We start from the raw sequence: 144,179 nt of genomic DNA, 5'->3' as shown, positions 1-144,179 counted from the left end.
GAATAAGGAAAGCATGGGAAGAATGGGAAGGCATGTTCTTGAGCCATAGTTAGGATTGAAAGGAATCTGAGTGCAATTAGACTTGAGGGCTTTAACCCACCCTTGACCTTGTCTGAAGTACCTTAGAGTTGTCCAACCTGTGATGTCATTCTCAATGTGTAGTGTTTGGGGAAATAGGTTAACTGCAGCCGATTCTGGCCTGTTTTGTCTTGGAGGAGGAAGATAAACTGTTGAATCAACTTTGTGTACCTCAAATGTGGCTTCTAGGAACACAAGTTGGGGTTTGCAATAAGAAGTAAAGGGTCCAATCTTCTAGTAGGAAGGGGGGAAGGAAGGGTGCTAGAGATAGAACAAGGGTATAAATGAGGACACTTCTCAAAGGGCTGGTATCAAACATCCAGCTGTTCATCTATCCATCTTCTGCATATTTATATTGTTTTCTCTGGGGAGCTGGGGATAGTCACTTTTGCATTCCATTTTATGTTCCTGTTTCATCTCTTAAATGGACATAGTTAACTCTTTGCTCACATCTCTTTTAGAGATGAGTATGTTCAGAAGGATTAGGGGGTAGAGAACATAGTGATCCCTTCCCATCACTGAGAAAAACAGCCAAGAATCAACTTTATAAGGAAGAAGGGCTTATTTTGCCTCACTGTTTCAGAGACTCTGGGCTGTGGTTGTTTGGCCTTATTACCCATGACAAGATAGGGAGTGCAAGACAGAGAGCAAAGCATTCTCCTCACAAAAGCCATAAGGGATATACGGGTTCTTATATTCCTGTTAAGGTATTTTTCCTAATGACTTAATGTTCTTCTGCTGAAGCCCATCTCCTAAAGGGCCCACCATGTCCCAAGAGTGCCGTAGGACTATCACCTGAGCCTTTGAGAGGAGTGCTGGCTGATGTTATGTCAACTTGGCATGGATGGAATCATCTGAGAGGAGGAAACCTCAATTGAGAAAATGCCTTCATAAGACTGGGCTGGAGGCAAGCTTCTGGGGCGCTTTCTCAATCAATGATTGATTTGCGAGGACCCAGCTTATTGTGGGTGGTGCTACTCCTGGACTGGTGGTCCTGGGTGCTATAAGAGGCTGAACAGTCCACGAGGAGCAAGCCAGTAAGCAGCACCCCTCCAGGGCCTCTGTGTCAGCTCCTGCCTCCAGGTTCCTGCCCTGTTTGTGTCCTGTCTTCTCTTCGATCAGTTGACTGTGATTCAGATTATGTAAACCAAATAAACCCTTTTCTCCCCAAGTTGCATTTGGTTACAGTGTTTCAACACAGCAATAGTAACTCTAATACTTTGGGCCTTTAAGATCCAAATCATAACAAAGAGAAAGGCAAGTGTCCCTCTATATCTCCTCACTTCCTGATGCCTCCCCGGTGTGGTCATAGTGCAGGAGTTTTCAGTGATGGCTGGTGCCAGTAGAGAAAATGGGGCCCAGGAGGGAAGGGTACAGCATAGAGGTGCAGCTGCCTGGAGATCGACAAACACTTCAGTACAAACTCCCTCTCCTCAAAGAACAGAGAAAAGCAAACCTGAAGCTAATACTTGGGTTGCATATGGATTATGTCAGATAATATATATTCTGTACGTAGTGAGTGCTGGATATATGGTAGCCATTAAAATAATACTAATAAATCCAAACGAATCCCACCTGGAACTATTTATTTGCAGAGGAATCTGGAGAGAGAGGTAGGGCAGGCCAGGGGGCCTGTGGGAATGAAATATTATTTAAAACATCAACAAATACTAAAACCATGGAAGCCTTGAATGGTCGAGCTTGGAAATCTGTTATTTCAGTTTAACACTCTCATTTTACAAATATATAAACTGGGCACACAAGGGATGGGGTGCCTGGCCCCCAGTACAGCATCTGCAGTTCTGGGGCTGCTTGAACTAGCTTTTGTGATAGAATTCTCCCATTTTCTAAGACATTCTCCTTATCTGATATCTATAAATTCAAGATAAATTCTGAAGAATGTCTGTCACAGACACCCACACACCCACCATGTACAGAACCATTGGGCAGGAAATAATACATTAGAGACTCATTGACAAATGTCATCTCCTAAGGAAATGAAAGTTTCCACAGAAAATACCATGCAGGAGACAAAGCATTCCAGTCTCTGCAAGCCTGAGTTTCTATTGTTCACATTTACACACAGTGACAACCTTGTTCAGATGGTAAGAAGACTTTCTAAACCTTAGTCACTATGCCAAGTTGGTCAAGAAAGGGCACAGATGCGGAGATGGGGAGAAAGATCCAGCAAGCAGGCTGTGGGGTTCACTCCACGCAGAGGCAGGGCTTGAGGGTTCATGGTAAGCCTCTGACCATCGAAGATCTTTCAGTGGTGATGGTCTTGTCTCAGGGTCCCTTGAGCTTTACAAACTGGAAAGTGCTGTCCCACTGAGGAAGTGATGGCTTCGAAGTGCAAAACCAGTATTAGCATCATGTCACACAGTTGCTAGTTTAGTCCTTTCTAGGACATCAAGATGTCATCAGTTCCAGGTTAAGAAAGATATGTGATGGGGTGTCCCAGGTAGCTGCTATGTTGGTGGCCAAATGAGGCACCAACTTTGCCTTTCTTACTTTTAACTTTTCCTGGCTTACTGTGCTGTCAAGTTGGCACAAGTTATAAGTCATCTGAGAGGAGGGAACCTGATTGAGAAAATGCCTCCATAAGATCAGGCTGTCGGCAAGCCTGTAGGGCATTTTCATAATTGCTTAATTGATGGTGGGGGGGGTCCATTGTAGGTGGGGCCAACCCTGGGCTGGTGGCCCTGGGTTCTACAATAAAACAAGCTGAACAAGCCATGTAGAGCAAGCCAGGAGGTAGTACTCCTCCTTGGCCTCTGCATTAGCTCCTGCCTCCATGTTTCTGTCCTGTTTGAGTTCCGGCCCCAACTTCCTTTAATAATGAAGAGTGATATGGAAGTATAAGCCAAATAAATCCTTTCCTCCCTACATCCCTTTGGTCACGGTGTTTCATTGCAGCAATACCAGCCCTAATTAGGACACTTTACCATGACTAAAAGGCAAGCTGGGGAGAAAAGGGTTTATTTGGTTATACTTCCAGATTACAGCTCATCATTGAAGGATGTCAGGACAGGAATTCAAGCAGGGTTGGAATCTATCTGGAGGCAGGAGCTGACACAGAGGCAATGGAGAGGTACTGCTTACTGTCTTGCTTCACATGGCTTGCTTAGCCTGCTTTCTTGTAGAACCCAAGACTACCAGCCCAGGGCTGGCACCACCCACAGAGGGCTGGGCCCTCCCCCATTGGTCACTAATTGAGAAAATTCCAGCTGAATCTCATGGAGGCATTTCCTCAAATGAGGTTCCTTTTTCTTGATGACTCCAGATTGTGTCAAGTTGACACACAAAACCAGCCAGTACAGCTGACCCCTTGTCAACTTGGCACACAAACACGTCACTATGAAGCAAAAAACCATCCTTTTCTTATTCATCTCTGAGATCTCATATTAATAACATAAATAACCTTAAAAGTCTCACAGTCTTTACAAATTCAAACACATTAAAATTTCAGCCTCTTTAAAATATCCAATCTCTCTAAAATGTTCAAGGTCTTTCAGCTGTGGGCTCCTGCAAAAAATGAAAATTAAATGCCTTCTTCAAGAGGTAAGAACCAGGGCATAGTCACAATCTGAACCAAGCAAAATCAAAGTCCAACAGTATAAATAATTTAATGTCCCTTGTCTGGGATTCACATACCATCTTCTGGGCTCCTTCAAAGGGCTTGGGTCACTTCACTATTGGACCCTGTTGGGTAACAGAGCTTGTCTTCTAGGCTCTGGCTTCACTCTGCCAGTGCTGTTCTTGGTGGTCATCCCATAGTGCTGGCATCTCCAAAACTGGTGGCATCTCTTGTTGCAACTGGATTGTACTTTTACCAATAGCCTGTCGTAAGCTCTCTTCCTGATGCCAAGCCTCAACTTCTCTGCATGACCCCCTCAGTCCTGGGCCTTCAACTGCCACTGAGGCTGCACCTTCATCAGTGGCTTCTCCTGGCCTCTCGCAGTGCCAGGCCTCAGCTGCTCTCCATGACCCCTTCATGCCTTTAAAACCAGTACCACCTGGGTAACTCTCACACATTACCAAGTCCAGCTGCCAACACAAGGTACAACTTGGCTGTCTCTGGAACAGTTTCTTTGTGCTCCCAGGGAACACTTCCCAGAAGAGTGTTACCTCGGTGATGCTGGTCTCTTCTTAATCATCACTAATTTCTTAGCTCCAGTTAACCAGCATCAATTGTCCCAGTCACACAAAGTTTTCACTTTAATAGTTCAGGTCTCTTGCTAATCACAGCTGATTCTTCAGCCACAGCTGACCAAAATCTTCTATCAAAGTGGCACACAGCTCTGAAATTTCATAAGCCAGGCCTCCTTCTTTTGCACTGCTGTCAATATTCTTATCTTCCAAGCTCCTACAGAACACCCCATTGAGCAGTTAACAGCCAGTGGTTCTTCTAGACCAAAGTCCCAAACTCCTTCCACAGTCTTCCTCAAAACTTGGTCAGGTCTGTCACAGCAGTACCAATTTGTCTTAGTTTCATGCTGCAATGAAACGCCATGACTAATAAGCAAGTTGGGGAGAAAAGGGTTTGCTTGGCTTACACTTCCAGGTCACAAGCCACCATTGGAGGGAGTCAGGATAGGAACTCAAGCAGGGCAGGAACGCAGGAACCTGGAGGCAGGAGCTGATGCAGAGACCATGGAGGGTGCTGCTTATTGGCTTGCTTCACATGCTTTCCTCTGCTGCTTTCTTATAGAACCCAGGACCACCAACCAGCCTGGCACCACCCACAGTGGGCTGGGCCCTCCACCATTGGTCACTAATTGAGAAAAAGCCCTACAGCTGGATCTCATGGAGGAATTTGCTCAGCTGAGACTCCTTTCTCTCTGATGACTCCAGCTTGTGTCAAGTTGACACAAAACCAGCCATTACGCTCACTAAGAAATCCATTTCAGTAGGTGTGGAGCTGACTTAGTGTCTATTTATTCACAAACCCAAACTCTGATGGATCTCCTAATGAGAAGGGCTCCTTGCTAATGTGTCTCTAAGGCCTGTTTCCCATATTGTGGTTTCCTTAGGAATTATCTGGCTCTTCTCCTCTGGGGCTTCCCAGAGACTTACCACAGGGATTGTCTTTCCATGATCTTTCCAGTTTTTCTTCAGGAGAGCTCAAGTTCCAGCTCTAGGCTAAGATGCTAAAGATAAATGCTAAATCTGAAATGGTACAAGTGGGCTGGGAGAGTGTGGGATACACACAGTGTGTGCTCAGTCTGTACATCTTTCACTGTGGCCTTTATCTTCCCAAGACACAGCTCAGAACACTGTTCACTGTGTATATTCTGAGTGCGTAATCAGTGTCTTCTACAGCTTCGCCCCCCAACCCCCGCCCCTGGCAGCCAGTTGTTCTGTGCATGAGAGTTTGGATTCTAACGAGGGTTTTGTTTTGTTTTGTTTCCTGACATTTGCTTCTTTTTGACCCTCATTTCCCTGTGGGGAACTCAGCTTATTTGAGTGTGGATATTTGTTAGAATTATCAGCAGCCAGGTGGTCTGGAGACAGGGGATTCTGATGGAAGGGGTCTCTGTCCTTCAGAAGGAAGCCATTGCTGCTGTTCGTGCTCGCTGAAGTGCCACAGGTGCAGGCAACCCCAGGTCCATTAGCACAGGATACAATCCCACCCTGAGGTGTGTCCCCCTGCCGTCCATCTGTCAGCCAGCAGAGCTCTGCAAGGACAGACAGATTCTGAGTCTGCAGCATGCTCTCTGCCTCTAGTTCAAATCCCCTTGTCTGCACAGCAGGGCCTCAGATGTGCTCCCGCCACCAACCAAGTGAGTCAAGTTAGTCTCCTGCACCCCAGGAAGTGCAACTCAGATCACTCAAACCTTCGTGGAGTCATCAGTTCTGCCTATGCTCCAGGTCTTGGCAATTGACTTCTGATGCACTGTTCTTTAGTGTGTGTGTGTGTGTGTGTGTGTGTGTGCACTCCATTTCATAATGGGAGTAAGCATATAAGCCAGGATAAAAAGGGAATGAGCCCACAGATAGATCCACCCAAAGAGCTTGGTAAGACAGGTTGCAGTCGGAGGTCTGTAAGGAGTATAGTTTTTCAATTGGAATCCACAGCCAGCCAGGGCTGTGACCTGAGCTGAAATCTGATGTCTCAGCTTTAGAACTGCCACGAAGAATAATACTTGCCCATGAAGTTCTTTTGCACCCAGATTTAATCTCTGATCTGGTGGTACAGGCAGCTCTGAGACAGTATTCCTGCTGCTCACATTAGGTGGGTGCTATGGTCTGGATGTGGTTTGGTTTGTCCTTCGAGACTTCATGCACTGCAGCTTGGCTCTCGGGGTGGCACTACTGGGTCCTCTTAAAGCTGGGGAGACATCTCAGTTCGTGAAGTGCTTGCTTTGCAAGAACGAGGGCACACGAGGACCGCAGAGCTCAAAAAAGGAAGCTGGGCAGATGGTGTGCTTGTGAGCCCAGGACTGGGGAGGCGAACACCAACTAGGGCCAGGGGCTCGTGAGCCAGACAGACAGACAGGCCAACCGTACTCAGTGAGTTCCAGGTGACAGAGAGACTGTGTCTCAAAAAACCCAACATTGTTGGCGGTATCTGAAGACACATGTAGTTGTCTTCCGACCTACTCACACACACACACACACACACACACACACACACACACACACACGGCAGAGCTTAGTGGGAAATGTAAAGCTAGTTCTTTTGGGACCCTTGAGTTAATTTTCACCAGAGTTCATAAAGCCCTGAAAGTCTGAGCCTGAAGCTAGGGCTACAGCTTCCACACACGCTGCCCGCATCGTGGTGCCGTTCAGTCTTCACGAAGCCCTGACAAGCGTGGATGTTAACCCTGAGAACTACGATCTGTGCATGCGTTAGGAAAGTATACTGCGCAGCTTTCAGTCTTCTCTCACCGATCTGCAAGTTTAGCGTGCACTCTACCCAAACACCAACACATACTTTGGTGTCTCTGTTGACTCCTGTGAGATTTTAATCTGGGTCATGACCGAGTGTCAGGGTGCTGAGGTAAGGCCATTGGGAGAAGTGTTCATTGCTGCTGTTTCCAGAGAGGGAGTGCTCACCACACCATGAAAGCCGCATGGGAAAGCTGGATGTGGAAGCTCCAATGTGCAGAAAACTTTCAGCGGTGGCAGGATGTCAGGTGAGGGTGTCCCTGCCTGCATGATTTTCACACACCTACCAAAGTACAAGGAAAAAAAATCAGCGACTCTGCCCAACTTTGGTCTCTGTGGCTAATGGATGCCAGCCAGACAAGTTTAGAGAATGCATCTTCATGCTGTCAATGGAACAGCAGAAGAACAAGCATATTGCAAACGTGGTGAAGAGAACTGAACGTAAGTGAGCAGACCTGGCGCGTCCTCCTCCTCCACACAGGCTTCACAGGCTACAGCTTCCCAATTCACACAGTCTTCCGCTGTGGTTGACCTGTTAGAGATTCCTGGAACACAGTGAACATGCCTCCACCTCAGGGCCTGTGAACCTCCTGTCCTGGGTGCTTGGAAAGCACCCGCCCAGATTTCAGAGTCTCATCTTTGTCATCTGCTCAACGGCTCACCAACACTTCTAAATCTTAACCCTGTTGGCACTTTTAGCCCCATTTCCCCCCTTGGTTTTGCTCTACAGCTGATCACCATCTAAGTGCCTTGTGCTAAATGACCTGTCAACAAGGGCAGATGTGTAGGATTTGATTAATCATGTATCCTCAAGTCCGGGGTCGTCCGGTGGATTAGAAAGGGAAAAAAACACATGCAGTGAAAAAGGAAAAGAGAAAAGAAAGCCTCCCTCAGACCGAGAAATGTATAGTTTCAACCACAGCCATATCACAATGGAAGAAAAGGCACGCGTGCCAGTACACACATCTGCAGTGCTCTGCATATATCACAAAACTATACAGAGGCATTATAAAGTATACACACACATACTGGAATGTCTTTGTAACCTTACACATGTATTGGCTTACACATGTGGCTTTTTCTGAGCCTTGAGGCCCTTTATCAGGCTTCTGAGGAAACTGCTCCTTGTGTATTTGTGTTCTTTGACCCAGGATCTCAAGGTCTGATCACCTTCTCTTCCTTTAAAGTTTTATGACATTTCATTTGTTGATTGATTGGTTGATTGATTTACATGTGTGTGTGCTCAAGCGTGTGTGCAGAAGTCAGAGGGCAACTTGCAGGAATCCGTTATCTCTTTCCACCACGTGTGTTCTAGGGACCACCCTCAGGTCGCCAGACTTGGCAACATCTCTAACCCCAGAATCATCTCTCCAGTCGTCTCCTCTGAAGTGATGTTTTCTCTCTGCTTGAAGCCACCTGTCTCTCTCCTGATCCTTATGTGATTCGATGTGGCTCTCAGTCACCACTGCTGGGCATGGTCTTGGGTGACATTCATCTCCTCTGAAAAGCCCTTCTCCCATGACCCCACTGTGCTACGGAAGCCTGGCTCTGCATGCATTCACAGGTTTCTCTGGCACATTTTATGGAGCATTCGACAATGTTGTTGTGGCTGAAAATGAGCAAACTTATAACTTACCTGCTTCATTTCCAAAGACGCCCTTCGTGGGTCATGGATACCTGTTCTTTCATCCAACTCAGTTTCTTCCTCAAAGTTTCTGGCATCTTGGAATTTGTTGAGTTATCGTATTAGTAGGGGCTTTTTCTGCTATCCACCCTAGCTTTCAAATTATGACACAGAGACCTGTCAGATTTATTCAACAAGCCTTAAGCACTATAACTGGGCAGATATTCATCTATTCTAAGCCAGTTTTGCTAGACTGGCTGCCTCCCAGCCATGTGCCCTTTTACTTGCCATGTAGTCTTTCTCTAGCCTTCTGCTGTCACTCTCTGTCCTCATAGCCAACTTCTCATGGTGCCTTCTCTCTTCTTCCTCTTTCTCCCTGGTCCTTACCTGAGCACCCCTGACAGGGAACAGAAGTCTTGCCTTCTGTCTCCTTTGCCCAGTCATTGACTCTTCAGCTTCTTTATTAACCAATCATAGAATATTAGGAAGTAATTTTTAACACAACATTGATACAGGAGATTCCTCATAGAGATGTCAATGCCCAGCAGGCATTGCGGCGCTCTGGGAAGCTGAGGAAGGCAGATCACTGTAAATTTGAGGCCAGCCTGGTCTACAAAGTGAGTCCAGGACAGCCAACGCTACACAGAGAAAACCTGTCTCAAAAACAAACAAAATCTCAGGGCACAGAAGTCAGCATCTAAATATACAGTGCGCAAGACCATACCCCAATAGGGATTCTTCACAAATAGTAAGCAGTTCAGCTGTAATTGCTAACACCAAAGTGGGCCAAATCCAGACAATAGAGAGTACATGGACTGGGAGAAGGAGGGTAAGGAGTTACTGTGTTTGGCTGGAAAGTTTCTGTCTGGAAGATGAACATGCTTTCGTGTGGTATCTCTATGCCATGTGGCTCAGTTCAGTGCCCTCGGGCTACACTAAATGCACCACGTGGCTCTGCTCCAATCTTGTTGGGCTAGATATACCAAGCTGCAAATGGTAAATTTTTTTAGGTGCATCTTGAACACAGGTGAAATTCTGTGCTTCTGTCATGGACAGTTTTCTTTGCTTCTTTCCTTTCTCAAATCACAAGATAAAATCCGAATCAACTAACACAATCATTGTAACATACTGTGAGCCTCAAGAAGCCACAAAACCCGACTCTCCATGCAGCCACTTCCTCCCTATGCCCAACACTTTCTATTCCTACTATACAGAATAAAGTCTCATCTTTTCTTTCCAGCATGCTTTATTGAAATTTGACATGCTAAAAAAAAAAAAAAACTAGTTTGTTGTATTTCTCTAAAGATTCCAGCCTCATACTCCGCATCTTTGAGAGATCATGTTTAGAACAACCCAGAGTTCCCTGAGATAACCAGTTTCTATTGATAAATGCTAGAATTAACCAAGGGATGTGTGTGCAGTCATGGTGCATGTGTGCGTCTTGGTATTCATGTGTCACTGCACCTGTGTGGTGGTCAGAGGCTAACCTTTGGATGCTAGTCTCCTTACTTGCAGCTTGTTTGAGATACAGTCTCATTGCTGCTGTGTCAGCCAGGCTCTCTGGCCTATGGAAATCTGGAGATTTACTCTCTCTCTGATTCTCATTCCCCACAGGCACAATGGGCCCACAGATAATTGGGCTACAGCACCCAGCTTTTGTGTGGATTCCCGGAATCTAAACTCTGATTGTCAGGCCCACACAGCAGTGCTTTTACTCACTGAGCTAACTCCCCCACCGAACAGTAAGTCTTAAAAGTGACCCCAAATCATTCCAAAGTGTGAGTTAAAAGCCCATTACTGATGTTTTCAAATTTCACTTTCAAAATAGTTATATTTTCAAATTGAAAACTGAAAGAAAATAAGTCCACAAATCTGAGTTCACCAGCTCTATACCCAGGTAGCCACCATCTGGCTTTTCACACATCACCCAGACCTTTTCCACATTTCAAAGGCTTCCTGAAAGTCCACAAGCTATTTTTAAAGACTTCACATAAGTTTCAGCTGTCACATTGCTTCACTGTTAATTCAATGAGTAAACAAACGGCTGAACAGTTAATATCCTTGTTGAATTAGCAACAGGCAATCAGCAAGAAATTAAAAGATAATGAACTTAGATGTGCAGAAGAGGTTTGGGAAAGGGGGTTGAATCAAAACTGTTGACCTTGGGGAACACTGCCTTCACACACAGGCTCATGCACAGAAGACCGGAAGACCATAGCAAGGGCACTTGACATTCCTTCCAGGGAGCCATGTGCTAGCTCATGAGCCCTGCTCCCTTTATCCAAGGCCTAAGGAATGGGCTCCGTGAGTCCTGGGAGTGGTGGCAGCTTGGTTCCCTCTCTTTCTGAGGAGAAAAACAGATCTTTAGATCAAAGATTGCATGTGGGAGGCTTAGGAGTATGTGTGGGAGGATCACAGGTGGGTCATATGTTTAACAAATAACCTAGTAAGCTGTTTTTACCTTAAAAATTAAATTGACTCTCCGGATTCTCCAAAGAAAACAACCAGTCTATTGTGAAAGTACTGTGTTTGCATTTTGACTGAACAAGCGATGTGTCTGAGTTGGACAAACTTGCCCTCTTTCATTCAATGTCTGTCGTTTCTATCACCCATCTTTTCTCGGCGGGAAAAGATTTGGGGCCCTGGCTTAAATGATAGTACAAGTGGGACAGCATTGCTTTCTTCTTACAACCAAATTACACCCTTACATTTAAAAATAACTGAACACACACAAACACACACAGACAGACACACACACCCTCCCAGGAGATCTGCATGCAGAAAGTGGAACAGCCAGAGAGAGAAGAAGTGTGTTGCTGTCTGTTGTAGGCAAAGCTAGAAGGGTGGAGCCATCTAAGCCCCCTGACACCAGACATGAAGTCACAGGGTTTGGAGTTTGTCCTTCTGGGTTTTTGTTCTTGCTTTAGTCCAGTATTTCCTCAGAATGCCTCTATTCCTCCCTTTTGGAATGTTAATGCATATTCTGTGCCATTGCACGTTGGCGTGTGTGATGTGTGTGATTTGTTTTCTTCTTGTTGTTTAATCCCTTTTTATTTTATAGGTGGTTACAGTTAAGAGATTGCCATGAGTAACAAAAGAGATACTGAAAATTGTACTTTTTAACAGAATTGAAACAGGAAGACTGTGCAGCTTTTGAAGTTGGACTAAACACATTTTTCATTATGACTTGACCAGAAGCTTGTGGAGCCAGAAAGTGGAGTGTAGTGACTTGAATGGGAATGGCTCCCATAAGTTCTCATGTTCGAATACTGGGTCCTTAATTGATGGAACTGTTTGGGAAGAATTGGGGGGGGGTCGCCTTATTGGAGGAGGCAGCCTTTGGAGGCAGCCTTTGAGGTTTAAAAATGCCCACACCATTCTCAATGCTTTCTCCTTCCTGCTTACAGGTCAGGTTGTGGGTTCTCAGCTATTCCTGTTTCCATGTCTTTGCTCTTCCATCACAGACTCCAAACCTCTGGAGCCATAAGTCCAATTAAACACTTTCTTAAATAAGTTGCCTGGGTCACGGTGTTCTGTCGCAGTAATAGAAAAGTAACTAGTTCACCTCCTTATAAATCTTTGTCTCTGCATACTGGGTTAGGGCTTCAGCATACCTATTTATGGGAGGCCTATACAATTCAGTCCATTGGGCCTAACTCCCTCCTTCCATCTCTCTGTCTCCCTGTGTGTTTCTTCTCTGTCTCTGACTGATTTCACTTTCTGCATGCAGGTCTTCCAAGAAGATCCCATGTCTTATGGAGATCTTATGGAGGGCAGTCTCATGGCTCTGGCATCTCTAGCATCTTGAGATCTTCAATGCAATCCAGGCTTCAGCTTTATAGCTTTACACACTGTCACCTCAGGGCCTCCTTTCAGGCACTTCCTGCCTCAGCAGCTCTCCTTATCTAAGGAAGAAGATTCCACATCTCCTTTATTCTTGTATCCTTCATGACTCTAGAGCCATAATTACATGGATGATACTGCCAAGTTCAGCTTCCTGTGTGGTTGGTTATTTTCAGCTGCATGCTGGTGCCCTTCATCTGGGAGTGTTTCTCTTTTATTAGAAGTCAGTGTTACCAGAGTTAGTAGAGTCAGAGTGTGCTACATGTCCTCAACAGCCTACTTAAATGGACAAAGAAGGGGCTGAGGAGAAGGCTTAGTGGATGAGACAACTTGCTGTGGAAGCATGAGAACCCACGTTCGAATCTTCAGCATCCACGTAAAAAACCTGAGCGTGATCTCGTGTAAGCTCATAGCGCCAGTGCTGTGGATTGTATGATGCTGGGGGCGGTGGTGGTGGTGGCGGAGAAACCCTGGGGATTCTAGAGTCAGCGAAAGACCCCATCTCAACTGAATTAGGTGGGGGATAGGAGAACAGAGCATTCGCCATGCTCCTCTGGTCTTCATGCCCATGTGCAAGAGTATAGATATGCTATATACAGGAGGGGCGGGAGGGGGAGGGGGAGAGGGAGAGAAAGAACCCACTATAATAAAAAGTAAGGACAAGAATAGTGAACACAAGGAAAGGGAAATTCCCCTAATGCTGCGAAGGAGAAAAAAGTGCTAGTGCCATGCCCACCCCCAAGTCCATCATCTAGACAGGAAGGTTAGGTTTAGACCGAGGGGAAACCGAACATGACTAATCATCCTGACCATGCCAACCCCTGAGCCATCGTTTTCTGGGCTCCAGTTTCTTCTGCCAGGTGGCCTAAGTTGTCAGAATGATGTGAAATCTCTTGCTCAGAGACAAGCTTCCCCAGGCCTCAGCCTTTTCGCCCCAGCACTAAATTTCTGAGGAGACTCCATTCATTTTTCAATCATTTGATTGACAGTCTTTCAATCTGAAAGCCAGGGAGCAGGCACAAGCGTCTTTTCAGAATTTCCTCGTTCTTGCTAGGACAGGTTATAGTTGTGGAGATAGAAACACCTCAGTGACATCTTCCCGGCGCTCACCCGAACATTTACTGTTCTTGACGAGCTGCTTTGAAATAGCTCTTTCTGGAAGGATGCCGCTGGCCTCACATGAGCACTGGTTAGAATCCGCAGTGTGGCCCTGACTTTGCCCACCAATTTCCAGAGCCTCTGGCAGGACTCTTGAAGGAGAGCTGCACACCAGCGCCTCCTCTGCCTCGGTTGTCTCCAATGGTCCAGACCCGTGATCTTCACCAGAAAGGAGCTCTGACTTGTAAAGCAGCTTCAACCAAAGCACTGATCACATTCTCTCTCCAGCTATGACTTTAAACAAACACTCCCCTCTATAGGATTTTATTTGGAAGTTTCTGAAATTCTGTTATTTGAAAGCAAATGATTTTTTATTATTATTGTTTTATTTTAAGGGCAGCTGTGTCGACCTAGCATTTATTGCATTATCACCCGGTCTCCTTTGACAGTTCTGACTTCCCTTCCATCTTTCCAGGGCTGCAGTGAACAAGGCTTGACTTGGTAGCTATATTTCATGAAGTGTCATTATCCTTCTGCCACAGCAAACTAATGGATGGCTGGGAGGAAAGATACAATTTGGAGGCAATTAATTCTGCTTCAAGTCCCAATTCACCAATGCTAAATAGCACTTGAATCCCAACTGCAGCTTCAGAGCAGCCCATGGGAGCCAGCCTAGGCTCTTCTTCATGGCTCCACCCTGCTTAGGGCCTGTCTTTTGTTTCACTTCCTCTTGCCCCCCCCCCCATGCTCAGGGGCAATTAGCTGGGTGGTGGCGGGTCTCAGTTTGCAGGGCCCACCGGCTGCTTACATCCTGATTTACAGTGCGAAGAGGGCTCTGGTACACCGGGGCTGGATTCTTGTCAGTTTGTCTCTACCACAGCAGGGCTCTCACGCTGCCATCTGCTTGCGGTGCTGCAACAGGGACCCTCTGAGCTTCTCATCCTTCCCACCTCCCCTCCCTGCAGCTGCCAAGGATGCTTTGCTCACTAGCATCATCCTTAACAAGAGGCAGAGCTAGCCTGCAGCCATCACCTCTGAGATCCCAGAGGCTTCGTCTTCCAACGCCTATTTACAAACACAAGAGGAAATGGTTGCTGGGCAACTCTGCTAACAGATCGGTACTTAAGCCCCACCCCCGGCCCCTCCACACACACACACCTCCTCTTATTTTCCTCTTATGGGATCACTGCTTTGGCTGCAGGAAGTGCTCTGGGAGCAGCTAGGCTTGCTGACTGACTCTGGACAGCATGTCTAGGTCAGTAGCTCCACTCAGCTCCATCCTTGACTCCACCCATCCCAGAGACTTGATGTTCTGTAGATGGCTGTACTTTTGCCTTCATGGTCTCAAGTCAAACTCCGTCATTGACTGGGTACTTTGGGTATAACTCCCATCCCAGTGTTCCTGTTTCTCATCTTCTTGTTATGGTTATTTAGGGTTATTGGGTTTGGCACGACAGCTTGACCAGTACCTAGCTCAGAGTGAGTCTCAGCAAATGTGTTGCCACTGACGTATTTCACTCACCCCCATCTATAGTGACCCAGCCTAGATGTGGGGGTTCAAGCGAACACAGATCTGATAACGTAGGTATCCATGATAAGATAGGATCCACTCCACAGGGCAAGGATGGCAGCCCACACCTGCTAGCAGAAGTTCAGGCCATGTGCTACTTCCGCACACTAACTCCTTACAAATTGTGCGGTTTTATGAGATCATTACCGTTTTTAGTATCACCATCTCCCACATGAGAAACGTGAGGCCTGTAAACATGAAATAACTCCACAGTTGCATGGCTGAACACTGGAATCTTAATGCTTGTGTGGATTATTGTACTTTGAATCTGAGATGCCCTCAGTGGCCTGTGCGATAATGGCTTGGGCCTCCGTTTCACACCTTTGGGAGATGGTGGGAGCTTTCAGAGGTGGGAAATAGCAGAGTTTAGGCCCACTGGAGATAGCACACTGATGGGGATACTGAGATCTTTTCTCTCTCTTTTTACTCGCTGGACACCATGAGATAGGCAGCTAGGTTTCTTGTCACACTCCCCAAACAGATTAAAACTCTCGACAGACTCAAAAGTCACAAAGTCTACGGATTGATATTTCCAAAAGTATGTGCCAAAATTAACCTTTCCTCCTTATCAGACGATTGTCTCAGGTCATTTTGTCACTGCAACAGTTGATAAACACAACATGCTCATAATGACAATACTACCTGTCCCCATCATTACATGAAAGGGCAGTCTAATGTCTGATTTGGCTGTGCCATATTGAACTCTATGCCAGAGCTGAATGAACCTTGCCATCTTGCAGAGGGAAGAGCTGAGAATGACTTCAGAAATGACTTCAAAGAGTGAGATTGGTGTGGCAGTTTGAAAACTGGGGGGGGGGGATTTGCTGTGCTTTGTGGGTACGAGTGAAACTCCACATCCCACATTTTAGCATGATCCTACACCCTGAAGTCTCAGCTCCCATCCCTGCCTTACAAGACTGTGGTGAGGACCACCCAGGAAGAGGCTGCTGCAGCACGCAACTGAAGTGGCCTAGCCTGAGGTTCCGGCCCCAGTGGCTGACTTCATAACTCTTTCCACTGTCTGCTGCCTGAAGGGTCCCAAAGCATGCACACAGGCCAGAGGTGAGGTCCTGCTCAGATTCTATTCTGTACATAGGATTCGGGCTTTCATCCGATGTCCTCCCAGAGATGATGGGGACCAGTAGGAAGGAATGTGGACAGCGGGAGAATGCTTCCTGGGAGGGTGAAACCTGAGGCTGTCTCCATCTTCATCATGCATGGGCTTTATGGTCAGTGAGAGGCGAGGCCATCTGCAGGGGTGGTGGGCCCACATTTTCCAGATGTTCAACCTTCATGGTGAACCAGAGTTCAGAGTCCATTACCAGATGTCATGTTAGAGATACCCAAAGGACATTGTCAGACAAATAACCTCGTAGAGGATAGCACAAGTTCAAATGTCATGCTGAGGGAAGTCACAGAAGGACAGAGCTGATGAGGAAATGGGTGGTATCCAACCATTTACTGAGCACTTTAGGTGTGAAACCCATCAATTCTTAGACACACTCTCCAAGAAACAAATGCAATTTAAGCCATATCACACATGACTTAAATCATGTACTCAAGAAGTCACAGCCAGGAGACTGATTAGAGACTGAGTTGAAACAAATATACAAACAAACAAGAACCCCACTTTTTCTGTATTCCACTGTTTTGTCTCTTTTTTTTTTTTTAACATTTATGGAGCATCTACTGTATACCAGAAAACACAGTGTGCATTTGTATATACGACTTTATTTAACCTTCAAAGGGTCCTTTTGAGAAAGCTATTGCATACCCTACTTTTTAGTAAAAATGAATCATAAGTAACTTGGCTAAAGTTTCACAGTAAGGAAAAGAACAAAATTTGAGTTCTACATAGTGTCATTAGATTTTTTTTTTTTATCTTTTAAAAACATGGCTGAAGAGATGGCTCAGTGCTTATGAGCACTTGCTGCTCTTCCAGGGGACACCAGTTCTATTCCCAGCACTCACAGTAGGCAGTTCACACTGGCCTGTGAACTCCAGCTCCAAAGATCCACCCCTATGGTCCAGAATCCCCACTATCTGATCCAGATGTGTGCACAACTGCATACATGTACACATAATTTTAAAATAAATCTTCAAATGAACGATCTCCTCAACTTCCTATATTCTAACAAATACTCTCAAACACGCAATATGCTATGCAAGTATTAGCATATTCTGTATAACTAATACCAAACCTTAATCTTTATCGTAAGGACCCAAAACACCCAACTGCCTCAAACCCTAGTGTGGCCAGATGGCATCACTTCCTGTCATACAAGATTTCACGGACACATCGACTTCACTGAGACAGCTGCAGACCTTTCGTATGTGCACGCATCCTAGACTGTAGTGGGATCCTGCATCCCATGAGCTTGTGGATCCTGGGTTCTCATCCCGCCTTGGTTGAATTCCTTTCTGCCTCTGAACCTCTGGGCCACGCTCAGCTGAGAGTCCACGGTGGAACAGTAGAGTCTTGACAGTTAAGCAGGTGGGTCTACAGCTGAGCTCAGGTCTTTGCAAACTAGCTTTGATTCTCAACTAAGCACCAGCTTGCCCCTGCTCATCCTGAATGTTTTCATATGAGAACTCAAGCCTGGCACGCTGAGACATCACTAAGTCTTGGGCAGATTGGATGGTGAGACACACCATCCTAATGAGATGAAAAAACAAAACAAAACAAAACAAAACAAAACAAAACAAAACAAAACAAAAAACAGCTGAGGCCTGGACAATGAATCCACATAAAACACCAAGAGCCCTCTACCTATACTTCCTGCACCTTGAAACAAGGGGGCTTTCTGTAGCTTGGAGCCCCGTGGGCTGTGTGTGTGAGAAACACAGATGGCAGAGCCCACCAGGCTTCCGATTCCACAGGCAGGGTTGCACAGGGAGGGTGTGCTCTTGAAAGACAGCTGGATGACAGTGTGCGGCTAGTGCGGGTCCGCAGTCTGAGGTGTATGCACCACTACTTCCTGCAGAGAGGGCCAGAGTCCCCCAGCTGTGATGACACCGGAACCTTCTCACCACTAAGCTTGACCTTGTACTTGCCCGTTGAGCTATGTCATTCTTCTAAAGTCTTGATTGTTCTGAGGAGGAGGGTGAGGGATAGACCCGCAACATGGCCACCATTGATTAATGAGCCCCCCTGCCGCCCTTGTGCCTTCGGGACTCACTGGCATGCAGCTTTTGCCCTCCAAGCTCTGCATTTAGAGGAAAGAAATAAGAGGTCTCTTTAGAAAGCCTTGAAGGGCCAAGGAGTGAGGGGTTGGGCAAGGCTACAGATCACTGGGGAAATACCAGCCTGACCCTCTCCAGCCCTCAACAAAACCTTTTCTTGTGTGATTAGCCCCAGAGAAAGGTGATTTGTTAAGACCCTGGGTTCATGGCTTTGTGTCCCAAGCCTAGGACATCTGGCAGGAGCTGGGAGCTCTCTGATACCAGACTGGAGCCCCCTTTCTCATCCACTGGACTGTGCATCATTGAAACACTGGTTACTCATTCTCATGCTAATCCGTGAACTCCCAGAGCAGATGTGAAACGTTTGGTTCTGTTCTTGCTCACTTGTAAAGAACTAATGCAACTTTTTTAAAAGGGAAGGGCAGTGTTGGGCTGGGAGAGGGGCGAAGGTGAAGGGGGAGGGCAAGGAGGGGCCTGGTGTGAATTCCAGAGAGAAATGGAAGTTTACTTCAGTGGTTTTTTTTGGGGAGGGGTGGGAAGGGGCAAGCTCTGCAGGTTATGTGAACTTCATGCAAACCAATATGAACCAAGAAATGTCAATAAATATAACCTTAGGGAGATATGCCCAGCTTATAATGCAGACAACATTTGTGTAATACAAAGACCCAGACACAGATAGAGGAGGCTTTTCCCCAGTGAGGTCCTGGGATGTTTTCCTCTTTGTCCCCTGCAAAATCTTGGTCCTTGGAGGCGAGAACTCTTTATTTTAGCCTCCAAGGATTTGCTTGACAAACACGTCATGTTTTAATTACTTTATATTTAGAATAGTACTAGAGCTGAGATGAGCTTGATTGAAAGCTGGCAGTTGTCCAAAGAATCTACCTCTGTTTCAGTCCATATTTCCCTTCTTATCGATGGAGAGAGAGAGGGTCAGATAAATAACTCCAGAAGCTGTCAGACATTTAATACTGTTACTCTGCTGTGGCTCATTTGACCGAAGTGCCTATATTATTGATGAAATGGTAATTCTGTTAATGACAACATTGATTCCCTCGAATATCCAGATTTTTTTTTTCCACACTGTCATCAAGAAAATTCACAGGGAGAAAGACTTATGATGCACTTGCTGATGGCATACTGTCCTTCCTGCCTAGGATTTGTGGGCTATTTGATGCATGCCATAGACAGTGGCTGACATCTGCAAGGCATGCCAACTCAGGATGCTTTACACCTTCCACCCAAAAGTCCTCTGTGCCACACTCGATCACGTCACTCGCTTTAACAGGCCTGCTGCATGCTAAGTGGGCAGGTATCTAACTCTGGCCTGTCATCTTTCTTCAGTCAACGCCTTGGACATCCCCAGTGAGAATGACCTGCTGGCTTCTTAAACAGAAAATGTCCCATGGGCCCCTTACCGAGTCTCCATTTCATACTCACAGTAGAGCATGAATGGCACCTGTCATTTAAACTGAGCAAAATGCCCTCTGTCCTGGCCTTTCTCCATCTGCCATAATGCTCCCTGTGTTCCTCTGCAGATCAGGTGTTCGGACTATCTCTGACATTAGTACCTCAGGACTCTTACTCTCCGGAGAGATATGTAGCATCCCTGGCAATTTGTCTGCAGAAAGCTTGCCTTCACTCTCCTGAAAGGGCTTCTAGAAGAAGGGTGGGGTCTACATGGCCTCTTAAGTCTGTACTCTGCCCCTCTGAATCAAAGGTGAAATGTGGCACTGTTCAGATGACCCCGAGTATCCATATACAAGCAAGGGGGGCTTCCCTGCCTTCCGACTTTAAGTGAGACTTCACAAAATGGTGCTGAACAACGTCACAGAACTATAGACAATGCGGTGGAAATGGTTTGCTCCACACTGTAGAAGGGTTATTCCTTTCCCCAGCTCCAGCCAGACGGCTCAGCCTGTCGATCTGCCTGCCAGGACACCCCACTAACTGCAGTCCTCTTGCTTTTCCTTCTGCCTGTAAAACCATAACCTCTACTGAAAGCACCTTTTGTGCAACCCCCGACTCCCCTGGACCTCAGCAGGGCCCTTCATTCCTAATTTTCTAATAGTGTCCACTATTTGCAACACAGTTTTGCATTTAATGGTGTTATCTGAATCATTAAGCATCATTCAGATGTACCATTAGCTCTCTGGCATTCCATTGACCAATTTTTATGAGCATGAAGGACCTTTATTTTTCTTCCTTTTGCAATGTCTATCCCATGTTCATAAATTAGGGGTTCAGCCAGAAAAGACTGAATGAAGACCACCCTGTGCTAGAGATACTAGTTAGCAAACTAGACTAGCTGTCACCCACCCAGCTCAGACTTCCAGTTGCCTTCAAACAGAAGCCATATTTATTCCCCAAAGATAATCACATATGCTAATGTCTTCATTACCGTTGCCAAGATGCCTTCGAATTGCAGGACGAAATATACCTTCCAAGAGCTTGGCTTTATTCCTGCAGTCATTCTAAAAGAGCCAAGTAAAATCCTGACAATATTTAGCATTAACTGGGTGCTTTTTCTGGCCAGATGCTTGAATGGCCCCTTCTATAACATGAACACAATCCCCGTGCGCAACTCAATGCTAATAGTCTCTTGAAGGGCCAACATCATGATTGTATCTCTGATGACCAGGAGATGGGAGCAAGGTTAGGTAAATAGCTCACCCAGATGAGGCAGCTTCAAGGGGGAATGTCGTGCTCCAAGCTGGGAGCTCAGCTCCAGGTCTCAGACTCCGCACTACTGGGACCCTGTTTCTAAAATTGTTGAATGATGTTCTAAATCTTCTTTGCATTTTTAGGGTTTTTAAATGGTATTTTGAGACAGGGTCTCACTATGTCACTCTGGCAGTCCAGGAACTCCCTATGAAGACCAGGCTGTCCTTGAACTCACAGAGATCTGCCTGTCTCTGCCTTCCAAGCACCATCCTTCCTGGATCATTTGTATTTTTAAATTATTACATTTTTCAGATTTGACTTTCCTATTTAAATTCAGTTCCCAAAGTACCTATTAAAGAGCTTCATCTTTACAAATTAATTTTGTCAGTTCAAATTGTTGTTTAGCTTTTTGGAAGTACTAACAGCTCAAGACGATTTTTTTTTTTCTGCAAGTATACAAACATGTACTACTTTCTAAACCTCTGCATGTAATCTTTGCATCTTTTTTTTCGGTGGTGGTTTCAGTAGGTGTATAGCAGTTTATTTATGACAGTTGTTTCATAAGACTGTATACGTGTGACTCTGCTGTTCTTGAGCATTTGAAGTTAGGCAAGGGCTGAGGCCAGCCCTTCTCTGCTTGGGTAGCTCTCATTGCTACCTGAGTCTCCTGGTGCTCTCTCTTTATTAGCTTCCCCTCACAGGACAAAGACTTTCTGTGCTTGCTTTTCTCAAGACTATTGTGCATTTAAATCAGCTCTAGCTTTGGCTACATTCATTCTAGGCTGTATCTCGAGAACGCTAAAGATTTATATGCCTAATTTCATTTCTTTGTTCTTTATTTCTGTTATCGCCTTTCTGGTGTTTACCGTTTCCCTCTATAGTTTCACTTTTCAAGGTTTCAATTACCAATAGTCAACCATAGTCTACATAGATTAAATGAAAAATTTTAGAAATAAACACCTCTTTTTTCTCTCCAGCCTGCAAAAACTTCTGCAAGTTATTTTCCACTTCCCATCTTCTCGCCTATGGATTTTGTTTTTACTTTTGGTGAATTTTAATATGTGTCACTGCTCATGCTATTGATTTTCTCTTGCCTTTTCCTGCACTATCCTGTTTCCTTTTCGTCTGTCTTGTCTTCTCATTCTTATTTCTTGCTTTGGTGTGCAACACATCTTTTATTTTATCTCACTGAGAGCCAGGCAAGTGCACTTGAAAGCCCACCTGTGAGCGTTATCTAGAAACTTCTAGTTTCCCTGAAATCTGATATCCTTCCAATTTCTGTTATCCATCCATGTACAAGCTTCTATCTAGGAACTGGACTTGAGTCTACTCATTTCTTTCTACGGTTCTTTGAACTTTGTGTTTTCTTACTGTAACTCCAGTGAACTCAAAAGCAAGGTGATGGGAAACATGAAACATAGTCTATGACATTTAAAAAAACAAACACAAGGCACATGAATTAATTTCAAAATCTATTTTCTTGAGTAGTTAAAGGACGTAATGAGCCTTGGACTGCAAAGGAATATGAAAAGATCAAATGTGTTAAATTGCCTGGAAAAGAGTGAGTGTCTTTCTTCTTACAGTTTGGAGTGGGTTTCTAGTGGTCTCAGGCTGTTACATGGGTAATATCAAGGTTTTGGATATCAAAACCAGTGTTCACGCTGGAACCCTACATCTTACCACATGACTGTAAAGTTGCAAACAGAGTCAGCAAGTCCTTCATTTTTAATTTCCACTTCAAAACACCGAACTCCCACTAACCCCCTTAAAATAACTCCCTAACTTCCTCAATGGCATGTTTCTGGAAGCTCCCAAAGAAGGCAGGAACGAAGCTGACTCTGCCAGTGTTAGGATCTGTGATCACAAGTAGGATGTGGACTTGTTCCATTCACTTGAAGAAATGAGAAGGCCTTTCCACTTTGTAAGTCTTTGTAAGTCCATGTCACCAGATACACTGATTGCCCCTCTGCAACCAGGAATTTGTTTGCGTATTCCCTCCCCTGATTGAGACCATTTTGTTTAGAAAAAACTCTAGGAGTCCTTTTTATCTGTGGTTTCATTTTTCAAGGTCTCAGTTGTCAATAGTCAACCGTAATCTACACATTAAATGGAAAATTCTAGAAATAAACAGCTCCTAAGTCTTAAAGGAGATACATTCAGAATGCCATGCTTAAGTCTCATCCAGGACGTGACTATTTCTTTGTTCTGTGTACTCATTGTCTGTATACTACCCTCACATCAGGAGTCACTTAGGAGTCATCTTGGCTGTTAGCTGACTGTCCCTGTGTTTTTATGTTTGTGTTCTAGTAATCTTTTATTTTCATTAACAACGGGCCTTGTATTAGTTGCTGTTTTGTCACTAACTTCCCAAAGGAAGAAAGGACTTATATTGGCTTACTGTTTCAGAGGGATAGCATCTAGCATGGTGGGGAAGCCATAGCATGATGTCAGGGGCAGGAAGCAGATGATCACATTTTAATCCATATACAGGAAGCAGAGTAAGAAAACAGGAAGTGAGGTGAAGCTATAAATCCTTAAATCCCACCCCCAGGACCTACTTCCTCCAGCAAGGCTGCACCTCCTAAAGGTTTCATAACCCCCTTTGCAAACAGTGTCACCACCTGGGGAACAGGTGTTAAAATACATGAGACTATGGAGATATGTTTCATTCAATCCTCTGCAGACTCCAAGCACGAGAGAAGTGGTTTTGGTAATTTGAGCACTCCAAAGAGGAGCCTCAGGATGCTCACCTCACATCATCCCAAGAAGGCTGAACTCGACAGATAAGATATTTTGAGAAAAACAGAGCATGTTCATACAATTTATATCACAATATATAGTTCTAAAGCCTCCCTTTAAAGACTCATTTTAAACATTACTTGCTGGGACCAAAATATAAATTAATCTTTAACACTGGGACTAAAAAGAAATTAATCTTTAACACAGACTTGAAGGTTTGGAATTTTACAGCTTCCATAAGCATGCCAGATAAGTTCCTTATTCATAATCCTCTCATCATTAAAATCTGCTCTTACCTTTTTCAAGTGCCTAGGGTATTGATTTGGAAGTGACATTTCCTTCCATCAAATCTAGGAGAATCAATCACAGAAGGCAGAAAGATGCCTACATTTTCAAAGGCGGTTTTCTTTTATGCTTACCCCTTTTTCTTATATTTATTTATTTATTTGTGAGTGTACATGTGCATGGTGGTGTGTGCACGCACATTCTGCAACACTCATGTGGACAGCTTGAGTGAGTAAGTTTTCTTCCTCCATGTCGGGCCCAAGGATCGAACTCATGTCCCTAAGCTTGGCAGCAAGCGCTCTTCACCTCAACAGCCCTCAAAGGCATTCTTAGAAAGTACCTTTCTACTTTAGCTGGTTTGAAGACAGGAATGTGGAAGGAAGACTAGAGCTCATAGCGAAGGAAAATGCTGTGGGGTGGAGGCAACGGAGACAAAGGCTCACCAAGGCCAGTGACTGCGGTGTTAGTGCTCATTCCCGGCCACGGGCTTACACGCGGCGTTGCTGAGTGCTGTGGGGTCAGGGTGTGGACCTGTCTGTGCACTTCGAGTCCTCCTGCTGCAGCTGCCTTTCATCTTCTCTGCCTCAGTTTCCCAATCTGAAAGTGGGAGTGAGAATCGCTTTGTAGGGTTGTTAATGGAGGTAAAGTGTGTGAAACAAGGACTATGTGTCACCATGTCTTAGCCACCACATCCCCACATGTACATGACATCATGTGTTAGATGGCATGTTGCTTTGCTTTTAGTACACAGGTGACACACTGTACCCAGAAATCTGAATTTTGATCTTTTCTCAGACCGCTAAGGTGGCGTGGACACTGGCAGTGCAGGGCACCAGCAGCAGTGGCAATTCCCGACAGCCACACAGTCATCTGGGGAACAGCCCATTCCCCAGATGTCATCTGTGTTGTTGAGCTTGGGTGTCTAGTGGCTACGTTACAAGAATTTCAACTCAGAATATGTTCAGTTTATGATGGGTTTGTGGGACTGTACTTCTGGTCACCCAGGAGAGTACCTGTACGGCCAAATTTTTGGTCAGAATTTCATATGTGCCTAAGTTTCCAAACAAGTATTAAGTAGCACCTTTACTGAATTGGGAGAGTCATCCCTTAGTGATTAAATACTAGATTATGACTCAACCATGATTCAAGTGCACATGAAATTATAATTTATGCCTATTTTTCATCTGCTGCTAATCTTTCATTATGTCAGTTTGGTGATATAAATTCAATGCCACTAAATTCCATCAGCTCGAGATGGCATTGTGCTCCGGCAATGATGGATACCGGCCTAAGAGTGCTGATGGGGTGCCTGGCAAAGCTGTGATTCAGTGGAAAGCGTGGGCTATGGACAAATGCTTTCTGGCCTGTTGTGTCATTCATATCAGCCCAAATTATCAAAGACCATTGACTACAGTCTTTTTGGCTTGCTTATTTTTGTTGTTTTATTTTTCAGACAAGCTCTCACTATGTGGTCAGACTGGCCTTGGACTCTTGATACTGCTGCCCCCAGGTTGTAAGAGCTAGAGTGACAGGCACATACTTCCATACACTAGAGGAGTCTTAAGCGTACCGTCAGCCATCAAGCAACCTTAAGAGCGGGAAAAGCTCAGACATCTGGATCCATGTTCACGTGCTTAGACCTTATAAGCATTCTGGTCCACTGTTCCAGGATCCAGTTTGAACGGTAGAAGATTTAGGGTTAATATAAAGAAAGCATCAGCATCGATCAAACAAACAATACCAATGACTCAGTTTGCTCTTCTAGAAGACCGCGGTTTGCTCTTCTAGTAACATCGCCCATGTGGTGGCTCACAACCATCTGCAGCCAAAGTCTCAAGGGATCCAATGCCTTCTTGTAGCCTCCGTGTGTACCAGACATGCATGTGGTGCACAGACATGTCTGAAGGTAAAACACCCAACAAAAACAAATGCTTCTTACGATGAGGGTTAGAATGGTGTGGTCAGGGTCCCACGGCTGTTGGATAATTAGGCTGTGATTTAAACTTGGGTGAGCCCACAGGTGTAGCTGCTCTCACAGGGATCCTCAAAGTGGACTTCAAGCAACAACCTTAGTAAACACTGGTGAGAGACAGAAACCTCTACATCTTGGCTCACTCATTAGAAATCCTATGGGCAGGGCCAGTAATTCCCAGTGACTGACTTTGTTGGGTATTTTTTGGTCAGTATGACACAAAATAGGTTCATCCAGCAAGAGGAATCCCAACTGAGAAAATGCCTCCATCACTTTGGCCTGAAAACAAGTCTGTGGGGGCATTTTCTTGATTAACGGTTGAGGAGGGAGGGCCTGGTCCACTTGAGCAGTGGCACACCCGGATGTGTGGCCCTGGGCTGTGTGAGAAAGCAAACTAAGAAAGCCATGGGGAGCAAGCCAGTAAGCAGCACTCCTCCAGGACCCCTGCTTTAGTTTCTGCCTCCAGGGTCCTGCTTTGCATTTTCTTCCTAAAAGACTATGTCTGTAAGCAAAATAGACCTTTCCTCCCAAGGTCAGGCTGTCATCACAGCCATAGAAAGCAAAATAGGATAGTGACCCTTTGCTATATTGTTCTCTGTTGTGGGTGGGTTGCACGAAAATGTACTTTTTTATTATCTGTCAATAGGTGAAGTTTTTATGCTATGCATACAGATAAATTCCTGTGCATAGACCAGCCTTATTGCTCACTGAATGCATCTCTTTCTCACGCTAAGAGCTAGAGTGTTAAGAAGAGGGTAGTAACTATTTTCATGAGAGGCAATTAGGACTTTAACTAGAATTCCTGTAATGATAGTGGGACAAGGCTGGCCTGGATTTAAATTGTAGATCTTTGGCAAATATTTACTAATATTCCGAGAAAGTGGAACATTGCACATTTTTATTTATGGTTAGAAGCCACCAAAGGTGTGATTAGAAAGACTCCACAGATGGCTCACACAGCCTAGGCTTATCTGGGTGTTGATTCTTCCTTGAAGGGCGGGGCATGTCAATTTCTGTTCAAAAATTTTTTTAAAGTATGGTTTAAGCAAAGTTTATGAAAAATGCTCTTAGGTATTTTCCAAGGGACAGGCAATCATGTGCTTTAGGCATGAATGTGCAAAGCAACTTACAGTAAGAGCTCTGAACAGGAAAAAAAATCACACTCATATTTCCACAGCATGGAAATAGAAAAGCAAACTGCAATATAACCATACAACAAGACACTACTGTATGATTGGAGTTGATCAACTGCTGCTAGCCAAAACAGTACAGATAAATTGTCAAACACACATACTAAAAGAAGCCAGAAAGCAAGGGACCTACAAGGCTTTTTCCTAGTTATGTGGAATTGTAGACAATGCAAAGACAATATGAAAGTAGTAAGAGGGCTAAGGTAAAAATGGTTCAAGAAAATATAGGAATGGGCCACAGATTTCTCATCTCAGTTATGATTACAGGCATATTTATGTGTCAAAAGCTATAAACAGGTGCATTTTAAATATATATATGCCAAAAACAGCTCAGTATAGCTCAGCAGTTAAGAGCAATTGCTTCTGTGGCAGAGGACCCCTGTTGGGTTTCCAGTTTTCATGCTGGGTAGCTCAGAACTGCCTGTAGCTCCAGATCCAGGTGATCTGACACCCTCTTCTGGCCTCTTGGGTCTCCCACATACATGTAGGTACATATGTGAGTGAGTACACATATATGCATAGATAAAAAATAAAAATAGCAAATTTTAAAAGTTTTCATTTAGTTCACACAGATGTGGCTATAGTCTAGAAACAAAAACAACAACAAAACCAACCAAACAAACAAAAAGCAAAATAAAAAAATAACAGGCTGATCCACCAGGCGTTGTGGTGATGCCAGCATCCACACTGAAGATGCATTCTGAATTTTGCTCTCCACATTGTTTAACATCCTCATTTTCAGCTTTCCCCTTTCTCTCATCTCTGCCATCCTCTGCCACAGTCACACTCAAACCTAATGATTTACAGACACTATTATTCATTTATTAACATGTTGTGAGTTGAACAGAGTAAAATCACAGTCCACAATTTGTGATGCAGAACTGGCCAGAAAGGACCAGAGTCTTTCTGGTATCCTCTTAGAGCATCTCAGTCATAAGGATCGATATTATTAGAAGCTTATGAGGTTTGTCAGCTCTGTATGCAGGCATGTGTACTGGGTTCCAATCTGCTTTTAACTGTAGGCTAAAATCAACCAGTCTTAAAGATGGCGCCTTAGAATTTCTTATGGCCATAACTATGCCATTTCCAGAGTCCTGTAATTGTCGCATCTGGTCACTATCTCATACACATTGATATGTACATTCTCTGACATCTTTGTTTTCTTCTCCCAGCTCGGAGTCCATGAGCTTTCACATACATACTATCTCCATTCCAACTTCTAAAATTCTTCTTCCTTCCTTCCTTCCTTCCTTCCTTCCTTCCTTCCTTCCTTCCTTCCTTTCTTCCTTCCTCCCTCCCTTCCTTCCTTCTTTCCTTCCTTCCCCCATTTGTATTAAGAATCCCCACTACCACCACTAACCCACTAACCTATGTCAGCTTGGACATCTAGGCAGGAAACAAGGAAATGTCTTTATGTTGATTTAAAAGATTTTAAAGCTGAGTGACCTCTCTACAGTCTATCCCCTGACAAATCCACCTTCCCACTATTAGAAAACAAAATTTCACGTGTTTGCTTTGCATCTCAAGCCTCCTCCAGCAACGCCTTCCCTCTGGCTTGAGAAAGCAGAAATGATTAGTTTAAAATGGGCAAATGGGGCCTTTGATCCATTTGAGTTTTATGCATGGAGATAAATATGTATCTATTTGCATTTTTCTACATGTACAGGCATCCAGTTAAACCAGTACCATTTGTTGAAGATGCTGTCTTTTTTCTATTGTATGGTTTTGGCTCCTTTGTCAAAAATCAAGTGACTGTAGGTATGTGAGTTTATTTTTGGGTCTTTGATTTGACTCCATTAATCAACCAGTCTAGTTCTATGCAAATACCATACAGTTTTTATTACTATTTCGCTGTAGTATAGCTTGAAGTCAAGGAATTCTGAACTATCTCCAGAGTTCTTTTATTGCATAGGAATGTCTTAGCTATTCTGGGATTTTTGTTTTTCCATATGAAGTTTAGAATTGTACTTTCAAGGTCTATAAAGAATTGTGTTGGTTATTTGATGAGAATTGCATTGAATCTGTAGATTGCTTTTGGCGGGATGGCCGTTTTCACTATGTTAATCCTACCAATCCATTAGCATGGGAGATCTTTCCATCTTCTGATGTCTTCTTCAGTTTCTTTCTTTAGAGACTCGAGTTCTTGCCATACAGGTCTTTCACTTGTTTGGTTAGAGTTACACCAAGATACTTTATATTATTTGTGGCTATTGTAAAGGGTGTAGTTTCCCTAATTTCTCTGCCCATTTATTTTGTGCACAAGAGGGCTAACTGATTTAGTGGGAAAGAGCCTCAAACTCATTGGCACAGGAGACGACTTCCTGAACAGAAAACCAAAAGCTCAGGCTCGAAAATCAACAATTAATAAATGAGACCTCTTAAACTAAAAAGCTTCTGTAAGGCAAAGAACACTGTCAACAGAACAAAATGACAGTCTGCAGACTGGGAAAAAAAAATCTTCACCCACCCTGCATCTGACAAAGGGCTAATGTCCAAAATATATAGTGAACTCAAGAAATCAAACACCAATAAACAAAATAACACAATTAAAAATTGGGGCACAGAACTAAACAGAATTTTCAGCAGAGGAATCTCAAATGGCCAAGAAGCCCTTAAAGAAATGCTCAACTTCCTTAGTAATCAGGGAAATACAAATCAAAACAACTCTGAGATTCCATCTTACACCTGTCAGAATGACTAAGATCAAAATCTCAAGCAACAGCACATGCTGGCAAGGGTGTGGAGAAAGGGGAACGCTCTTTCGTTGCTGTTGGGAATGTAAACTTGCACAACCACTTTGGAAATCAATCTGGAGCTTTCTCAGAAAATTGGGAAAAGTGGGAAGTAGGAGAAAAGGGCCTGGAGGTGACAGATGCTCCACAAGAAGCCAATAAATAAATAAATAAATAAGTAAATAAATAAATAAATAAATAAAAACCAATTAGCCAGGGCCCAGAGGCACTTGCTGAGACTGAAGCATCAACCGAGGACCATGCATGGTCAGGACCTAGGCCCCCTACAAGGCTGTAGCAGATGGGCAGCTTAGGCTTCGTGTGGGTCCTCTGGTAAGGGAAGTGGGGACTGCATCGGACGTGGACTCACTTGCCAGCTTTTTTTTTAACACTTCCCCCTGGTGGGGCTACTTTGACAGGCCACAGGGAAGAGGATGGGCTCAATCTTGTGCTCAATCCTGACGCACCTGGGGTCCTGATGCAAGCTGGGATGGATGGGAAAGGGAGCTCCCCTTTTGTGAGGAAAAGAGAAGGAGGGAAGAGGAATGGGGTGGGGGGACTGGGAAGAGAGGAGGGGGGATGGGGCTACAACAAGGATGTAAAGTGAATAAAAAATTACTATATTAAAAAAAAGAAAATGAGGAAATGAAAAGCTTACTAGAGTCCTAGAAGAGGCACTGTAGTGAAACAAGATTGCTTGCATAAGTGGTGGGTGGTCAGAGTGTGAGATGCTTGAAAAAGCATTTCCAGTCCCTCATCCTCTTGCTCCAAAGGCTGTATGTATCATTGCGTACTGGTACCCAGATGCTGATCCTGAAAGTCTACTTCTGGCACTTTCTTATACCCACTCTGCTTCTTGTCTACCCAAGGACTCCATTTCTATAGATCTTTCTGTCTTCTCCAGACCAAGACCTTTCCATCAACAAGCTATATAATGTATCTTCCCTTTCACCAACTCTTCCCAGCATCCTCCCCAGTCCCCAGCCCATTTCTCTGCAGTTGCCTGTAATTATCTCCTCTGCTAAATTATTTTCATTAAATCAAACAGTCTCATTTGGACAAAATTTTTCACCTGGAGAAGATGAACTCATTCCTCGGCCTTAGTAGGCTGATAAAACCAGCAACACCAAGCTCAACAATAGACGATGCCTTCCATCCCTAGTGAGTACTCACTCCTGATTCTACTCAGTGGACAGCAATGTTTGACTCAAGTGACCTGGCTGGCTCTTTTGAAACAAGCTCTTCCTCCACCTCACCTCTGCTCTAACTTCCAGGCTGCTTTCTTCCTGCCGCATGCATCTCCTGTCTTTTTTTCAGACTAGCAGGACTCCCCACCTCCAGCCTGCTCTTCTCTCCATCCCCAGGAAGACAGCCAAGGCAGCTTTGAATTTCCTCATATAAATTTTTCTTCTCACTCATGCATGGTCCAGCTCAGTGGTTCCACCGTGGCCTCACTTATACTTCCCAGTCCCCGAAACTGAGAGAAGATACTTTTTCTGTTCCTTGTAATTAATCTAGACTCCAACATTCACTATGCTTTGCAGCAAAAGCAGATGGCGGCTTCCCCTTATCTCCAATCTTAGTATGGAACTGTCTCAAAGCTTGATCTTTCTCCACGCTTGTAGCTACACTGTGATGAGATTTTGTTTGCGTTCCTAGCTTTTTTTATTTTTATTTTTTATATTAATTACATTTTATTCACTTTGTATCCCCCCATAAGCCCTTCCCTCCTCCCCTCCCGACCCCACCCTCCCTTCCCCTTCTTCACGAATGCCCCTCCCCAAGTCCGATGATAGGGGAGGTCCTCCTTTCTTCTGATCGTAGCTTTTGACTGCATTCAGCAAGCTGGGGCCCCGCATTTAACACCTCTAATCCCAGTTTCTCCTCTGATCCCCAGACATATCTTCTCTTTGACATCTCCATGGTCTGGTAACGACCTCAAACCCAGTATGAGCAAAATTCTTCCTTGATTCCTGCTCCGAGGCATTGTACTCGAACTCATTCGTTCATTAGCCATGCTGAGCCATCTGTTTCTCGAAATATTTGTGTAACAATCACACAAGCATTCTCTGAGTAGCTGAGATCCACACTGTTGAAACTGTCCTTGCCTGCCACCTCCCCTTCATTTCTCACCCTGCACACCCCATTGCTAACCCCTCTTTCTTACCTTCCTCATTCATTCGCCATACCACCTATCAGATCTTGCTAAAAAGTACATGCTACGTGCTTCCTCTTACCCAGAACATAGTTCAAGATAGCAAGATGTCTGCCATGGGGTGTGGCCCCAGTGTCTTCGCTGGGGTTTCTGTCCCTCCAATGTGTCCACTAAGTTTATTCTCCATGCAGGACTAGAGTAACCCTTTAGACAGTAAACCACACCCTGAAGCTCTTGCTCAAAATACCCCCATGTTCCATCAACAGAACTAAAAAGATCTCTGTACTCTTTTTCTAAATGATCTAGCCGGTTTCTCCAACATCATGTGTGTTCAGTGAAAGAGTAGATGGATAAGGAATGAGTAAAACAATAATTCTTAATGGTTATAAATTCTGGTATTGGTCTTCTGCAACCACATTTTTGGATCCACCAATGAAAAGTTAAGGGATCTTGTGGATTTAGGTACTCTCTAAGTGCTGTTTGGGTCTCAAGTGATAAAAAACTGTTCCAACTTGCCTAAACTGAAAGCAGCTTATGAAACTAGAAGGTTTTACCTTTGTTTACAGTCTTGGATGTTCTGGTGGCATCTGTGGGATTTGTCTCATTTTACTCATAACCCTCAGTAAGTACCCTTGTGATTTTCCTCAGTCATAGACAGTGCCCACCTGTCACTGAGTGTAGGGCACTTGCTGGGTCTTACACTGAGCGCTGTGGCTAAAGCAAGGCTGTTTCCAGCCCATCTGTTTACTTGCTCCTCTGGTTAGTTTGGGTCCAGAGTTTCGAACATAGGCCATCTCTCAAGATACCATTAGCACCTAGGGTTATTATGAAGGTTCATAGGCCCAGTGCGCACAGCTCAGTCCAGGCAAGCTGTGCATTAGTGTTAACTATGAACAGCACGAAACTAAATGTTTGGAGATGAGTAAAGTTCTACTCAGATAAAACCTCTAAACTTAAACACTTCTATTGGTATAAGAAAAAATACAAAACAACCATTATCTATTTTGGCCCAAGATTCTGGAGTTGTTCAACAAACACAACTGAAGAAAGATGTTATGTGTGAAAAAAAAAAAAACCCGATGAATTGGAAGATATAGATGCTAGTTATATTTCTCAGGGTTTAAAAAATAATAATAGGACAACTCTGACAAGCTTTATACTCCATACACGATTTGATGAACACAATGGGTTTTTGCATGCTTATAATTTCAAGCCGTTACCACACTTTGGTAAGTGCATTATCATAGAAGGATGGCAAAGAACTGAAGTACACGTGAAGTTCCTTTGCATATCCCTCTCTTGTGCTTGACAGGAGCGGGGTGTTTGGGTGGTGGTTTATCAGTCAATGGTAAAATGTTAGCCTTGTAGGCACAAAGCCCTAGGTTCAGTTCCAGACACTGGAAAGAAGGTGTGTGTGTGTGTCTACATTCCCTTTTTTCCTGTTAGCGCATTTACAGGAGCACATATCTGTGTCTTCTTACCCTTGGGGACATGTAACACGTCATGGCCACATTGCTTTGGGGTTCGCTTTATCATGCAGCAGAGGGGTTGATGAGAAGCCTGGCAGTGTCGTGGGTGTCTGTGTCACCCCGTTTTACAGCCCCAGCGTATGTATTTCCCAGGAAGGCCTTCTTCTAACCATGTAGCTACTTTATCTACAGGCGTCACCAATCCAGCGTGTCAACAGTCTCAGACACAGGTGCACGAGTTTCTTCAGCATAAATCCCCAGAAGGGCAATCACTTCTCGATTGACCGAGGGTGGGAACTTGCCTTTCTACAGGTCAATACTTTGCCCAGCACTCTCAGATTTCCCATTTTCTCTTTATTCTTGGAAACGTTTTCTGTCTCTAGTATTTTTAGTCTGCAGTTTTGGGGGCCACCTGGGAATTCACTCACATATTTTGAGGCTCCCAAGCAGGGAATTCTACTACTCATTAAGCCACAGAGCATGAAAAAAAATGAATACTTCCTTCGTTCTTTTCTCTTTAGACACAGAGTTATTAGTACAATTCTTATATATTCCCAGAATAGCTTTTGGGGAGCAGATGAAGGTATTGACACAGAATTAAGCCTTATTACTCTACCCTGTTCTGGCTGAGTTAAATGGTCTTTTATTTATTGTAATAAGCTGATAGATTTCACAATGGGAATGACATAAAGTGTTTCATAATTTTTCCCATTTTGTCATATTGGAAAAGATGTTCTCTATGAATATTGCACTCATATGACGTAAGTCGACCTAAACTTTTCTCTAAATCTTTGTATTAAATTGATTTGTTGTTGTTGTGTGTGTATGTGTGCCTGTGCACACTTGTGTCCACATATGAAGGTCAGAGGACAACTTACAGAAATCGGTTCTCACATTTTAAATGTGGGTCCTGGGGACTGAACTTGTGTCTTCAGGCTAGGTGGAAGCAAGTGCCACCATTTGTGAAAGCAATGCATCAGCTTGACTTTATCTTTCTCATGAAAAAAAAAAATGTCTTGACGCTCTCTGATCTGAGTTTTGCATCTCTGCTGTTGGTGGTGTGACAGCCGTTCTGTCTCTCAATCCACGTAAGTTCTGTCCTTTCCTCATGGCTCAAACTGGGTGTAACCAGATGTCACAACTGATGTTTGTTTTGTAAATGACAACAACAGTCAGTTCATATTAGAATTTGCTGATATTTGGCTAATATGTCAAATGTCCTTATATTCTTGCCTTGGCTTTTCCAAGGGATTTGGCCACTGTGGCGAAGGCAGGAATTGTGTCTGGCAGAGCCCTCTTTCAGCTTCCACCCCTGTACCAGGAAGCAAGCAGTGAGGTGGGAGGGGAGGAAGGAGCCCCACAGCACTTCCTGCTCTGTCCGCTCACCACAGCCCACCTGCCGCCTCTGGCCTTGGAACCACCCAGGGCCACTCTCATCTCCCAAATGCTTTTCTCTAATGTACTCAGGGCTGAAGGAAAACTTGCACTTGTGCCAAAACCATATGCTCAGCTACATCTGATTTCCATGTCCTTGTAATAGCAAAACTAGTGCCGTCCTAAATATCCATCAACAGAGAAGTGTTAAGTAGTGAAACAGACAGCCTTCCTGGGCAATCCTCCAAGGCAGCGAAACTGAATGAATTAGGATGTCTGTCAGCTCTAGGCTGATTTCATCTCTCTACCCACCACCCTTTTGCATCCATGCCCTATGCAGCATGTCTGGTTTACAGGATCCTGTTTTTCCTCTCTATCTACCATTTCATTGGTTCATTTCGAGTGGGCAAGGATCTGTATGAATACCGTCACTTTACCACATTGCTATTTTGTCTTGTGAGTTGCCTAATGAACACATAGAGCCAAGAAATACAGACAATCTGAATATAATGAAACCGGGAATAATTTCAATGACTTGGACATGGAAAACCATGCACAACAGTGAAAACATTAAAAAAAAAGGAAACTTTTTTTTTATATCATTGTCAAAATGTAAGCTTGAATTTGACAAAAGGCTGGAAATGATGTAATTACAATATAATCTTAAAAAATAAAGTATTTCAATAAAGCCTGGACTTTCCCACAACCATATAATAAGCCCCCAGATGAAATCTTAGTAAAACTTATATATATATAAAAACCAAAATAAATAACAGTAACACCAGACAGATGAATGAGTATACTTGAAAAGTCAGACAAACTGATGTGACATGAGATGTCGCTGGATCACAGAGGAGGAAGAGGAAGGGGAAGCATTTCACTATTTGTAGAGGGTATTCAGGAGCAGCTGCCACTCACAGTAAGTGTGTATTCTGGACCCTGGAAAGAACATAGCTGGTTCCTTAGTAATGCCGGCTCCCTATTGGAGAAGAGAACAGTGTGCTGAATGATGGAATGCTGAATTCAGTGTGCTGAATGCAGAAGCCTCCTTACAGTGACATCAACAGAACACCACAGCGTTGCCACCCCTGGACCCTGAATTATCCTCATTATTCTACCCAATGCCATGCAGCAAAAGCAAGGAATGATGTGTCTTTTGAAAAGAGGATTTTCCATTTAATTGTCTGCAGACCATGTTTACTGAAGATCAATGCAACTGACAGAGGTGCCCTGCACAGATGGCACTTACCGAAGATGCCTATGCAAAGGTTAGCACTTCGCATACACATCAGGTGACAATGGCAAAAAAATCATGGGGTAGAGATTCCAAACATCTGATCCATGTAGGCATATATACAATAAGTGATACAGAGATTTTCACAAAGATAAAAATGTTTCCTGTATGATAAATGGGATCATTGATGAGGGAGATGAGGATGTATGAAATACTTGGGCAAGGTTACATTATAAACACATGAATTATGTCCGCAGCCATCAATAAACAAACAAAAAAAAACAAAATTTGCAACAAATAAACACATACAATTGGTTAACCCATATTATAATAGTGGTGTCTTGCTCAGTGTGGGTTTCAACAATGATCATTTATTCCTCATGCTTCTAGAGTTTGTTTTTGGTCAGTTTACAGCTTGGGTGGGAGCTGATGAGGACGGTCTTTCTCCTTTACCCTCAGGAATGTTCTTGCTGTACTCCCAGGCTGTACAAAGATTATGACTCCCGCCCTGACTTTTTCTGACAAAGACATTAATTCCACCCTTACAATCTCCACAGAGTCCACCTCTGCACCTCTGCTCCTCTGCACCTCTGGGAATTACATCTTCAACATAGACTCACATAGACTCACAGGGAGACACTGGCATTCTAACCATAGTAGTTGGTTTTGGGGAGGTCATAAGATGAATTCATAATTCTGCAATAATCATGTGTGGTTCTGATCAACAACAATATAAAGTGCCTCCGGATGGATTCCATGATATAGATACAAGGTAGGCATATGGTTTAAAGGAAAACTAGCTCATCCCTGGGGTGGAGAAAGGAGACAAAATTGCTTCCTTATGATGGAGAATCTGATGATGGAAGTGCCATGGCCTGGATATGGTTTGCTCCACTGAAACTCACAGGGTGTCTTTGAGCTTGGTGGGACCACTGGGAGGTGTGACATCCTGGGGGACTTGTCCTCATGAGGGGTTAATGTGGCTCCTACAATAGTGGCCTTCTGTGAAGGCCACTATGCTCAGTGGGACCTGTCATGTCCTGCGTGTGCTCCTCCCCCAATGCTTTTGCCCCCTTGCCCTTCTGTTTCTGCCAAGAGTTGGTGCAACAGAAGCTGGATGGATATGGTACTGTGTCCTTGGACTTTGAGGACAGTGAGCCCTAAGAAGCACTTTCCTTCAAAAATTATCCAGCCTCTGGTGTTTTGTTATAGCCTCCAAAAGCAGACTAAGAGAAACAGCAATAGACACAGGAGTAGCCCTACCTGGAATCTATTTTCCGGTATTGCACCCTCATTTTCTTCTCTTCCTTGGGATATTCATCATAAAAACTCCTGTCTTCCTCTTCATGAGTAAAAAGACCCAATCACATGCAACCAATGTAAGAATTTAAATAAGCATAGTGTAGTCTTGTTCTCAGTGATATGAGTCTTAAAAAGCCACGTACTCGCATGGTTGCATGCCATGGTTGAAGGTTTGAGTTATTCTCAGTCCTTAAAAAAAAAAATGATCCCTGTGTTAGAGGTCACCCTATAAAAACCTCAAAGGCGAACTTGAACCTTTAATGTTTAATTATCAATGTTAGGTATTATCTTTGCTGGCTCAGCTAATATTATTCTAACAGTTAAAGAGTCAGAGGCTACAGAGTGGTGGCGGCCAGGTCATTTAGATGGATAAAGTGTAAAGTGATCCTGTTTTAAAGCTGGAAATTAAACACACCTTCAGAGAGCTCAAACCAGGTCTCTCTCCCTCTCCCCCCCTTCTTCTTCCCCTCCCTCCACTTCCTCCTCCCTTTCCTCTCTCCCACCCCCTCTTCTCCCCATCTTCTCTTGAACTTTACGAAGTAGGGAAGGATCTGTTAAAAAAATCATATTAGGGTCTTCCCTAACAACTGTCAAAACTACAAGTCATAAAGTCCTTCAGATTATGAAATCACTAGGGCTTTAAAATTGGGTGATTCTTATTAACCCTGTAAATGTGAACCAGATCAGGAGCTGAAGGCTGGGCCGGAGTGTGTTTATTGCTGTAAGATCCTTAAAGAGGCATCTGTTCAGTTGGGGAGACACTCAGTCTCATGGTGGAGGTCACCTCCTTTGGAGCCAGAAAATGGTGCCTGCAAGCCTGCTGTACCATTTACTAGCTAGTCAGCTCAGGCCTGTGTTTACTCATCTTGTCTGAATCCCTGTTTCTCCATCTGTCAAGGGGAACACACTCTCAATGGGCCAGATGAGAACTGACTCACAGGATGCCAGGCATTGATCATTGTGTCTGCATACAGTAAAAGCTAAGACATGGTAACCATTGGGTCCCCTCCCTAATGTGTGTTCCAGTGCTAGCCCTGCATACAATCTGCTTTAGGAATGCTGTGTCTTAGTCACTTCTGTTTCTGCTGTGGAAGATATATTTTCGTTCACAGTCTCAGAGGAACTAACTCCATCTCATGATTGGGAAGGAGAGGGAGGCTTCCTAGGAGCAGGAGCCGGTGGTGACAGACCAGACCACAAAGAAAAGCCAGATTCAGGGGCTGGGTATTTGGAAAATACACCATTACTGACCAACCCACTCTTATCAGACAGACAATACCTCCTGAAGTCCCCACAGCTTTCAAAAAAGTGCCAGAGCTGGGGACGGTGTGCTCAGAGGCCAAGTCTCTGTAGCGCATTCCAGCTTCAGACCACACCACTACAGGGTCTTTGCAAACTGAGGTGTAGCTGAAAACGAGGAACTGCTGGATAGGAAAAACACTAAGTTCCACCCCTGGTCCCCTTACAAGAATGGACACACAGAGGGAAGATGGCCATGCGACCACAGGGGGGTGTCAAGGAATGTCAGCCACCTGTAGGAGCTTAGTGAAGACAACGAAATATCCTTTGCAAAGTCTTCCAGAGGAGGGGCCTCTCTCGCATGTTAAATTCAGACTTTGAGCCTTGGGAACTATACGAATGTAAATAACTGCTGTTTTAAGTCACCTAACTTGTGGGAGTCCTGGGGGATGAGCACAATTTGTTCTTAATATGCCTGCAAAGCTGCCTTGTTGTGTAAGAATCAATAACACGACCATTTACCTTCCTATCACACACCATACCTTTATTTTTAAAAATAAATAAACTGATAGAAGCACTTGCCCCACTAGGTCCAGTATAACTTACCACAAACGGACAAGGGAAAAGATGGATGCACATTATCTGGAGAGGATGGCACGTGGACCCTCAGCTCTGCTTGCAAATGTGCAGTGGAAGGGAGAGTAGGGAAGGAAGCAATATGCTGCACAACCCTGGCTACAGCAGCCACCCCAAAGGGAAGGAGGCAGGAGCCCTCTGCCTCTGACCAGCCCTTGCTTTCTATTCAGCTGCCTGGCTGTGCAACAGGGGTTTGTATGATTTTTCAGGCTCTGTGAAAACTACTATTATTTCCATTTGTTTGGCGTGCTCTGAGAACTTGCTGAAGGTATGTGATAGGTTAAAAGTCAATTGCATTTGATTTTAAATGATAATAATAATAATGATAATAATAATAATAATAATAATAATAATAATAATAATAAAATAATAATAAACCCTGTCTTACGACATAAGAACGTTTCACATTAGGCTGAGGAGCCTGAAGGCAACACCCCTTCATACAGAAGGCTCTGCTGCGCTTTCGGGATAGATTACATGACTCACGGAGAGAAGGCAATTCGTGGAGCAGGAGGAAATATTTGAAAGCAACACATCTGGTAGGAGATTAACGTCCAGAATCCGTAAGGAATACAGAACTAAATAGTAACAGACACCTTCCTCCAAGGAATGTACAAACATCGAATGGCTACGTGAAACTGTGCAATGTTATTCTCTTTCTTTTAATTAGAAAAAAAAAAGTTAGCTTTCTCCTTTCGTGGCTCGTATATCCTGTTGCCTACACACCATCCTTCTTCCTTACCTGGTGTTATCTCTTCTCCGTCTCCTTTGGAGACTGGAGATTGTACCTGTATGTACACCTGTTTGCATAAATACGTGCACACGTCATTCGCCTTACAGTCTACATGGTGAGTGTTCCGAAAGGCTCGTGCTTTCAAGGCTTGGTCACCAGACTTAAGACTGTGTTGGGAGGTAGTAGAAGCTCTGAGAAGTATAACCTAGTGGAGGAAGGTTCACTCATGAGGGGCGTGCCCTTGAAAAGGACATTGTCCCCCAGTTCCTTCTTCCCATCCCCCCAGCATCCTTGTGTCATGAGGTGAACAGGGGTCCTCCACCATATCTTCATGCCACGGTATATTGTGCCACTACAGGCCCAAAGCCACAGGGCCACATGACTCTGGACCAGGACCACATCCCAAAATAAGTATTTTCTCCTTTTAAGTTAATTTGTTAATTCAGGTATTTTGTCACAGTGATAGAAAGTTGACCAACATCACCAACGGGGGCCAATGAGTTTTCTACTCCCAGTTAATGTTAATGCTCAGCTTACATTCATTATTTTTAAATCAATCACAAAAGGGGGAAATAAGATGAGTCCTACGAGGACAATCAATAAAAAATCTCTTGCAGCAAATATGAAGCAATTTGTTTATGTGTGTCTGGATCCTTATCAGAATGCCTTCCTGTCCTCCAGAGCACAACAACAACAAAAGGATGCTTTTGGCCAAAGAAGTAGAGGCAATCTCTCATTTGAACTATCACAGATCTTTAAAAATTTAGTCTGCTTTTTAAAACCGTGTGTGTGTGTGTGTGTGTGTGTGTGTGTGTGTGTGTGTGTGTGTTTGTTCATGGGTTTTGGTGCCCGTGGAGACCAAAGGAGGTGTCCTACAACCTTGGAGAAGTGTGAGTTCTTGAAACCACCTTGAACCCTCTACAGGATCCACAGAAGCTCTTGACCTCTAAGCCATTTCTCCATCCCCAGCACCCCAGTTCTTAACAGCCCATGGGCATCTAATACTGAAAGCAAATCAGAGAAATTTAGATGGAAGGAGATTAAGTCATCCAAATTTTAAAACTGTATTTAGTTATATCTTTAAAAATTTAGCCACCAGGAGTACTTTGCTTTTAGTGTTTAATATTATGACTAGAAAACCTAAGTTGTGCAGAAAAATATTTAAAACAAAAGCCCCTTGAAACCATTTGTTTAGACGTAGGTAGATCTTGCCACCTGCATTCATTCTTTTTATCAAACACATAGAAAGACTGATCTGCTTCAGTGAGTGCTGCAGACAAAATCTCAGCCTGCGGACGGTATACAAAGACATTCTTTCCCATGCTCTTTGAGGAGCCTCTTATCTTGTATTATTTTGAGGGCCTTATTAACCCATCTTCTGTTACTCAGAACACAACACCGAAGGCTGGATTATTAATAATGAACAGGGGTTTCTCTTAGTTCAGGTTGCAGTCCATGGTTAAAGACTGTATGTACTGATGATCCTGTTGACACAGTCTCAGGGTGACCGGGAGTATTGCAGACACCACGTGCCACAATAGAGGCAGAGATAGATAAAGACAGAGATAGATGCAGAGCATCACCCAGGACAACCCATTCACTTTGAGACCAGTGTCTCCCATTCCTGATCCTGTCACTGTGAGAAAAACTTAAATCCCCCTAAAGACCCAATCACCCTTTTTTATAAAGACCCCACCACTTCCATGTCCTTATCCCGGAGAATGCAGCTTCAAAGTGAGTTTTGGTGAGGACAAGCCACAGTCAAAGCACAGAGGGTTTCTTGACTCACTGCGTCATTTCAGGTTCCCGCACTCCATTTTGTAATTTCTCCTTTGCTGCCTGAGATTTCCTGAGTGGTTTGAGGGAGTGCTGACACCCCAGGGGACTGAGGCTTGCCCTGTTTCATTCATCCTGAGCTAGGGTGAGGTACTTGGCGCATCCTGGCTCTTGGTCACCAGTCCACATCTCTCCTGGAATCTTTTCTGTAGACCTTTCAGTTTCACCAGATCTATACCCCTCAGTCTTGTCTGAGACCTCTATTCCATGCTTTTGGGGCTCTGAGGAGGGCTTTAAGGAAGAACATCACAGCCCTTCTCTCCTGGAGCTCTGCGATGGGGGCCTCTTTGACTCTTGCCCTCTGGGCCCTTCCTGGAAGTCAAGGCCCAGCCTCCATTGCTGTCAGCTTCCCCTGTCTCTGCTCCAGCTCCTGCTAGACTTGCGACTTGAACAGGACCTGCTCCACCTCTGCAGAAATGCCCTCTCTTCCTCCTCCCTTGCCTCCCTTGCCTACAGCACAGGGCTTTATTTCCATCCCCACCCCCTGTGGAAGTGAGAAACCATGGCAGGCACCCACAGATTCTCCTACTCCTCAGGTCTGCTATTTAGGTCTTACATTGAAAAGGCTAGCTCAATTTCTTTAATACAAATTTAAAACCTTTAATTTAATCAAAACATTTCAATTTAAAATTAATTTTACTATGAAAGCATTCAAGGTCTCTAAAATAAAAGCACAAATATTGATACTAAAATATAGGCAACCACGGCATGTGTCCTTTGTTTTTGGAACGTAAACTGAGAACAGATAAAACAACCACATCACTGAACCACCTTTCAGCACTCTGTGACAGATTTAAACGTCTGTTTTCCAACTGAGAGTTCTGTTTCTTTTGATGCTTAATTGTTATTTCAGCCAATGTTGAAAACCTGGACATGTCTACTTAAAAAAAAAAAAAGAAAAAAAAGAAAAAGAAAAAAGAAGAAAAAAAAAAAGAAAAGAACTCTCTGACACCATTGCCATCTAATGCATGCTTGATAAGGCATCTTTCAAAACCTGCACCCATTTCTTTCATGTGTCACAGAATAAGAAAGAATAGACTAGGAACAAAAGCAAGGAGTGTGCGCTCTCTATGTAATTATCAACCTTTCCAATTATTTTTGGCCAAATCAATAATTCATGAAAATTACCATTTGTCAAGACCTTAGTTAAAACCCATCCCTTGAGGAATGCAGTCCCCCAAGAGAAATGCTAGAACAAAGAAAATCCCAGATACTTGGTGAAATATCTTCCACCTGGTCTCAAGCTAAACCAAGCCCCCGCTCCATGCAGCTGGGGCCCCAATATGTTCAGAAAGCACCCATCCTTCCAGGTTCCCTCTGGCTGCTAGCCATGTAAATCACAGGCTTAGATTTCTTGACACATGTTCTTCAGAACAGTGGATATTATGAGTAAGGAACAGGTAAAGGGAGTCTGTGGTCCCAAAGGCTTGGAGTACAGTGGCAGTAAACAACATTTAGTGGGTTCATTTCTGCAAAGCCGCCTCAGAGGTGATGGTATGCTAATGTGTGCCACAAATATTCCAGAAAGGGTACCATTTCCCAGAAGGATTTCCATCAAGGATTGATTGATTGTTTTAGGGAAGGTTTCCCAGGACCATGGTCACATTGGGGACACACTGGCCTCTTCTAATATTGCAAACAACAAAACAAAACAAAACAAAACAAAACAAAACAAAACAAAACAAAACAACAAAAACTTCAAAAAAGAGAAACTTGCTTGCTAGGAGCAAGTTCTGTTAAACAGCATGATGGCCAGCCCTCCCTGACTAACAAGCCTTCTGTCTCCCACCCTTTCCTTTCTTTCCACTACAAGCACACTTTGCTCACTCATAGCACTGAGAACACTTCTGGTAATAACACTGTAAATAAACTTCATCTGTTTTAACTCTCAACCTGGAACAACTGCGTGCTCACCTCAGTTACAAATGTCTCATATCTACAAGGTCCTTCCCAAATTCCTAGTGATCTGCCCTTCACTGGGAGTTATGGGTGGCCAACATAATTCATAGCTTAACATCAAATCTAGTTTTAGTCATCACCTCATCTTGAGGTTGAAATGATTTTGTCTACAACATGAGATTAGGAGGAACTGTGTTTGACTTAGACAGTGGTAGAATAGTGAAATAGCATTTCAGGTTTCTCTGTCCTGGATTAGAAATAACTTGTATTCCTGGCTGTGGGCTCAAGCCTGATAGTGCCTTGACTCTGACCTTTCCTGGCCCTTTCTGATGCCCAGTTATTCCACCTGCCTGTCCTCTTAGTATGTCTTCAAATCAGGGGACATGCTAAAACAGACTTTCAAACATACTAGGCTAACTGAAAAGCTCAGTTCAGCAGCAGTGTATGAGGGAGCTTTAGCCGTCTCTCTTCATCTGCTGTGTCTCCTCTATCACAATATGTTATGTACTTATTCTTCTTTGTAAGCTAGTTTAGACTTTTATCCTTATGTTTTACCTTTTACTAATGCTGTCATTACATGTCTTCATGTCTGGCCCCAAAGTAAAGCTTCAAAGTGTGCAGTTGACTTTTAACTTTTCCAATTTATCCAGCATCCATCTCTCAGAATAATTGCTTTTACAATTTTCCTTTGTTAGAGCTAAGTCTGAGAGCAAGAAATCAGACACGTGAGTTTGAGGTCTGAAGATCTTGGACCTGAACTTTTTGACTCATTGTTTTCATTTATTTTAACTATAAATATGTCTGATGTTTTGAGACCAAGTAGCCTTGAGTTACAAGAAGGGCTGGATCAGACTTCTAATTTCCTAATAATGTTGGTGCTAAATTAAGTTCAGAGTGGAACAGTTTCCATTCACAAATAATAGACCTTTCAGAACCTTTCTTGGGAATATGTGCATATACAAGCCAAAGCAGGTGGATTCATTCTGTGAGACTAATCAACTGAATCTCAAAAGCAAAGAGTCTAGTTTACAGCAAAAAAAAAAAAAAAAAAAAAAAAAAAAAAAAAATCCAACAAGAAAACCTAGTGTGTTAAAACCCTCACAGAGCAAACAATCTAGTAGCTTAGTGAATTTTCTGCTTCCGCCCATTTTAGGCTCTCTAGAATTAGGCAACATGGCCACTTTTCAAGTTAGACCAACAGCTTAGTCTCCAGCTGGGGTCACTGGTCAGCCCACCACAGGGATATCTGGTGCAATCAAGGGAGACATGCTGTTAAAACAACCCAGTGCGTGCTCACTGCTCAACATCAATGGCAGAGAGCATCTAACAACACGTGTAGTTAGATGCTCCCTGGCAGGGGTGAAGCCAGTGCCTTAAACCAAGTTTTCTGGGATCTTGCTCATCTCTGCTTTTATCATAAAGAAAAGTCAGGCCTCAGCAGCTCAGGCCATTCTCCTAATCTGGAAAGACTGGAGACATGACAGGTCTTTCTTTTCAGGGATTCCAGCAAGCCCTTTCTTGGCATATGATTTACAATACCCCCCCCAAGAAAATGGATTATCATGCTTACAGCCAAGGAGTATGGCCATCTTTATCTGGGGTTTGGAAGAAGTGTTTGTCCAGGAGAAAGTCTGGGTGCTGATATTGGAATAAGAGAAGGCAGATGCTTGCCAGAGACCTTGTAGTCACCTCTCCACCCGAACAGTGGTAAACATCTTTCTGTGGGTCTCACATGAGTCAAGGCAAAACTGGCCTGGGAAAGCACTAGGGCCCGGGTGAACTGGCTTGGTCTTACCGCACAAGCTAGGTTAATGTTCTGCTGCTGAGGGCGCGCTACTCCATCTCAACGCAATTCGCAATTCACAAATCTTTAGTGAGTGCTGCTAGGATTTGAAGTTCTCCTCAACCCCAGAATTCGTGGGCAAACAAAACAAAACAAAACAAAACAAAAAAACACTTCCCCAACTTCATGTGCTAATGACAGGTAGAATCTTTGGAAGGTGACTAAGTCATATGAGCACTGAGTGAATGAATAGCTATCACGGGAGCAGCTTGGTTATCACTAGATAAGCAGGCATGTTATAAAAGACAGTTAGGCAATTTCTCACGAATCCCTCACCAAATGACTCCTTGTCCAGCCTAGCCTTGGGATTGGGCAGAGACTCTTCACCAGTAAAAAAGGCTTTCAGTAGAGGGGCCGTCCCTTGGACTTCCCAGCCTCTGAGACTTTGGGAGGGAAATCTTTCCTTACAAATTACCCAGATAGCTCTTCAGTTATAGCAACAGAAAACAGACCATCCACATGAATGAATGAATGAATGAATGAATGAATGAATGAATGTAAATTTGTTCACAACTCACACAAGCCATCCATGCCTCAAGCCTGGTTTTCCCTTGCTTCTCATACGGCAGATGAGTAGAGACATTTTGTAAGATCCCCACTAATTTCTTGACCATTGTCTTCTTGTTTGTTCTAGAAGATGGTTTCTGGAAATAAAGTCTTCAAGCTAGCCTTTAAAGGCAGAAATGACAGAGGCAGAAATAGTGAGTGACAGTAACCAGAAAAAAAAATGTGTCTTGATCGCCATATGCTTAGGGTTAAGGTGTAAACTAGAGGGAGAGAAAACAGGCTCCAAGACAATGCAGGAGGCTGACAGAGCAGAACTTCTGCTTGGCGGAAGCTCCCTGAAGTTAATAGGTAATAGAAACCCTTCCTTAAAGCAGCATGCGAACAATCAAGAAAAAACAACAACAAACCCCCCACAAACTATACCAAAATAACCAACCAACCAACCAACAATAGCGAATATTTTGCTTATGGATAGTTAGCTAACAGATATTGATATTCACAGGTATTTATGTACTGCTCTTGGGGTCACTATGCTTATTGCTCTTACTCAAAACACAACGTCCACACCCCGATTCCTACAAAGCTTGTTTTGAAATCTAAGACCACCTCCATGCACCCTCTATTCTGGTCAATAACTGAACACGATTTTTGCTGTCTGAAATAAGGATGATCGCTCCCTTGGCATCCTCCTCTTCCCTACCTTGGTCAAAGAAAAAGCTCACTACAAAGGCAACAGCAGCCATGCCTATGTTCCTAGACATCCTGCCACAGTGGAGACCCTCGTAAATATCATACAAGGTATTAACTGTTTTTATAAAAGTTATTTATGCTTTGTAGTCTCCGTTCATTTCCTGCAGTCTCTGGCTCTCATGAACATCTTCCCCAGGCCAATCACATAGTTCATATGTATATGTATATGTGTGTGTCTATGTGTGGGTGCATACTCAAGGATATATATATTTATGGGCACACTCAAGAATGTGTGTGTGTGTGTGTGCTCAAGTATGTGCTTTGAGGTTGTATGTATGTATGTATGTATGTATGTATGTGCTCAAGCTATGCCTAGTCATACAGTTCTCCTGGCTGCCTTTGGATCTAGATGTAGAACTCTCAGCACTATGTCTGTGTGCACACTGCCATGGTCCCCACCACGACAATAATGAAGTAAACCTCTGAACTGTAAGCCAGCCCAAATTAAATAATTTCCTTTATAAGAGTTGCTGTGGCCATGGTGTCTCTTCACAGCAATGAAATCCTAACTAAGAAAGGGAAATGAAAAAAAAGTCTCCAGTGATGCTAACTGTATCATTTATCATGTGTTTATTTCTACAAACACACACACACACACTCAGACACACACACACACTCAGACACACACACACACACACACACACACACACACACCTTTAATATCTTTTTTTCCCCTTGGAAGTCAACTTGGGCCAGCTTTGTCCAAACACCAAGGAATGGAGCTTTTTTCCTAGCTATGCTCTCTCCCTGCTATGATCCACCTCACTTCTGTGGATGCAATGCAGCTAGCCTGGGAGTCCTGTGGTGTACTCTGGCACTGTCTCTGAAAGAAACTTGTTGCTAGAGCTTCCATGAGTTATCTTTATTTGAATGTGGGTGTCGGACACCTCTTGAGACCCTACAGGAGCCCTCCCCTTCTGAAAGAGCACGCCGTCTATGCTGTCGCTTCTGCAGTCACAAGATCCACGTGGATACTGAGCATCAGAAATGTGGTTCCGAATTACCACAGAGAGGGTCAGTGTGTACTTATTCAGCTTGTGTTTCTGGATGCTAGGAAGTCTGGGGGCTTGGGGCCACATCATTAATGCCCACAGAGGGATACATGGACATGCAAGGTCACCTCTTGATGAGCTACAGGTGAACTTGGAGCCCAGTGCTTTCCAGAAGAGACAGCAGACAGTCTCATGACCATCTGTGCGACTACACGCTTTCAGAACGACTTCTAAATGGCCTCTGTTTTTGTTGCCTTCCTTCTACAAACCAGACTGAAATACAGAGGGAAGTTTCGAAATACATTAAACCTTAAGTCAGTATTAAGCTTCAAAGTGGTTTGTCAATATCCAATTTTCAGACATAATAGGACGTGGAAAGTTGGCAGGGCATGCTGCTCATCCTGGGAAAAGGCCAGTGCTGTCCGGCCTCAGAGTCTAACCAGATCTTCCCTTTTGGTAGAATCAGCTGCAACTGGGAGTTTATGCGCTTGAGACTATACCTGCCAGGGAGGTCACAGCCAGCAGGTCACCCATGATCCTGTTCTACCCGAGCAAACTGAGAATCAGTGGGACCCCTGAGCAGGCTGGAAGGCAACCCTCCAACTTCTACTTCCTTGGTCAAATGGGGTGTACGTAGGAAGAGAAAACCTGAGCGTCAAGGCTGAGCAGCCAAGATTCCTAGCGACGGTCCCAGCACTCATATCTAGGCTCACCTTGGTGCACAGGCATAGGTGCAGGCCAAACAGCCATAGACTCAACATAAAAATAAAAATAAATGGATAAAATTGAAAACAAAATTTTCACAAAGCAAGCCCCAAAGAAAGCAATCAGTTGCCCAACATTTCCAGCAGACTCTACTGGCCACCTCCCCAGGAGCCAGCAAGAGGCAGATTTTAAACTTCTGTGACCTCTTCTGGGGCACAGGAAGGGGATCTAGGGTCAGAGGAAAAAGAGAAAGAGGAACCCGTCGATACAGAAGGACTCTTAACCGTCAAAGAATGAAAACACATTCACACATACTGAATGGTGCACGCACACACAAACTATTAAACTTGAGCAACAACTGGATAAATGGATTGGAACTCTTAATCCCTTTAAGTAAGTTCAAAGAAAATCCCAAAAGATGGCTTTTTGTCCAGGGCCCTCAGTGGACAGGGAGGTAGAAGGCCAAGAGGTCCCGGAGGAGTTCCTTTCGGCTGGGCAAATGGGGGCGTGGCCTGCCGCAGCTGCCAGGAACTCCTGAAAACAAAATTTGACAAGTCTATGGGACTAGAGGGGATGAGATGGGTGGCCTGGAGAAGGGTAGGGACGCAGAAGCTGAGACAAGAGAAAAGCAGGGCGTGGCGATCTTGGGGGAGGGGGTGCCAAGGCCGAGAAGGGCTAAGCTGGGGTGGAGGGGCCTGGGAACCCCTAATCAGGTTAGGGAGCTAGGTAGGCTTCAGAGGTAGGCAATCGCACAGGACCTAACTGTCAATCTGACAGCGGCCCAGAGACCTAGGGGTAGGGAGGAGAGAAGAGAAGGACTGTGGGGAAGGGGCGTCGCCTCTGTCACCCCCGCCCTCTCCAGTGTATTGGGCGGTGCCTCGTCACCTTTTTTTTTTTTTTTTCGGTTCCACCCCCTTCGGCCTCTCTAGCCCGCCCACTGCGCCTCTACTCTGCACCCCGGGCGCGGATCCCTGGGTTGGTCTGGCCTGGGCCGTTGACGTCACCACCAAGTTTGCTGTCCTTCGGGTCCCACGTGTGGCGGCAGCGGCCAAGGAGGCTGCGGGGAGCGCCTGGGAGCACAGTGGCAGCGGCCGCTGACAGGTCCCGCGCGGAGGGGGCCACTCAGGCGGCTCCCAGCTGGGGCCCCAGAGGAGGGGGTAGACTTCCGGAGAGCCCAAGCCACCAGATTGCGCGAGTCTCACTCGGACGGAGGGAATAAGGGGGACCTTGCTCTGTGCGGAGGACGAGCTGAGCCAGGACTCAGGGCGCGCTCCTTGGGCGGGCCAGGAGAGCGGAGCAGCCAGCGGCTGGGAAAACGGTCCCTCTCCTTGCCCGGAGCACACACACAGCTCTTTGGCACGGGAGCCCTACGTCCTCTCCCCGGGGACCGAGCCAAGGATGCAAGGTCGCTGAGCCGAGCTCTGCACCGAGTGGCCGCTCAGGACCCTGCCGAGCCGAGCGCCTTCGCCACCGCCGCCGCAGAGACTCCCTTGTCCGGCGACTCTCGGGGGCCCAAGGGGCCGAGCTCTGCCCAGCTAGGCTCAGGACCCGAGACCATGGTTTCTTAAGCACGGCCCTGCACCCCTTCCCTCCCCGCCTTCCGGAGCCCGGGACCCCGCGAAGAGCTCAGGGCGCTCGGTCCCATCTCCAGCTCCGGCAAGCAAGGGCGCTCGGGCGATGCGGCCGCGGGGCTGCGCGCGGGCGGGCAGCGGGGATGGCAGCGCTCCCGGAGCAGACCCGGCCTAGCATGGCCCGCGCGCCGTCCCACTTCGCCTCCGGCTAGGATGGCCCCCTCGGGCCCCGCCGGCGGCCAGCCCAGCCCGGCCGAGCCACTGTCGCGCAGCATCTTCAGGAAGTTCTTGCTGATGCTCTGCTCGCTCCTCACTTCCCTCTACGTCTTCTACTGCCTGGCCGAGCGCTGCCAGCCCGGGTCAGGCCCCGTCGCGGGGGTCCCGGGGCGCGGGGTTCCTGCAGGACCTGGGGAACTGGCGGCGTGGCCCGCGGGGGCGCAGAGGAAGCGCCTCCTGCAGCTGCGGCAGCGGCGGAGGCGCGGGCGCCCAGGGCCGGGCGACGGCGGCGACCAGGACGAGCAGAGCCCCGGGCTGGCCGCGGCTCCGGGCGGTTCCGGGGCCGGAAGCAGCGTGGCCGAGGCCCAGCCGGGGACCCTGACCCTGCTCCTGGACGAGGGCAGCAAGCAGCTGCCGCAGGCCATCATCATCGGCGTGAAGAAGGGCGGCACGCGGGCGCTGCTGGAGTTCCTGCGCGTGCACCCCGACGTGCGCGCCGTGGGCGCCGAGCCCCACTTCTTCGACCGCAGCTACCACAAGGGCCTCGCCTGGTACCGGTGAGCGCGGGGACCCCCAGGGGGTGCTTCTGAACTCGGGCTGCACAGAGGGGGAGACTTAGGAAGGATAGCAAAGGGGGAACAGTATCTGCCCCCAGGGGCTTTCATTCCTCCCTTCTCCCTTGGGCAGGGGCAGATTGAGAGAGGAAGGGGGGTGTGTGAGTTGGTTTTAATGCTCAGGACCCCCCCCCCCCCCAACAGCCTACTCCTTAAAATCTCCCTTTCATTTAGATAAAGGAAAAGAAAAGGAAAGATGAAGGAGCATTTCCTTTTAAGTTAGAAACCTGTTCGTCGTTACTGGGTTATCTCACCAGAGGAAGCCTGTTTGTATTCCTTTATCTTTGGGGTAATAACCGCGTGGTTAACAGTGTCTTTGCTCTGGCGTTTATTTGCCTTGACCCCTTGCCAGATAGTTGTCCAAGGTGGTAAATCATATAGAGACTTAGTAAAAGTGTCAAGTTCCTGAGAGTCCACGTAGTTTGGATAATCTATGTCTCAGCAAGCGCCAGCAACCACTTGCTGGGTTTTAAAGAACACTTCCTTGGTAATACCGTTGGCCCTACAGAAATTCCTCTAAAGATCTCTGAACAGTTATCTTTGCAAATAAGATAACTAATTTTAAAAGGGGGGGGGGGGGAGAATGGTAGAAAAATGCGGCGAATACAGTTTAGAAAGTAAATCTCATTTACGGGGTAAGCTTATTTGCAGTGTCAATTCACATCACCTAGAATATCAGAGTTAACCAAACTAATAAACTTTATCGTGGCCTGTATTTGGTTTGTGGTAAAAATACTGATTTTCCTCCTCTCTACTCTACAGTTGAAGGGGAAAAGATCATATGGTTAGAATTTTCCCATTTTATGAAGTTCAGCCTGTTCATAAAATATTCATTCTCATTATAACTGAAACAATACTAGAAAAGTTATGTCACAGTTGAGAAACACCGAAGGAAGACTTCATAAATTAGAAACGGACATGGCGTGATGAGTTTATTCACTTTTCGGGTCAAAATCTTGTCCAGAATGATTTCAGGAGCTGAATTTATAGTTTAGTTCTAAAAAAAAAAAAAAAAAATCAAATTCAAACATTAAACACTTCTAAAAACAGTAACTTTCCATTCATTGGAAAAGAAAAACAATCAGCCTTCCCCCGACACAGAATATATATATCATTTAAAATCATCAGCCACTTAAATATATCCCTCCCCCCGTGTTTCTGTCATTTATGTTGTATCCTCTGGGAAGCCCTTACGAAATGACCTGTTGAATGTGGACAACAGGTCCTTCTTCTAACACAAAGACGGTTCTGTGCTATTCCTCAAGGACACAAGAAAGAAGTGATTAAAGACCCCTAAAACCCTTATCTAGAGCCGCTGGCGTTGAATTTGGCCTCATACAGTGCCAGGAGGGACCCATTTCAAGCCATCAGTCTGAAACCTCTAGGCCAGCCCTGGGCTCGGAGGTACTGTTTAACACAGTGAAATGTTTGGTGCTAGCTCCCTCAGTTTTCGTTTTGCTCTACAAACTTTATTTCCACAAGGTAGTATTGTTTCTTTGCATTCCAGCAATGTATATTCGAGGGTGCAGTATATCATGGAACTGGATCTGATTTTCTGTAGAACTTTCTGAAATCATGTGAAAGCAGGAAAGTTTCTAGGTAACTAGAAACACAACTATTTAAGGAAGAAGAAGAAAAAAGGCAAGGCTTTAAAAAAAAGAAAAAGAAAAAAGAGAAGAAAAAAAAAAGTCATAAACTTCGAGGCCGCCCTGTCCTTTGCAGTGAAGGAAATCTCCTCGGGTTGTTTACCCAGTAGAGGAGTTCTATAAAGCAATTTATGGTGGTTACAAAAATAACTGCTCAGTAGACTTCATGGTTTGCTGAATTTAATTTTCCAAGTGTCGGAACAATGTCTTTGTTTTAACATTCACAGTGAGGTTTTTTATTTTATTTTATTTTATTGAATGCATAAATTTAAGCTCACTGAATTGTAAGGAAAAACTCTTGTTTAAAAGAACCCTACCTGTGGAGCCTGGATTATGAGATTATTTAATGAAAATTTCCCCACAGTTCTTTTTCATCTTGGCTTGGAGTTTGACGTTTGTGAGAAAGGCTGAAGATTTAGCTCACTGCATAAGAAAACACCACACAGATCGACTTTAAGCTACTGTGCATTTTGGCTACTTATATTTACCTAATATTCAGCATAAGAATATGGCTAGACTTTTCTAAATTGCCCCAAATCTGCAATCTGCAATGTTAGAATTTAGACCACACATTCAAGACCACACACACACACACACACACACACACACACACACACACACACAGAGAGAGAGAGAGAGAGAGAGAGAGAGAGAGAGAGAGAGAGGAAAAAACAAACTTTTTATTTGGATCCTGAAGAAAATTAGGCAAGAGAAAAATATAGGTAATATTCTTAGATGCTTATTGACATGGGGGAATCAAAACATGCTTATTCTTGGCTTCTCTTTCTTTCTATCTTTCTTTCTTTCTTTCTTTCTTTCTTTCTTTCTTTCTTTCTTTCTTTCTTTCTTTTTTCTTAATAACCATTTGTTCTAAGAGTTTGCTGTAGCAGCGCCCCCTACTGTCCTCACAAAAAGAGAAACTTTTAGGAAGTTTGAGGAAATCTCTTGGAGAGGGACTTTGAGAGTTAGAAACATCTTAGTGGCTAAGATGTTCCTCTATATTTTCACCATTGAGAAGAAAATAAAAATATATACTATGTTTCCAGAGTAGAGTATAAATCCATCCCTGAAAAAATTTATAGTAAAATGAGAATGAATTTGTTATTCAAAATCTCTAGACAAGACGCTACTATTACTGATTTAGGGTTTTGATGCCCTAATAAACCTCCCAGCAATGTCTCTGTGTGGGGTCTTGTATGTAATAACTCAGGACACTCCAGTGGAGGTTTCTGAGTATAAAACTCCACCCTGTTGGATATGAAAAACATCCCTCCTGACTTAATGTAGCAAACATGATATCAATGGCTTGCAGGTTATGGGATAGCAATTATTACAAGTGACTAGTATCCCTTCCCATCGTACGAATGCTATGATCACAAAAGTGAGGGTAAATCTTTCACTCTTCAAAATGTGGAGCTCTCTGCTCGAAGCCAAGACCAGCTAGCATCCTTTACTCAAGGAAAGGTGAGCTTTGAACTGAATGAGAAAGGCCCTCTCTCCCTGCTTGTTTATCACACCCGTACCAACTGAAAGGTATTCCATTTCCCCCACAGAGACAAAGGACGCTTGTTTGTAATGTATTTAAATAAACTACACATGTCCATGTACAAACACACACACACACACACACACATTCCTTTCAGCATCTGTGGGGCATTGGTCCCATCCTCCTGCATGTAACAAACTCCACAGATGCTCAAGTCTCTCCTGCTAAATAGTATTTGCACATAACTTAAAGCATCTTCCTCTGCACTTTAAATCATGTGCACATTATTTATAATGCGTGATACAACGTAAATGTTATGTAAAGAGCTCCTACAGTATTGTCTAGAGAATAATAACAGAAAACAGTCAGGACACGCTCGGCACAGATGAAATTTTTTTCTGCACGTTTTTCAAACAGTTGACTGAGTCTCTGGGTGTGCAACCAGTAGATACAGAGGGCCTACTATGCTTTTGTCTGTCCTCCGTCTATTTATCCATCCATCCATCCATCCACATGAACAGACATGCTCATACGTGGCTTCTGTGACACTATCTTTATTTGGCCCACGATAGGAAGCATTCATTATGCTGTTTTTTTTGTACTAACATGTTCCACATTTTAATTGCCTTCATTAGCAAGTCTTGACCATTTCAGCAAAGAATTTCACATTATAGCATACAGAAAAGATCAAAGAGTACTCAGCTTGAAGTTTTGGAATGGAATTAGCGTTCTCCTGACTTCATTAAAATTAGAGATTTGTTGGCCTTACGTGATCATGGCCTTATTTTTCAAGGCCACTAGAGAGTGGACTTGAGCAAAAGCACTTCTGGTTTCTGGGAGAACTCTGCATGTCCCGGCAGCTGGGAGCAGCTGCGGAGAACCTCCAGGAACCCTTCCCACCCTCTGGGCCACCATCCCCTTCTTTCGTGAAGAGTTTGAAATTTAAGCCAAAGGAGGTACAGATCCTGGCCACCCATGCAAGGTCATATGGACTAAAGTCCAAGGACCGTGTCCTTGAGTAAGCAAAGAACAAGGGCTGAGGAGGGCTCTGAGCCCAGGAAATGCATGTCTGTGGAGAAAAGGAAGGCATTTCTCCCATAAATATAATTCCCAGGAGCTATGAGCGACTGGACACTTGCCACCTGCCACCATTTTCTGAATTCTGGGCCTTTCCCCTGCCTCTGCCACTGACAGTTTAATCAGCCTTGTTCTGGAGCCTGTGTGTGTACGCATGCCTGCATGCCTATGTGTGGGTGTGGGTACTAGTACGTGTGTGTGAGAATAGTTATGTGTGGGGAGGGGTTGGGATCTGTATGAGAAACTTCCTGCCTTGGTTGGGGAACTTCTAAGACATGTTGGGTCTAGAGGAGGCACGGGAGACCCCGGCACTGAGGTAACTTGAGTCTGCACTTCCTTGTCTGTGTGTTCCTTATGACTTGAGGGGAGTAGGATGATGATACACTCTGCGTGAGAACGTGGAGACAACCTCTGGGGAGGAATCCCCACAGCATTGTGATCTCCTGCCCCACCGCCCCTTAAAAGAAAACACTCTGGCCCAAATACTTGTCTCATATAAATAAACTGGTTGATTGGTCAGGGAAGAATAGTGCCAAGTATGGATCTTAGAGGGGTCATGGGAATAAAGTAAGCCTGTGCAATTAATGACAGCAGGGGCTAACCTTACATAGACCAGATGTTGGTCTATGAAACATGTGGTCATGAACAGTGTTGGTGGCTAAAGAAACAGGCATCCTTGATGTAAACAACCATAAGAAGCGGTCATCTCTCTGTGGGACACATTTGAGCCCCTCTAAATTGTAGTCACCATCAGTCCCATTGCTGGGTCCAGGCAGGAGCCCCTGTATACTTAGCTTTTCTCCTGGGAGAGGGGGAGACCTTCCACACCCCCTCATAGAGCCAGGGCCTCCAAAGAGAACTAGTTTTGCTAGGCACAGTGACTCACCTTGTAACCCCAGAGCTATGGGGGCTTGAATGAGGAGGACCTCAAGTTTGCAGCTAGCTTGGCTCCCTAGTGAGGTACTACATGAGAACAAAACAAAACAAAAACCAACCAACCAGGCAAAATAACAAACAAACAAACAAATAAATAACAAAAGCAAAACAACACCAACAGAACAATCCACTGTGGTTTCTTGGTCTGTGTTTCTCAACGACATTAAACCCTGAGCATCTTGGAATTTTGTTGTCCTTAAGCAATGGGTTAAATTTGTGCAAGTAAATTTCCTTTTCAGATATGTGCCTTTTAAATACGAACAAAGGACAGAACGCCAACACTCCTGCCCTCTGGCCTTTGCCGTGATCAGATGCTTAACACTTCGGAATGTGTGTTAATTTGATCTGTGGGGTATATGAATGTAACTAATAAGCAAACATATGTGAGGCCAGTGCTCAGCTCTATCCTAATTTCTGCTTCCCATGGTAAACCCTTGAAGAGCTGCGGTTTCTCAGGCACCTGAAGGAACTCCCACCACTGTCCGAGGTCACTGGAGTTCGGTACTGCAGAGCACAGTTTTAGCCGGTCGCAGGAGTGGTCGGACCATGGCAGATGTGTGGCAGGAAAGGGGGAGTGTTTATTAATAATGCAGCTAAGTACTCGCCGTTTGGAATGCAAGAGAGAGCCTTTGAAAGGATATAAACAAAATTCCTTCTCGCTTTAGCTGCCTGCTTCGAATGTGTTGTGTAGCGCCACCTAGCGGTAAAGTAGACAGTCGGTAACCTTCCCCGCAGGAACTGGGACTCAGGACCAGGTTGTGTTTGGAGTCTTCTTAAACAGAAGAGAAAAGAAAAAGAAGAAGAAGAAGAAAAATGAACCGGGTAGCACTTACAGAACAGGTACTCTACCACCTCGTCCAGATGCTGCACTTTGCCTCTCTTAGGGAGGGGCAATTCTCTTCTTTTAGGCAGGCAGTTTATTCTTTGGAGAGAAATAAAAGAGACTTGACTTGACAATAAACCCGGAGAGCTTGATACAAATGATTAGAGGATTTATATTAGAACTGTGCACCAGGAAGGAATGCCATATGCCCACGATTATTTTTGTTAGTGCGTTTTTGCCTCTGTTTCTGAATGCTGGCTTCAGATGAAAATGCTTCCAGATGACTTTATTTCAGGCTTAGTCCTTCCCTTGTGTGGTGCAGGCTCTGGAGGAGGTCCCAGTGGTTAACAGAACAGGAGGCGCGGAGAAGCCAGCTTAACCCTTAGAGCACCCGGCCTGTGCCTACCCGGTGACGGACAGCTCATGGGGCAGGGCAGACATCTGTCAGAGGTGCATTTCTGTGCCCACGGACAGGAGCAGTCAGGTTAAAACAGCGGAGAAGAGAGAAAGAGAAACATTGTTCCTGGAAAAATGGCTGGCATGCCCTTCATCAAGTAATCCACTGGCTGGGGTCAACACCCCCCCTTTTTTTTTTGCTGAGATCTTTTTAGTTGTCTTGATATTATTCATTGAAGATAACTTGCTTTCATCCATGGGACATTTTCCCCCGTGTCCAGAACCTGAGTAAAGATGACAGCCCCAAGAAAGCCCAAACTGAGTGACACTTCACAACACACTGGCAGGACTCTTAAAAAAAAAAAAAAAAAGTCAAGATGCCCGAAAACCTAGTAAAATTCACTAACTCCTCACACGGGAGAAGACGACAGTGAGTCATTGCTAGTAAGTGTTCTTGGAACAAATTCGGCCAGTGTGAACGATGCAGACGGTTGAATGAATGGCACTGTGTGGGAGCCTCCCTGTGTCTGAGGTTTTACCTACCCATGGTCGGGGCGCAGTCTGAAAATATCAATGGAGAAGTCCAGAAGCAAACAATTCATGAGATTTCCGCTGAATGTTGAGTTACCGATGTCTGTGACGAAAAACGAATCTTCTCTCTGCGGAACTTTGAGGGAAAGAGAAAGCTGGGCCAGTCTTGCTGGAATGCCCTCCCATGTGGGAGCTGTGGCCCTAGCACAGCAGTGCTTTTGGCGAGGTAAAAGCCATTACATGTGCGTGTACATATAAATGGTTTGCATTTAGCGCTGTGCTGTGTTGGGCACTCTCTGGGGTTCTTGGAAGAACTCCAGGGCGAACAGAGGGAGAAGCACATCCTCCTGTTCGTGTGTTTTGTTTCTTGTTTGGAGATGGAATCTCTGCACGTAATCCAGGCTGGCTGTCTCAGCCTCCCAAGTGCTGGGATGAGAGGCATGTGCTCCCACACCCTATCTCGTTGACTGAGGCGGATGTCTTGCCTTTCATCAGGGTGCCATACTTGACCTGTGTCTATATAAAAGATACCTCCCGGGGGGGGGGAGGTAAAGTTGATATAGCTATAACGAGAACTTCTTTTTGATATTCTGTGTAATTTAAATCACTAAAACTATCCTAAAACCACAAATGAAGACAACACAGAAATCAAGAAGAGCCTAGGGGACAGAGAAGGCAGCGTGTGCTTGAGCGCTCTACACACATTCTGTGTGTCCCAAGCTCCTTTACTTCGCCCCACCCCTCACCCCCTACTGTGGGCTGGCTGCTTCCCCTCCCTACAGCACCTGGATGAGCCTCCAGCTGGCTTGTTTCAGAAAAGCACTGCCTTGGCGTTCACCCCCAGAAACAGTGTCCTCTCCCTTCTTTCGCCTCTGTATGGCTGGCAACTGCAGAGGGAAGAAGGGATGAAAGGTCCCCCACCCCTGAAAATCCCTCTGGGGACAGGAAGGCTTGGTGCAAGTAACAGGACTTGAGAAACAAAGGAATCGAAACAGGAGTCAGATGAACGAATGAGACACCTGTTTTGCTTATTTATTTATTTAAAAAAAACACTTTAAAAAAAAAGGTTTATTTATTTATATTTTATGTGTAGGGGTGTTTTGCCTGCATGTATGTCTCTGTGCCATGTGCATTCCTGGTGCCTGCAGAGGCCAGAAGAGGTTGTTACATCCCCTGGAACTGGAGTTACAGATGGTTGAGAATCACCATGTGGGTGTTGGGGACGAAACCCAACTTCCCAGCAAGAGCAATAAGTGCTCTTAACAGTTGATCCATCTCTCTCTCTCTCTCTCTCTCTCTCTCTCTCTCTCTCTCTCTCTCTCTCTCCAGATTCCTTTTTTTTTTTTTTTTCATTTTTAACTACAAACAGAGTAGGTCTCAGGGCTTGGGGAGCTGTTATGGAGTTTAGACATTGGTTGTGGTAAGGACATGATGCGGACTGTCCAGGCCAACCTACTGACTGAAACGCAGTGTCTCTGCTGCAGACCCTCCCAGAACAACCCTGAAGCCATTGCTGTATTTCAGGTTGGAGAGAGGAGGAGACGTCTCATGGCAGAGTGCAGGAGAGCCAAGGGTGGAGCCTCCCTCAGCTTCGTGAGTGGCGTATCTTGTGCAGTGGCCGTGTGCGCGGCCAGCACCATCAGACTTGGAGCCCCTGCCCGGGTGGCATGCTGGCACTTTTGTGCCTCTGGTTTGAACTACCCAGTTGCACATCTAGGCTTCCCATTTAATGGAGGGATATAAAAAAAAATAACCTCCCTCCAAGCATTTCCCCTCTGATATGTATAAAAATTGTAAACATAGCTCTAGCCACATCACTTTTTTTTTTTTTTCTTTTTTTGGCTTAAAGCAAAACAACACCAGCTCCTTCAAGAGCCCCCAGGAAGCCTATGGTTGATTGACTTGTCTTTAGCGAATCTGTTTTTGGCATCTCTTTTGTGCAAGGGATGGGTGTAGATGCTTGTGCAAATAAAATAATATAATAACATTCTCTACTTTTGGCATTCTTTTTCATTTTGATGGGGAAAATATGCCTTAATTTTTTTTTTTTTTTGGTCAAAACAGCAAATAAGATACGTGAACCTTGAAACGTGTATTTGACAAAACCCACCACTTCAGTTGCAGAGTGGCTGAAACCAATTGTGCTGAGCCCTCACTGTGTGCTGGAGGAGAGTCAAGGTGGTTACTCCGAATGACCTTAGTGAGGTCAATATTTTAAGTAGGTCTTAATATTTCCTGCATTCTGCACGAAAGAAAACACAGGTTTGGAAAAGGAAAGTAATTATCCCCCCAAAGGACAAAATGGTGTGACTCTGGGTTGACCTACACCTCGCCCTTCAGTGCCCTTCACTTCCTGGGTGTTCTGGGACAGTGTCTAGCAGATATATCCATAGGTAGCTCCTGCCCAAAGATGATGGCTCCTGAAAGCAGCTCAGGTAGTAGAGTGATTTGGAACTGTTTGGTTCTGATCAAGGACCATTAATTATAAAACTGGCCAACACATCAGACTCCAACTGAAAAAGCAAGTTCTTATCCATATCGTTGTTGGCTTATTGAAATAACTAAAGTTATCTCAGGCCTGGCATTGCACTAATCCTACTGGGTATATTAATAATATGGAACCAGCCAATGGGCTCTTTCCCTATCCATTAAACTTAACAATAATCACCAAACAACGTCTTGAGTGACCCAAGAGGGGAGCTTCTGAGCTGCTCCCCACAGAAGCCTACACCCTGCCAGGAACATGATGGGAAGGGTGTTTGCACTCTGACAATATGGCCGATGCTGGGGTGGGGTTATCTGTGTCCAGCGTCTGGAGTCACTGGGTAGCCCCTAGGTCTCCTTTGCAGTGTCAGGAGTTCCACCAGGCCTTTTCCCTGTATGCTGAAAGCCACTACCAAAGTGTGTCTTCCTCACCTTTGGCTTGACACTTTCCTCTTTATTATTGAGGTGTGTCTGTACCCCGGGTCTGAACACAGCTCACTATTAACCCAGCACTATTCCATCATCATTTTCGTGGTCCTGCCTCTGGGTCATTACGAACACAGAGCCTGTCTACAGTGCCCAGGCCACAGCCACACAGGCCTCCGCCATTGACAGCTGCGCCCCCTAACTTGCCTATATTTAGTTTGGGTGTACATGCAACAATGACAGAAACGCTGCTGGGCTGGGGCCAGTTGCAGTGTAAACTTTTGTTGCCCCAGAACTGGTTAATTAAAGTCTTGACTCGAGTTGGGTCCGATCTCTCTTCACCTGTCTGTTTTTAGGTGCTTTCCTCAACATTTTGATGCATGTTGCTTTGGGTGTCCCTCTACCTTGCCTGCCCCTTAGGTCCTTGTAACTAATTTGTGTTTTATGGTGTTGCCTGCTTGTAAAAGATTAGCTCGAGAAACCGGAGTCCGGACCGGAAAGGCTTGTTTTTTTTCCCCCTCCTGAATGTTCAGAATAGGAAGCAATCAATCAAATTATGGGAATAAAATTCCTTTGCCATTTTCATCGTTCTTACGTGGATTAGATTTCTTTTCTCACTAGGAAACATTAAAGTTGCCAGGGTGGGTTGAATGACAATGTTAAAAATGATGTATTTGTTAGTGTCATAAATCCTTTTACGTTCAGGTATTTAACAAATGAAGTACACCAAGTTCAGAGAGAGACAGCTTCCAGCATTACCTTGCTTAACTGAAGCTGTGTTTGCCCTGATTTCAGGTTTTGAAAAGTTCTGGGTGAGGGAGGGAAACAGTGCCAAAATGCAGTGATTTTATGCCATAAATACTGATTTTAAGTAGACACAAGCTTCTGCTTACTTTTTCTTTCTTTTTCCTCATGGACTCTAATTATCCTTGTAGTTTCTTTCATCATCAAATGTGTGTTTGCCTTTTTTATTTTCTTCTTTCTTTCTTTTTTTTTCTTTAAGAAATAAAGTTGGTTTGTTTTTCTTTCTAATGGGGCCTTGCTCTTTCTTCTTGGTGTAGGAGGCCTTGGGATTGCAACAGTATCTGTTTAAAAGGTTTTTCTTGAAGCCAGAGGCTCCCTTAGTACGCCCTTAGAGGGTTTAATGATGGAAAGAAAACAAATTGGATCTGTTTTATATTTGTATGGGGGGAGGTCCTAGGGATCTAATGCTTGGAATGAAAATTCTTGGGAATTTCAGGTGTTTTTGCCCCATGGCAAAGAGAGGCAATAAGAAAGCAAGTGTTGGAGAAATTATTTCTCTGTTTCTGCTGACCTTGGCGTGTAGGAAAACAGGCTCATTACTTCCTCGTCCTGTGTCAGAAGAACATAGGAGCACTCACGCCCGAGTATGCTGGGAGGGAACGTACACATTGGAAATCCACAGACAAACTGAAAGGAACCAGCTGGTGGGCAGCCACCGATTCTGAGGAGGCTGATCTGTGCTGGGGACCAGAGGTAGATAAAGGAAAGACAGGGCACATGTCCCTTAGGACATTAGTGTGTAATAAAGACCAACCCTTAAAGACTGGAGATAGCTGTACAGCTACAACGGAATACGGAAGAAGGAAGGCAGGGTGGATTCCCCATGTCAGGAAGGGCAGCATCACTTAGACAAGCTTCAGTTCTGTTGTTTGCTACGCAAGGCGAATGCTTGAGCTGTCATATGTTTGTTACAGTGTGTGAGACTTAAAGAAATTGGAGACCAGTGGCTGGTGCAGAGGGAAGTGTAGTTGGAGAGAGACAGGTTAAAAGTGCCCAGAACCTGGAGATATGTACACTGTTTTATAATGGTGATGATATGATGATGATGATGATGATGATGATGATGATATAATGACTTCCCTCACCAGGTCAAGTAGTTGTTGTTTTGTTTTGTTTTGTTTTTAACTGGGATGACCAGTTTAAACTCACACTTCAGGCCTTCTGGGCCTTGCAGTGTGGCCCCCTGGATGCCCAGCCCTTTAGCAGCCACAGACAAGGTGACACTGCTTGTAGCTTGTGGACTTCAGGGTTAAGGTAAAGTCTTTTTATAGCCATATGTTCCTTTTCCCTTTACCTCTTGTTACTCTCAGCTGAGCAGCGGCCGGGGACATTCAGGGGACATGTGACTGGATACACCAGTGCGGCCATTAAGCTCCATTCCAATACCGATGGGAAACCACAATACCCCTGCTGCAAGGGCAGTCGGTTTAGCATCCTCCCCTTCGGAACAGTGTGGCAGTAGCCCAGGGGAACTTGAAACATGCAGAATGGCTCCAGATGAGGCCATTTTGTAGAAATGCAATTACTGGCCCAGCTACAAACATTTTGTATTGGAAGGGACACACAAACACCAAAGTGGCTGTTGATTGTTTCTTTCTTATTTTTAAAGCTTGATCATCCGTTTTGATGTTTTCTAGACTTTGAACTTGAGTGTGTTTGGTTTATAGCTTTTTGTTGGTCACACCCCCATCTTCCTTTTTTTCTTTTGGATATTTGGGCGTCAGCAAGTGGGGACACAATGAAGAAAGTCTGGAGCATTACCTCCAGACCTACGATAGGAGAAACAATCTCCCACTGTGGATGAGTTTGCCATTCTGTCTGTGTGGGTGAAGAGGTGTCAAGTTGGAAAGGAAGGCTGGGTAAAGATTTTTCCAGGTTCAGTAGGTGGTGTATTTAAAGAGTTAGGGTTTTATTTTAGGCCAGCACAGTCTAACAGGAAAGGAGACATGCAATCCAAATATCGCTAACACAAAGGAATGGGAACCCTTAGGGAGATGGAAATGCTAATTATACTGTTTGGTTAGTATAACTTGTACAATGTATTGAATTATCACATTATATTTTATAAATAGGCACGACTGCTGCATCATTAACGTAATTTTTTTAAAGCAATGTAATGGAAACCATCTCTGCAAGTTAAACGTTCTCTCTAGTGCACACATTTAAATGACATGGACAAGGAGGTGAAAAGAATTTTAACAATATTATAATTAGAAACAATATGTGTATACTATAATGCAGTTTGTAATCATAATAAAACCGACTAATAAGCTAGCTTGCATGAGTTTTACACTGGCACGCATCTCAGCTCTTCCTGGCTGCCATCATGGCTCCATGCACTCCTGAGGTTAGATCCTATAAAAGGGAACTGACAGGCTGATAGAGGTCTGGCTTTGTACACTGCCTCTGGTTTGGCCTCTGGTTTGGCCATATCCGTGGTGTGTGGTTTCATAAGAAAGTCCCTTAGGTGGCTGTTGAGGGATCTAGAGGATTGAGAAGGACTGATGACCAGCTAAGGGAATCCAGTGGGTGAGGCTAGCAGCGGGGAATTTGCTAGGTGCTTTCTATTGTAGGGGTTATAAACCTGTGAGGAATGCTTACAGTGATGAAGAGATGGACAGAAACTGGAGAACGTTTGAGTCTTTTATATTCTGTAGTTAGTTAGTAGTAATGACGATGGGGTCGGTGAATGCAGTAGGAGGAAGAACACATATGCAAAAGAGTGAACTGTGTTTAGGCATGGGAACCGAAAGTGCTGCTTCGTGCCAGAGTGCCTGGGTGTGGCAGAGCAGGCAAGCGTACGTGGGGCATGGCCTTAGCCCAGTGGTTCTTCACCTTCCTGACGCTGCGGCCCTTTACTACAGTTCCTCCTGTTGTGGTGACCCCCCCAACCATAAAACTGTTTCCATTGCTGCTTCATAACTGTAATTCTGCTATGGTTATGAGTTGTAGTGTAAATACCTGCTGTGGAGGATTGATTATCTGATACGCAACGCCTTGTAAAAGGGACAGCGACCCATAGGCTGAGAGCCTTTGTCTCGGTAGGTCATGCCCATCGTGAGCCCTCTGAGCATGGAACAGAACTCAGCAGCGGATGGAAAGAGTTCATAGCTTGATCTCATGGGAATACATTCTTCTGTTCATGCTGAGCATGCAAACATACTTTGGAGGGACTGTGCAGGTATCTAAGATTTAATTTTGAATGACATTTAAAAAGCGGAGTTGAGAGATGAATTCTTTTAAACATGGGATAGAAGAATAGTTAAATACGAGTAGATGGGTGGAAACTGCCGTATTTAGAATTTTCCTGAACTGCTGGTGTGGAGTAAGGCATGGTCTCAAGGTTGATGCAGTAGAAAGTTTGTCCAGAAGGAAGTCAATTAAGAAGTCTTTCATGCCTCTGAGGTGCTGTGAGCTCTAGCGTGCAGAAGCCAGAAGACAGCAATGAGTTGAAGGGTGAATGGGCAGTCCTCAGCAGAGGTAAGATTCCAGGGACTGCACCACAGGTACATGCATTTGACCTTCCATCCCTCCCCTTCATCCCTTCATTCCTGGACTTAAGTTGGTCAGTAAATCTTCATGATTGCTTAGTGACCACTCTGGCTAGTCATCTGCAGAAACAAATCTTCCTGAGATGAAGAGATGTTTCAATTGTGTTGTTGGATTGTTTTAGTTGTGCTTGTTATTATTGTTGTTTTGTTTGTCTGGTTTTTTTTTTTCCTTTTTATCCTGGTTTGCACATTGATGTGGCTACTTACCATGGTGATTTCATTAATAGTTTTTTTTTTTTTTTGTTAGGGGATTCCAGCTAGGTTTGGTTTTAGAAGGGGGGGTAGACACAGAGAGAAAGAGAGACAGAGAGACAGAGAGAGGGAGAAAGAAACAGAGAGATAGAGAGAGACAGAGGAAGAGTTATAGGGAGAGAGAAAGAGAGCAAGAGAAAGCGCCTGTGGAAGCCAGAAGAAGGTACTGGATCCCTTAGAGCTGGAGTGACAGGTGGTTAGTTATAAGCCACCTGGCATGAGTATTGAGAACTGAACTTGGGTCTTCTGGAGGAGCAGCAAGGACTCTTAACTGCTGAGTCATAAGTTACTGTGTGTGTGTGTGTGTGTGTGTGTGTGTGTGTGTTCATGGATGCAAATGGCTTTCAGTGTTAATCGTAGAACACGCATGACATTCAATATGTTTATTCTGTTTTCTTGAACGTTTTGGTCACAGGGTGGTGGCAATGCATCAGCCTGTTTTAAATTCTACATGTGTGACTTTGAACACTTGCCTTAAAGTCCCATGAACCAACAAAGAAACTCAAGCCTACTTCCCCCCCTCAGTTTTGGACTTTCTAAATGTTTCGCTTTTATGTATTCTTGTGGGTTCTCAAATCTTCACTGTAAACATCAGGTTCTCAAATCTTCACTGTAAACATCAAAGCACAGACAGCATTCACCCTCTCAGACATGCTCCTGGTATATTCCTCTCTTCTGTGGACGTTTGGTGTTGATGAGAAAGCACTAAATATGAAATAAAATTTTTAAAAAAGCTCAAACATAAGAAAATCAAGCCAGTTCATTCCTGGTCATCTGAGTCAAAAATTTGCTGCTCATGGCCCCAAAATACACTGTTACAGCGTCTGATTGCTCATTTACTTGGTAGTGATTTTATTGCTCCAATTCACAGACTTTCACAGAGAAGGAACCTGGAGGATATTTCCAGATGAGCCTGACTTAGGACGAGTAGAGTTGTGGATAGTTTAGCAGTTCTTCCTGTGACGCCTGTGTAAGTTCAAGGTTAGAATAACGCAAATGATTGCTTTTTACCATGACTGTTCTTCTGGGTCTATTCGAAGACCCATCGGAGAACAGTGTAGCAAGGGACCCACGGCAGGGAAGGAGGGAGGGCGGGAGAAGGGGCAAGGTTGGAAGATCTTGAGAGGTGAAGGAGGAAGCGGAACCCTCCTGGCTCAACCTGAAAGGAGTTCCACAGTCTTCATTGCTCTAACACCCCGACAGAAGTAACGTCAGCCTTTGTGTAACTCTCTGCAGAGCAGTGGTCACTGTCTCCCTATGTGAGCACAGACCCCGCAGAACTGATGAAGAGGGAAGGGCAGACAGCAAAAGGGAAAAGGCACCGCAGGCAAGATAAACTTGGGGCCAGCATTGTGTCTGCTCTGGCAGGAAGGAAGGAAAGTGTGGCTTAAAAGCAGTGTCTGGTGCTAGAGAGACAGCTCAACCATTACAGCCATTAAGGTACTTACTGTAGGAGCAGAAAGTATGGGGACTGGAGTTTGGATCCCCAGAACATACATAAATATCAAAGGAGCATGGTGGTCTACCTTCAAATACAGCCTTTGGAGGCAGAGACAAAGGATCCTCGCAGCAAGCTGGCTAGGTAAACCTGTATTGTGAGCTCAGCATTGAATGGAGAGACTCCAGCTCAACGAATGAAGTAGGAAACAATCAAGGAAGGCTCCTGATGCCAACTTCAGACCAGCATGCACACACATGTTTGCACATACACCACACACACACACACACACACAGTGACACACAGACAGACAGACAGACACACACACACAGTGACACACAGACAGACAGACAGACACACACACACAGTGACACACAGACAGACAGACACACAGAGACACACACATACGAGAAAGAAAGCAGTTTCTGTTTCTTTGGTTGTCAACACTGCTATTTCCTGAATCTTGCCCGAGAGATGGATGAGTCTTGAAGTTCACAGATGGATAGTGCGTACACCTGCCCTGCACATCTCCCTAGCCCTGTTCCTCCTTGTGACTGAGGGTTTTGATGATTTCTGTGTTCTCAGGCTTGTGCACGAGAACAGTGCCCTTCGGCTGTGAAGAGGCAACACCTTGAAATGCTTAGACACCACAGGAGAGAAATGCTTGTTCTAGGTCTATGGTTTAATTGTCAGTCAAACGGCCTGAGTGGGTAGTTTGTGTTTTGGCTCTAATATTGTAAGCACGGTTACAAAACAGCGGAGTGAGTCTGTGGGGTGTGAAAGCGCTTGCTGCAGAGGCTGACCTAAGTTCGGTCCTCAGGTTCCACGTGGTGGAAAGGGAGAACCAAATTCCACAAATTGTCCTCTGACTCCCACAACACATGGGTGTCATGCTCTCCACCACATACACACACACACACACACATTCCAACTTAAAAACTTTCAAACAGCAAAGAAACTCGAGTTCATGGAAGCACTTTTGCAAGTTTGCTGACTTAGACTCTGACTGCTGTGTGCTCACTACCATGGTACATGAGCCAGGTTTCAAAGCTTTGCACAAATCATCACCTTGCAAAGTCGGAAGCTCAGAAACGTAAACCAACAGCTGGATGTTTAAGCAGCATTGGCGTACTGATGTGAGCATCTGACCCTTAGATAGAACTATCAGAATTCCAGGGGACAGGCTGACTCCGTTTCTAGAAGCTCAGGTAAACCCCGTTTTCTCTCCCCTAGGCCTCCGGAAGTCTGAACTGTTGAACTCGATTTTGAGTGATGGTGTCCCACTCTTTTCCAGGGCAGTTTCTCTTCTCTAATCTCCATCAGAGAGAAAAGGAAGTGGTTAGTTGGACAAACTCTTTTTCAGGGAAGTCCTTTTATATTTGTTTGTTTAAGTCAAGGTAATTTTAAAATGAGAGGAAGGTTTCAAGCTGTTCTCAGGTAACACTCCAAGAAAATAAATGAGTCTGTGAGTTGTGTTTTATCGGCAGAGAAATGCCAAGACAGTGGTTCAAGAAAATAGGTGGTTCCCTGACCAGAAGCAAGGAATTTAAACTATTTAACAGTATATACTTGAAAAAAAAAGATAGAAAGAGGAGATGTTTCATGTCATTGCAGGTTTTTGAGATATAACTACAATGAAATGTAAAGTGCATTAAAATTTTTGCTATAAATTAGAAACACATCCACTTGGAATGTGTGTTTCAATGTCTTTTTACAATACTCGATTCTTATTGGAAAATGATGGAGTTTGCACTGCAGCTCAACTCTCTGGTAATGGAGCTTATTAATTCATAAAAAGCTTTATTATTAAGAGAAAAAGCACACTATCACTAGACCCCATTATTGAGATTAGAAATGACCTCAGGGTCTTTTAGCCCAGTTCTTATCTGATCAACATTTAAAAAAAATATTTCTGGAGCTGTTACAGTCACCAGACAACATATTTTATTTTTTTTTAAACTTATTCATTTCTTGTGTGTCAGCGTTTTGCCTGCATGTCTCTCTGTGTACCACAAGTGTGCACTGTCCAGAGAGGCCAGAAGAGCGTGTTGGATCCCCTGGGCCTGGAGTTGTGAGCTGGGAACTGGAGTTGTGTAGGTTCTGGGAACTGAACCCAGGTGCTCCGAAGGCCAGTAAGCACTCTTAACTGCTGAGTCCCTGCGGATAATATTCTAAGATACACCCTCACACAATGACACAGCATAAACTGTTTAGAGAGTCAACTCCTTTATTACTGTGTAGTTTGTTACACGTCTTCATGAAACAGGTTGCTGTCAATGTGACTGGTGTATTTGATATAGTGTAGCGTCCGTGGTTAACTTCAGGAGTGTTATTTTGCTAGCTCATATTCCGGTCTGTTTATTTATTAGGAACATGGTGTCATTTATTCTGTAACATTTGATTTTTTTTCCCAATGAGCTTAGTATATTTTGAATTCATTGGAGCATCCAGGAAATTTTATATTTTCATATGCGTGAACTCATTCACAAACGAACATCAGAAGACTGTGGAAAACCGCACCCCACCGAATGCAGCCACGCAGGGACAGCATTCCCACAGTGACTGTGTCTCAAACATAGATGCCCAAGCCTGCTGCATGGCGGAGCCCACTCTCCACAGTGACACACACGCTGTGTCTAATGCCTGCTTCCTGGAGGAAACCTTAGAGACTTTCCGGCAGTGAAATTTTGCGCTGGTTGTAGTATTACAGAAGGGCTAATCATTTACCGCTCATAAAACTTTGCTGGTGCTGGTGCTGGTTTTCTTAATCAGTGCAATTTCATGCAACATGGATTGACATTCTCACACAACTGCAGACCTGATCGCCTTACAGAAGACCTGTAAACAAACAAACTGGGACAGCCCTTGCAACCAGTTTGATGTACATCTTGTCAGGCATTACATGTGTTTCCCTCATGTGCACATGGGTATTTCTTGCACTGCTGTTATCATTTTTGAGCACACATACATATTTTTAACTATATTAAGTATTTTATAGGAGTTGTAGTGACATTGGAGTCCTTGAGTATATCACCATTGACTACTGGCTTTGCTTCCAGGGCCCTTTCAAGCTTGCGGTTCATATAAATAGTCCATGTGATGGGACATCCATTTGTCATGCTCTTTCTAACATCCAATAGGAGCTCTGTTTCCAGAAAGAGAGTCATGAGGCCAAAGGGTAAGCAAATTCAAAACATAGGGCTAAGCTGATTTCTAAGAGGCTGCGTGAACCCACACTCTGAGCAGGCTCTTACGGGTGGACCTTTGGCTGAGTTCTCATGCCTTTATGATGCAGAGCAAGAATGTTGCAAGTGCAACATTCCATGCTAACCGAAAAAGATGTCCATTGCATGGATGTTTGCTTTCGTTACTCACCGGTGGCTGCTTTACTAGGATACCATGTCAGAAACAAACAAACAAACAATCAAGTGGTGAAAAGAAACTGTGTGGATTTTTTTAAGAGTCTTTTGACAGATATTTCAAAGTTATCCTTTGGAAAAGTTGTATCAGACTCTCACTGGTCTTGTGTGAGAATGCGGAATGATAGGGCTCCAGATGACAGCCTTCCTGAGATATCTTTCTCCAGGTATCCACATGCATGTCTTTAGTATGGTTTCTTAGAATGTCTGTGTCCAGACAATCCAGGACACCTGGTGTGACTGTGTTATACAAAAACATCCATGTCCACTCAGGAGAAGTAATATTTTTGGATTGTGTGTTTGTATTTGTTCCGCAGATTGGGGATCCTTTTGGCAATCCTTTTTACCAGTGCTGCTAAAAAGCCACAGTTCCCCATGTCCTGCGATTGTGAGGCACAGCAAGCAAGACCCTATAGTGTTTTGGGTGTCTGTTTGGTGTTTTGATCCTTGTCCTGAGGACCACATGCCCATCAGTGTGCCTGTCAGTTATTCAACACCCTTATTCCAAGAAATGTGCTTGGTGTCACATGATTGACTAAGTGGAGGCTGGTGTGGCCATCTTGTTTTGAGGATACAGTAGGCCAAGCTGGGAATGCCTGATGGGTGAGGTACATTGAAACCACTTTCGTTTATATCTTCAAGTTATGTCTATCTCATCAGGACATCTGTGTGCTATTTTCTGCACATACATATAAGCGTGCTTTGCTATATGTCAAAATCTATTTTTGGTTCTCAGCTTCCTTAGGCTAGTCTGACACATAAAAGGAGCACGCTTGAGCACTGTGCAGGTGCTAATCAAGTCCATTGTGGGAATGAAGAACTTCACAGTTAGATCTAGGCCTGGGCTTATTGTGAATTAGTGAGGGGGCATGAGGCAGTCTTTGAAATTTTTCCCAGGCATGTCCAATCCAATTATTCCTATCCATTTCCTCCAAGCCTGAAGTTGTCTCATTCCGTGTGTGTTCTGTGCTGAAAGAATATGGCACAGAAAGTATGGGGTGTCACTATAGTTCTGAGTGAATGAGACCCCCCAGAGGGTTGTCCTGGCTAAATGCTGGCAAGACTCATCTCAATGCAGAAAATGCCTCCGTCATATTGGCCTATAGACAAGTGTGTAGTACATTTCATTAGTTAATGATTGATGTGGGAGGAGACAGTGGGACCAGCTCTGGAAGGTGGTATAAAACAGCAGGCTGAGCAAGCCATGGGCAGCAAGCCAGTAAGCAGCACTGCTTCTGGGCCTCTGTTTTAGTTCCTGCCTCTGCATTCCTGCCTTGAGTTACTGTCTTGGCTTTTCCTTGTAATCTGTAAAAAGTAAACCTCTTTCTCCTCAGGTTGGGTTTTGGTCAGTGTTTTATCACAATGACAGAAGAATACTCAGACCAGGGTTTTTTAGCTTTTCTGCTTTTATTTTTCTCTAGATTTAATGTCTGTGTAGCACAGAAGTGGCTGAGAAGGTGGCCCTCAAGTGAGGAGTCTAGGAAGGAGCTCATGGGTACACTGAGCACTGGAAGGTGACAGCACCGTAGAGGTCTGGGCATGTCACCCAGGACATTCAGAATCAGTATTGGCAGAAGGTTGGATGGATGGAGCTCCATCCATCAATAGCATGCTAGGTAGGCCATCTCACCAAGCAAACACCAGCTTCACTATCACCATCAAACATGAAAATCCGGCAAAACAAACCAAGATAAAAAAAAAAATTAGGTGAAGGCTATTTTCTTTCGGAACAATGAACTAAATCTTAAGATATCACTTGATTGGGAAGGGTGGAATGCCCTAGATTCCATGTGATTTTAAAGACTTTTGGGTCGCTTCTGGCACTGCTCTGGAGGTCTTACAGCGACTTCTGACTTCTGTAAATTCTTTGGTACTCCTTCCTCCAGAAGCTAGGGTAAAATCTTTTTTCTTAACTGTGGGCCGTGCCCACGTATTTGCCGACAACACACAGCATACTCAACCTTGATAGCACACTGTTTTCCTAGGGCTGGCTCTCAAACACTGGGCTATAGGCCTTGTGTGGGCTTAGCTGACAGAATAACAGCAGAAACCAGATGCCTGGTTCTGTATGAGCTCTGTGGAGAAGCCCGTATGGCAAGGAGCTGAAGCCTCCTCCCAACAGCCGTGTGCATGGACTAGCAATGGGTCGATTGGTTGAGTCAAGCCTCCATGTAGTGGTGAATGGCTGGACTCTCAGCAGATATGCCAAGCCAGAGCCGTCCAGTCACACCCCAGGCTTCCGGACTCCTCACGTGGTGGACACAATCAGTGCTTGTGATTTTAAGTTAGTTACTGACCAGAGTCAATATTTCCCACACCACCAACCTCTGAGGCAGAGGTCTCAACCCAGGTGTGTTCTCAAGGAGATCCTTAGAGCACAAGGCTGGATCCAAGAGGCCCAGGGATGACTCTGGTGAGTCAAGAGGCCTAAGGGAAAGCCTGAGAACTGGCATCTCTAGCATGATCTCAAGTGGTGCTGACACTATAGTTGGGGACAGTCCTGTGTGTGCTAAAGCCTTATCTGTTACTGAAACTTTCCACCCACACCAGAAGAGGGCTTTCCAGCCCCACTGGGAGCTTCCATTTTCTTCCTTCATTGAAGGGAAAGAGGTGAACTATTGACAGGCTTAGAAAATATTCCCAGGCTTCAAAACCTGCTGGGGTCCTGCTTTCTATTCCAGTCTCACCAATTTTCTATTCATTCCTTTCAGGTACCATTTTCCTCTCCTTTTACCATACATTGCCAAACTCTGTTTGGTCTCATGGTGTTTGGGAATCTCTGAGACTTTCAAAGAAGCTAAACATTTTAGAGTGTCACATCATGTAAGAGCTAAAAGCCAAAGTGGTAGTTCTGTTTTGTTTTGTTTTTTATTCTGCTTGGACACAAGTCACAATTGGAGATGGAAAAAAACAGCCAGATTTTCTTAGTGGATCTAAGGAATGAAAGAGATGCAGACTCATGAGCCCAGGGACCCTTTGTCCTTCCTCAGAATAGCGAGGCTGTTCTCATCTGAGTGTCACACCTTCCCCACAAAAGCCCTGACGATTTGGAAATTTAAGAAATCAAAATAGAGGCTTGGGAAATCATCGCTTCTTTTTTCATTTCAAACACCCTCACGAAACTTTAAGAAAAGCTTTTGAAAGGCAAACTTTTTTCTTAGTGTGGAGGGCAGTTACAGAGGAACCATCAAGACTCTAAGTGACAGCGTGAGCCATGCTAAGTGAGCTGCATAGACCTGGATCGGTGAATTTTGGAATGAGAGGGGACCCTCCTGATCGAGACAGCATCTGGCAAAAGCCTCCGGAGTGAGACAGTATTGGGCGCAAAGCCTCTTGAATATGACAGTATTTGGGGGAAAGTTCCCAGAATGAGAAAGTACTTATAAAGAAAAACAGAAGGTTCGGAATTACATCGACAGTGAGACATTGCAAAGAAACTCCAGTTGAAATAACAACAAATGGCACAGGGGGTGGGCAGAGAGAGGATTGGTGTGACTAAAGATGTTTTGCCTCTGGTTTTTCAAGTTAAAACCAGAAAGAAACAATAGAACCTCATTTTTTAAATGTGTGCATTTCCCCCCTATGGAAATGGCAGCATTTCTTTAGCAGAGTCGTGGCACGGGCGTTTACATGTTTAGGGAAGTGAATGTTGGGTGGGTGTAGGCTAGAGTGTGGAGAACACTGGGGACAAACTCCAGCAAGAAGCTAATCAGAGTCGCCAGAACAAAATCACTGTCAACAGAGTGACCTGAAGAACAAACAGCTGCTGCTTCCTGTTGTTGATGCTGGGAAGCCTCATGTCAGGAGACCACTAGATACGGTATCCTTGTTTGTACACTGTTATGCTCTCGATGAGGACAGAGAAAATGGAACAGACACTCACATTCTTTAGAGGACGTTGACTTCATTGTGGCCCATGACCTCACCTATATTCTGTAACCCCAGAAGACCATCCCCATCACACTTGAGATTAGGGGTTTCACTCGGGAATTTTAAAGGAATTAAAACATTAAATCCACAGCGATTGGGTCCGTGTTGGATTGAAGCGTTAGGGTGGACGCCCCTCCAAACAGAGGGCTACAACCCTTTGATCTAAGGGCGACGAAGGCTAGGGTGAGAGGAAGAGGAAGAAGCAGCCTAGCCTGGCATCGGCCTGATGCGGGAGAATGACAAGATTTCCGTGTTGGGTGGAAATGGGGAAAGTGAAGGGAAATCAGTGGTTCTGGATAGAATCAGGAGTCAGGGATTCGGATAGGAGACAGTGAGTTCTGCTCAGAGCATTCCATCGCATAAGACTAGGACTATAGTCTCGGAGTGTTCCGCTTAGAGAAAAGAGAAACCGAAGTTGGAGCAAGTTTCAAGTGAGGGAAAACAAGAGGCCCTGGGACAGACGTCAGTGCTAATGTCGGGCTATGGAAAGATACTATAAAGCTGAATGAGACACAGGGGCACAGTGATGCCATGAGATAAGGGATGTGGGCAAGGTGGAGGCTGCCAAGAACCAAGAACACTAAAGATTACATGGTTAGGCATCTGGGATGGCAGGGCGACGAATCTCATGGATGGTCAGTATTTGAGAGTTAAACTGTAGTGGAGCTGACTGTACTGTTTTTCCACATCCCTTTGAACTCCAAGGTTATCTATAAGAGAAAAATCCTTTCTGCCTTTCAGGGTTAGGCTGTTAAGCACACAATCACGTGGTGCACAAAGATCATTTGTTTTCGTCAACACAGGCAACTGTTAACTTACCCTTGTCACACTTCCCATATCCCTAACAGGACACTTAGCTCCTTGAGTGTGCGTGGTGCTCGTTTTCTTTTTTCTTTAACTTTTATGTGGTTTTGGCACAGCATACTTACAGGGAGAGACTGAGAAGTTAGTTGTTGAATCTCCATCTCTTTAACACTGTACAGTATCTGAAGACTGGGCAGATAAAATGACTTCAGCAAATTAAACACGTCCAGGATCCTTCCTGCAGACAGTCCATTTCTATGAACAGAAGTTGGAATGTTCACTAATAGCCTGTTCTATCATGAACTCAACTTTTCTGCTTCAGCCTCAGGTTTGAGACCCTGTGGCATTTCTCACAGCCTTCTGCTAACCACCACAGGATGTTGTCCGCATCCTGAATATTTCAATCCCCCACACAGAGAGAAGGAGGAAGGAAAGAGGGGAAGAGAGGGAGAGGGGAGAGGGAGACTGAGAGAGAGGGAGGGAGGGAGAAGGCAGGAGAGAGGAGAGAGGGGAGAGGGAGAGGGAGAGAGACAGCAAGACAGACAGAGACAGAGAGAGGGAGAGGGATAGAGGGAGAGGCAGAGACAAGAGCGATTGAGAGAGGACAGAGGGAGAGTTATAGGGAGAGAGAAACTAATGTGGGATTCTTGACTTCTGCTCCCACACCTTCCATTCAGTGACTTGACTGAAACAAGTCAGCTTCCTTCCCAGGGCTCTCTTTCAACATCTTATAAAGGGAGTTGACTAAGAACTTTTCTGGTGATACTTAGGCATCTTTGAAGTGATACAGAGGCTAAGATGCCTAGTAAGGGTGATGGGAGAAAAATATCTAGAAGCTATTTGTTATTTAGAAAACAATTTTCCTGTAATATCCCTTGCCCCTCTCTTTCTGTTTGCTTAAAATTAAAACTTCAATATACAGCAAAGCTTAAAGATTTTTCTTTTTAAATAAAGACCCATCTACCTCTTGCCTGGATTCTGTTGATAGCATTTACCCTTGTCCTTGTGTTATACACATTTCCAGCCCATCTGGTGTATATTCTCTGTTTTCCTGCCAATCTGGGCACCACAGGTCTGCAAGAAAGCTAGGTGGAGTTGAGTTAATAGTGGACACAGAGAAATAGAAAATTGGTAGCTCACTGGACATTGTATGAGCTCTGAGTAAGTTCTCCTCACTGTCAAAAATAGAGTCTCTGCCACAAGAATCACCAGCAAATGGTGCACAAATGTCAAGCTAAACAGGGAGAAACTAAAGAAGAAAAGAAATAATATCCTTAGGTAAGTGAGTCCAACGGTGTCTGGCAGGGACTATACTCATATCTCTGTTGCTGTCATGGAGTATTTGGTGGGTAGTTTTCTTCTGGGGTCCCTCTCACCAGAGACTGGGCCTCATTGCTTCTGAACAGGCCACACCCTGATGGCCTCACAGTCTCTGGTTCTCATGGCTGTCATTCCTCCCACTTCTCTGCCACTTCTGTGGCTCTAGTTGTCATATGTATGAGAGTATTTGGACCTTGATAACATTTGCAGATTCCCTCGGCTTGTGCAGCTGAGAAGTGTGTATGTGCGTGTGTGCTGCATACACTTCCTGCCTCTGCAATGCTCAGTGACTCACTGTCCCACATCTGTGCCTAAGTTTCTTCTGCAAAGCACAACTAAGTTTTTACTTTATTTAGAATTGTTATGGTTTAAAAACAAAAAACAAAAAACAAGGTGTTCAGAACCACAAATCCTCTAAGTATGTGAAAAACACATGGTATCATCATTTCAATTATGTTCAAGGAGAGGTCATAAGGTCCTGTTTCCAAAGTAATCTACAAGGCAACATTATCTTCAGCATCAAAGATGTGTCTGAAGCAATGGTCTGATGTTCACTTATTTGGGCACAAAGAGCAAGATGTGAGTTTTGGAGTTATTGGCCTGAGTAGGACATGGCCGGTTTCTCAGAAGATACACTGAGCACGGCCAGATATGTACCCCTAGATCCCACACTTGTTTCATTACTTTGTACCCGCCACTATGGCTATGGTTTCTCAAGGGTAGTGAGAACCTTTGAATGTCAGCAGATCTTGAAGATGCTGTCACCTTAAAGCCACAAGGGATCTCAGGAGGATGGGATGGCTGTTTACTAACCTGCTAACCGCAGTCTTCTGTGTGGTGCTGATCTCCAGGAGAGATTAAGGGTGTCTCTCAGAATAGACCTTGCAGCCCACGCAGCTAGGATACAGCTCCTGGGAGCAGGAAGGTGGGTGGAGGCAGGAATGGACAGAGACCCATCTGAGATGGAGATGATTGGAGATTGTGGCAGTGAGGTGACAGCCTGTACTGATGGCCCAGCTCCCAAGAGGACATAGTCTTGAGATTCCGCAGCTGTGCTATTTGACTCTGTCTCACTCTCGTTCTCCCACTCCCTTCCTCATGCGCTAAGTTCATGTCAGCATCTTCCTCCCAGGCTTGCTTTCCCACATCAAAGTGGCAGATGCCTGTAACTGTGAAGCAGTGACTTCTTAAGGGCAGTACTGGTTGTATGGAGAGATCAAAACAGGAAGGTTGGCAGAACATAGCCTCGGAGCATCAGAAGATGAGTCAGCTGATTTATCCAGCTCTCAGGCATTATCTGGCATCCTGTGTCCAACTCATGTACCATGCCTGCCTGCCGTGTCTCAGAGAGGCAAATGGACGCTGAACATCACCTTTCTGCGTGAGATGTGGCATCAACAAGGCCCTGGCATTTGCTTAGAAGGACTTCGTTTACCTTGACAGTCTTTCCTGCATGAGATGTGCTAAGCTGAGGGAAGAGGCCATCTTTTTTTTTTTTTTTTTGCCTCCACTAACAATAAACACACACAAAAAAATGTTATGTAAAAACACCATAGCTGCCCCAGAAATGAATTCCTACATCTAAAGTTCAAGAAGGGAATTCTTCTTAGAGAATAGGTGGGGATGCTGGGAGCTGAGGGTAGTAGAGTAGACCACAGAAGGGCTCCAGGGAGGGGACAGGGATTCTTGGATTCACAGGAGCCTGCATTTGAATGGGGGGAGGTAGGGGGTAGAGAGAGAGAGAAAAAAAAAAAAAACTGTGGGCCCTATAAAAGCCAAATGCTCTGACAAGATCCGTGCCTAACTTCATAGATTAGAAAACACAGCACTTCCTGGGTTGAGAAAAAAAGTTTCAAGGAAGCTTGCTTTTCCTCTAAACTTTTAGACTAAACAAGACAAATGAAGCCTCAGAAGTTAAAACTGCAGGTCTGAGCTGGGTTTCCATGCAGCCTGAGTTTTTGATACCTGGGAACCGTGCACAAAAACCCACAGTCTAAGGACTTATCTCAGGACCACCGATAGCTGTGGTAGCTTTGGTAGGAAAAAAAAACCAAAAACAAAAAAAACAAAAAAACCTTGAAACTCTTCTGGGTGGTTTTTACAACTTGATTCTCAGGAGACTTCCCATACTGGGTGCACCACAAAGTAGGACTAAGATTACATACAATAAGAACCTTCAACCACGTGAGGAAACCAGGGAACCCTGCAGGTCTGGGCAGACCCCAGAAACCCACAGAAAACTCCGGGAAAAGATATACTCATGCCTGCTTCACACCATAGACAAATACAATGCAAAGATCGTAATGCAAAAAATGAGGGGACAGCATAATTCAGATTTGGAAAAGAATTATCAAATATGAATATGATCATATTTGATTATTTGATCATATTTAATTATCAAATCAAATATGAAATAAAACTTACAGGACATTGAGGATGGAGAGATCATCGCTCAGTGGTTAAGATCACACACTGGTTGCATAAAAGACCTGTGTTTTTTTTTTTCCTAGCACCTATATTGGGTATCGCAAAACAGGGTATCCATCAGCCCCCTCTGGCTTCTGTAACCTGAATCGCCTGTATTGCACACACACACACACACACACACACACACACACACACACACACACACACACACTTTTATAAAGTACAGGTCACGGACATTAAAAAAAATGTAGAGGACAAATTGAAGATGAAAATAGCAGAAAAATCTAGTAAGAAATAAAAGGAAATGATCAACTTACTATAAGAACTGAGCAGCTAAAGGATGTTAATACTGGAAAGATTGGAGAAATGTATTTAATGTACTTAAGACATGCAGATGTGGGAGAAAGGGCAGGGTGGGTTGGATACAAAGAATAGAAACCTACGTCCAAGAGGTATATTTAATAAGACTCCAGTGGATGGAATGTGAAGATTGCTCGGTAAGCAGACCATGCTAAGCAGCTACGCCATGCCATGCTGTGTAAAGAAAAGTGCACACAGAAAATGTGCGACAATAAACAAGTAGTCAGAAGACTGCAAATGAGCAGAGACTACAAGGTGAATGAAAAGTAAAGCATTAGTCAACCCACAACCATTTTATTAGTGGTAAAATGAAAACAAGGAAAGTCGAAGCAGTGTTCGATGTTGAGACGTTAAATCTTTGCATTGACCAGGAGACTGCAACATACACATGAGATTTTTTAAGTTCATCACTATGCAAAAGAAGTCTAATAATAATAATAAAAGTCTACATGGGAGACTAATAGATAGAAAAAGGTGAGCATTGTGGGCAGAAAACATCAAACAACACAATAATAAGCCTCACTACGTGTTGCATGTAACCAAAACACTAAACACATTCAAAGCAAATGGTGAAGATTTCTCAGCTTAAATAATTATCTCTGAAAAGCTGAGATTTTGCTCAAAAGACCCGAAAGATCGTTGCCTTCCAGCTTCTAGACACTTCCATTGGGGTGTCTTCTGTAACAGCCTTCCTGTACTGTTTCTTTAGGTTCTTTGTTTATTTTTAAGATTGTTTTTTTATTTATGTATATGTATATATGTCACATACACGCAGGTGCCCAAAGAGGCTAGAGAGAGTACCAGTCCTTTGGACTTGGATCTAAAGCGCGCCGTCAGCCCCCATGTCAGTTCTGGGAACCAAACTGCAGTTCTCCAGAGAAGCAGCTGTGTTTGTGACCATTGAGCCCTCTGTTTAGCCCTTTTTTGACCTTTATACACTGCTAACTCGTGGTGGCCTGAGCAACTGTTACACAACGCAGCATCTGTTAAATTGACATACAGACAAAATAGTTACCGGGAATAAATCATAAAGAACTGTGTTTCAAACAACTCTTTGATAAACATATTTTTACCACTTATTAAGGATGAAAGCAAAGTTGCCTACTAACGAGGTGGATGTGCGTGTTTGTTTTATGTAGAGATTTGCATCTTGTCTGAATGCTTGATCCTGCAAGGTGTCCAGCATCTTCAGCGCTTTCATAGCCGACCCATACTCTCACGTTATGCCCGTCAGTGCTGAGAAAACCGCTTTACATAAACACATAGTAAAAAGAACCAGAAGCACACTTAGGGCCATTTCAGAAATTGTTGGAAATTCTATTTAGTCCTAACAATTTTATATGAAGTTTAAGTCAGCAACTCAAACCGCAGTTTTTAAAGCCAAATGCTCTGACACGCTACATCCCAAAGGTATACTAACTTGATACCTACATGCTGTGGCTTAATGGTAGGAAACTATTGAAATCCTGTTTTGTTTTGTTTTTTTTTTTTAGTTGTTTTTTGTTTTTTTTGTTGTTGCTGTTGTTTTCTTTGTGTAATGAATGCATTACGTTTCTGTAAGAGTCTAAACTTTCTGGTGCAGCCAGAGCATCACAGTTCAAATTGACAATGGCCTTGAACCTGAACCTCGGCGTTTTAGGACGCTCTCCCTGGTGTGGCATGTGTGAGGCATGTGCAGTGTGTGAGCATGCTGTGTGCTCTCAACCGAGTCATGCGACATGCGCGGTACAGGCCAGTGCTGCCTGAAACAGCTTGAGTACGTTGATTGTGGGTTCATGTTTGACCCTTGCCTGTTCACAAACCTTTACTGCTATAAATGTTTTGTGACACCCCCATATTCACGTATGAGATTCTAGATGAGGCTGCGGCCCACAGGTGAAGGTGCCAGTGAAAAATGTATGTTACTGTAAAAATGTAGAAAGAAGATATATATAAAGATGCCTTTAACTCCCAGCATGAGCTGCTGCTGCTGGAGGATGAATGAAATGTAGGAATGAAAATGTGCTAAAAGTAACGTTGGCTTTGCTCTTGGAAAGCTTTTCAGATTCTTGGTGCGGGGCAGGAGTCCAACTGTAATTGTATAATAGTAGATTGGCCCATGCATTGAACCAAGGTTAATAATAAAACTGAGGTACCTGGCCCCAGTATCACAAGTGAGGGTCTGTGATATTCGGGATGCACTCTCATTTCTGCCTGATAATATCTTTAAAATGTAGAGTTCAGGAGGGTCCCTGGAGGCCAACACAGGAACACAGTGGGAATTCTTTGGTGGGGGCGGGGGAGAGGAGTAAGAGAAAGAACAGCCATGTTCTTTAAAGCACATATCTGTTAGTAGGAAGGAGGAAGGGCCTAGCCTTCAGTCCAGTGCTGGTGCTCTGTGACCCTAGGGCAGGCTTTAGTGCTTTGCTGGGCTTTTCTGTCCTCTTGATTCCATCCATGTAGTGAATCATAGAATCAGTGAGTGTCAGAATGAAAGAACCTGCCCGATCTCCAACCCATTGAACTGCTAGGAGAAAGCAACTAGGTGTTGACCTCCTGATGCACTTCCGGGTCAGCACTGCCCCGCAGGGCACACTGCCTGAATATTCTCAGTTTGCCTGTATTCCTATCCCCAGTATATCTACAGAGATATAACTCTGCCTCCCCTAATCCCAGGTAAGGAGGATCTGAATGTCACATGATGTCAATGAGATAAACTTGGTACCAGCCCACACTGCAACCCTTCCTGAAAGAGCAAAGACCTATCTTCCCTCTGAAGGCTTCAGTTCCCTTTCTAATCCCTCTACTTCCCTTGCACTCAACCTCAATGTCCTTCAGTACCTTGGCCAGCCTGAAAGATAGTTTTCCACCCTTTCCCGGGGTTTTGGTGGTGTTGAGGAAACTCACTCTCTCCTGTTTTGTGGGGGGAGGAAGATGTGAATCCATGAAGAACCCACATGGGGGCTTCAGGTCCCTTCCCTCTATTCATCTATTATACAGGACACTGAGCTTATATTTTCCCACTATACATGACACTCTTGGGAGTCTGTGGAATCTTAGCCAGGGTTCCATTAGGTCCCCCTCAATTCCTTCACCCCAAGAGTGAGAGACACTGGCAACTGGCTTTCCTTACTTAAGCACCATGTGCACCTGATACACGAGCCCCCAGTAAAAAGAAGCCGGGCCTTCCAGCCGTAGGAAGTTAGGGAGGAAAAAAAAAAATCATTGTTTTATGAACTCCAATACTGCACTGTCATAGGTAAATAGAAGATGGTTTATGGCCACAGGGCACATTGCTCAGTGTCATAAATGCGGGACCTCTGGAGCTCAGCTGGGTGCCTCGATAGTTGACGCTTTGGATTGGATCTGGCCTGGTGGAAACTCTTGCCAGTGATTTCCATCAATGTTAGAAAAACAGAACTTACAGCCCATAAATTCTCTGCCTGGCCAGACATGGGGATTGGGGTGGGGGTGGTAGGGCCTGGGGGAAGGGCCAAAGACAGAGCATGGAGGATGTTAAAGGACCGCCATCAGGATAATGTTTCCTCAGTTTTTGAATCTGTCTTTCACTCTGGACATTTTTATAGGGCCATTCAATCCCAGGATGTAATGGGGATCAGAGCCAGGAGGGAGGGGGCCGCAGTGTCAGGAACTGGATAGTGTTACATCCCCTCTGCTCTCTGTCCCTCCTGTGTGCTCTGGCAGCCATGTTGGTGACAGGATGTAAAATGTTTGCAGTGTGGACTAGGGTGTCTGTCTGCAGGAGACCGTTTGTCTCTGCCCCTCTTGGCTTGTCCTGCCCACGGCTGTGTCTGTGTCTGACTCATCTCCTGGCATGAGTTAATAGCTTAAGAAACTCTCTCAGACTGCCCGAGCTGCTTTTGACTAGAGAGAGAGCTGAAGTTACTGCCCAAACATTCCTCCAAACACAGGGTGGTAATCGTGATGGGATGGGAAAAAGAGACGGTGGAATCCAATCTGTTATTTGTTCAGTTCGGGGATTTGAAAGGGTCTGAATATCTATCCTTGCTCGAGGCTTGGCTGTCTGGAAAAGACATTTGCAGCATGACCCGGGACCCAGCCAGGGGCTAAGCTTCTTGGCCTACCAGGCACATCTGCCTTGAGATCCACCCAGTCCAGACAAACCATAACCTCATATTGCCATGCACACATCCTTTCCAAAACCCATGTCTGGGATGCTGGTACTAGCAAATTGCACAATCCTTGCTTTTTGGTACTGGGGAAGTGAATTGACTGCACTTTTTAGGGTGTTTTGTTTTTTGATTTTTTGTTTTTGTTTTAGTTTGTTTAATCTCCCACTGGAATTCCTCTGCCTTTCTAGCCTTGTATGATGTCTGATGCCAAGTAGCCAAAGTATTTTGGAATGGTCCAGGCCTTGCTATATCTCAGAGGGAAGGATTATAAGGAAATTCATAGCAAAGGGTGGGGAAAATGCAGTCTTCTGTTCCTTCCCAAGATGAGAAAACTAGGACACAGCCATGCCCAACCTGAGCATCCTCTGTTGAAGAGCAGTGGATCCCAAGGCTGGTTGTTTACTGGAATCATCTGGAAGCTTATAAACACCGTAGGGTCACTTTCATCCCCAGGGACTTCCATCTTTTTGGTCTTAGGTGAGCCCTAAAGCAGACTTAAAAGCGTTGGAGGTGGTTCTGTGGTGCTTGGAAGAATGGGGCCTTTTGCCTGCGATGTGTGGTGAGCAGACTGGGGAGGTGGAACATTTCCTCTCTAGTCTCCCAATGTGATTTTCATGCTCGCAACCCTAAGGCAGGCACTTTAAAATTTTGGATGCTCTTTGCTGTCCTGGAACTGAAGTTTGAATTTTTTTCTTTTGCATTTTTTTTTTTTGTAAAGACAGGGTCTCCCTGTGTAACTCTAGGTGACCTCAAACTTAAGAGTAGACACTGTCCCCACCTCTTGTCTCTGCTTGATTGTAGCTGTGCACCATCAGAAGGCTGAGTTTCACCAACCTTCCTGTGTGTAAACTTGAGGATGTTTCAAAAAGAAAAGATTTTGAAAGGTTTCCCAAGTACCCTTGACTTTAAAGCCAGATTTTGTGGTAAGCACTCATTGGGCATGTGCATCAAGTAAAATGATGTTGTAATATGTGGTAATTGTGGACGGCTCTTATCCATAATGTTTCCTAACATTGCGTTACCTGGAAGGAAATCAGCTCGCTTCCTCAGGACATAACCAGTAAGATATGCCGATGAAGGGGAGGCCTGTGTTGCAGCCCTATGTCTGGACACATGTTTAGACAGGCACGTCTGGTGTCTGAGTTGACTTTGCCAAGAAAGGGGGTGGCATCCTGACATGTATGGAAATAGTGTCCTTAGAAAACATGTCCCTCTGCTATGGGTCAGCAGGAAGACATGTTCATCCTCACACTCAGATGATGTGGCAGGTGAACAGTGTGTGTCTACAACGTGGCTCTTCTACTACTTGGAAATTTTCAAAAGAAAAATATATGCATGCAAATATTTATGTTAATAATATAATTATTAACATCATTAAGATCAGTATATAATATTATTATGATGATTTTGGTTTTCCAAGACAGGGTTTCTCTGTGTAGCCTTGTCTGCCCTGAAACTCACTTTGTAGACCAGGCTGTCCCTCCAACTCACAGAGATCCGCCTGCCTCTGTCTCCCCAAGTGCCGGGATTACAGGCACGTGCTACCATGCCCAGCTTGCGAAGAATTACTAACAAAAATGTTGGAGGCTAACATTTGATAACCAAGCAACAAAAGCTTGAGAAACAAAATGGCTCAGCAGGTAAGAGCCCCAGTTAGGAGTTCTGAAGGACCTGGGTTGTGTTCCCAGCATCCAGTCAGGCAGCACCTAACTGCCTGTAACTCTTCCAGGGGAGCCCATGCCTTCCTTTGGACTCTTAAGGCAGTACACTCACATCTACTTCCCGACAGACAGGTAAACACACACACACACACACACACACACACACACACACACTTAAAAATGAACACATCTTCTAAACACAAATAAACAAAGAATCTCAAATTAAAGGGATTGTTTGAAAAATAAAACTATTATTAGTAATTATACAGCCTAAATAAAAAAAAAAAACTCATAAAAGTTTGTATTTGTACTTTGCCTTTGAGCCTCTTCAGTGACTTGAACCTAGCATGTCCTTCCACAAAAAAAAAAAAAAAAAAAAATGGGAAAAGGAGAAGGCTCGCTGTTCTCAGCAGCACTAAACTCAAGGACAGTGTGTTCATTGCTTGAATTTTACAAGGTGAAGAGTAGTTTAAAGGCAATAACGGTGCTGAAGATCTAAAAAAATTAAATATACACTAAAATAGTTATATTTTTATAACTTATAAAACATAAAATTGTAGATTATAAACTTTACATGTAATATACAAATACATCTCTATGTAAGAAACTTGATATAAATTTTTGAATGTCACTTACAGTTACAAATACACCCACATATATAGTTTGTATACATTTAAAGTGTGATATTTGGACACTGCATGTGTGACTTCCTTGATGGCTTAGGAGAAATATCATCCTGTGATATGAAGTGTGCTCTCTCAGATTCCCACTGAGTGACTGCATTCAAACAAGGACATAGGAACTGAAGCAGGCCTGTCTGTCGTCCAGGGCTGAGGATGGAACCCTTCTGCACTCTGAGCAGATGCTCTACAAGAGAAGTCACAGCCCCGGCAGGACTCGGAGGTGTCCTTCTCTTGGTTGGTTTTGGTTGTTGTCACTCTTGAGTTCTGCTTTGTTAGCTTTTGATCTCCTGTCATCTCTGCTGCCATTTCACCTTTGAAAACTGAGCTCTCCTCTAGCCTGTCTCTTCACTACAGCACTGCTTGATTGCGTGAAGTGCACGTGTGATCTGCTGGACTCCTGCCACCTTCTTTCCTCTGTGCCCTGTTACCAAGGAGCACGGCTACCCAGGCATTTCCGCATTCTGTTGTTGCTATTATTCACTGTTAAAATTTTTTTTTCTACATGGATTTTCATTAATTCTGAATAGCATTTTTTTTTGTAATCTTAATTCTTCTAATTTTGTCTTTAATTTTTAAATTTAAAAATATGCTTCTTTCATGTTTATTGTACGGAGAAGAAGTATCCGCACCTACTGTAAAATAAATCAGCTGTTCAGCTTTGCCAGTCTTGCACTTAGTCCATACGATCTCATTTTTTGTTGTAAAATTAACATCCACATTTAATATTGCCTAGATACACACGTGTGCCAGGCTCTGGGCTGATGTTTATTCATTGATGTATGTAGTTGTTATCATTACTCCATAAAATTCGTGTCATTATGAGCCCTTGAACAGAAGGAGGAATGTGACTCCAAGAGGCATTGTAACACCTACTCTGGTCAAATAGCCCCTGAGAAGCACAGTTGGAATCTGGGCATAGATCAGTGTTATTCGCTAGTGTCTTAGGGTTTCTGCTCTTGTGAGGACCTTAAAAAGGTCTTACAAAGGAAAGCGCTGGAGCCGGTTACAGGTCCAGAGGTTTAGTCCATTACCACCGTGGGAAAGCATGACAGCATACAGATAGACATGGTGCTGGAGAAGAAGCTTAGAGTTCTACATCTGGATTGACAGGCAGCAGGAGAAGAAAGAGAGACATTGGGCCTGGCTTGAGCATCTGAAACATCAAAGCCCACCCCCAGTGACACACTTCCTTCATAAATGCCACACCTACTCTAATAAGGCCACACCTCCTAATAGCCTATGAGGATCATTTTCATTCCAACCACCACCCCAAGTTCAAGCCTTAAACTATCATATTACCCCAATGGGCATTTTATTAACAACTTTTCATTAATCTTTTCCCCAAGGGCTTTACATTTTTTTATAAGTTTATTTGTTTATTCACTTTACATTCCAAATGCAGTCCCCTCTCTCCTCTCTCACCCTCCTACTCTTTTCCTCCTTTTTTCCTACCCTTCTCAGAAAAGGGGAGCTCCCCCCCATCAACCCACCACAACACACAAACATGCATTAGGACTGAGTGCATCCCTTACACTGAAGTCAGGCAAGGCAGTCCCACTAGGGGGAAGTGATCTAAAAGCAGGCAACAGAGTCCATGTCAGAGACAGGCCCCACTCCACTTGCTAGGGAACCCACATGAAGACCAGGCTGCTCATTAGTTATTTGCCCATTGGTTACATATGAATAGTGGGTCAAGGTCCAGACCATGCATGCTCTTTGTCTGGTGCTTAGGTTCGTTAACTCTGTTGGTCTTCTTGTGGAGTTCCTGTCCTCTCCAGGTCCTTCTATCCTTTCCCTCACACAAGACTCCCTGAGCTCCGCCTAATGTTTGGCTGTGAGTCTCAGCATCTGTTTAGATCCGTTGCTGGGTGAAGCCTCTCAGAGAACAGCTATGCTAGGCTCCCATCTGCAAGCATAGCAGAGTATTATTAACACTGTCAGGGATTGGCTCTCTCATGTGGGGGCGGGATCTCATGTTGTGCCAATCATTGGTTGGGCATCAAGGGCTATTATTTTTACAATGATGTTTTCTAAGCATTTTTATGGCAACTATTTAGACAAATATTTAGGTTTTGAATAGCTAAACCTTTTATTTTTAGATTCCTGCACTCTCTAGCTCTTAAAAAAATAACATCAATGTATGAAATATACAAACTTTATAGACAGCCTCTCATTACTTGGGGTGGAATTCATTGTCATTGGACAGTTTTTTTAAAGGACTAAACTGGTCTGTTGCAGGGGTAGCTCCTGGCCATTACCACCACTTACCTGACTCCACTTGGCACTGTCAGTCACAGTTTTTCACACTTTGAGTTTTATTAACCATTGGCTTTAATTTTAAAATCTGTATTTGAGGCTTTACTTTTGATTTCTGTTTGTATTCCTTGTAGTTTAAGCAGTAAGACATATTTTTTAGCATTTAATTAGGATTCCATGCATGTCCAATTGTTTTTCAGTTTTTTTTTCCCACAAATAAAACCTTCATAAAACATTCCATCATGAGTTGGGCTTTATCTCTCACACCTGCACTTAAGGTATTTCATGGTGTGAAGTGAAGACCTTAGTCATTTGTGGGGTTTTGTCTTTGCTTTGTTTTAAGTTGTAGGAGTCTCTCTTCCTAAAATGGCAAACGTTGGCCAGTCCTGTGTTTGTCTCTTCTCAGTAACTGTGCTTGGTGGGCGTTTTCAGGCTGTGACCCCAGGTCTTGAGTTCTCACGACCGCTACTCAGCTCTAGGGTCTGCCTGTGCTTCTGTCTGACTGTTTTTGTTTTTTAGTTTTTTCCTTTTGGATGAGCTATACCCTCTCTTTGGGGGTTTGGTTTGCTTCCTTGCTCACTAGGATGGTACCTGCTCTTTAACGGATAAATTTTCCTGTTCAGAGGGATCTATGATGATTGCCTGCATGGCTGCAACTTGAGTTTTCTGAACTCTGTAAGCTTTCCTTAATTAATTTATTTTTTAGGAGAGTTATTTATTTGTTCTGCCTGCAAGTATGCCTGCAGAGGAGGACATCAGATCTCATTATAGACAGTTGTAAGCTGTCATGTGGGTGCTGGGAATTGGACTTAGGACTTCCTGGATAACTTTCTTGTGCTCTTAACCTCTGAGCCATCTCTCCCACCCACTTTCTTTAATTTAATAACCGTATGGAAACCTGGTAGATTGAAGGAGCCCAGGCCACTCCCTGGTGTCATTTCTCTCAGTTGCCAAACAGAATTCACGTGAGTGAAATGGCTAATGTTGACTCAACCATTTAAACATGGGTGGCTGCAACTTGCCTCCCACCTGTCTTGTCCCCACTATGTGAACCATAGTAGGTTAGCACAGCAAACATTTGGGAAGGCTTTCTGGAATGAAATGGAGGCTGTACCCAGGCAGGCAGCTGCCTAGGTGAGAGGCATGGGTTCAGTTTGTGCACAGGGAGACACACATACTTTGTATTAGCAAAAATGGAGCCTACAAATTGGCACACGATACCCTGAAAAAGTCTGGAGAAAGGGTCAGAGGAAGGCTGTGTGGGATGGATGGGGGCAGCAGGTATATCAGGTGTAAATGCTGGCAAACTCTTTGCCAGTCAACTGGGTGCCACCAAATGATTTTCAGTAATACCAGGCTTGGGTGCCTGGGATAGGGCTGCGTGCATTGGGGTTCGGGGCAGATTCTGGTAGGGGATGGTGTGTGGAGCTGTCTCTAGTTTGAGATAATAAGGTGTAGAGGGTTGCAGGTGGAAGGGTCGGTAGCAGGAGCTCGAGGGCCGGGATGGAGATGAGCTCTGTTGGAGGCTCAGGGATGGTTCTTATCCCTTCCAAGCAGGTTTGGAAATTTTTCCTTCTTGAAAAATCAAACTTTTGCCCCATGTCCTTTTCAAGAAGAAATTTTGAGCATCCAGCAGTTGCCCTGGCAGCTAGAGGACTGCGCAGCCTCCCGGGGGGAGAGGGGGAGACAGGGTAATCTGCTGAGCATCATTGTGGGGATAGCATGGAGCTCATAGGCTGTGAGCTCCCAACAGCACCACAGAGACACCCTCACCCAGTGGCACTCTGTAGGGGGCTTGGGGCCATCAAACATCGGCTCTGATGATGACTGTATCTTGGTAAACTCTGTGACTTTCTCATTCCCCTTGTGGGCACTGTTGGTTTTTATTTTTAATAAGCTTGCTACATTATACATTTTGCTCATTTGCTACTAAAGTTGGGACCAGCGGAGCAGTAACTCGCAATCAGCTCCCAAGTGCTGTGAATTTCCCTGCTGCCGCTCTGGAATGTGTGGAAGGCTCTGAACTGCTCATGCAACTAGACTCTGACCTTGACCTTTGCCACAAGCTTGGTAGAATTGCAGAAACTCCTTTCTTTCAGGAGCACAGCCTAGTCACTCAGCTTTAGGGGAAAAGAAATTGTAGTCAAATGGCTGTGGGGATGATGTGTGGATGAACCAGAATTTCTTCTTTTCTTTGACTCTGTGGCTTTCCGTGTACCCTCAGGGTGCTATCTGTTGCTCTGTCCACGCAGTTAGCACCTTACTTGCTTTGCAAGTTCTGCCTTAGATGCTGATAGAAATACACTGAGATCATCTATTGCTCTGAAACTCCTGTCTTGAGGGGGTGACAAAGGAACAGAGTCCCTTTGGGAAAGTTTGATGAAAGCCTGCATATTTACGTCAGGAGCTCATGTGGAGAGTTTTAAAAGGAAATAACCAAGAGAGGAGCAGGTGTGGAGTAGAGGTTAAGATTCAGGGTCCCTGGAGGTGCATGCTTAGAGGGTAAAAACTAGATAAATGAATAGATGTAAACAGTCATGGGGGAGGGGCTAGCAAAAGAAAAAAAAAGCCAAGAGCTGGAAAAAGTTATTTGAATAATAAATAATTAGCATTGTTCCATGTATGCAGAAGAAATTGTAGGAACAGCAAGGAAGAAGTCAGTTCTGGGGCCCAGGGGTATCATAGGAAACCAGCGTTTCAAGCAATTGTGCACAGGAGTCACTTTAAAGAAATCCTGGAAGGGTGGGGGTGGGGGATGGTGATAGGACTTTGCCATCCTCAGAACCCACATGTCAACTCCCAACCATAAGCAGCCCTAGCTCCATGGGACCTGAGGCTCTTTTTGGCATTTGCTGGTACTGCAGGTGTGTGTTGCATACACATGCATGCAATCAAACCAGCCATACGCATAAAATAAAATGAGGAACGAAATTAAAAAAAAAATCACAGAAATATTTTAGGATGTGTGTTTAAGGTTGTAAAATTCTTCGCAAAGCCCCTCTGACAGTCTCCCGAGCTATTGCCAATGCAGGATCTGTCCAGGTATCAGTGCGGCTTCCTCTGCGTGAGCTCACTACACACACTGCTCCCCATTGGCAAGGAGGAACCGTTCTAGGTCCAGACTCAGTCTTGAATCCCCAAGTGGTACTTTGGGCCCTGGGCTGTGGCTATCATTAAGTGAGTATGACAGGGTTGCTCTGGGATCCTGTGTGTGCCAGCCGGCAGAGGGGAATGACAGAGGGGCCGTTCCTGGAGCCCAGGCTGGGAGTGCTACACATCTTTCTTATCCTCATTCTACTTACTGTGGCTCAGCCACACTGGGAAAGAGGTTGGCAAATGATGTGCAGATGTTTTCTCCAGAGAAACAAAACAACAATAACAACAAAAACCAACAGGAGTAAGGGGAGCAGGGGAAATGGTGGAGGATATGGAGGATATGACAGACCATCCTGTCAAAAATTCTGAAGATAAACCTTTAATTAATGTTTTTCAAAGTTTGGCTCATGTGATCTAAAAATGTAGAGCCAGTTACAAAATAAAACAAAGTTGTGAATGTTCTACATGTCCTACCTCTGTAGCAGATTCCAAATACATGCCCACAAGTTAGAGCTCTGAAAATAGACGACATGTTTACTTGAATTTAATGTTATCACCATGAGTTTCCTCTTTCTAGAACATCCATCAGTGTCCTGAGAGCACTTGGTGGGGCATGATGTATCCCAGGGAACACGAGGTTTCATGATCATCAACAAGAAATGAACGAACGGTCCTGGGACAACATGAATAGTTTAATCAAATAAGTTGGGTGCGGACTGTCAATGAAATCCAGGAATATGACAGACTTGACATCAAATTACAAGTAGTTTGTCAATCTGAATATTATACAAACTTAAAAATCTATGTAGTGGTGCCTCGCATGGGCTTGCACAACTGCAACCCCAGTTGTTGAAAGACGTGAAGATCAGTAGTTCAAAGTCATCCTTGGCTTCATAGCAAATTTGGGCTTAGCCTAGGCCACATGAAGTTTTGTGTTAGATGGCAGGGGAGAAAGTAGTGTAGGAAAAGGTGGAGGAATAGTAGGAAGAGGAAGAAGAAGGAAGTGAGGGAGAGAGAAGAAATAAATAAATAAATATATTATGGACTAACTCTGTCTTTCCAAAATTCCTACGTTGGCACCCTAGTCTCCATTGTGATCACGAGCTGATGTGTGGCCTTTGGGAAGAAATCAGGACTGGGTGAAGGTATCAGGCTGGAGCACTCATGATGAGCTTAGTGTTTGCATTAACCCAGCAGCCTCTCTGCCTCTGCCACGTGAGAGCACTGCAGCCAGGTGGACACTGGCCAACCAAGAACGGAACTGACAGCTCGCTTGGCCACGTCTTGACCTTGGACCTTGTAGGCCCGACACCTATGAGGAACACAATGTTGCTTAAGTCACACGGTCTAAGGTATATTGCTACTAAACTCAAAGAACTATGCAACACTAAAACATGTAAAAGCAGTGTTGCTAAAAAGCCACTAAAGTGAAGGTGCAGCCCGCTGTTGTAATGCAGGAAGTTAGGGCAGTGTGGCTGTGGCCTCCCTTTCTTTCCCTTTTTTATGGAGAGTTAAGCATTTACGCATGTTAACATCACATCTGACACAAACATGCTCGTTATTTCCTCACCATAGTGATCCTCCAAAGCTCTGATGTTTTTCCCGAGGTTAGGGTGAAGTTAAGAACCTGGTCTCATGAGAATGTTCCCATTTCAGTCACTTTCCCACCACCTCTCTCCAGCCTCCTGTTCTCCTGGAATATAAATTAGGGCTCCCGTGAACCCCTTCTCTGATTAAGTAATTAAACAAGAACAACACTCAGCATCAGGCAGATACTTTGCTTCCTGGGACTGGTTGAGATGAGAGAGGCGTTTAGGGTGAGCCATGGAGGATGGCGCTAGGAGCGTCTTTGCCTCCTTGGGCTACATCGCATTCTCAGTACCGTAGCATGCTCACCAAGTCAGAATCTCCCTCACTCTGGCTTGAGGGTTTTATGGACACATATTGTACAAGCAGGACTCAATAAATCATTGGTCCTTGATGTTTAACCTAATCTCTAACTGATTTGCCCACCTCAGAAGTTGATAGCTTGGAACCGCAGGTTTCAGCCCTCAAAGCCTGTCTTGAACTTTCTGGCAGGAGTCTCCATTCTGAAGCTACAGGGTCTCCAGCTACTGGGCACTTTAGTATCCTACAAAAGACACTAATCTATCTCTGTAGGGATTCCAAGGGCTAGACAGAGAGATAAAGACCAATTCTCTCTCTCTCTCTCTCTCTCTCTCTCTCTCTCTCTCTCTCTCTCTCTCTCTCTGTGATGATTAGCGTTTTAGAGGTAAGACATAGTGTTCAATGTCTGGGCAGGGGATAAAGTTGAAGACTCCCTTTTCTCCCCCTGAGATGGATGGGAGTAAGGGGCAGGTCTCTGTGAGAGAGACTTGGCATAGAACTGAATAACCAGAAGGAAATTTGGTAATCATTAAGACTAATGTGATTCTGAGAGAGGTTCCTAGGCAACCTGAAAAACATGTGTTCCATGTAAAATAAGTCTGCCCAGTGTCACATTCCATATGATCTTGGAGCGTCACCGAGCTTCTTAGCGCATTAAGAGATCTGAGGGCTCTTAGATGAAAGACTAAACACACTTAATCTCAACTCTCCCCAAACTTATCTGTCTTCGGAATCCATCTTTCATGCTCCACATATTTCATTTATTCAACAAATATTTATTGGACAGCTAATATATAGAGCTGTAGGAGGAAAGGTTGGTGTGGTAGAGGACACGTTTTGGAAGTGATGTCACCCCTCTTCCCTTTCTAGGTGAGGAGATTAAGGTTATGAATCACGGAGCTCCAGTAAAGGAAGGAGGTTGAAAAGAGACTCTAAAGGAGGTGTGAGTTCCATCAGGCTGTCAGGGCTTAAAGGGTGAGGAGACGAAAGAAACGAGCTGAAGTTGGTAGTAACGGAGTTGGCAAGGCTATGCTAGTTTTTCTGGAAGCTGATCTATGAAGGAGAGCTTGAACATGCACGTGTCCTACAGGAGGGCAGAGGGGCTACCTAGAACTTCATGATGCTGCAGCAGGATGTTTGCTGGAAATGAAGCAGAGAAATGTGCATATGTGCTCCCATATTCAAGCAATGCCCGCAGCCAGCAAGCGGCTGAGAGTGATAAAGATTCACGTGGGAGCTTTTCATCATTGTGAAGGTTGCGCCGGGTGATGTGGTCATGACCAACAGAAGCTTCTTCCGTGGCTTCTCTGGAAGAGATGATTCCATCTGAGTTCCAGAGCTTACCACCATCCAGACCCAATCTTAGCTGCCTGACTTCAGGGGTCACAGGACTACAACAAATTTGTAGAGTGTGAGAGAACATAACAAGAAATCCAAAACCTTTTCTGTGCCTAGAGACGCTTAGCTGCCAGTCAAAACCAGAGAAGGGGTGGGGCTTTCAGGTAGTAAGGGAAACCCAACAGAAGAAAAAAAAGCCAGAAATCCAAGCCTTCCCAGGATCATAAGCAAATGCTGTTGCACATTGTTGGCAAGGACTTCCTTGCAGCACAGTGTTGATGGCTGCATTCACTCTCCAGGTCTTTCTCACCAGGTTTTATTACTCTACATCGCTGGTGTCATTAAGATATCAATTTTGTTTGGGGTATGTCTGCTTTGGTGGAGTAATTATGTCTGGCTAAGGCTTGGCACTTATTCATGGGTGATCTTTGGTAGTCATCAGACACCAGCTTGGAGAGGAAGGCACAGTGTGTGAGGAATGCTAATGCTTCTTAGCTTGTCATTTGACAAACACACAGGCCATTTATTGCCAGGCTGATTATTTCAATCCTTAACAACACATACATCAGCCCCCTTCACCCGAGATTGCCACATGCATTTGTCTTTCCATAAACAATTATCTGACAAGGGCACAATGAATTGATAGTCTGGGGGGGTACTGTGTACAATGTGAGTCAGCCACAGGATGCAGCAAGCTGAACACCCCTGTTAGCACTGTCATTTCATTAATCATATTGGGACAATGACCCATCGAGTGAGTGTCGTGTTCATAAACAATAACCAATCTGGGTGCCTTTGTGTCATCAGAGGCTGGGCTGCATCCCTACGAAGAGGATGCTGCTGTGCAGGTCCCCCCGGAAACCTTGAATCCCTGCTCATGCCACCCTCATCCCATTTATAATAATTACGCTTGTTGCAAAGACCAGGGTGTAAGAGTTGCTAAGTCTGTGTTGTTACCATCTGGTCCTTATTGCTCACCTGAGTCACAGCCTCCTGATACCATGTTCTCATCTCGATGTGAGTCAACTGAGCATACAAAGAGGCTGGGCTGGTCCAAAGAATTAGAGGGCTTTCGTCGTTGTTCCAGATAGAGGGCCTTCAACTGGTGACTCACAAAAAAGGTAGTTCTGCTTTAATTAGAATGGTCATCTTAGACTCTTACAATTGAAGAACAGTTTAGTTTGTGCTCCTCTACTCCCATAACTTGTCCTGATGCATCTTACCTTTCTTGGAATGGAAAACCCTCTGTCCACCTTCACTTTAACTTGGTGATGTTGTTCCTTTTTATGTTACACATATTTCTAGCACTGGGGTTTGTAAATGGCTCTATTTAGTTATTTTTTTCAGTGGACACACAATTATATTTATGTTTTTTTAAGCAAATCCAAGTGAAGAAAATGTTATTTGAGTATTTTCATTATGCAAAAGTAAGCCATTGATTTTTGAATACGTACCTATGTTTTCTCCTTAAAGAATTTTCATTTGATGACATGGCCACGATGGTGCTCATGATGATGTTGGTAGTGATGCTGGTGGTACTGATGAAGGTGGTGAAAGGGATGCTGATGGTGGTGATGGTACTGGTGATGTTGCTGCTGCTGCTGCTGCTGATGGAGGTGATGATGGTGATGGTAGTGATACTGGTGATGTTAATTATAATGAGTTATTTTATTTTAATTATGTGCATGCATGGATGTCTGCTTGTGGATTTCTACACATGAGTGCAAATGCCCACTTATTCCAGAAAAGTACATCAGAGTCCCTGGAGTTGGAGTTACAAGCAGTTATAAGCTACCTGACATAGGTGTTAGGAAACAAATGAGGGTCCTCTGTAAGAGAAGAACATACCCTTAAGGACCAAGTCATCTCTCCAACATTCCCCCACCCCCAGATTTTGTTCTTATAATTTCCAAATATTTCTAGATTTCTTTGTGATCTTCTACATTGAAGACTTATCTTAAAATAAGGATAGCCACATACTAGGACAGCATCAATCCAGGCTAATCTCAGGCACCTGAGCCATGTAACATTTCATTATTCTTCTTTGGCTGTGCCAGAGGGAAAACAAACTTTTCTCCTTCTCTCTGTTCTCATGTAGCACTGAGCACACCACTCCTGGCAATAGATTCTCCGACAGATGCCAGCTGAATGGGAAGTTCTGTTCCTACACTGTGGACACAGAGATAGTGAGAGATCCCACAGGTTATAGGCTCAGTCCCACTAGGTGGCCACCCCCTTCAGATGTTAGATTTACATGGTAGGCTGCCACCTACACTCCTGTCAAATAGCATTACCCCCTTTGGGATTCAGTTATTTGTTCACGGAAATCTTCGCCTATATTTATTCACTTCTGGAATGGTTGTTGTAAGGAAATGTAAGATAAAAAGTGGGTCAAGATGCACATGTCAAAACATGAGAAAGGATTCTGTCTGCAACTGCCCCCTTGGGCATCTCTGTGTGCTCAGCTCCCTAGGGACTCTCTGAAGTGATTCCTTTGGAGGTTTATGGAAACTTCTTTACATACAGGTATGACTGATTCCATTTTTGCCCATTGGTGATCCACTGGATTCTTGTCCCCTCTCCCTTTCCTAGAGGGTCACTTGCAGGGAGGAGGATAAACATTCTTCTGCTAGAATGGTTGCCCTGGTAGCCAGTTCCTATCTGTCTTCGAGCACCAGCCGTCAGTCATCTTGTGAGTATTTTAAGAAAAAGGCTCACTAACAAAGCATTGTAGGCTGGATGGCTACTATTATTGTTGTCATTATTAGCATTGTTGTTATTGTTATTTGAATGTGTGTGTCTGTGTGTGTGTGTTATGTGTTTTGTCACAGTCTGCATGTGGAGGTTCCTTTTTACCACAGGCTATGGGGGTCAAAGGAACTTATTTCATTGAGATCGAGTAACAAATACGTTTACTGTCAAGTTCCTTTCTTGGTCTACACAATAGAAATCTAGTCTGATACAATTCTGAAGACAGGAAGTCTAAATCAAGGCATGGGCAAAGTCAGGCTCTCCCGAGTCCTCCACTTAGTATGTGCACATGGCTTTTTATTCCTTTACCCTGTGCAAGAGTGCTCCACGTGCCCCTTCCTGTATGAAGACCTGGATTCTACTGCATCTGGACCTCATTCATACGTTTTCACTTGCTCTGCTAACTCTCATTTATAGTCACATTGGGAGATAGGGTTTAAATATTTTTTTTTAGGGACACAACTGAATCCATGGCAAGTCCCAGGGCAGTCAAGGCTCCCATTTCATAAGCAGACTTTATTAAATGCACAGAAAACCAGAGAAGTCAACACCATTCCCAGATGCAGAGAGTTCAGAGCCGTGTGAACTTTCTGAACCCATTTCCTTTCTCTGAGTGGCCAGTCAGGATTTGTGTGCACAGAATGAATGCTGTGTAAACAGCCAAAACATGATCTTCTGGCCAAGATGTTCAAAGGTGCAACCTCAAATGACATGGAAAACTCAAGAGGAAAAAAAAATCCTAAGGGTATGAGGTCATTAAAAAGTGAGTTCTCGTGGGTCACAGGACTCTCAGACCTGACTGCTGCAGCACAGGGTGTGACACCAGGGGAACCCTATTCACCTATGAGAGGCTTGATTGGAAGCCCGTGTTCTTAGGATGTGTAGAAGGTGGAGGCGATGACTCTGTGAACTGGTCCTTCCATTCCCAACATGTCCTGCCAAGAGCCAGAGAGACAGTGATGAATTACCCAGGATGAGGTTAGAATAATTTTAATGAAAAGGGGTGGAAATGGGGTCTTTAATTTGTAACCTTTGGAGCTATGGATAAAAATCCATTAGTAGAACATGGATTAAGAAGTCTAGAGCAAGATTACTTGGCGTCGCCTGCCAGGGAAGGATGCTGGCACACGGGTCAGAATTAACATCTGAGATTTTTTTTTTCCCAAACTTTACAGCTGGGATTTTCCCTCCTGGCCTGGCTTCCTAGACCCTTGAGCTGAAGAGACTGGAAATCTTTGGCATGCACTCAAAACTCATTCAAACCACAGGGTAGAACCTTCAAGGGGGCCTTGGGGGATAGACAGGTCAGCCTGAAGCTCTTACATCATAGCTCTGAGTTTTTAAAAAAAGTCTTTCATAGCAGCAGTAGGGAGAATTATGTCACAATGTAGAAATGGATTTAGCAGGATTTACCAGCCCACATGTGCTGCCTTGCTCAGTTGCTTTCAAACAGTTGATGACCTGAGAACTCTCAGTTCAAATGGAATTTTATACTGAAGGGAAAATGAACAAAACCAATAAAAGTGGGTCACAATGTTTAAATAAGAGTGTGGGGCCTGGGAGCCCTCTCTTTCCGTTTCTCTCTTCTGAGCAGCCCTTGAGGGACGAGCACCAAGATTGTCCTAGAGGACAGACTAAAGCCTTTGTCTGTAGGAGTGTGACTTTCTACAGTGAAACACTGTTGGTGAGCTGCAGAACTGCATGAATAAAGTTAACCATTAAGCCAGGAAGTCATGTCTCTCTTTGAAAAATATTTTGAAAATGATAGATGGTGTTCCAGAATAAGGACAGAGATGGAAGGAGGTGGGTTTGCACCACTGCAGGACAATCTGGAACTGACTCCTTAAAAAGAATTGCTGAAGAAATAAGTATATTTTATCAGTTGAGCATGCATTATTTTTCAGAGCCATAAAGCCATATGATGATGTTAAAAAAAGGCAGGTTTGGGGGAACTGAACCCCAAAGACATACTTGGGTTATCTGATGGCAAGGATTAAAAGTTCTTAGGCACGATACTCAAACCCTCTGCCAACTAGACTCTACCTAATTCTCCTTTTCTGTTCAACCTTGAATCCTTTGTGGAAGCTGAGAAAAGGGACATTATCCTGCCCAGTGTTAAACACTTAAAGACACAATGCACTAGATCATTAAAGATTGTCATCCATTGTGATAAGTTATGACAGTAAAGTCAATTAAAAATAAAAAGAAATGCCTTACTTTTTCTTACACAAAGCCATACTTAATTGACTCTCAGCGTAGATCCCGAAATAGTTCTCCTTGGCGCAAAAGCTATGACTCTCAGCCTGTACGGTAAGCCTCAGCCATTTTGAGTGAAGAGCATTTCGATTCACTTACTAAGTTCCAACCCGAGAACCGGGACCATGACCTCCTTAGAGTCCCACAGTGACAAATGTGAAGCCCTGTAAGACAATCTAATTCTATGTAGTTGGTGGTGGCGTTAAAATCAGATGCACAGTAAAGCTTGTATATCAGACTTCCCCAGGAGTCCCTTAGACTTCTGGAAGCTCAGTGAGAAATGAGCTACCGTCTATCAATGAAAACGCGGCTGACAAGTTTGTTTTCCTGTGGTACTAGAAAGCAAGGTCTCCTCTAATGTGAGGAAGCAGCATAAGTAAAGGGAGTTTCTGAGTTTGAGTAATTGACTTTAAGAACTCGCAAGGGGTCAAATTCCTATACAAGTTTACCTTTTCAGCCACAGACCAACTAGTAAGGATGGAAGGCAAGTAGCAGGTTGTTACACGTAACGGGTGTTCTTTGCAATGCCCCAACCTGTGAAGTAGACATTTTGGAAGGGATGCTAACTTGCAGAGGCTTGTAGTACCCAGGCGACCTTCATGCCTTTATCCTTGCTAGAATCTGAGTGTAGAAGAATTCCAAGTGCTAGTTCAGTTGCTGTCTCCAAGATCTACTAACAGCTCTCCCCACCATGTGCGTGCATCCCAGTTCTCCCATAAGGACCTAGAATCTAATTATTTCATCTTGTGTTGAGTTGAACTAGCCTTATGGCTGCATTGGCCTTTGGCAGAAGTAACACTGTACAGGCACTGGGCAGCTTCTTCTAGCTCACTTAGAGCCTCAGACCACCAAATGAGACCACTGTCCTGCCATAGAGAGAGGCCTCACCTGTCCTCAGCTCTTTAGGACCCAGGTGTGGAGGGACGCCATACTGGCCATGCTAGTCCCAGCTCAGTGCTCAGCCAAGTTAAAATGGTTGACTGAGATTCGAATGCTCAGCTGCATCCTCCCAACATTTCAGAGTCAGGAGCAAGTAACTCACTGCTTCTGGATTATTTTAAGCCTTACTTTCTGTGGTGCTTTCTTGTATAGAGAGATGTAACTGACGTTTAACAAGAAAAGCTTGATATGCTTGTTCTGTGTACTCTCCCTGGGCCATCTTTTTTTGCATGGAGGCACTTCTTATGATGTTCAGAACTTCGCAATGACCTTCGACCTGTGAGCTATAGGCAAACATTTGGCCACTGTCCTCCCATGTCCTGCCCTGCCTCCTCAGCTTCCAGAGGAAGCACTGCCTTCCACTGACAAGTGTCCCCTAGATATTTTATAAGAGTTCTCAGTGAGGCATCAGTTGCCTTTAATACCTGGGAGAAAATTGAATGGAGGGATTCAATTACACGTGTGAAAAATGAACCTTCTACCCAAGGTTTAGCCACTGCTTGTCGGCTTGTTTTAAAACTGAATTATAGGCGCAATACATTTGCTGGAGACACGGGCATTAATTTTTCCCAAGCCATACAGGATTGGGAGGACAAGGTAGGAGGGAACAGAGAGAAAATAAGATAATAAGAGATTCGTGTTGATTTATTCACCTTTGTGCTATGTGATGGGGGCAGGCAGAAGACTGCCCCAGGAGTGGGAGGGGGAAAGGATAAAGGAGCTGTGCAAGGATGGAGTGCAGGGCAGCCAGCCAGACTGCAGACTGTTGGCCTCGGATGATATAAGATGGTTCCGTGTCTCTAGCTGCTGTATAGAGATGTGTGTGCAGGAAAGTGAAAAAGTGACATGGTACAGCCAGGGTGAGGGAAGAGCTCCGTGGCATGCTGGAAAGGGCTACATCCATCACCTGCATTTCACCTAGCTCGTTCTATCAGGAAAGGTAAAACTGAGCCTGTGCAGGATGGAGTTGTGGCTGTGCCTCCTGTGTGCTAGGTTCTGGGGACGAGAGGGAGACTGGCCTTCCTGGGACGCCGCACAGGAATCTGTGATTGTTCCAGAGAAGCTTCCTGTCCCTTGTAGACCTGCAGCCAAATCAGTGAGTGACAGACTGAAAAGGTCTGGGCCAGAAGTCTGTGTAGGCACGCTCATACAGTTCAGAGGCTCATCATGAGGCCAGAACCAGGGGAATACAGGAGTCCCGGTTGAAATGATCGGGAAGGCTAGGAGGGAGACGTGAGGGTTGGGGAGATGGCTCAGTTGGTAAACTACTTGCCTTGCAAACATTAAGAACTGTTTTTGATCCCTAAAACTCACATAGGAGAGCTAGTCATGGTGGTGCATGCTTGTAAAACCACCAGTGGGCAACGGGAAACGGGCAGTTCCTGAGGAAAGCCTGCCAGCCAGCCTAGCCTACTTGGTGAGGTCCGAACCAGGGAGAAACTCTGTCTCAAAAGAAAAAAAAAGGTGAATGATGTCAGAGGATTGATACCTAAGGTTGTTCCCTGGTTTCCATAGGCACACACACGAAACACACAGAAACATATATACATACATACATACATACATACATACATACATACATAGAAACATTCACACTGATTCTGAGGCTTACGACTGTAATGACAGAACATTCCAGCCAGGGCAGAGCCCATCTCAGCATGGCCCCTTGTCTGTGTTGGTAAACATCCTTTTAGCTCATCTTGAGTTCATGACTGTATGACAAGATTTCCCCCTGTGCTAAAGGTAGCTCTCTGGGTGTGCCCTCACCCTGAGGGTATGAGTGGATCTAGATACAGCAATGTGATTGCTAAAGCTGGATTTTAGCTTACAGATTTGAGTCTTGGCTCCAAAGAACTTCTCCCTTCAGGCGTCTAACCCCATGCATGTATAGAGAGATGTGAGAAGGCTACGGTACTTCTCTGGTACTCAGGAAATAAGGAGGAGAGAGATGGCAGCTGCCGTTTTGTGGAGCAAAGGAAGATTTATTTTAATAAGAAGAATATATTTTACCCTATTTGTAAAATAAAAGGAAGTATACTTAGCGAATGAAAAATTTAGTCTTGGATGGGTATGTTGGTTCACACTTACTTTAAAAGAGACTTTGGAACCTAAGCACCTTTCAAGATTGGGTTCTGAAGCTGAACAAGTGAGAGAATGATGGGAATGAAACAAAAGTTCTCCTTAAATTATGCCTCTATCCCTGAGCCCAAGCCCACTGCCTAGACTTGGAAATGCTGGGAAATAGCTTTCATTTGCTGAGGAGCTTCACAAAGACCCTGAAGCTGCCAGAAAACTTGCTGACCAGGAACTCATTCTACTGCTGGTACTCATGATAAAATCTGGAATAATCCTCTGTTTTCTTTTTATCTGGTCAGGAAACGTCTTGAAGCTATAGACCAGCACACTGGAAGCAACATGACATCAACTTTCCATTCTTTACTGCACTGGGCAAGCTTTCTTTGCCTATGTGCACACGCATACACACACACACACACACACACACACACACACACACACACACACCTAGGAGAGCAGACATAACAATTTAGCTAGCCAAGTTTTACAGGTTTTAAATCTCACCTTTTAATCTATCCACCCATGAAGTAGGTCTATACTCTCACAGATTTGCACTACTCACTAGAATGTCTGCAACTCCAGGAAAAGCTCAAAGCCGAGCCATGTTCTGGCAATTTGTGTACATGCACACACCTGCTAAAAACAGAGTCCCTAAACATTCCAGCTGTGGGTGAACAAAATGACACTGGCCTCCTGGTTCCCTGGGTTCCATGTGATTGCACATGGCAGATTGTTCTAGGCTATCTGTGTAGGAGCTTGCTTTTCACATTTTCGCACTCTTTCTTGGTGATCTCACTGTTAATGGGATGCAGCTGAAGTGCTATCCAGTGCCTTACGGAGAAAATGCATGTGCTGCCGAAGCATCCTGAGGGCCTATGTTACAATGCTACTGTTCAATATTGATGAACTGACATTGTGAATTGGAGAGTCCTAATATAAAGATCCTGTAGTTAGCCTGGAAGCAATGGATCAGTGTTCAATAACTCATTTTTTTCTCCAGTGGCTTTATAGAATGAGCCATTTGGGACAGGAACTACTGACTGTGACTGTGTGCTCTGTTGGTCTGACTGTGTGCTCTGTGGCTCTGCAGGTCACAAGCACTGAAGAGGCAAATTCCGATGAGTGAAATCTGTTCTCAGGGAGTACGTTTAACAGCAGTAGCTGCTCTTGTATTTGCTCCGAGAACCTTCTTACTGTATCTTCTCTAATTCTCTCAACAACACTGAAGTTAGTCATTAAATCCACCCTTAGAAACAAAGATTCAGGTCAGCCCAACTGCTGAATGGTGCAGTCAGAATTTTGAACTTGATCCCTGGATTCTACCTCCTCATCATCCTCTCTTGCTCTTCTGTCTACAGTGAACAAAGCGGAAACTTGCATTTGTTAATTTATCACAAAGAAAATGTGTTTGCATCACGCATGTGAAATGCAGGGGCCAGAACTCAAAAGAACTGGAGATTGAAAACCTGAACTGCAGTAAACTCCATATTTGGATTTGTTTCTTTCCCCTCGGCTGTTGCTGCCCCATTTGGTCAGCCTGCTGACCCTCCCCAAAGCTCGAGAAGGTGGCTTCGGAAGTGTTTACCATGAAGATAACTTCTGTCTGGCCCATTCAGATTTCTCTAGTTTTCATTATTCTGATCTGAACTCTTTGCCAAGGGAACTGCCTCTCCTAAATGGCAGATACGCACAAAGCTGATTTAAGCATAACCATTCTATGACAATGCTTTGTGCATGCTGATGATCTTGTCTTCCCTTTAAAAGTCTGGGGGTACTTTTCTAAAGCGGGATCTGTGCCCCAGACTCTTTTCTCCCAGACAGGACTTAGACAATGATATCTTGTTTCCCTGTTTCTTCTGGGTGCTGTGAGGGCAGAATGAGATAATGTAAAATCACCTTTTGCTGTGTCTGGATTAGAGAAGTCATTGATGTGAGCATTACTTGCAGGCTCAATTTGAACTTCTCTGTGGCACTTGAGGGCATCTATTAACTGGTGTGTGGGCAAGAATGCTGGCTCAGGTGTTACATGTGTGTAGAATTCCTTGGTTACAGAGCCCTATCCTTAACTCCACTTATGTCCAGCTTTCGTCCTCCTGAAAAGTATGAAGCTCTCAACCACTTTTAGGTGAAATGGTGAGGCTGGGATTCAGAGAAGGTATCATCACTCACAATTAATTAGGAAGCCAAGCTGGCTATGGTGGCACACACTGGTAATCCAGGAAATAAGGGGGACAAAGCAGGAGGATTCTGAGTGTGAGGTCAGCTCGGGCTGCTCTTCCGGGCCAGGAACAAGCTCAGCGGAAGACTTGCCTAGAATGTGTGAGGCCCCGAATTTGAGCCTCAGAACTACAAAGAAGTCTGTTACATGGTTCTGAGCACTGGATGGATTCTTTCGACTCTTAGGTGTGTGTGTGGTGTTTATACAGATATGATATAATATAAAGTAGCATGCTATATGTAAGACACATATTTATGCTATAGTATGAAGCATAAAGGGCTTTATATGTGCTGTATGTAAAGAAAGCATGTGTACTTTGACTCACGAAAATTGGAGGAATATATTGGACTATTTTCAATGACACAGTGACATACATATGTTTATCCTATAGTGTATATGCTTATATTGTAAGTGCTTACAAAGTACCCTACTGACTACTGGTTTCATGCATTTACTGGCACTAGCCAATATACATACTAAAACCCCAGAGTGTTCTTGCTGCTATATGCTCCCCTCAAATGCCTCTCTCTTCTACTGTCCAGAAGTCCCCAGTCTCAAACTTCCCGCTACTGGCCTGTGGGGAATGGCTGTCCCCTCCCCCATCTTCAGTGTCCTGTCAGAGAGATTGAAGGACTGCTTTTCTCCCAAACTTTTTCCTTGTTTTGTTTTTTAAGATTTATTTATTTGTTATTTATACAGCACTCTGCCTGTATACCAGACCTCACTATAGATGGTTCTGAGCTCCCAGGTAGTTGCTGGAAATTGAACTCAGGACCTTTGGAAGAACAGCCAGTGTTCTTAACCTCTGAGCCATCTCTCCAGCCCCCTCTCCCAAACTTTTAACACCCAAATTCCTTTTCTACATCAGTGTCCACTGTGTTCCTCTTTCTTTCGGCCCTTGGAGTCTCTCGAAAAATCAGTTTTCTCACCCTATTGCCTTAATCAACATGCTGCTTGATTGTTGCCAAGGTGATTGTTGTCACCTTGTTGCCAAGCACTCAGCTTGCCCCTGCCTGCAAGTGCTGATCTCCATTTCCTTATTTCTGGAGTTCTCCTTTCCTCTTCCTAACAGGCCTCGGACCCTGGTCAGCCTCAGGACCCTCTTTACAAAGCTAAACTCCAAGCTCCTTCCTGGTTATCTTCCCACGCCTGTGCTAACTAGAATGCTTCTGCTTCCCCAGGTGCTGCAGATAACAGGTCATGTGTAAACGCAGGTGGAAATGAATGTGTGCACCCAGCACAGGCAATCTCTCCGTGCGCAGAGGAGCCCCCATCCTCCTTTGCAGTCCCCTCTGCAGCTTTAACACCAACTGCCAGAGAAGTCAGTGGTCAGAGGCATCCGGCCTCTCACCCCACTAGCAGGCTGCTTCAGCTCATCTGGCTGACGAGGCTTCCAGTGCAGCTTGATTTTTCGACTCTAATTACCAGCCTCTAATTCAAGCCTGGCCTTCTGATCATTCATCTTTTAAGTGTTCAGCTTCTGAATCCCATTTGATTCCCTGTCCTCCTTCGCTTCCCTGCCTCCTCCCCTTGATGTGGCCAGAATAGTTAACGTGGACACTTAGTAAATGCTGAATCATTGAGTCAGTGAATGGGGAAGTGTCTGTGTGAGGTATACAACTTCCTGAGTGGGTTTAATGGAAGCCTAAAGAGATTTTTCACAGATTCATGGGTTTTCAAAGGAGAAATTTGCATATTAATAAGAAGCTGTTCAGACTGATTCGCTTAATGTGTTTGGAGTAAGTATAATTAAATGTCAAGGGAGATATATCATGAAGTAATGAAGCTGAAGCCAATTCATCAAAAACAAGGTCTGGGGAGAGACATTTCAAATAATAAACAGTTCTCTAACCTTCCTTTTTAAGGTGATTTGCTTAGTCTGGCCCGAGATTTACATGTTTTTTGAGACTCGGTTCAAACAAAGATGCTGGGAACGGAGTGGGGGTGGGGAAGAGGAATGGACATTTTTTTTCTCTATTCAGGTTTCTAACATTCAAGGAGGTCTTTCCTGCCTGCAAGACTTTTTAAAGGGGATAAACGGTTCAGTTTTCTTTTCCCAGACATGGGGATGTAGTCAGAATCACCGTCTCTCACACATCCCACAGATACGACAGCCATTTATGAAACCCATTCTGATGAGAGGGGTGTGATATGCCAGGACAGCTGGTCACTCAGGAACTGCTCTATAAGAAAAAGTGCACACAGTCTCACCACAAGTTCTCGATGTTGGGGAATGAATTCTTGACCCCTAAGTTTGTCTAAAGAATCAGTGACTTGATCCACGGTTGACATTGAAATCACTGTGTGCTTTATTCTCCAAGCATTGGACTGAATTAATCAATAGGTCGGGTTCTCACACAACACATATCCTCTTGCACCCTGGATGATTTTAAGATGACCTTGGTCATCTTGGTCATTTCTGCTGGACAGTTGAAAACTCAGTAGCATCTTGACTCTGTTAATCAGAACATGAAATCCACTGGGTTCGTTCCCAGAAAGCATGGACTAATGAGGACTCGCACTTGTCCATCCAAATGAGGTCTCAGGGATAGCAAACTGATGCTATACTGACTGGTAGAGGGAAAATGCTTCCCTTGTGTTGATTGTCACTCAAAAAGTGAAAGCCACACACACATTTGCAATGGCTGAGGACCTCACAATTTTTCTGACTGCACGTTTTACTGAATGCCAGGGGATGGAGGATTAAGCAGAGAGAGCCCATGGTTCAAAACTATAATTTAATTAAAATTTTGTGTGATGGTGAGTCCCTCTAATTTCTTCAATAGAAGCTGCCATGGAAAACACCAAGAACAAACTGTTTTAGCCATATCCTAGCAGATTGTCTGAACAGGATTACAGAGACTGCTGTGACCCATTGACTTTCTAACAGAACATCTCAGAAATCTGTCTTGAATTCAAGTTCCACCACTCTTCCTTACTGTCAAGGTGGCTCTGGACAGGTGACTCTGTTTTGTTGTCTGGAAAGGAGAGATAACAATGCCCTTCTTGTTTGGCTTTTGTCACAGTTAAAGATGGTGTTGGAAGCTACCTTGTTTATGAGATTTTTGCCTTCGATCCATGACTTCATGAAGCCATCTGCTTTGGACTTGATACCTTTAGACATCTTTTCCCCAAAGACAGGGCTAGACACAATGAGCCCTGTAGTGTCTTACTAACTTCATTCAAACCTAAAAGTCAGAATTTGATTTCATCTGCGACTGTGTAGGTCTGAGCATGAGGGTCTTGGGAGGAGGGTCTTCATGTTGCCTCTATCAGAGTGAAGGTAGTTGTGTATAGAGCAAGCTCCTGGTCCTAACCCCTGTCCGGATGGCTGGTTTCCTCCCTCAGCACACGTAGAGATGACTGACAGGTAGGTAGATGACAGGAGTGGATTCGAATGTCCCTACCTGTAGAACACATCTTCTCAAAAACATATCTGCGACTAAGCTACTAACTCTTGATATAGATAGCAATCCTTGCAGACAAGATGAGGTTGGCTCTAGCACCCACCTGCTTAGATAGCCTCTTTACCCCGATGTGTGACTCTCAAATAGTTCCAAAGAACCACTACAGCCAGCTCAGCCTCATTTGAATGCAAATATCATTGGATTGCATTTTTTTTTTCCAGCTGTGTTGGATGAGTTTGAGTGACAGTTTTCTTAGGAACAATTTTAGTCTTCTCCAGAAAGCTCCACGAGAGAACACTGGATTAAGCTCACAAGTGGTAAGAATAGAATATTGCGTTGTGGCCACATACAGTAACATTATCTCTACCAGGTTCCCCCGAGTTCACTCTTCCACGTGCGATTGTTCAGCAGTCTGGCAAACTGCAAACCTTGAACTTCCTATTGTATGATCAAAAGTGTGTTTCCAATGGTGAGCTTTTCCCTCCCAAACAGCAGACTCTGTTCTGTTTCCACTGATACTAGGGATCTCTGTCCCATAACCAATCTGCTAAGACCGTTTATGTGCTGGACTGAGACCAAACCCCATCTTTAACCTTGTGCTTAAGGATAGACACATGACACTCAAGAGCAAGAGATGAAACCAGAGGGCAGTTCTTTCCTGCTATCGAAGTTTGGTGTGAAATGCTTCTGACTGCCTAAAAGTTGGCCTAAAAATATATTCCCTGGTGTGTTTTTCCACATTGTTCATGGGGGTGGGAATGCAGGAGGGTGCAAATACAAATGGGAAATGATTTCAACTAATGTAAACAGAATTTTGCAGTGGTCTTTTAAGGGCTGGGTTTCTAGAAATCATTGTGCAAACCATAAGCAGGCTTTGTGACCTATAGCATTTCCCACACTGCAATGACTAGAGAGCATTCATCAAGAAAAGTCACAGGACAGTGTCCATAGACTTGAAATCCAGGTGAAGATGGATTTTTGCTATTGTTGTTTGTCTATTGGATGTCCATTACTGTCTATACAATGAACTCTTTTTTAGGATGGGTGGTCTTATTAGAATTTGATCTCAAGAAAGTTATTTTAGGACCCCATGAGCAAGCCCTTTTCAATCCTGAATGTGTAGGCTGCCACTTTCTTAAAAATTCAAGCCTAGAGAGTGAATTTTACGTGATAGATTGGAGTTATGATATGATTCATTTTGCCGTACAATGGGACAAGCAATTCATTCTCTGCCTAACAAATAGCAGGTGCTACTCGCTCAAGGAAACCACCTACGTAGAAGTAAAATATCTTTTAGGGGAGCTGTCAAAAGTGCGTGTTCTGGAATTCTATATACTTTATTGCTCTGGGTAGCCCATTATTCTCTCAGGATTACCATTTTCCTTTATTGCAGTGCGTAAACCAATAGTAGTTCTTAGGAGGGGCACCTACAATAACTGTGAGTGTTTTCACTGGATCTCCTACTCTGTAGCTTTCCTCCCCAGGCTATCCCCACTTTGAAGTTCAGTCAGCCCTGTGCCATGGCTCATATCCTGTTTCTTCCCATCACCATTCTTTTGTGTGCGCCTTTGTGCTTGAAATGTCTGTTTTCTTGTTTTCTACTCTCAAAATCTCATTCTCCCTTTAACGCTAAACTCCGGTACCACTTCCGTTATCATCTTGATTCCTGTTCTCTCCGTGGCTGGATTCATCCAAAAAAGCCTGTGATAGAGCAAGTACAAAATGTGACTTAGAGAGAGGTGTCTATAACAGAGAAGAAAGGTAGGATTGACAGGTCAGACCCTTTGCCAATCAGGCAGTTCCTGCCAGCTTCATGTGCTATGCTGTTCGGTAAAGATGCCCCATCACCTTAGCTTTGTGCTAATCTTGGACACCACTACCTTGTTCTGTCACTGATCAACACCCATCTGGAGTCAAGCATATGCTGAGATGGCCCCAAGGGCTCTGATGGCAAGGGCCTGTCAGCTGACCCTATTTTATCCAGGAATATAGCAAGTCCTTTCTCAAAGGATGAGCAGGATGGGTACATCTACCTCATTTATTTTGTGGTCCATAGGTTCCGAATGTTAGATGATGAAGACATTTGGCTGCAAGTCTGTGCAGTGGCTCCGTGTTTTGCAGATGTGGAAACAGAGGCTTCCTGGTGGGAGGAGAGCTCCTTGCTTTGTAGGATCTGATCCACACTGAACTGAAGCTCAAACCAAAGTCTAGGAGCCAACTCAACCATCCCCATCTGTACTCTGTTATCAATGGCAGATATCAATGTCCACTTTTTCTAACCACCCTAAAGGTACTGTGTTTTCCGGGGTTACCACGGGCATAGATACTTGTGAAGAAAATGAGAAAATTCATTAAAACCTCACTATGCCATGGGGGTACTATTAGACTCTAAAAACAGTATTTATTGACATGAAATAGTTGGCTTTTGTTACTTGAAATCCTTACACAGATACAGATAATGAAAGGGAACTGGAACCCCCAAACCAGCTCATCTGCAACAAAGAGTGGGGTGGCAGTGGTCTATAGAAATGTTTTAGTAAAAGCAAGAAAATCAGTGAGCAGAACAGGAGTAAACCAAAGAGTCTGCCTCCCTCTCAGCTTTCAGTGAAGAAACTTCAGGGCATATTTAAAGTCTCCATGTGCCCTGTGCTGGAGCCATCTTCCTGCTCATGGGGGAGGGTGCTGCCCCACAGGGGCCTGCCCTGCTTTAGTGGTGACTGATAGTGCCTTAATTACCAACCCCAGAGCAGGTGATGTCTGGCTGTGGGTCCTCTGGGCTCTTGATTACTCAACTCCCCCTCTACAAGGAAACACTTTCCACATCAATAATTAAACAGAACAATTAGGGCAATTTAAAAAGCATAATTAGGCAGAATCAACTCTGTGTCCCTGGAGCATTCTCTCTCTTTCTTCATCATGTTTCATGCCCTCCCTCGCCTTCCTTTAAAGCATCATTTTGGGGATCTAGCAGGCCTCTGTTCTGAATCTTTAAACCCCAGTGGGACAGGGAAAATGTCCATTTTCCAGCATGAAGGTGAGGGGCAGAAGATCAGGACAGACTTGGACCATCTGTTTTCTGTCCTCGACACACTGTTTCTGACACACAAACAACCTCAGCTCATGGGGTACAGAGGGAAAATGGGGAGTGGCTATGGAGCTGGCACCTGCAGTTGGTCAAGGGGTCTCTGATGTAGGGTCCTCTGTCCCTGGAGTGATGCCAGATACAATATGTGACTTCCTGAAGGGAAATCACAGAACAACATGTGTGAGCCTCCCTCTTCCCCGAACTTCTCTGTACCCTGCACTGGAGAGAATCCACTTTTTACTTCTATTTCAAATAAATGAAAATTAGTTGCAGGCTGTCTTAGCCCACATTTTTTTTTTTTTTTGACATTGCGAACTACTGAAAACTGGGTTTCTAAACAAAGAGTTTTATTTGGGTAGTGGTTCCGGTGGCTCCAGCTATAACCAGCAAGGCTGACATACTGGTAGGAACTATATGGGCTCTTTCACAACATGTCAGAGAAACTGTCATGGGCAGAAGAGACAACCACATGGGTGAGCTGGCTTTACAGCAACTCTGGTAAGGACTGTCACGCCTGTAAGACTCCATTGGATCAAGATGGATGCAGTCCTGAGGCTGGAGCCCCCTTACCCGTTCACTAGGCCCCACTTCTTAAAGAAGCCCCCACACTGGGGATCAAGCTGCCAGTGTGCAAATACCTGGGGACAAACACTTCCAATCCATAGCACGATCCAACCCCAAATGTGAACAAGATGAGGACTGGCAATGGGTCCCGGCTTGGTGCAGTAATTTGAACTTTATAGTCTGTGCGTTTGGTCTTCTCTAAGATCCCAGGATAAGAACTGAAGCAATGGTTTGCAACAAAGGAAACATACTGTCTGCAAAGAAGCACAGACTGCCATTGTTCACAGGCCAAAGACTTCTCTAAGTTAGCATTCAGGGAAGGCTCTACTGAGGAACTACAATGAAACCGGAAGCCAAGAATGGAATGCCTCTCCTAGGAAGGAGGTTTAGAAGCTGTCAGGAGTTCACATACCAGGGCCCAAGGGGCAGCAGGCTGCAGTGGAGTGACCAGGGCAGACCTGAGACAGATCTGTGGAAATAGAAGGGCCAGGATAAGCCAGCGGCATTCAGGCCTGCAGATGGCAAGATCAGGGTCCACAGGGTCCTAAGGTCTGACCTCAGACCCTTCCTGGAGGCCACATCGGGGTCAGCCAAGTTCAGCACATCCCACTCTGCTCTTACTTCCTTCTTGGCATACTATTTCCTGCACCCACTCCTCCCCACAGGATATTTATTTGACTTTCAACTTGAAGGAAATTATAGAAAACAAAGTAATATTTCTCTTCTCTTTAACCCTGGACTGATTTTCACAAGAACTCAAGGAAGGGTAGGGCGAAGAAGAATCTGTGTAGCCCTAAACAGAGGCAAATATAGATTGACCCCTGGTGGCCTTGGAGGCCGGCAGGGAGAAGCCTGATAAGACATAAGGCTGTGTCATTAAAAGGACAGGCTCCATTGGAGGAGACAGAGTGAGACTGTCCTTCCCTTCTGTCCTTCTGTGATGCACAATTAAAGCATAAAATGAGTGAGAAAATAATCCAATTTGTTTTCTCTGGAGTTCAACCAACAATCTGAAAGACTTACTGGACACCAGGAAGAAATAATGAAAATGCCCTGCAACCCTCCTGATTCTAAGAGGAAATGTTTAATCAAAAGGAATAGAGGAAACAAATAAGCAAACCCCCAAACCAACCCCCGCAGCGATCTAGAGGGCAAACAGGCTGCCTCAGAAAAGAAACAGGAAGCTGGCGTTACATGTTTTTACCTGAATAATACTTGAGAAAGCACTGGTCTCGAGAATAGTCTCAAAAACAAACAAACAAACAAACAAATAACAAGAACAACAAAAAACATGTTGTGACAGGGGTTTTTAACCATCCTCAGAGTACTGGGGATCAGCTCATTGGATGAAGTGCATGCTGAACAAGCGTGAGGTCCTTCATCCATATCTCCTCACTCATGCAAAAGCCAGGAGCAGGGACAGTGGTGCCCGCTGTAGCCCCAGCACAGTGATGGGGAGAAAGAGGCATTCCTGCGCTTGCTGGCAGATCGTCTAGACAAATCTGGGGAGACCAGGCTCAGTCAGAGACTGTATCTCAAAACGTAAAGTGGAAAGCCATAGAGGAAGATAACAAACATTGTCCTCCGGTCTCCACATGCGAATGCACACACAAAGTATCTCAGGCGGTCACTGTGAAGAAAGTTGAGCTCTTCCAAGGACGAGGAGCCCTCATCTTCTGGGGAAGAACACTGATCCTGGGAGCTTGTTCTTTGCATGCCAGGGAGCAGGTCTGTTCTTTTTGGTGGCTCAGCATCTTTACATCTGTCTTTGCAGAAGAAGACACGTGACACTGTCCATTGTAGACAGCTCTTTCAATGATTCCCTGTGCCTGTTTGATTTGCGCTCTGTATGTCCCCGTCTCCTCCACTTTCTTTGTTCTTAAGTCCAGTTTGTAGATGGGACCCTCAGTGTTGCACCCCGCAACCATTGTTATGCCTTAGTTAACCAACCCTCTTTTCTTTTTGAGAGATAAGCTCCACAAACTATATCATTTTGTGCCTTCCTTATTATTTCAGCATGGCCCACCAAACCACAGGGACAGATGGCGAGGTCATTTTATTTATAGAAAGGAAATATGTAAGAAGAAAATGGACACAGCTTCATTTGCCCTTTTGAAAGGCTCTTGAGTCTTAGATGCTGGACTCAGGCTCTAGTTCCTGGTCTTCTGTGACTGTTCTAGTTTGCATGACTGCTCATGTTTGACTGTTTTACCTACTTCTCACTCTTTCACTTTAAATCTAAAAGCATTTTGCTGAGTGTGGTGATGCAAGCCTTTAATCTCAGCACTTGAGAGGCAGAGGTAGGCAGATCTCTGTGAGTTTGAGGCTAACCGAGTTTTACAGAGTGAATTGTAGGACAACCATGGATACGCAGAGAAACCCTGTCTCAAAAAAACGATCCAAAACTTAAATTAGCATGCATAACACTGGCTTTCATTGAGATGTTTCTCAAAGTTTGTTTTTGCTGGTTTTTCTCTCCCATCTCTATTCCCCTGACCACCCCCTCTCTTCCACTTCACCCTCCCACCCTTCTTTCCACTTCCTGCCACATATGTCTCAGAGCCCCACCTCTCAGCACTCACCTTTCCCTTCGCTGTCCCTTCCTAGCCTCATAGCCTATACATCACACTGATATTCATACAGTTAGCCATGGCGCTGGGCTGTGTACATGAGAGAGAATATGCTATTCCTGTCTTTCCCACCTTCACCTGAATTAATGCTTTACAGATGCATCTATTTTTTCTGTAAATTTCATTCTTCTACAGCCGAGCAAAATTCCATTGTGCATGTATGCCACATTTTCAGCACCTGTCCGTCCTTCTGTTGGTGGACACCTAGACTGGTCCCATTTCCTGGCTACTGTGAAGAGACTGGCAGTGAACATGGATGAGCAGATATCTTTCTGGGAGATGAGAGAGAGTCCTTTGGGCACGTGCTGGGGTGTGGGATAGCTGGATTGTATGGACATTTATTTTTAAGTTGTTGAGGAACCTCACACTGACTTCCACGATAACTTAGTTCCCAGTACCTCTAGCAGTGAGTAAGGGCTCCCCTCTCCCCATGTCCTCACCAGCATGTATTATTGTCTATTTTCTCGGGGAGAGGCTTTGTGACTGGAGTCTGCCTGTGGTTCTGGCTGTGGTCTTTGGTCCTTTCTGTTTTGTTTCTCACCCTTTCCATCTCTCAGATATGATGACGGCGTTGGCTTTCTACCAGGCACTGAGCACATGATGTGCTGCCCAACCACAAGCTCCCATCAGTGGGTCATTTTTATCTATTTTATATCTTCTCATATTTTATTATAGTGTCAACCTTTTCTTTTTTTTTTCTTTTTGATTCAGGGTTTTACTCACAGAGCTCCATCTGCCCCTGCCTCATGAGTACAGGGATTAAAAGTTTGCACCACCATGCCTGCCATAGCTAGTAGGTTTAGAAATGTTGGTTATGATGTTTTAAGGCAGCTGCCAGCAGCCAAGAGGCAGTTTTGACTTCTGATGACCTTGGGCTATGTCTGGAGACATTTCTGGTTCTAGCCACACCTTGGAGGAAGACTAGGGAAGGGAGGGTGCTGCTAACATCTGGAGGGTAGATACAGGGATGTGCTCAAGCCCCACAATGCACATGGCAGCACTGCATCAGGAGGTCATCCATGCTGTAATGCCAGCTGCACTGAAGTTGGAAAACAGATCACAAAAGATGTCTCTCGATTACCAAGAAGCAGGGAACCTGGCCTATAATTGTGTACCAAGGTTTCCCCAGGAGCCGTGTTAGGCCTTATAAGGACTGTACCAAGTGACCCTAGATTTCCATATCACAGCACTTGACACACTGTTCTTCAAGTTCATAGCAACGCGCGAGACATGGGTCTTCCAGGCCATCCAGGGCACTTTGAGGTTAAAACATTAGTGACTGCTTCTCTGAGTGCTCATGAAAGCTGATTCATCACTGCGATGATTAGCTGTGTTGGTCAGAACTAATGAGCTTTGGGTGCCAGTAGCTGGTATTTGAGCTTAGTGGGGCATTGAAACTCCAGTACGCTCAACTTCTTTCTGACCTGCCTGGCCCTCTGTTGCTTCAGAACCCAGCAGTGAGGAAACTGCTGAAATAGCTGTTTAGTTCCCATCAGGCTAATTACTCCTTTTCCCAAGATGAAGTCTATATTGGGAAAGGCTGGGGCATCAAAAAGCTCAGGACATCCTGCTCACTGGGGCAGAGAAGTGCAGACCGCTTTTGTATGCCTCCAAAGAAATGGGCCATGAGAAGGAATCTGAAAGCAGAACACAAAATGGAGGGTCTTCTAATGCCATCTCTAGGTCAGTCCAGCCAAGGGGCAGGTTCCAAGCAAAGTGGAGAGGCAGGAATTGGGGGCATGCCATGAAGAGCTGGTAGGCAGCTGCTGCCACAGGGAAAGGAAGGGCAAGAGTGGGTCCCAGAAAACTTGACAGAACTCTCCTAAAGGATAAAGAACTTGCAGTGGATTGATCCAGATCCGCTTTTGGGCAGAAGGGTTGAGATTATTATAGTGACATGCCTAAATGATGGTCTGCTTTTATCATGAGCAAGAGAGTTCTTTTTAAGCCAGGTGGATACATCTGTTTATTTTTCTGTGTTGCTGGCTATCGATTGCTTCCTCAGACATGTACTCGCTGGGAACATTTCTAAAAGCTGTAGTAGCCTAGAGGGTAGGGTCATAGGTTTGTGATTCTGCTTTGTTGACTGAATGACAAGTATCTTAGTTAAGGCTTCTATTGTTTCTATGAAAATTCATGGCCGAAAACAAATTAGGGAGGAAAGGGTTTGTTTGGCTTATACTTCCACATTACTGCTCATCACTGAAGGAAGTCAGGACAGGAGGAACTCAAGCAGGGCTGGAACCTGGGGGCAGGGGGTGATGCAGAGACCATGGAGGGATGCTTCTTGCTGCATTGCTCTGCATGGCTTGCTCAGCTTTCTTGTGGAACTCAGGACCATGAGTCCATGGGTGGCACCACCACAATAGGCTGAGCCTTCCTCCATCAAACACTAATTTTAAAAAAATGCCTTACAGGCCTGACATCAACCTGTTTTTATGGAGACATTTTCTTAACTGAGGTTCCCTCCTCTGATGACTTTAGCTTAGGGAAAGTTGACATAAAAGCACCCAGCACAGCATGTCAGGTATTTTACATTACCAGGCTACGAGCTTCTAATATTTCAGTGCACAGTAGAACTGATAGAATCCCTAGATTTGTTTGCCCCAAAACACGTTACACATTTAGGAGGACTGGGGATCCTGGAGCTGTCCACAGTGAATCTCATCTGCTCTTGACCTGATTTCATGCTGTATCCCCATTCTGCTCTCCCTAAAACATCCTGTACAAATGGCCCTCAGATACATGCTATGTATACCATCATTTTCAATGCCTTCCAGATGGTTAAAAGTATTTGTCAAAACTTAATGGAGAGCAATCAACGAAATCACGTCAGCAAATAATTTTCATTATACTCCTGTTCTTGGCAAGAGTTAAACAGTGCCGTACCTTCTCTCAGAGAGTTGATGTGAGTGAAAGGAATAGCTAAGCATATTGGTATTTGGTTGTCTGTCGCATAGCCCAGCTAGCTGAGTCCTCTAAAAAGCCACAAGAGAAGCATCAAGGCGTTTATAGATCATACGACAACCTGCTGTCACTATGACTAAACTCCACTGTCTCCATGTTCAGCACTGCTGCTAGTTCCACCATCACCACCAGTCTCAGTGTCTGAAACCCTTTTAACTTACGTTTGGACAAGATTGGTATTGTAACCATTTCTTACCGTGGCTTTTCCAGTTTGTAAGAGGCGTAGTCATGACCCAAATGACCCCACTCCCAGCCGGAGCCACTTGTATCTGCAGAAAGAAAAACTGGGATAAAATAGTGATTAAGTAGCTCTTCATGAATAGTCAGGCCATCAGTGTTGAGACAAAAGTAAAAGCTGGCTACTCTACGGCTTTTGACAAACACTGTCAGCACTATGTTCCCTCAGACTGTTATAAAGCCGGGATAGCCACCAGGATTAGGACTTATTTTCTTATCTTACAGGTTTCTGTCATTTTATGAACAGTCAAGGGAAAGGAATTTATTAAGCAGACCTAGTAGCAACTCCATTCCTCAGTGCTTACATCTTTGGAAGTAGAGTGTTGGCCAGCAGTTGCATTCTGTAGAGGCACCTCTTGTCAGTTATGCGGGGTGCCTCTCCCTGTGTTTTGTTAAGCTTCTAGTAATAAAACCTCAGGATCCCAAATACCTATGGCTAAAACAATGCTTCCTAACATCACTCGAAACCTCAGACATGCAACAGCTACTCATTAAGCAGATCTGTGACATTTAGCTGATGCATGCTACCTTGGAATCTCAGCTAGTCTGGCTCGTGTGGTCTCCCATGGGTCAACCAGATGGCCAGATGATTTCGGCTGCACAAACATGTCTGAGGAGTTCAGCTGCTAAAGGGTGACCTAAAGAGGCTTTAGCTGCTGCAGCAGAGGTGACTCAAATTCCCTTCATCTCTCATCCTCTAGAAGATAGCCTAGGCAGGCATGCTTTGACAGCGAGGGCAGAACACAGGAATTTGCAGGAAATGGGATGGAACTGAAAGGTATTGACATTCTTCTGTTTGTATGCGACTAGTTTGATTATGTTTCTTCACTGTTGTGACTAGAACAAGAATAAACATGGATCTGCAATTATCTCTGTAGCAGAATACAGAGCCTTCCTATTGGGGTACACACCCAGGAGTGGTATAGCTGGGTCATATAATAATTCTATTCTTAATTTTTTTGAGGAGCATCCAAAATAATTTCCATAATTGTATTAATTTGTACTCCTATCAGAATGAATAAGCGGTCCTCTATCCCCAAATCCTTACTGACATCTGTCGTCAGCCTCCTGATAGTACAGCGGGAGTAAGGCATAGCTCTGGTTTTAACATGCATTTTACTGATGACTAGGAGTATTGAATACTCTCGAACATGTCTATGGGTCATTCGTGGCTCTTCATTTCCTCAGCCTATGTGCTGACGGGCAGTTCTGTATATTGTGATGATACCTCTGCTGTCAAAAGCAATCTACACATTCAAGAGAGTCCCTCAGGAAATTCCAAATACATTTGTGCTAGTCTTGATTTTTCTGTTGCTATGATAAACACTATGGTCAAAAAAGCAAGCTTAGGAAAAGAATATTTATTTAATTTATAAGATATACATTATACATACATATGTATGTGTTTATATATGTGATTATAAGTCCAACATCAAAAGGCCAAGAGCTCAAGACAAGAACTAAGGCAGAGACCATACACAGAAAACTCTGTTTCCTGGCTTGCTCAGCCTACTTTCCATACAAGCCAGGACCATATGCCCAGAGGTGGCACTGTCCCATAGTGGGGTGTGCCCTCTCCCATTAATCATTAATCAAGAAAATGCCCACAGATGTACCCACAGACCAATTTTATGGAGACAACTCCTCAATTGAGGCTCTCTCCCCCTAGAGGATTCTAGTTAGTGTCAGCTTGACAAACCAACATAACATTTCCCACAGAATTAGAAAAAAAAATTCCAAAAATGCAAATAGAAAACAAAAGACCATCAGTAGCCTGAAGAGTCCTAAGAAGAGAGATCAGTAGTTAAAGATTTCACAATATGGGGCCTCAAAGTATATTGCAGGACTACAGTGACAGAGATAATCTGATGCCAGCATAAAAACTGGCTTGCAGACAAGTAGAAAAGAATAGAAAACATAGAAATGAAGTAAACCTACACAGCAGCTATGGCCACCTAATTTCTGGTAAAGGTGTCAAAAAAATGCACTGGATAAAAGACAGCCTGTTCAACAAATGGCACTTGCAAACCCAAGTACCGACTACAGAAGGATGAAATTAGATCTCTGTCTTTCACCCTCCACAAAAATCAACTCAAAGTGGATGGAAGGCCTTAACTTAAATCCTAAAACACTGAATCCACTAGAGGCAAACTTAGGGGATAGACATTGATAAATAAGTTTGGGCAAGAACTTTCTGAACAGGACTCCAATTGGGCTACATCAAAACACAAAGCTTTTGTACAGAAAAGTCCCAGCAGAGCAAACAGAAAAAGGGGAAGTCTCTGTCAAGTACAGTTCAGACAGGGAGCTAATATCCAGAAAGTACAAATAATTATACAAATTAAACACCCACAGAGTAACCTGGTATTGTGCAGGCCTGTCTAAATCATTGCAACCAGATGCAGCTCAATCGTTTAACTGCTGGAAATGCTCTATTATATACATTTACCACAATGTGTTGATTTTTCAAACCGATCTCCTAAGTATAGTCTTAGTTAATAGTGATTAGTATGCTTCCTGTGCTGGGAAATGAATTATTGATACTACTTTAGACAGAAGTCTCCTACAGGAGGAGGACGAGGATCGATGTATTTGAACTTGTGTTTCCTTAAATTCTTCATCCTCCAGCACAGAATGCTGCAGTCTTCCCCACCTCTTCGTTTTTGAACACTTTCTTCAAAATATTCTGTTTCTCAGTTGACTCTTGATGACCCATTGTGAAAGCTCTTAATAAAATGAATTTGTACCTAACGTAGCTGGAGAGAACTCCTTGCTCATGCCAGCAGCACCTCTGTTTCATGGTCTCTGCAGACTGTATGAAGGCGACTTGTGGTACCACTGCATCATCATCACTCTCTCTACTCTCATGGCTCTGCTGGGTTAGCCTCCTTTAAATCCCTTAGGCAGAATTAACATTCTCTGGATGGAAAAACCTGCTCCGGGTGGTGGTTCAGCTACTGAAAGGCATTTATCACAATGTCTACCCCCTCTAGGTGGCAAGCTTTTTGAAGGCAGGAACTTGGTAATCCAATCAGCTCTAGTTTCTAACAGGACACTTGGCCCAAGCACACCTCCCATGTTTGCTAAATCAAAATCTTGTCTGAGAACAAACCAGTTGTGCAGACAGTCATGATTCAGCACATATTGACCTACTTAGTCACTCAGTACGCATCTGTTAGACGTGCACAGTGAATTACGCATATGACAATGGTCCTACTTAAATAGTCTTGACTTTATGATGTTTTGAAAAAAAATACTTTTTCAGTAAAAGAAATAAATAAATAAACATTTTGAAATTGGCGTTTTGGTATTTTTCCTGGGCTGGAGATCTTCACAAAGCACTCCAATGATGTACCAAATGAGCATAGAACCCCAGCTCCCAACCAACCACAAAACTGAAAAGTCACTGATAAAGACAAGTGCCAAAATTAGGGGCAAATGGAACACTTACAGTGGTGAAAGCAAGATGGTCCAGCACACATCACAACCCTCCAGCAACTTTGTAAAGTTAAACGTAGAATTATACAGCCAATCGGCAATCTTCCTCCTTCCTATCTCACATGGAAAAAACAATCGGATTCACATTAACCCTTAAGTGAAAGCCGTGGCAGTTGTTTTTATAATCCTTGAAAACCGGAACCAAATTAAATGCCCTCTGACAGGTGAAGAGACTCTACTGCGCTTCAGCACAGCAGAATACTACTCAGCCGTAAAAGGACAGGACGATTGATGTGTGTGGCAGCCTGAGCTGGCTCTCAACACATGGAGGTGATGTGAAATGAGCCAATCACAGAAGGTCACATGATTCTAGTTGCATGCCATTCTCAAAAGGGCAAGCTACAGGGACAGAGACCAGATCTGGATGGATAGTTTCTGGGTGGGAGGAGAGCAGGACTACAAAGCAATTCATGCTAGTGGAATGATGAGACAGTTTTATGTTCTGATCATAGACGGGTATGCAAGCCTATCACATAGCACTCTTAGAGAGCTGAACACCTCAAGTCTATTTCCTTATACATACGCTTAAATATAAAACAAAAATTTGTTTGGGAGCATAAAAGAAAATCGGTATAAGTGAAAGCCAAATTCATTTCCTAGACTGATGAACTTCAGGTGGAAAGAATGGCATTGTCTTTTGTGAAATCCCAGTTTCAGTGTACAGGAAGAAGGGAAAGGCACTTTATAAAACTATTTTCCTAATTCTTCACCCTGTGCTGGGGAGACCGCACTCAATAAACTATATGCAAGATTAAAACAGGTAGGAAGATTCATGTTAGATTTGAGACTATGAAAATGTGATAACTGAGAGGATTCTGTGGGGAACAGAGAAAACGTAAAATGGAAGAAACCTGACAGGCAAAAGGGTTAGAGGGAAATCCGGTACACAGATGGCACATTGTGGCACACTGGCACCAAACGAAATTATAGTTGCCTATTTAATTAAAACAATTTTTATAAAAAGATTCAACCTTGGAAAGAGGGGCAAAGGGATTGGAAGAGGAGTGGAGGACTGTTGTGAAACTTTTTCAGACAGGACATGGCCCGTGTAGTTAAGAGCTCACACCAGCTGTGGTCTCACACACACACACACACACACACACACACACACACACACATCACAGACATTACAGAGAGAGAGAGAGAGGGATGGAGGGAGAGAGAGGAGAGGAACAGCTGGAGAAATGGCTCAGATTTTCAGACCACTGCCTTCTCTTCCAGGGGATGTAGCTTTGACCCTCAGCATGCACTTGGTGGCTCATGACCATGTAACTACAGTCCCAGGGGTATGGACACCCTCTTCTGGCCTTTGCAGATACCAGGCATACACACGGTATAGACATCAAAACAAACCTACATGTAAATGTAAACAGAAAGAGAAAAGACATGGAGGTAGGAGGTAGTCTAGTCGGGAGGAAGCAGGCATCTTCAGAAGGGGGGGAGGTATCTGAGATGGGGGTGGGAGATGAATGTAATAGTTTGTATGCATGTATACAGTTATCTAAAAATCAATACAATTGAGAAAATATTTTAAGAGCCCACTTGGAAAGCCTACAAGGCTTCCTCCCCGTGCTGAAGGAAGGGTCTGGGTCCAGCGCCCAAAGCGAGGTGTCTGGGACGTCTCTGGTGTGGTAGAGGAACATAGCACATGTGAACGGCTTCGTCTGCAGGGTCTGTTCCTGACAGCCCTCGTGTTTATTTGTCACCGAGGGTCCTGTCTGTCTGCCTCGTTTTTCTTCCTAATGACTTCCCTGGGTCCTCTGCGTGTGCTTTGGGCCCACCCTTCACACAGCCAAGTCCCTGGACAAGGGTACCGCTGAAGGCTCACATACCACGTGTCTAAACATTTAAAAAGTTATAAATCAAGCTAAGCCAGGACGCTGTTAGATGAAATGTGCCCTTTCCCTTACTTTGAGAACATTCCTTGGTAACAATAAAACAGAAAAATAAGCTTAAATCTATTGTTTGCATATGCCTGAAAGTTGGCAAAACACCAAAGATGACTCAATTTAATTATTATTGCTCATTTGGGATTTTCTGCGGATGGGCCAGCAATGTTTGGATGAGCTACAGAATAAAGACATACACAATTCATGACCTATAACACTCAAACACAGTAAGATTTATTTTTCAACCCTTAACTTCAGTAAATACTAATTATGTTGCTATCAATATTCCCCATATCAGTTTTATTCTATTGACAGTAATGGTCTCAGTCACAGACTGAACTTTTCTGAAGAGATCCAGATAGTAAATGCTTTAGCCCTGCATGCCATATGTTTTCTTTCCTTCCCCTTTCTACGTGCAGTTCAAAAGCTGTGTAGACAATGTGTAAGCAAATAGGTATGGCTACTTCCTCAAAATTCTGCAGGGGGGGGGGCGGGGGGGGGAATCAACCTAATTACCAGCATTACCTGATTCCTCAGTAGGAAACCCCACCATTCCCTCCTCTCTAAGCCCCTGGCACTGTGGGTTGCTTGTTATTAGTGTTTTACACAGATAGAATCAGAAAGTTAAAGAAAATATGTTGGTTTGGAGTATGGAATTTAGTTTGGCGATGGTAGATACAAAGAATTTTTGAAATGTGGAAATTATAATATGCTCTGATAAAAAAAATGTAAATGAAGGCTGAATGTAAAAATGTAAGAAATCAAGTCATTTTCACGTGTCTTTTAAAATTGTCTGTCAGGACACGAAAGCCAACAAAAGAACTCAGTTGGGTGTGTCAGATGTCAATACAGCACCATCTGAAATACAAATTGCATTACTCCATGTAAAACTTTGAAATGCAGCTTATTTAAAATGGACTCCTTAATTTACAAAAAGCCTGTGTAGTTTAATCAAACCTTTTTGTTTAATGCGTTCTGAGATCCAGCTTTGGATGCCTCCTAGTTGCTCATAGAGTCCACGTCATGAGGTCATGAGCACCCCATTTCCCTCATCAGCCTGTTCAGAGCAGCATGCTGGGCTCTGCGAGAAGTGTGCTTCTGTCTTCATGTGTGAACCCTGTGAGTTCACAGTGAGTGTGAGCTCCTTCCGCCTGGATCAGGAGAGGCAAAGGACACAGCAACACAGGAAGTGGTACTTTCCACAGAAGGATAGTTCCTGTTAACCAGCAAAGAAGCCTTCACTAGGGTTCCTAGTTTGTCTTTCACTTAGCGACTTCTTGTCCTACTCAAATCCTTCCCCAAATTAGAAGCATGTTCATTCATCTCCAGTATTGGCAACAGTGTGGCTCATGCATGCTCTTAGCATCCAGGAGTTTCATTTCAAAAACTTAGCAACGGCAGAGAAGCGTTTCCCTGGAGCCTGAATCATGCTAGTGATGAGAAAGCATCCTAAGACCTGTGGGCTGCACTGTAGTGCTTGCTGGGTGATGGTTTCTGTAGTGAGCCTGTGCAGGCGAGCGTGCTGTTATCAGGCCTCTCTGATATGTGAACGCCAGAGCCCTGGGGCCCTTTCTGTAGATGGCTTTACCCCTTCCCAGCGGCAAAAAGCCCAGCCATGCTGATGGGCATTCACTTCTTGGGGTCCTGAAGTTTGGTGGCAGTTACCTCATCGTGTTGTAGAGTGAGGCTGTGCCAAATGTTTGGCATTATTTTTGGCATCGTTTCGGTATTACATTTGTAAGGTTTTCTATTGCTTAAAATATCAAGGAAACTGAGAGACTCATCCAGCATACTGAAGAGAAGTTTTAGAAGAAATATCTGGGGAAGCCAGGCCTCTAGCTACTGCCAGCATTGCAGCCTTCAGCTCTTTTCCTGTCTCAGACTTCCAGGGCCTTGATTCCATTCCTGCTCTGTATGGAACTAAGAAGCAGGAAGGAAAAAAAGTGGGAGGAGTAGAAAGGGAAGGGATGAAGAAACCAAAACCCACCACTGCCAAAATGGAGCAAAGGGAATCCCTGCTGTCTCAGATTTACCCTGCTCCTGTCCTCACTCCTTTCTCTCTTCCCTTTGTTGCTTGCCAAGTCAGGGAAACTCAGTCTGCCTTATCTGTGTCCACACACTTGCACAGGCCTGATACTTTTAGGTTGATGAGACTGCCATGCTGAAGCCCCCGCCCACAGTAACACAGCAGCGATAGAGTTCTCAAACCCATTGCTTGTAAAACTCCTGTCAGGAGCCAGGATGAGCTTTGTTGTAGACTTGCTGAGGTACCCACTAAGGAGCCAAGTGCTCACCTGCTTTTTGGCCAATGGTCTCCACGCTTTCATTAGAAAGTTCCACTTTCCTCTTCTAAGCGGTTGATTTAAAGCACCAAGTAAGCTGAAGAGAGCGGGATCTCCCCTAAGACAGACGCCCAGAAGACCCACAGAGGACAGAATCTTCCTGCTTCCACGCCATTGGGGGAATTTCCCCTCTGTGGTTAAACGGTGTCTGATTTATAGCTATCTTGTTCCGGCGTATTCTTGGGTGCACAGTGACGAGTTTTACTCTTCAGGAACCAAGGTCAGAGTGGCCATGCTCTGCCTAAAATGTATCTTAGAACTGAGGCAAAATGAAGTAAGATAGGGTAGGGGACGAAGGGGTAAGACACACAGAATCTCAGCCAGGTTTGTGTCATGAAAACTGTAGAACTGAGCTTGGCAGGAGGGCACTGGAGGGCTTAGGAACTTTCTCAGCCCCCACCCTCCCAGCACTCCAGTTCCATGGAACTTCTCAGGAGACAGAAGTGGGACATTTTCGGGTCTTTCGAAGATTTGTCCCCTTTTCTTTGGATCTGGATATCTGCTATCTAGCCATGAACTCTTAGTTTGTCTGTCTGTCTGTCAGTTGCTCATAAACATGAACATCCCTCAGGGTTGTGAATTTCCTGCTTTGGTTCCAGGGACCGTGCAATGTGTGGTTCTGCTTTATTTCTGTGACTTGTCGCCATTCTAACTATATTAAGTGTGGTTTTGTATGACTTTCATTCTGTTCTGATTTTAGACGTTCCTAGCCTTTTTTTAAAAAAAAATACACAGACTTCCTTCAAGAAATACACAGACTCACTCAAGAACATTTAACTTCACTTGTTCAGTCATTTGTCTAAAATGTGCATTCAAAAGTTTCTAAAGAGGAGGCTGGGCGTGAATTTTCTTGAATCTTTGCACTTCTGAGCATCACATAATTTGGATATTTCAGATGAACTGAAGCTTCGCAGAGTGTAAAATGGTTTTATTTTCTCTTAAACATTCACTACGATTGGGCGCTTATACGAACTGAAGTCTTAAGTCTGCAGTCTCTGCTCTCTTCCCCTGTGGTTGCCTAGTTGTGTTTTTTATTCATGCCCTCGGGAGTCTCCATTCCTAAACTCCAACACACCTGGTAGTGTTTGCCCACATGGAGGGTGGGAGGCAGCAGCTACAGGGAGGAGAGCTGCGGGTTGGGTAAGGCAATGTCTGGAACCTTGTAGCCTCAGCCTCGGTGGAGGGCCGAGGTGACATATCCCTACGCCTCCACATGGTTTCTTAGATTCTGATTGTTTTACAGACGGACAGGAGGACCCTTGGTCCCCAGGAGTCACTCGGCACCTTGGAGCAGCATCTGGGACAGCATAGACAGAGCTGGAACTGTCATCTGAGGATTATGACTACATCAGTCCCCAGTGAAGGAGAATTAGGTTCATAGAGGGACCATGACACTTGTGGGAATCTGGTATAGCTAGTACTCTTCAACATTCCTAATGCTTTGACCCTTGAATACAGCCCTTCATGTTACATTGGTCCCCAACCATAAAGTTCCCCTTTTGCTACTCCATCACTATCATTTTTCTACTGCTATGGATCATAATGTAAATATCTGACATGCAGGATATGTGACCCCCGTGGGGGTCATGACCCCCCACGTTGAGAACCAGTGTTTTAGATCCTCAGTGAATATTGTGATAAAGGAGGTTCACTGGGAGATTCCCAGCATCTGCAGGCAGGGTCATTCTTTAAGCTCAGGGTCCAAGATACCTCTTCTCCTTTCCTTTCAAGGTGGCTCTCTGCTATTCGATGACCATGGATGTGTATTTTGCCTTTCCCAAGTTTCTCCAAATGAGTAATCAAGAATCCTCCATCTTCTCTACTTCCCTGGAGTTTTGTTCTGAAAATAAACTCTGATGCATGGTGGATCATGAATCCTGGGGTCAGTCAGAATCACTTCCATTCCCTGATGTCCTTTGATCATTATAGTCTTGGAAGGCGCTGACCATTTACAGCACGGATAGAATCCCAGACTCTCAATTTAACATGTAACTTCTCTCTCGGATGGTACAATTATTAGAATGGCCCATACAGGTTTGCTCAGTGTGGGAGCTGATTCATAACATCAGTCTCCCTCTCCCTCAGAAGCCAACTTAAACATTAGCAGAGGGGAGGTTTCCTTTCCAGGCTTACAAGTCACGGTTTGAGAGGGGTCTCACATCACAGCAGCAGGAAAAGAAATATTAACATGAGTGAGCCTTGGCCCCGGAGACAGCAAGCTGACAGCTCCCAATTCTATGTGGTTTCCTCCCTTCTCAGACACACACGGTTAGGGATCTCCAGGGACTACCTGCAGACATCCAGAGAGAAAGTCCTTCCTGGCATTCTCGGCTGCTGGAGGCTTGCAGAAATAGACATGCTAGACAGACTGAGAGCATGCACATGCAAACTGCCAGATTTATTGATCCCTCAAGGTAAATCGTCCTTGTGTTGCAACCCGGGACTTCCCCTTGCAGCTAGGCTTTTCCCATAGAGAACAGCTTTTGGAAAACAGGATAACGGTCTATTTCCTGTTTCAAGATTCAGGGACAGGCAATTTACATGCCAAGATGAAGGGAGGAAATGTTTAATAATTAAGCATTTAGCCACAACGTCCAAGATGGCCAGTGATGCTACTCGAAGGAGTCAAACTGATGCTGCCTGAGTGTTTGGAAGGGTTGAAAGAACATGCTCTCTGACATGAGAGAGACCTGGAATTTTATTCTGCTCTTGTTAGTCATAACTATCGCTGGGCAAATCATGCTACCCCTCTGTCTTCTGAGACTAAAATTCAGATTCTTAGCTGCTCTGGTGGTTGAGACCAGAGGGTTGATGTCTCCACCTCAGACTGTGGTAAATGCTCCTTAAGTGTCTGTCGTCTTCCCCCTTACACGGTTCTTCCCAAGGCCTGAACTCTGGCTGCCCTGGATCTGTTAGTTTTAACAGCCTGGTCTGCAAACTTCATCTTGTAACTCTGCCATCTCATTTCAAGGAAGCACGGCTACAAGTGGGTCTTCTCTGCCACAAACTTTTATCAAATGGAATTAGGCACTCAGGTCTAGACTCCTTGGTCTCTCTGTTGCCCAGCTTTATTCAGAGCATAAAGTTAGACAAATTAGCATCCTGCACCATACATGGAATCAATCGTGTTTTGGTGATAAAGAAAGGGAGGCCCGAAGAACTACAGTGACTTGCCTGTCACACAGCTTATTCATTGCAGAATGTGGCTGAAATCTGTATTGCTTCCCTCAGTTGCGAGTTTCCTATGAAGCCGTACCGATTGCCTTCACCTGGTCGTGAAGCAGCCATGTCTCTCAACACCACTGCCACCAATACTATCCACCTCTGGGTTCTTGGGAAGAAATAACCACATTTTCACAAGTAATTCAACTCCATTAAATAGAAGACTACACACGTGTTTCCATTTTGTGGCCTGGAAAGGATTGCCACCCCCACACCCCCACCAACTTGCTAGTTTGTAAAGTCTTCATCCTTTTCTTCCTTTAAACCTTTGTAATCCTCTTTGGTAACTTCCTTGTCACCCCCACATAAATCATCTCTAGCATCCTCATTTCCCTGCTCTAAACGTGACTCTTACTTCTCCTCCTCCTCTGTCCTTCCCACCATCAATACTAAGCTCCTCAAACTTGGAGCTCACTGGGAGGGCTTTCTAAAGCACTCATCCACGTGCCTTCTTTTCTAACCTGGACCCTGGTTCCAGTCATTTCCACGTCATCGATTATCTTGTCAGTCTTAAAGAAGTGGTTCTCAACCTTCCTAATGCTGTGTGACCTTTTAACGTAGTTCATCATAGTATGGTGATCCTCAACCATAAAATTATCTTTGTTGCTACTTCATAACTATAATTTTGCTCCTGTGATGAATCATAATTTAGATATCTGTGTTTTCTGGTGATCTTAGGTGAAACTTGTGACAGGCTCATTCAATCCCCCCAAATTTGGGTCACTCACAAGCAACAGATTGAGAACCACTGGTCTAGAGGCAAATGGCCACCCATTCATGTAGGCATACAAGTCCTTCATCTCATCTGTCTTAAGTCCAGATCCCAGGCCTTCCTGAGTCTTCCATGGTGTTCTGCACCTCTCTCTTGGGTTCTCATTTTCTCCAGTAGTTGTGCAAGCTGTTGTTTTAAGTTCTTATTTGTGAATTCCTTTTCTGAGCCTCTTTCATTTCTGGCTTCTTATCTGATGCAATAGGAATAGAACAAATCCAGAACACAGAAAGGACTACCTATCACCATCTAGGTGTTATTATTAGTATATATTTTCTATATTAGTATTGTGATATAATATATTAGCTATAATTATATGTAATTATTATAACATATTAATTAACATGAGAAAATCATAGGCCCATTTCCTCTCTCTTACAGATTTGCAATGATAAACTGAGAATGTTATTTCCAACATATTTTGCAAGCACCACTTGCAAGACTGTCTTCAGAAAACTCCTCCCTGCATCTTGATTCTTGAACATCTTCTCTATGGCAAGGCCCACTCCTGTGCCCCAGTTGTGGGAATGGGCATCCGTGTGAGGACAGAGGTTTGGAGCTCCTGTTCTTAAGGCTTATCTGGGGTAAGGGGAAAGTGGTCATGAGCGGGATCCCCAAATCCCACATAGCTGAGCCCCACTCCTTTTCCTTTACAATTCAGAGATGTGACTGGTTTGGCAAAAGGGATTTTGTTTTGTTTGGGCTTTCTGAAACACACGCTTTTTTCGGAGCCTTGAGGGAAACTGGCCATTTATATTTTATAAGCATAGTAAAATATTTATTCAGCTATAACTTAAATACATAAAGCCTCACAAATAGGAGTGTACAGCTCCACCACAGATTTCCACAAAGTGGATGCACTGTGTAAGGAGCAAGCAGACAGGTGCATTCCATCTTTTTAAAAGCTTTTGTTCTTCCTCACAGTGATTCTCCTAGGGGCAACAACTGTTTTTACCTCTACCTGTACACAGGCATTTCTTGTTTATTTGTTTTCTTTTTTGTTCTCTCTCTCTCTCTCTCTCTCTCCCTCTCTCTCTCTCTCTCTCTCTCTCTGTGTGTGTGTAAGCTCATGTGCAGTCATGAGGGGAGGCACACTCATACATGTGGAGGCCAAAGGCTGGTGTCAGGTGTCTTCTGTCTTCTCCAAATTGCTTCTCCACGTCATGATTTTGAGACAGGGTCTGTCATTGAACTTGGCCAAACCTGGAGTTCAATGATTCAGCTGAACAGGCTGGCCACTGGGCCCCGAGGATCCCCTTGTCTCTGCCTCCCCCGTGCCAGGATTACAGACACACAGTGCCGTGTCTGACTTCTTATGTGTTTGCTGGGGATCTGAACCATGCTCTTGTGGCAAGCGCTTTACCAGCTCTGATCACCACCTTTTCCTGGAGGAAGCTGGAAATAGCTACTCCTCTGTAGCTGTGATGAAACAGCACAACCAACAGAGACACCAACTGAGGACCAAGTATTTTCAAGCCCGGGCCTCTGGGGGAACATCAGCAGATGCAGTGCCCTGGCTGGCTGTGAATGTGGGCTCATTCACGGGCAGGTGTGAATGGCCGATGTGAAGCCATCTCCATTCTGATTGCTCTGTGTTGGGTGTGTGTCCTGGTTTTTCACGAGCATTTGAGTCTGCCATGGTTATGACAACACGGATGAACAGCTGTGCAATATCAATATTGCTGGTTGCTGTGGGACCTGTGCTCAGCTCTGGTAAATGGTGCCAAGCCAGCTTTGGAATCGTGGTGTCAGCTTGCTCTGCACCAGCAAGAGGCCAGCTATTGTGTATCCTCGCCCACACTTGGAAACCTTGGTCACGTTCACTCTAGTTGTGAGTGTGGGTGAGTCACGTTATGATATCGATACAAGGTTTTAATTCCCACTTCCCTGATAAATAAATAATTGTAATGATTTCTCAAGAGTTAATTGAGTATTGAATGCTGTGTTTTGTACAAAATGGCTAGTCAAAGTTTTCATTCATTTTTCTTTCATTCTGTGTACTTTTTTTTATTTAACTTACTGACTTGGAGTTCTTTATATATTACAGAAATGGCTTTTGACAGACATGCATTTTGAAGACATTTTCTCTCACTCTGGAGTTTTCCTCTTTACACCACTTGATGGTATCATTTGATAAACATCTTCACTTTTCATTTATTCCAACTAATCAGTTCAATAATTTATTTCCTCAATACACGCTAAACATTTTTCCTCCTTCATATCATTAATCATAATCATTAATCACTGTAAATTCCCATCCTGCTTATATCTATAAGCAATTTGGGATTGATTCTTGTGTATAGCAAGAGGTGATCAATCAAGATCAATAAATGCAATTTATTAAAAAGAAATAGGAGAGAAATATTTATCCACTCATTCATTCCTTTGAAGCTACTTCTAGAGAATGGTTGGTAGCAATTACACAGGGTAGATGGGGCTCGAGAAGATGGTATGGGGACAGTGAGGATCCAGGAGAAAGGGCCCAAATTACTAAGAATGACTAAACACATGGGCCCTCTTGCACCTTCTTGTTCGTATTACATGGATGCTGAACATGGTTGCTGAGTGACTGGACCACTCTTTCTAGATGACTCTCCAGTTACACAGGCGTCTGTATGCAGACCATGGCGAAGCGTTGGCCACCCAATTCAACAGGACATCCCGATTCTTATATCCATGATGCCCAACACAAAGGCGAGGGTGTCCCCTCCTCAGTGTGAAGAGGGAAAGCCTGCCAGTTCATTCTAATACCTCCACCATCAACTGTTGTCTTGACCATTGACTTTGGTAGAAAAAAAAAACAAAAAACAATCTGCTTAGCCTGTCTGTCCTGGTGCCTGTTTGGCTCTATCATTTCCTGCACTATAGACAGCTACAGGAACAACTCTATCCACAGAAATTACTCAGAGAGATTGCCTGGTGAGAGATCAGCTCAGACATGAGGGTGGCATGATTTCTGAATCAGACACAAGCTCTGATGAATTGTTCTTTCTGGCATGATGGCCCCTTGTGGGAAGTCACAGAATCCACTTACAGACTGTGTTCACCTCTTCCAATACAACCAGTCAATGTCTTTCCAAAGGCAGTGACCAGCTTTTGACCTTCAAGGCTGGCATCCTTAATATCTGTTCACCCAGTGAGCCAATGCTGGGTACCCCAGAGTCATGTCAGAAAATGAAATTCTGGTTTTATTTGGAGTTCTGTTCTAGGGACTGTTGGGGGAGGGGTCCTTCTGCCATTGAGTCAGGTCACTGACCATCACCTCCTTCAGAGCATCCAGTGGTATGTTCTTCACAGCAGAGTCACACTAGCAGTCCTTTACAGGCCAGATTTGGGAGGCTTGACTTTTCCCTAGAGATGAATAAACTGAGCTTCGGAAAGTTAGGTTACAGCTCCTCCCCTACCCCACTCACCAGCCTCTCCCTCAGCATTTACAAGGGATAAGCCACAAACCCCATTTTCTAATTTCAGATCAGCTCTACAAACTGTCAAAAATTATATTATTTCCCTTTGGTCCAGCAAGAAGAAAATGAAACCACATGCCCTTTGAGTACTTAGGTATGAAAAATATAGTCTAGATAGATCCATCCTTTGTTCCTTCTTGAGCGCTTAAAAAAAAAAGTTGCTGTACTGTGCTTAGCAAAAAGTTTACTGTCTCTGTGTTATTAGGTTCAGGAATATTACTCACATACACGCTTTGCAATCAGTCTCCAGAGCTCTTGATCTTAGACTACTATTCATGGTTTAGCAATTCTCTGCTCCCACTCTAACCAGATTTCCCTATCCTATGAGTGACAGAAGGTGACAAGGGTGACTTTTTTGGAAAGTCCTCTTTGGGCTGTCTCTTTCAAAGTACCTATTTGGGGTAGACTTTCTAAAATATGGATTCTTTTTGTGAGGTTTAGTTGCATTTGTTTTGGCCAAGCACAATCTGTAGAAATCTGAGAAAGTTTCCTAGGGGTCTATTTGCTCCCAGAGACAGGCCAGGCAGGAACTACCGAGGGCAGTCTGCTCTCTCTTCAGATTCAGGGCAAAATGTTAAGTAAAGTAGTTATATAAAGATTATAGACAAGAAGGCAGGAACCCATCTCTGTGTTTTCAAGTCAGCAGACACTCCTTACCTTGTCAGAGGGTTTGCTGTTTGCTTAAAGCCCAACATAAATTTAATCACATTTCTTTTACTGGGAAATTCCAACCATCTCTGGCCAGGTTTCCCAGCTTGTGCCGATCAAGAGCGTTTTTCGTTCTGGAAGCAGGTTGGTCTAGCTGACTCCTCAGAGAACCTGGCATGCACAGGTGAGGAAAGGCATCTCAATTGTGTTGCTCATTCTGAGCTGTGCTCTCCTACAGCCAGATCTTAAGGTGTATCCAAGAGAGGGTTAATGTGGTATATCCTTGTATACAATAAATTGTAAAAATCTTTTAAAGTTAAATATAGGGAGCTGAGCACCATAGATCAAATGTACAACTAGCCTTCTCCCCTCAAAGAAGAGTAAAATCACTTGATTAAAACTTCCAAAGTGACAAACATGGGGGGAAGCCTCCATCGTATAAGCAGAGGCATGGTTAAAGCACTAGGCATCTCAAAGTCTGAGGAGTGTGTGCCAGAAATAAGCCACTAGGGAGCACAAAGACTTGCAAAGCAATTGAGAGGATGTCTGCCAATTGGCTTTAAAGCAATCCAGGTGGCATGGTTAGGGAGGAGAGGGGGCCGGGTGGAGATGGGGGAGCTCATAAATGAAACTGGCCATTGTTATGCATTCTTGAAGGAGATAGGAGATGCCTGAGATTTCACTTGACATCTTTTCATCTTTTACGTTTGATGCTTCCCGCTTAATGTGTACTTAGCAAGCAGTGTAGCTGGGGCAGTTAGTGGGAGAGGCACCCAGCACAAAGTGGATCCTTTCAGAATGAATGAAAAATAGATACCACAAATTTATGAAAACAAAACAGTCATTAAAATTAAAAATAAATGCAGACGAGGATGATGATGTTTGCATCTAAAGGGAAAGCAGGACTCTTCGGTGTAACTGATAGGTATTGACAGATGATGAGTTGAATGCTGGTACTTCACATCAATCCCCACTTGAAAAGTGAGTCTTAAAAAGTAAAGTGGCTTTATGACTTAAGATGGATTGGAAGAAGAAGAAGGAAAAAAAGCATGTAATTCAACCCATTGGAAGGGACCAAAAAAGCACAGCTTAAAAAGGGACGGGGCATTATTAAGAAGCTAAAATGCAAACTGGAGAATCAGGAAAGGGGGTTTAGCCAAGAAGGAATAAAGAAAGGCAGAAAGCACAAAGTGGGCCAGGAAATGGAGGCAGAGCCGTGAGTACACACTAGATGGGTTTTAGAAGAATTATAATTGCCCCCAAGTCAACAGGAGACAAGACAGAAGTTTAGCGCAGAGCTGCACACATACAGGACAGAGGAAAGCCCCCAGAGACCACACCATCCTTTCTGCCTCCAACACAGACATTCTCAGGCCTGGATGGAAGTGATTTCCTTCAGACTCCAAGGGAATAGAAAAGAAACCAAGGCTTTTAGAAGATGGTAATCGGGTCATTTCTAACCATTACAAGATTGAACCCCAGGAGCTGTACACGAATATATTTTGTGTTACAGAAAAGTCATTTCCTCTGTACTCATGAGGCCTGTCCCTCTACCCTACCCTAAGAGTCCCAGTGGGGGAGTCTGAAATCCAGGCTAATATCAGACCTATGTGCTATGTGCTACCTTTGTTTTCCCTACATGCCCTGTACCTTTTGCAAACAACTGCAGCATTAATGTTTGCTTCTATGTGCTGTGCCCTGACGCCCTGTCACTTTTCCTTTAGGGCCTCCATCGCACAGGAACTTTGGAAATGTGACAGCTGATTCGCTTTCCGAGTTAGCCACTAAGTGACTAGCGGACAGATAGTGTATACAACATGGATGGAGTGGACAGAGGAATGATCCGTGTCCTAGACAGAGAGAGGGAGAGCAGGGGATGGGGGGCTTTCACAATGCTGTCAGGGATGGCGTGCAATTTAAAAGCTATGCTTTGTTTATTCCTGAAATTTCTGTGCAATATTTCTGGACTGTTCTTGGAGGCAGGCAACTGGAACTAGGGAGAAGTAAATCACTGACATGAGAAATGTTCATTTTGAAATGATGCTTAAGAAGAGGGGCTGGAGAGCTGGCTAAGTGCTCAGAGCACCTGCTGCTGCTCTTTCTGGGGACCGGAGTTCGGCTCCCAGCTCAGGAGGCTTACAGTCGTCTCCAACTCCAGCTCCAGGAGATCTGACGCCCTCTTCTGGTCACCAGAAGCACCTGCATTCATGCCCGCAAACCCCACAGAGCCGCATAATTAAAAAGTAAAATCAATCCTTAAAAAGAATCCCTTTGTTATTGAGGGAATCCCTTTTGAGAGAAATTGATAGCTTCTGTGTGGAGGGCAAAGACTTGGGATAGGCGCAAACAGTATGGCACCAGCCATTTGAAAGCACTGTAATTGTGTTTGTAAAGATGTAATTCACCTTCGCAACACACCGACTTTGAGTATTGTAGAAGAATAACAGTAACAGAGCCTTTATCCTGTGTCGGGGGCATTTTTGTAGCTCTTGAGGTGTATTGATTAATTGACACAAAAGCAGAATGACAGGGGCAATGACTGTGCTGAGGCCCATGCTCAAGGAATGCTGAGCAGTCACCGCCATCAGACATTCAGGAAGTCAGCGAGCCGCAACTGCAACCCACAGGGAAGAACCCAGATGGGGGGCTTCTTCAGCTCCGGGGGTCCAGAAGGGGACTTGGCTTACTCTCCAGGCTCTAACGTGCCTTCCTGCCTCCCGCAGGGACCTGATGCCCAGAACCCTCGAGGGACAGATCACCATGGAGAAGACGCCCAGCTACTTCGTGACCCGGGAGGCCCCCGCGCGCATCTCGGCCATGTCCAAGGACACCAAGCTCATCGTGGTGGTGCGCGACCCGGTGACCAGGGCCATCTCGGACTACACGCAGACGCTGTCCAAGCGGCCGGACATCCCCAGCTTCGAGAGCCTGACGTTCCGCAACCGCAGCGCGGGCCTCATCGACACGTCCTGGAGCGCCATCCAGATCGGCCTGTACGCCAAGCACCTGGAGCCCTGGCTGCGCCACTTCCCGCTGCGCCAGATGCTCTTCGTGAGCGGGGAGCGGCTGGTCAGCGACCCGGCCGGCGAGCTGCGCCGCGTGCAGGATTTCCTGGGCCTCAAGCGCATCATCACCGACAAGCACTTCTACTTCAACCAGACCAAGGGCTTCCCGTGCCTCAAGAAGGCGGAGGGCAGCGGCAAGCCGCACTGCCTGGGCAAGACCAAGGGCCGCGCGCACCCCGCCATCGCGCGCGAGGTGCTGCGGCAGCTGCGTGACTTTTACCGGCCCTTCAACCGCAAGTTCTACCAGATGACCGGCCGCGACTTCGGCTGGGATGGATAGCAGATATAATTTAAAAAGGAAAAAATATATATATAAAAGTATAATATATTTTTGTACCAGTCGGTAGAGAAAAGACGGTTGAATGTTTGTGTATTAAGTATGTGTTGCAGTATTCCACCCCTCTCTGGTCCCCGTGGATAGCCAGCACCAAACATGTGCACAGTGGAAAAGGAGCCTCATCTCTTCAGTGTGTTTACGTTCTGAATACTCATTCAGAAAGGCTAAATCAGCGCCAGTACCCACTAACCTGTTTTAAGAAAATCCCCAGGGTGAACCTCTCTTTTTGTCAAGTACAGAAACCTGATAGACTTTGATACCTGGCCTTCCGCTTTTCTCTCTCTCTCCTGGTCACTTTTCCCATAAGTCACTTATCAGTTAGTGATACTCTGCGTATGCACAGGGCAGGTTTCCCTTGTCTTTACAGGGATCATCATTTTCTGTTTTAGAGATAGAGGAAACTGAGTCTCAGGGAGGTTGAATGTCTTACCTTAAAGCTGAATGGTGGATCCTGGGCAAAATCCTGCCTGCCACTTTTCCTCTATTTTATGACAACATCCCACCTTCCCTCCCCACCCCGGGGGGTGGGGCATAAGACACCTGGGGCTTTAGAAGACGCTCCGGAGTGATCCTGACAGGGCGGCAGGCGGGTCTATCTGAGTTCCAGGCCGGCCTAGGCGCCCAGCTTCATTACGTAGCCGTATTCAAGGAAGTCACTGAGATGGGGACACAAGCTCTTGCCTCTTGGCTGATCAAAGCATGCTGAGACAGGGAAATCTGACCTGTGGGCTGGTCATTTGAGTTAGAGAAATAACAGAATTCTTCTTTTGAAGGAAGATGAACAGATACAGCTAAGAGTATGGGAGAGTAGTGCTTACTGCTTGTTGATATGACTTTTTTTTTTAAGAAAAAGGTCTCTTCAATTAGAACTTACAAATACGAATTCCATTTTCCTTGTTTTAGAAACAGAATCTGCCTTCCTTTGTAGTATCTCATGTCTGACCTCAGCTCCTTCCCTGATCCTCCAGTTTTCCCAGACTGAGGCCTAACTGAGGCTCCTTCCCTGATCCTCCAGTTTTCCCAGACTGAGGCCTAACACTCTCTTTACCCACATTCTCCCCACTCCCGTTTCCTTCTCGTATGAATTATTGCCTGATGCTCATTAATGTTTGGAAAATATTCTAAGAAACATGGTTGTGGGTGGAACGCTGGCTTCTCCTCTGCTCCTACCTCCCATCCTCTGTCTAAATGGCTCAAATGAATCAATACTTTATTAAGAGCACTCCTTGCTCTGAGTGGATATTAACAAGATTAGCATTAATGGGAATTAAATTGGTTTAGCAAGGAGCACATATGCGCTGATCATATAAAACGTTCATAATTACTCTGTCAGTGACATTTTATCACATGTTTAAGACCAACAAGAACACATTTTCTATTCCATCAATATTTTCTTTATCTACTGAAATTTAAAGGGCCAGATACTCTAGTATACTAAAACAATGTCCTGCTTTTCTCTGCTGTCAATCAAGAAAACTAAAGATTATTTTATAATATGCTGGATGGCTGTGGGTTTATCGCAGATGCTCCCTCAAGGATGTACACGAATCTCTTAAGAAAACTAATACGGGGTTAAAATGAAGTGAAAACATCATTTTAAGTTTCCCTATATTTTGTCATCTTCAGGTTTATTTGTTGATATTTCATTTATGGGAATTATGCCCTAAACTCAGGTTGCTCTTTCCACTTTGTCTCCTTCACGTCTGCGCCCTCAGTGTTCAGTGCCACAGTCTGTTTTCAGTCAGGATGAGTCATCACCAGCAGCCGCCAGAGACTCATTTGAAACCCTGCTCATCTTTTAATTTGTTCTGTGTGCGCTTCTGAATCGGTTGTATTCCTCTCTCTGCCTGCCATTGTGCAAAAGCGGCTTGCACAAAAAAAAAAAAAAAAATCAGAATTGTATCTAACAGCGGCACTCGGTAACCTTCTTTTCCCATGGAAGAGATAATAAATGAACAAAATTGAGTGTGAAGGATCTCTTGCAAGTAGATGTTTTTGTTCATACTATTTAAGAAAGGAATGGAGAGTCCTCCAGGCAAACTTTCAAACTGCTGAGAGTCCCTAAAGGTGTCTAAGGATTTGAATCTGTGTAAGGAGCAAGACTGAGGCTCTCTCTGTCTCGCTCAGTTTCAGTGTGCAGAGCTCACTCCCGCTGTGAATGGAATTTGCCTGTCCCTTATGCTGTCCTTTTAGCTACTCCAAACAGCAGGCTTTGATCTCAGGTGGAACTCTTGGCCTCTCCTTCCTTAAAGCCTTCTCCGCAAAGCCACGCCCATCACCCCTGAGCTTTTCTTTGGTCTGCAGCATTGTCTAGGACAGCAGCTCCAGGCTGAAACCTTTTTTTTTTTTTTCCTGGAGCATGGGTATAGCATAAAAGAATATTACTCAGCACCTGAGGGCCATTGATTTTATTCCAATACCAGGGTTAATAAGCTTCTAGAAAATAAATGTTTATTATTCTACAAGAGTTAATTACACTCTAATTTTTTTTGTAGGATCTTCAACCTTAAAATAACTACAATGATGAGGTGGTTCAGATTTCCATCTTGCATTCAAATAGAGGGCTTAGAAACACGGATGCGCCTGTAAATACCAAACTCCCAATTTTACAGCTGTCAATGGGATGAGTTTCTCCCAACATCCTTGTCTGTTATGCCAGATGAGTCATATCTAAGTGAAACCCATCACCCACAAATGGTTCTGGAAAATAGTCACAGTGCAGATACCCCCTTCGGAAGCTGAGAGCAATTACTGCTCTTTCAGAGGACCTGAGCACTAACACTGAAAATCACTGAGCACTAACACTTGTAAGTCCAGTCCAGGTGATCCAATGTGCTCTTTTACCCTCTGGAAGTTGTGTGTGTGTGTGTGTGTGTGTGTGTGTGTGTGTGTGTGTATGCGTGTGCTTGCACACACACAGAACCTTTCAAAAATTAAATAATATCATTTTACTGTAAACAGCAACTCTCCACTCTCATAGCATTGCTTTATAGATGAGGAAATTAAGAGTTAAGAGTCTGGTCCTCAACAAGAGATTGCTTACCATTCCATGGTGATGTCCAGAGGCCATTTTTGTTGTGCCCAGAGGTAAGAGCTACTGCTATCTCAAGGGTAGATGTCAATGGTAGTAAATATCCTGTACTTCCCAGATGAACCTTCCAGACAAAGAATGGTGCCAACCAAGACACCCATCATGCTGAGGTTCCTGGCTTAATAGTCAGTCAGTCATAAGGTCAGTGTGTCTCTAGGAGCCAAGCATCGATGTCACATTTGTTCTGGTGCTTGTCTAATAGTCCGTCAGCCACTCTTGCGGCATTTCTGTTGAAACTTGTAGTGAGGAGATCCACATTTGATGCCCTTTGTCAGGAGAAGTATTAAAGAGAACGGAACGGGGCTTTCACAGTTACAGTCTCTACAGCAGTTTCTCCCAAATGGATAATCACATTTCCTTGAAGTAGAATCGGTAAACTTCAGGCGGGGGGGGGGGGGGGGAAATGACCCAACAAAACAGGCATTCTCAAGGTCAAATATTATAGTTTCAATTTGTGTATGTAATGTCATGATAGTATTTCTTGTCTTATGACAGAACAGAGTGCCAGAGATAAAGAAATACCCCTCTTTCTCCTTCATGACTCAATCCAGACAGATGTGATTCAGTTGCCATGCCTCAGGCAATAGCATAGGGGGCAGGGAAAGTCCTGTGGCCTCAAAGCACAGACACCCAGAATGTTGTGTTTTCTTATCGTAGATCCAGAAGAAAGCAGCCATGGTTCTAAAAAATAGGGCAAGTGTCCTTTGCAAACCTCTCTAAAAATTCACTTCAATTCTACAGCATCAAAGAAGAATAGGACTTCACCATCCGAACCTCAAGCCACTTTGGGAAACATCAGTGTTACTGTAGTATCCCTGGCCCTTGAAACATCATCATCAACACGTAGACACATCTGTATTCAGTCTCAGCCATGTGGGAGGAGAACATGAATAGGAAAATATGGGCTTGTTTGTTATATAATGGAGTCGTGAGATGGCGGGCCTTCCCTTTAAGGCCTGGCAAAAGCTGGGTCTGGGGAAATCATGAGACTGCAACATCTTTAATGAAGTGATAACATAATGAAGTTTAGCTGTTCTGGGAGGTAACAAAACTAAAAGTAAAAATTGCTTCTAATATCTGGAGCCATTGTGAGATATTAGGCAATATAAGTATGTTTGGGGCAATAACTCAGTTATTTTAGTTTAGTTTCCATATGCTGCTGGTATTCTTTTAATAGCCACATACTCAACAACTTCTTTCCCCCTGGTTTTACTGTCAAATAAAAAGTCACAGTCAATGGGGAACACAATCTCTTGAGTCCTTTTTTTTCTCCCCGCATGTCTGGGTGCGGTAATCTAGTGCTTTTGAGAACTGGGTGTGAGAAGCTTCAGTCCTTGCTTAGCTCTGCTGGGCGGAACTTGAGGAGGCGGTATCAGCTTTTGTCACTTCACGTGCTGGCAAACTATAGTCCATGTGCTCCGGGCGTCTCTCAGTGTCAGTTTACAGTACACTTGGAGTGTCTGTCAGCCCTGGAATCTTGTCTTTGTTGGGAATGATGCAATGGCTCCTTTGCCTCCCTTCCCACCTCCTATTTCCATGTGTGCATCTCTGCTTAGTGCCTTTTCCAACCTCATGTTGCTGGTGGGACTGATCTTTGGTTCCTGACTCTACTGACCTTTCCAAATGAACATACCCAAGGATGTTCACCTTTGGCTGCTGGATCCTGGAGAAATATTGTAGTCTACCTTGAACAACTGTTGTCAGCTTCAGTTCTCAGGAAGCAATGAGTATGCCCAATGTCAACACCTAGGAAGGTGCAGGTGCCTCTGTCACACAAGTGCTTTCATTACTAGAAAATGTCCCAACCTTCAACTGTGCTGGTTTAAAGCTTCCCCATGGAAGAAGCTTTCTTCCTCCCTCTGATAACATGAAATACAAGAATAGCAGCAGCTTTGGCCTCAACAGTATGGGGTCCTCCAAGGGCTGAGCTGGCCCTTCTGCACCTACTCATAAATCCTGGTCCCTCTCAGAGTCCTGGGCCTCTGTTGCTTGATGAGGCCATTAATTAAAAGTTCAACATCAAGAGGATGACAGTCAATGAGTGCAGAGAGCACTGGAAATGTGTCTCTTCCACTAGCCTCCTCTGCCTTTATTTTTACCTTCCCACTGAGGTTGCAAATCTCTTACATGCAGTTACAGTGCCCACTGTCAGTTTCCCACCTAATCTCCAGTATTTACCCCTTGGTGTCTTACCAATCTGGTATCCTCTGTTCATGCCCACTTTGTCTATGAAGTCCCACTTAATTACTTGACTCTCTCCCCATTTTCTCAACCCAATCTTTGTCCATTCTTTTGGGACCCTTGTCTATGCTTCTGTATCTGTGATGTTTTCTAGGAAACTGAAGCTGCTCTAGGTATGTCCCTGTTGTCCATCATCTCCATGAGGGTTATGGCTTCCCACATGCTATTGAGTCTGGGGATGAGAATGATAGTGAACAATGTAACGATATCCCTTAGTTTATGTGGCACTCCATGCCTTCATCTAGCTAGATAGCTTTGCTTACCTGAGAAACATGTTTTCATTTAACCTCTTTGGGGAAGGAAGGGTCACTGAGATAGAGTTTTACTCTATAGCCCAGGATGGCCTTAAACTTGCAGCAGTTCTCCTGCCTCAGCCTTGCAAGAGCTAGGATTTCAAGCCTTTATATCATGCCTGCTTTCACCTCCTCTTTTTAATGACATGCTTCGGACTCTACCATCTCCTTCTGCCCTAATGATGAAACAATCTTATTTATGCATTTGCTTAGCCAGCAATGTTAAAGCCAACTGAATTACTCAGTATTGCAAAGTCTCCATTTCTTATTAAAGAGTCAAAACAACAAAGACAACCAACCCCACCAGCAGGACATGCTGGAAGATATAACATGCTGTTTGTTTTTAGGTATTTTTTGTCTTATACATGTGGGTGTTTTGGCTACATGCATATATATACATCATGTATGTAACAAGGACTCCATAAGAGGACATTAGATTCCCTGGAACTAGAGATACATATAATTGTTATCATGTAGATGCTGGGAATCAAAACAGTGTCCTCCATAAGAGCAGCCAGTGTTTTCAATGGCTGAGCCATCTCTCCAACCTCTGGAATTATTTTTGAATGGGGCTGTCAGCAGTCACTACTTTGATTGCATTTTTTAAAATGGACGCTTTCTATCACTTTTTTTCCTTATAGGCTCTGGAAACTATGGCCAAAATTTGCTGTTATTCATGGATATCAATGTTAGGCATTGCAGTGCATACCTGTAATCTCAGAACTCAAGAGACTGGTGCTGAACAAACACAAGCTTGTAGCCAGCTAGGGTACAGAATAAGAACTGTCTCAGGAGAAACAATAAATCTACCCTTTCACCCCCAAAGCCACCAAATTATCTGTGCCACATAGCCACCAAATCCTTCTTCCTTCTCCTAATCTATCCCATTGTCATGGTAAGAAAATACGTCATTGCTTATGAGTTGTGCAACTGTATGTCATTTCCCTCATTCTTGGATATCCTGACATTAACCCAGCCCTGAGCTCTGGGGACCTGCTTTCTTTCCCTGCTTCTGAAATAATTCTGTGAGACAGACTCAGCAAGGACACTGTTAACAACAGCTTCTAAATGGAGGCTCTCCTGATCAATCAATTTTGCCCCTTTAATTTACAGATTGCCCCCCACCACCACCTTGAATAGTAAAGCTCTCATCTCTTTGATCTGGTCTAGACAGGCTGCTTTTCCTTTGACATGTTATTTTCTGTAACTTCTCATGCTCTTCTGCCTCTTTTGCCCTTTCCACTTTTGCAAAAGAAGGGGTAGGGCTTTTCTACAGAGAACTCACCATTTAGGAATGGGGAATCTGCTTCCTGCCTGTGATCAGCCACTCCTGCATCTTCTGAATCTAGGGTTCTTTGGCAGGTGGTGGGGACAGCAGAAAAGACTGCTTTCTGAGCAGGAACTGTATCAGCCTGGATTTGTGGGAAATTACTCTGATTCTGGAGGCATTTTCTCAACTCCCATTCATCTTCTAGACTTTATAATTTTTTAATGAATACACATATAATTAATATATAATATAATATATAATATACGTATAATTAATTGTGCTAACTACATTGGCAATGTTGTCTTAGAACCATTATTTCCATTCATTTCTAGTCTGAACCTATTACCCCCCCCAAACAGAAACCCCTTATTCACTAAACATTAACTTCCCACTCTCTCCGCTGCCTGCCCCTGGTGACACTATGCTACTTTAAGTCTCTGTGCGTGGTAACTGTAGACACTCGTGTGAGCAGAATAGTGTGACAGGCAGCTCTTTGTAGCTGCTGTATTCCCCCAGCACAAGTATTTCAAGCTTTCTTCACACTGGAACAGGTTCTCAGGATTCCTTTCCTTATAGAAAGTACAGTATTTCATAACATAAATACACACATACAGAGATATGTGCCATGCCCTCTTTATTTTTCATTCATTGACCAGCACACAGTAGGTCTGCTTCTACTCTTTGACAGTTGGGAATATAAGGCTGCTGTGACCATTGTACACAGTTACCTATTGGACAGTCTGGCTTCAGTTTCCTGAGTGCACACCTATGAATGGAATTTGCTGCATCGTGTGGAGACTCTGCATAACTTTTAA

General features: G+C 44.4%; 1 protein-coding gene across 1 annotated transcript; it reads left to right on the top strand.

Moving 5' to 3' along the window:
• Positions 1-49,546: 49,546 nt before the first annotated feature.
• On the top strand, positions 49,547-138,441 carry Hs3st3a1 (heparan sulfate-glucosamine 3-sulfotransferase 3A1). The gene is made up of 2 exons (XM_060363505.1): positions 49,547-50,884; positions 135,791-138,441. The coding sequence occupies exons 1-2, from the start codon at positions 50,325-50,327 to the stop codon at positions 136,410-136,412; spliced, it is 1,182 nt and encodes a 393-aa protein (XP_060219488.1). The 5' UTR covers positions 49,547-50,324; the 3' UTR covers positions 136,413-138,441.
• The last annotated feature ends 5,738 nt before the right edge of the window (positions 138,442-144,179 follow it).

Source organism: Meriones unguiculatus, chromosome 11 (genome assembly GCF_030254825.1).
Source record: "Meriones unguiculatus strain TT.TT164.6M chromosome 11, Bangor_MerUng_6.1, whole genome shotgun sequence".
In the NCBI taxonomy this organism is placed as follows: domain Eukaryota; kingdom Metazoa; phylum Chordata; class Mammalia; order Rodentia; family Muridae; genus Meriones; species Meriones unguiculatus.
Note: the sequence above shows the minus strand (reverse complement) of the source record. Positions and strands in the feature narration are given on the sequence as shown.

Bases quoted from the DNA above. Each gene is read 5' to 3' on its own strand.
- Hs3st3a1 (XM_060363505.1), top strand. From the start codon at position 50,325: ATGGCCCCCTCGGGCCCCGCCGGCGGCCAGCCCAGCCCGGCCGAGCCA. The intron at 50,885-135,790 runs GTGAGCGCGGGG...TGCCTCCCGCAG, and splicing joins AAGGGCCTCGCCTGGTACCG to GGACCTGATGCCCAGAACCC.